The sequence below is a fragment of the Hyla sarda genome, chromosome 5 (genome assembly GCF_029499605.1).
Source record: "Hyla sarda isolate aHylSar1 chromosome 5, aHylSar1.hap1, whole genome shotgun sequence".
Classification (NCBI taxonomy): Eukaryota; Metazoa; Chordata; class Amphibia; order Anura; family Hylidae; genus Hyla; species Hyla sarda.
This window is the reverse complement of record NC_079193.1, coordinates 130,722,141-130,866,319: the sequence shown is the minus strand read 5'-3', so window position 1 is coordinate 130,866,319 and position 144,179 is coordinate 130,722,141. Positions and strand designations below refer to the sequence as shown.

General features: G+C 43.7%; 1 protein-coding gene across 3 annotated transcripts; it reads left to right on the top strand.

Moving 5' to 3' along the window:
- The first annotated feature begins 39,689 nt into the window (after window positions 1-39,689).
- IGFBP1 (insulin like growth factor binding protein 1) lies at window positions 39,690-127,539 on the top strand. Of its 3 annotated transcripts, XM_056520278.1 has the most exons (6): window positions 39,690-39,822; window positions 107,772-107,883; window positions 118,509-118,829; window positions 120,396-120,589; window positions 120,908-121,036; window positions 122,709-127,539. In XM_056520278.1, the coding sequence occupies exons 2-6, from the start codon at window positions 107,880-107,882 to the stop codon at window positions 122,838-122,840; spliced, it is 780 nt and encodes a 259-aa protein (XP_056376253.1). In that variant the 5' UTR covers window positions 39,690-39,822; window positions 107,772-107,879; the 3' UTR covers window positions 122,841-127,539. The 3 variants fall into 3 exon arrangements, with proteins under 3 accessions (XP_056376253.1, XP_056376252.1, XP_056376251.1); XM_056520277.1 differs by lacking the exons at window positions 39,690-39,822; window positions 107,772-107,883 and having other exon boundaries at window positions 118,222-118,829; window positions 120,399-120,589; XM_056520276.1 differs by lacking the exons at window positions 39,690-39,822; window positions 107,772-107,883 and having other exon boundaries at window positions 118,222-118,829.
- The last annotated feature ends 16,640 nt before the right edge of the window (window positions 127,540-144,179 follow it).

Here is a 144,179-nt window from a genome sequence, read left to right as displayed (position 1 = left end):
AGGAACCCCTGTTTCACTACCTCCCGGAAAGGTAGGCTGCCGCGAAGCAGGTGGTCTCCCACGGGCGCGTTTGGCTCCTGAATTTCCACTACTGCCACCACGCTGACTGCCAACCTTGCTACCGCCTTGCTGCCTCAAGGGCAACCTGCAACTCTCTTCTCCTGATGACGAAGCCCCTTCTGCACCCAATTGAGATCGGCTTCATCATCATCAACAGTTGTGTGCACTTCACTGATGTCCTCCTCAGGTTCCCCAACAGTGTCTGCTTCAGGACCCTGAACACTTACAACACCGCCTCCCACGTCACTCTCCGCATCACTACTTGGCCGCCTAGCGGAGCAAGCGGCGCATGTCTCCTCCCCTTCTTGGCTGTCCAGTAGCTGCTGACTGGCCTCTATTAGATCGTCCTCAGTAAATAGTGGAGCTGAACCCACAGCATAAGATACTACTTTAGGAGAGGGAACAGCATAGGACAAAGGCAATGGGAGGACACGGACTGCTCCCGGGCCATGCCAACTGAGGGTTGTGTCTGAGGAACCCACCGACTGTTGACTGGGGTTGTCAGATGTCACTTGTGATGATGTGGATGAGCGTGTTAACCAATCCACGAAGGCATATGGGTTGCTGGTGGGGACACGACCGCTGGCTGATAACGGGAGCTCAGGCCTCTCACTGCGACTCCTGCTGCCACTCGCCCCAAGTCTGCTGCCAACTCTGCCTAAAGTATTTAGGCCTCTGCCACTCCTCTGTGCATGCCCTGGCACTTCTCTGCCTGACATACTTAGTACGTTTATGAGGGTGTTACAATACGCTACACTACTCTTTAAACAGTATTTGTCTAGAACAGCAGCAGGTGATTACTTACGGCTGTCCTTGAACAGTATGTAGGCCCTTGACAGATTAACAGGTACTAGATGGTACAATACTTGAATGTACCTATGCGATATGCACTGATGAGGGCAGTAATATGCCTGACTATTAGCAGAAAAAAAATCTGTATTTTTGTAAAACACCAGCCGGTGGATACTATTGTTTGGACTTTGATGGTATGGAGCACCTTCACAGGTTAACAGGTACTAAATGGTACAATGCTTGGATGTACGTATGCGGTATGCACTGATGAGGGCAGTAAAATGCTTTACTATTAGCAGAAAAAAATCTGTATTTTTGTAAAACACCAGCCGGTGGATACTATTGTTTAGACTTTTACGGTATGGAGCACCTTGACAGCTTAACAGGTACTAAATGGTACAATACTTGAATGTTCCTATGTGGTATGCACTGATGAGGGCAGTAAAATGCCTTACTATTAGCAGAAAAAACTCTGTATTTTTGTAAAACACCAGCCGGTGGATACTATTGTTTAGACTTTTACGGTATGGAGCACCTTGACAGCTTAACAGGTACTAAATGGTACAATACTTGGATGTACCTATGCGGTATGCACTGATGAGGGTATTTATATATGTGTAACTATACGCAGAAAAAACTATTTAAAAATAAAAACAGCCGGTGAATACTATTGTTTGGACTTGCCCAGTACGTAGCCCCTTGGCAGATTAACAGGTACAAAATGGTACAAATGCACTACAGTCCACTGAACAATCACGTATTTCTGAACAGCAGCAGGACCCAACACAGTGCAGCACCACAAAAAAAAAATCCAGGGATAAAGCCCTAAATTGCACTCTGTCACACAATTCTGAGCAGCAGAAGATTTGTGGAGCAAATAAAAATAAACTCAATTGGTCTGAAAAATGAGGAGATACGATGCTTCAGAAAGTTCAGACAGCTTGGAGATCTGTATGAGGCAGCTGACAGCTATCTGCCCCTCTCTGCTGCAATGCTCAATAACGTAAATAGGAGGTTTAGCTATCAATGATCCTTCTCAGTGTAACAGCAAAGCACTCTGCACTCCTGCCTTTCCCTAATGCTGATGTGACAAGCAGTTGCAGTGTAACGCTGTGGTATGAGCTATTCACACACACGCAGTCCCGTCCTCTCCATCTGAGTGCATAGATGAAATGAAGAGAGGCAAGATGGCCGACGATTATATAGGGCCTGTGACATAAAGTTACATAGTTAGTATGGTTGAAAAAAGACATACGTCCATCAAGTCCAACCAGGGAGTTGAAGACATCACAGGGGTCAGTGAACACTGATAGGCTGCATCTCGCATGTGATTCAGGGTCAGCCCGCCTACCTTCATTCCCTCCGCTGTTTCCCACCCTCCCATAATCCCCTGTTCCATGTACTCACATGTGGATCTGCCATCTTCGGTCTCCAATAGCCTGGAACGCTGTAAAATGGAGTTTAATAAAGCCATTCGCGCGATAGAATCGCGGCGATATTTCATATTCGCTGCAAATCGAATTTTTCATGAAATTCGTAACAAATTTGGGTTCGTCAACTTCGATTCGCTCATCTCTAGTTCTGACGGTTGATCTTCGAGGGGGATAATTCGGAACACGGTACCGAGCAGGAACGGTTTGGAACTGAGGGACATCATTCTGGACCGGGTATTGTGCTGTAGCATTAAGCATCATTGGTGCATCTTGACAGATTGACACATCCGAGATCTTCTTAGTAGGTGCCACTCCAGTTTGTTTTTCAATAGCTTTGAGAATGAGTAAGAGCTGCTTTGGTTCAAGTGTCACATATTCAGACCTAGTGTCCGTAAGCCTTTTCTTGGTAGCATCATGGAGGCCAGTAACAAAGGTGCTAATGAAGAGTGTCTCATGGAATTTGCTTCCTAGGTCATAACCTTGATCCTGGAAAAAATTATGTAGTCTGGAGAAAAACCTTTTCAGCTGATTCCGTAGGTTCCTGAGAGGCATCAGAGAAATTGGTCGAGCTTGAAGTTAGTCTGTCTCTGACCCAGGCTTGTAATTGTCGGCAGAATTCTATTCCAGAAAAGTATGTCTCCTCATCCACAATAGCAGAACTATCAAGGCTGGTGGAAATGATAGGCCAGAAGGCGTCTCCAGTTTTAATATAGACTAGATTATATAAATCCTTCTATACTGATGAATAAGTTTGTTGGATGTGTTTGATTCTTCTGTAGAAAGGCGTTAGCTGTTTCTCTGGGTCAGGGAGTTGGACTACAAGATTATTTACTTGCACCGAGGTAAATGGAACATAGTTATAAAGAGTTTCTGAAAGAGGTTTCTCAGACCCTTTATTTCCACCACTATAGGTAAGTGGTATTGGCATAGTTTGCGGCATACTGTGTTCACCGAAACTATGCAGGAGATCTCTGGAATAATCAGGCTATATGGGCAAGAGTTTAGATGGCGTGGATCTGGGCAAGCTATGTTGTAGTCTATCTGAATCATCATGTGGCATTGAGTGTTTACCCAAGAGGTTAGGTTTCTTGAACAAGTTGACAGCATCCACCAGAGCTTGGCCTGTTTCGTATGTTTTAGAGATAAGCTTGATTTCTTGCAAGGTTTGTATTGGCTTGTGATGTTTAATACTGGGCACTATTGCATTGGCACAGATATTAGAAGGAAATCCAAAGAGTCCAGAACTGATGGGTGGAATGGCCAGAGAGGAAATTTTCTTCTCTCCAGGTAGATCAAGAATGGGGTGTATTGTGGACTGAAGCTGCCTTATGCAGGCATCATGTTGGGCAGAGGAATATCTGGGACCAACATGTATTATCATGTTGCAAGGCAGTTTCAATTTCAACCTCCCAGAGCCTGTAATGGCCAGTTGGGAGGTTGAAATGTGCCCTTGTTGTAGTACCAACAGATCAGAGTCATGCTGTTTACTAGTCCCCCCTGCATGCATAAAGGCAGCAGCAAGTCCATCATTATGCTGAAGATATAAATTTGCAGGGTTAACTATAGCTTAAAGGGGTTCTCCGGTCCTTAGACATCTTATCCCCTATCCAAAGGATAGGGGATAAGATGCCTGATCGTGGGAGTCCCGCCGCTGGGGACCCCCGTGATCATGCACGCAGCACCCCGTTTGTAATCAGTCCCCGGAGCGTGTTCGCTCTGGGTCTGATTACCGGCGACCACTGGGCCGGCGGCGTGTGATGTCCCGCCTCCGCCCCCGTGTGACGTCACACTCCGCCCCTCAATGCAAGCCTATGGGAGGGGGCGTGACAGCTATCACGCCCCCTCCCGTAGGCTTGCATTGAGGGGCGGAGCGGGACATCACACAGTGGCAGAGGCGTGACGTCACACGCCGCCAGCCCTGTGGTCGCCGGTAATCAGACCCGGAGCGAACACGCTCCGGGGACTGATTACAAACGGGGTGCTGCGTGCATGATTACGGGGGTCCCCAGCGGCGGGACTCCCACGATCAGGCATCTTATCCCCTATCCAAAGGATAGGGGATAAGATGTCTAAGCACCGGAGTACTCCTTTAATCTCGCTGGGTTTCTGTAGAACCCATGCCAATCCGGAGTAGGGTGTTATTCCAGATCTTTGTTCCAAGGGACTGTTGAAAAGATTCAGACACCCTACTTGATCTAATGGTTTGGTACATTTCACTGTTGGAGGTATTGTGAGGCACATGAAATTGCACCCCAATAGGACTGATGATGATGAGACTGATGATGATGATGATTATCATTGGTAGGAGACTGATGATAATTATCATTGGTAGGAGACTGAAACTGGTCATGGGGTTCATCTTGGGCTGGAGGATTGTCTTCACTTGGTAGAGAGGTCTGACTTCTTGGTGAGGCACAGCAATTATTAGTAGAATGAAATACAGAGCTTTCCGGTGAGGGCTGATCCGGGAGTGTGTGGGTTTGATTTGGGTATAGGCCAGTTACATAGTTACATAGTTAGTATGGTTGAAAAAAGACATACGTCCATCAAGTCCAACCAGGGAATTGAAGGGAAGGGTGTAAGGGGATAAGGGAAAGGGATGTAGTTTTATAATTCTGCATAAGCATTAATGTTATTTTGTTCCAGGAATGTATCTAACCCTGTTTTAAAGCTGTTAATTGTTCCTGCTGTGACCAGTTCCTGAGGTAGACCGTTCCATAAATTCACAGTCCTCACGGTAAAGAAGGCGTGTCGCCCCTTTAGACTAAACCTTTTCTTCTCCAGACGGAGGGAGTGCCCCCTCGTCCTTTGGGGGGGTTTAACCTGGAACAGTTTTTCTCCATATTTTTTGTATGGGCCATTTATATACTTATATACGTTTATCATATCCCCTCTTAAACGTCTCTTCTCAAGACTAAACAATTGTAACTCCTTTAATCGCTCCTCATAGCTAAGATGTTCCATGCCCCATATTAGTTTAGTCGCGCGTCTCTGCACCCTTTCCAACTCCGCAGTGTCCCTTTTATGAACAGGCGACCAAAACTGAACAGCATATTCCAGGTGAGGCCGTACCAATGCTTTATAAAGGGGGAGTATTATGTCCCTGTCCCTTGAGTCCATGCCTCTTTTGATACATGACAGTGATCTGGTCATTACGTACAAAGTAACTCCCATCCTGAGTCATACCTGGAAAGAGATCAAGTGATTCAGCACTAGGATGACTGCTAGAAGAACTTCTGTTTGGAAACCTTCCAGCAACTGGCAAGTTCTTTTTGGGTGTACTGGATGAGGGCTCATTACACAGAGTGAGTAGATTGGGTCAGCCAAGATGGCTGACAGCACAGGAAATGGATGAGACAGCATTTACTGGTCCTTCAAGATGGCTGATGGCACAGGAAGTGGGTTAAGCCACACTTCCTGGCACTCCAAGATGGCTGACAGCACAGGAAGTTACTGTAGTAACATGGCAACCACTATATGGAAGTTGAATAGAATATAGTGGGGTGGGTGCATTTTGGGGGGGTTTCCATTTTTGCAGCATATGGAGATGCTGTGGCAGTACATGGTGGAGCATTTACAGGCCAGGCTTGGCCACAGGAAACACAGTCTTTCACTGAGGGCAGGTTTTGCTGACCACAATAGGGACACAACCAACAGCTAGGATCATAATCATTATAAAGCGGTGACACGTCTCTATTTTTGTAATACACATACGTAAATACATTTCTCTCCTCATCTATGTATTCCTCCTCCACATCCTTCTTCAGCAATAGCGCATGAAGTACGGTGCCATGCCTGGGCGGATGCCAGCAAATCATTAGCTTCTAGAATTCCTTTATGCACCTTAATGACATCAGACCATAAATCTTGGTGTAATCTACCCTTTTCAGGTAAATTGCATATAGCCATTCATTTTTCGATGACATTTCTTTCCCTTTAGGCAGAGGCCTAAATTTATCAGGCAAAGGCAGAGGTCGCAGCAGAGTAGGGGCGTGTCGCAGCAGGAGTCACAGCGAGAGGTCTGAACGCCCAGTGTCAGCTAGCAGTCGTGTCTCGACCAGCAACCCAGCAGCCATGATTGATTGGTTCACTCGGTCATCCACTTCATCCGACACTCCCCGTCAACAGTCGGTGGGTTCCTCAGACTCAGCCTTCAGTTGGTATGGCCCTCTTGCTGCTGCTGCCACCTCCAGGCTCTGTCATTGTGCCGCCATATGGTCCCCTCATGCTGATGCTGCCACCTCCAGGCTCTCTCATTGTGCTGCTATATGGTCTCCTTATGCTAATGTTGCCACCACCAGGCTCTGTCATTGTGCCACCATATGGTCTCCTCATCCTGATGCAGCCACTTTCAGGCTCTATCATTGTGCCGCCTTAAGGTCTCCTCATGCTGATGCTGCCACCTCCAGGCTCTCTCATTGTGCTGCCATGGATACTGCAAAACATAATTAAGGTGCTGGTCCCCAGTTACAGAAATTCCTCTGCATTAGACCACAAGTAAGTATTGAGGACATGTATTAGCTAAAACTTAACTTTCTTAGGATAAAATATATGGACCCTGTCACAATTCGGCAGGCTGGAGGTGGATCCTCTGTGTCAGAGAGGGATTGGCGTGGACCGTGTCGGTGGACCGGTTCTAAGTTGCTACTGGTTTCCACCAGAGCCCGCCACAAAGCAGGATGGTCTTGCAGCGGCGGTAGCAACCAGGTTGTATCCACCGGCAATGGCTCAACCTCTCTGACTGCTGAGATAGGCATGGTACAAGGGATAAGGCAAGAGCAAGGTCGGACGTAGCAGAAGGTCAGGGCAGGCAGCAAGGATCGTAGTCAGGGGCAATGGCAGGAGGTCTGGAACACAGGCTAGGAACACTCAAGGAAAGGCTTTCACTGGCACAAGGGCAACAAGATCCGGCCAGGAAGTGCAGGGGAAGTGAGGTATAAGTAGGGAGTGCACAGGTGAAGATACTGATTAGGCCTGCTGCGCCAATCAGTGGCGCAGTGGCCCTTTAAATCACAGAGACCCGGCGTGCACGCGCCCTAAGGAGCGGGGACGCGCGCGCTGGGACAACACAGACGGGGAACGGGTCAGGTACGGGAGCCGAGATGCGCATCGCGAGCGGGCGCGTCCCGCATCGCGAATCGCATCCGAGCTGGGAGCAATATCGCAGCGCACCCGGTCAGCAAGTCTGACCGGGGCGCTGTGAATAAGAGAACGCTGCGAGCGCTCTGTGGAGGAGCGGGGACCCTGAGCGCTCGGCGTAACAGACCCAAATATTTTTTTAAATCTAACAAAAGGAAAGGTGTGCAAAAAACACCATGTGCCACCTACACCACCAAGTATTGATACAATGCAAAGACCTCTAAAAGGTGGAAGGGAACAACATATGGTCTATTGTAACAGATGGGGGTAAAAACTTCCCCTGTAAGGCTCTACTCTCGCACTATTAATTGCCTTCTTGCCAAGTGTTACTCGTGCTAAAAGGACATCCCCACACAGGAACCTCTCCCTATTTCCAACTAAAAACCCTGGGAAATGGCAGTGATTTAGGTGGAAATAGGGAGAGGTTCCTCTGTGGGGCCACCCTTTATAGGACAGGTAACACTTACAGGGGAAGTTTTTACTCCCACCGGTTACAGTGGCCTTTGTGAAGATGAATCAGGCGTGGATCAGCCAGGATTTCCCCCCACCAATGCCTGATGCATCAGAGTAGATTGTGAAGTGTTGGTTTGGCATCACGGTCAAATATGTATAGTGACAAACAGATTTAAGGCACTGCTCCCCAGTTACAAACATTCCTCTGCATCAGACCTTTTTTCACCCACCTTCGTCACCGGGTACTGGTATTGCCACCCACCGCACCGCCACTATATGGTTTACTCATGTTGCTGGGCCTGGGACATTACCTAAAACATTTTATAGTAGCATTAGCTACCATAAATCTTTAATTTGAAAATGCATCTTTTAATCTTAGGGATTGTGAAGCCCTATTGTCTCCTCATGCTGCCGCCAGCTCCAGGCTGTGTCATTCAGCCTCTAAATGGTTTACTGATGCTGCTGGGCCTGGGGCTATGGTCTTCAAAGTCATATTACCTGTGGAACAAGAATCCATTGAAGCAGCTTTTCTGTTTCGTTGTAGATTTTTGGAAAAAATGACTGATGTAATTAAAAAGTAGAATTGGTGGCACAAAAAATAAACCATCATATTGCTTTTTAGGTGCAAAATTGAAAGAGTTATGATTTTTTTAAGGTAATGAGGAAAAAATGAAAGTGCAAAAACGGAAAAACCCCTGGTGCTTAAGGGGTTACAATAGATTCAAATTAAATTAAATCAAAATTACATAAAAAATCTGCCACATCCAGACGCTCTGTGGCGGTGATTCTAATAGCAATGGCTGTAATATGCATGCCATACTGAATAACAGTATTATTTCACTAACACAGCACACTCCCTTTGTGTGTTAGGACAAGGCAAAATGTTCTACACCCCTATTGAGCCTCTCTGTAGGCCAGAAATAGCCATTTTTAATAGCGATTAAATTTTTTCGGAATCAACCGAATCAGATTTTTCAGAGATCCGCTCATCTCTAATTATAACCTTTTTGTACCAATTTTTTTTACATTCTGACCCCTATAACTTTTTTATTTGACTGTTTTTTTTTTTGTTTTTTTTTAACCGTGTGTGCACTGGTAGCTATTGATTTACATTGTGCACATTATTAGATAATTAGATACTGTTTTTTAGTTATTGCAGGAAAAAAAAGCCAGAAAGTGTCAAAGAGACAGCAACAGGAAGTGGAGCTTCATTTCCCACAAAGATATACAGTATTGAGCTTTGCTCACACACAGCATTGCTGCCCATTGTTTAAACTGTAAATGGCTGAAAAACGCAGATCAAAAGCAATATTGCTGAAATAACTTTGTAGGAACAGAAACATGACAACAAAATCATGTAAATTTGTGAAACATTTACATAAATCTTATGATTTAAATACTGTATCTTATGATGTTCTGTATAGATAAAAATGTTCAGAATAGTGTATAGTTTTGAATATGTAAAAAGTTTGTTATTCTAGAATGTAAGGATTAGAGTTGAGCTAACCGAACAGGTTGTCCACAAACCCGCAATGCAATAAGACTAAAAACGTGTATAATGCTGCTTTAAAGTGGTTTTAAGGCTAAGTTAAGGTCAAAGTTACAGCGGCATGGGAAAACCCAGAGTAAGTAACAGCTTGCCTAAAAAACATACTGCTTTTTTAACACACTGTTTGCATAAAGTAATCCTTTTTTTCTGGAAGATGCCTTTTGGTGTTTAAATGTACACGGTGGTATCGAAAGACACTATAGCTTTTTTCAATCATTTCAAGAAATTCTCCCTGTTTGGGAGCTGCAACAGGATTGATTTGTGTCTCAAAAGAGTAAAAAAGAAATAACTACTGTAAACACTGAAAAGTTGAGAAAAATATTCCTTTTTTTTTAATTTATTTTTTTATTTATATCATGGTGGGTTGTGCATGTGTAGGCCTGGATGGTTGTAGCAGTACAATTACTTTGGTGACAATTCATGTCAAGTTGGAATACTGGATGTAAAAACTTTGTCATCATGTTGTTACGCCGAGCGCTCCGGGTCCCCGCTCCTCCCCGGAGCGCTCGCAGCGTTCTCTTATTCACAGCGCCCCGGTCAGACCTGCTGACCGGGTGCGCTGCGATATTGCTCCCAGCCGGGATGCGATTCGCGATGCGGGACGCGCCCGCTCGCGATGCGCATCTCGGCTCCTGTACCTGACCCGTTCCCCGTCTGTGTTGTCCCGGCGCGCGCGGCCCCGCTCCTTAGGGCGCACGCGCACCGGGTCTCTGCGATTTAAAGGGCCACTGCGCCACTGATTGGCGCAGCAGGCCTAATCAGTATCTTCACCTGTGCACTCCCTACTTATACCTCACTTCCCCTGCACTCCCTCGCCGGATCTTGTTGCCATTGTGCCAGTGAAAGCGTTTCCTTGTGTGTTCCTAGCCTGTGTTCCAGACCTCCTGCCGTTGCCCCTGACTACGATTCTTGCTGCCTGCCCTGACCTTCTGCTACGTCCGACCTTGCTCTTGTCTACTCCCTTGTACCGCGCTTATCTCAGCAGTCAGAGAGGTTGAGCAGTTGCCGGTGGATACGACCTGGTTGCTACCGCCGCTGCAAGACCATCCCACTTTGCGGCGGGCTCTGGTGAATACCAGTAGCAACTTAGAACCGGTCCACCGACACGGTCCACGCCAATCCCTCTCTGGCACAGAGGATCCTCCTCCAGCCAGCCAAATCGTGACAGTAGATCCGGCCATGGATCCCGCTGAGGTCCCGCTGCCAGTTGTCGCCAACCTCACCACGGTGGTCGCCCAGCAGACGCAACAGCGCAACAAGGCCACCAGCTGTCTCAACTGACCGTGATGCTACAGCAGCTACTACCACAGCTTCAGCAATCATCTCCTCCGCCAGCTCCTGCACCTCCTCCGCAGCGAGTGGCCGCATCCAGCCTCCGATTATCTTTGCCGGATAAATTTGATGGGGACTCTAAGTTTTGCCGTGGTTTTCTTTCGCAATGTTCCCTGCATTTGGAGATGATGTCGGACCAGTTTCCAACTGAAAGGTCAAAGGTGGCTTTCGTAGTCAGCCTTCTGTCTGGGAAAGCCCTGTCATGGGCCACACCGCTCTGGGACCGCAATGATCCTGTCACTGCCTCTGTACACTCCTTCTTCACGGAGATTCAAAGTGTCTTTGAGGAACCTGCCCGAGCCTCTTCTGCCTAGACTGCCCTGCTGAACCTGGTCCAGGGTAATTCTTCTGTTGGCGAGTACGCCATCCAATTCCGTACTCTAGCCTCCAAATTATCCTGGAATAACGAGGCCCTCTGCGCGACCTTTAAAAAAGGCCTATCCAGTAACATTAAAGATGTGCTGGCCGCACGAGAAATTCCTGCTAACCTGCATGAACTTATTCATCTTGCCACCCGCATTGACATGCGTTTTTCCGAAAGGCGTCAGGAGCTCCGCCAGGATATGGACTTTGTTCGCACGAGGCGGTTTCTCTCCCCGGCTCCTCTCTCCTCTGGTCCTCTGCAATCCGTTCCTGTGCCTTCCGCCGTGGAGGCTATGCAAGTTGACCGGTCTCGCTTGACACCTCAAGAGAGGACACGACGCTGCATGGAGAACCTTTGCCTGTACTGTGCCGGTACCGAACATTTCTTGAAGGATTGTCCTATCCGTCCTCCTTGCCAGGAAAGACGCACGCTGACTCCGCACAATGGTGAGACAGCTCTTGATGTGAACTCTGCTTCTCCACGTCTTACTGTGCCTGTGCAGATTTCTTCTTCTACCTTCTCCTTCTCAGCTATGGCCTTCTTGGATTCCGGATCTGCAGGAAATTTTATTTTGGCCTCTCTCATCAAAAGGTTCAACATCCCGGTGACCAGTCTCGCCAGACCCCTCTACATCAACTCTGTTAATAATGAAAGATTGGACTGCACCGTGCGTTACCGCACGGAACCTCTCTTAATGTGCATCGGACCCCATCATGAAAAAATTTAATTCTTGGTCCTCTCTAACTGCACTTCAGAAATTCTTCTTGGATTACCGTGGCTTCAACGCCATTCCCCAACCCTTGATTGGACCACAGGGGAAATCAAGAACTGGGGTACTTCTTGCCACAAAGACTGTCTTAAACCGGCTCCCTGTACTCAGTCAAGACCCTGTGGTTCCCCCGGTATCTGGTCTTCCCAAGGCCTATATGGATTATGCTGATGTTTTTTGCAAAAAACAAGCAGAGACTTTGCCTCCTCACAGGCCTTATGACTGTCCTATTGACCTCCTTCCGGGTACTACTCCACCCTGGGGCAGAATCTATCCTCTGTCTGCTCCGGAAACTCAAGCCATGTCGGAGTACATCCGAGAGAACTTAAAAAAGGGGTTTATCCGCAAGTCCTCCTCCCCTGCCGGAGCTGGATTTTTTTTTGTTTCCAAAAAAGACTGCTCCCTACGCCCTTGCATTGATTACCGCGGACTTAATAAAATCACTGTAAAAAACCGCTACCCCCTACCTCTTATCTCGGAACTCTTTGACCGCCTACGAGGCGCTCACATCTTTACCAAGCTGGACTTAAGAGGTGCTTATAATCTCATCCGCATCAGGGAGGGGGACGAATGGAAGACTGCATTTAACACCAGAGATGGACACTTTGAATATATGGTTATGCCCTTTGGCCTTTGCAACGCCCCTGCCGTCTTCCAAGACTTTGTAAATGAAATTTTTCGTGATCTTCTATATACCTGTGTTGTGGTTTACCTGGACGATATTCTGATTTTTTCTGCTAACCTAGAAGAACACCGCCAGCATGTCCACATGGTTCTTCAGAGACTTCGGGACAATCAATTATATGCCAAAATGGAAAAATGTCTCTTTGAATGTCAGTCTCTTCCTTTCCTAGGATACTTAGTCTCTGGCCAGGGACTACAAATGGACCCAGATAAACTATCTGCCCTATTGGATTGGCCACGCCCCTCCGGACTCCATGCTATCCAACGTTTTTTGGGGTTCGCCAATTATTACAGACAATTTATTCCACACTTTTCCACTATTGTGGCTCCTATCGTGGCTCTAATCAAGAAAAACGCCAATCCTAAGTCCTGGTCTCCTCAAGCGGAAGACTCATTTAAACATCTCAAGTCTGCCTTTTCTTCTGCTACCGTACTCTCCAGACCTGACCCATCTAAACCCTTCTTATTGGAGGTAGATGCCTCCTCGGTGGGAGCTGGAGCAGTTCTTCTACAAAAAAATTCTTCCGGGCATGCTGTCACTTGTTGTTTTTTTTTCTAGGACCTTCTCTCCGGCGGAGAAAAACTACTCCATTGGTGATCGAGAATTACTGGCCATAAAATTGTCGCTTGAGGAATGGAGGCACCTGCTGGAGGGATCCAAATATCCAGTTATTATATACACTGACCACAAGAATCTCTCTTATCTCCAGTCTGCCCAACGGCTGAACCCTCGCCAGGCTAGGTGGTCGTTGTTCTTTGCCCGTTTTAACTTTGAAATTCATTTTCGCCCTGCTGACAAGAACATTAGGGCCCTCTCTCGTTCTTCAGATGCCTCTGAAGTGGAAGCCTTCACCGCAACACATCATTCCTCCGGACTGTCTGATCTCCACTTCTCCAGCTTCCATCAGACAAACTCCTCCAGGGAAGACCTTCGTTTCTCCACGCCAGCGCCTCGGGATTCTCAAGTGGGGACACTCCTCCCACCTCGCAGGCCATGCTGGCATCAAAAACTCCATCCAACTCATCTCTTGATTTTATTGGTGGCCTACTCTGGAGACTGATGTTGTTGATTTCGTGCGGGCTTGTACTGTCTGTGCCCGGGATAAGACCCCTCGCCAGAAGCCTGCTGGTCTCCTTCATCCTCTGCCTGTTCCTGAACAACCTTGGTCACAGACTGGTATGGACTTTATTACTGACTTGCCTTTATCCCATGGCAACACAGTTGTTTGGGTGGTCGTTGATCGATTCTCCAAGATGGCACATTTTATCCCTCTTCTAGGCCTTCCTTCGGCGCCTCAGTTGGCGAAGCAATTTTTTATCCACATTTTTCGCCTTCACGGGTTGCCCACGCATATCGTCTCGGATAGAGGCTTGGCTCTCCGCTAAGTATGTCCGCTTTCGGGTCCCCAGTTATAAACTGGGACCATGTTATCTTGGCCCTTTCAAAGTCAAGTGCCAGATCAACCCTGTCTTACAAACTCCTTCTTCCTCTCCGTATCCCCAATGCCTTCCATGTCTCTCTCCTTAAACCACTCATCCTTAACCGCTTCTCTCCCAAAGTTGTTTCTCCCACTCCAGTTTCCGGGTCATCTGACGTCTTTTTGGTGAAGGAGATTCTAGCATCCAAGACGATCAGAGGAAAAAGATTCTTTTTGGTTGACTGGGAGAATTGCGGCCCAGAGGAGAGATCTTGGGAACCTGAGGACAACATCCTGGACAAAAGTCTTATCCTCAGGTTCTCAGGCTCCAAGAAGAGGGGGGAGACCCAAAGGGGGGGTACTGTTACGCCGAGCGCTCCGGGTCCCCGCTCCTCCCCGGAGCGCTCGCAGCGTTCTCTTATTTACAGCGCCCGGTCAGACCTGCTGACCGGGTGCGCTGCGATATTGCTCCCAGCCGGGATGCGATTCGCGATGCGGGACGCGCCCGCTCGCGATGCGCATCTCTGCTCCCGTACCTGATCCGTTCCCTGTCTGTGTTGTCCCGGCGCGCGCGGCCCCGCTCCTTAGGGCGCGCGCGCATCGGGTCTCTGCGATTTAAAGGCCCACTGCGCCACTGATTGGCGCAGCAGGCCCAATCAGTATCTTCACCTGTGCACTCCCTACTTATACCTCACTTCCCCTGCACTCCCTCGCCAGATCTTGTTGCCATTGTGCCAGTGAAAGTGTTTCTGACCTTCTGCTACGTCCGACCTTGCTCTTGTCTACTCCCTTGTACCGCGCTTATCTCAGCAGTCAGAGAGGTTGAGCCGTTGCCGGTGGATACAACCTGGTTGCTACCGCTGCTGCAAGACCATCCCGCTTTGCGGCGGGCTCTGGTGAATACCAGTAGCAACTTAGAACCGGTCCACCGACACGGTCCACGCCAATCCCTCTCTGGCACAGAGGATCCACTTCCAACCAGCCGAATCGTGACACATGTACTCCATGATAAAGATGATGCTACTGTTGCTCCTGCTTCTTGCAGGGGTATCGCTGGTAGCAGTGGAAATTTGGAGTGGAAAGCCTCAACATGCAGTGGTGGAAGAGTGATAGCTTTTGTAAACATTGAAAATTTTGAAAAATTATCCCTTTTTGAGAGTTGCAACTAGTTTTGTGGCTGGTAAGTGAAGAAGACAAAATGGCTTTTTCCGAGCATTCCAAATATTCTCCCTTTATGGAAGTTGCAACAGGATTGGTGGCCCGAATGGTAAAGAACAATTAGCTTTTGAATGAAAAGCATAAAAATGATTCCTTTCCCCAGGAAACTATAGACCGGTAAGTTTAACGTGCATTGTGGGTAAATAGTTTGAAGGACTTATAAGGGATTACATACAGGAATACATAGGGGATAATTGTATTATAAGTGATAGCCAGCATGGGTTTACTAAGGATAGAAGTTGTCAAACCAATCTAATTTGCTTTTATGAAGAGGTGAGTAGAAGCCTTGACAGAGGAATGGCTGTGGATATAGTGTTTCTGGATTTTGCTAAAGCGTTTGATACTGTCCCTCATAGACGTCTGACAGGTAAATTAAGGTCTTTGGGTTTGGAAATTTTAGTTTGTAACTGGATTGAACACTGGCTCATGGATCGTACCCAGAGAGTGGTGGTCAATGATTCGTACTCTGATTGGTCCCCGGTTATTAGTGGTGTACCCCAAGGTTCAGTACTGGGACCGCTGTTGTTTAATTTATTTATCAATGATATAGAGGATGGTATTAACAGCTCTGTTTCTATCTTTGCAGATGACACCAAGCTTTGTAGCACAGTACAGTCTATAGAGGATGTGCATAAGTTACAAGATGACTTGGATAGACTAAGTGTCTGGGCATCCACTTGGCAAATGAGGTTCAATGTGGATAAATGTAAAGTTATGCATCTGGGTACTAATAACCTGCATGCATCGTATGTCTTAGGGGGGATTAAACTGTCAGAGTCACTAGTAGAGAAGGATCTGGGTGTACTTGTAGATCACAGACTACAGAATAGCATGCAATGTCAGGCTGCTGCTTCCAAAGCCGGCAGGATATTGTCATGTATCAAAAGAGGCATGGACTCAAGGGACAGGGACATAATACTCCCCCTTTATAAATCATTGGTACGGCCTCACCTGGAATATGCTGTTCAGTTTTGGGCACCTGTCCATAAAAGGGACACTGCGGAATTGGAAAGGGTGCAGAGACGCGCGACTAAACTAATATGGGGCATGGAACATCTTAGCTATGAGGAGCGATTAAAGGAGTTACAATTGTTTAGTCTTGAGAAGAGACGTTTAAGGGGGGATATGATAAACGTATATAAGTATATTAATGGCCCATACAAAAAATATGGAGAAAAACTGTTCCAGGTTAAACCCCCCCCAAAGGACGAGGGGGCACTCCCTCCGTCTGGAGAAGAAAAAGTTTAGTCTCAAGGGGCGACACGCCTTCTTTACCGTGAGGACTGTGAATTTATGGAACGGTCTACCTCAGGAACTGGTCACAGCTGGAACAATTTACAGCTTTAAAACAGGATTAGATACATTCCTGGAACAAAATAACATTAATGCTTATGAAGAAATATAAAATCTCATCCCTTCCCAATATCGCGCCACACCCCTACCCCTTAATTCCCTGGTTGAACTTGATGGACATATGTCTTTTTTCGACCGTACTAAGTATGTAACTATGTAACTATGTAATGGAATCATGGGTTGTGCTCTGGTGGCTTTAGTAGTAGCCAGCAGTGGATGACTAGTTATACTTGTAGCCAGGCCTTGTAATGTTTCTTCATATGCTTACATAGAGCCATTACCTGACTATGCCTTACTTAAATTTTGCAGAGATTTATTTTTTATTTTTTTGCATCTGGTAAGATATAAAGAATTAAGTCAAGGCAGAATAAAGTAAAGAGAGATACACACCACCACCTGACTGGGAGAGGGACCTATTCCCATCAGGGGATGTCGCGATAGATTGTGTCCGGTTTAGGGCATGGTACATTGATGACATCCTCATGATCTGGCAGAGTGATTCTGTTCAATTGGCTGAATTTATGCTCCATCATGGCATGATGATAACGTGTGCTTTTTTACCAACTATCACTCACATTGTGGCAAGATGCAACTTCAGAATTATTGGTTAATACTCACTACTGATCCTATCCTGCAGCACTATGTATATTTTAAGCCTATGATTACTACCAGGTGGCTAAGAATTGGGGGACTTCTATTATTTGGGTCAATGTATTTGGGTCAGGAAGAGCAAAATGGGACTGTGCCAGTGTGTGGCCTGTCCTAATATACATAGAACAACAGGTTTTGTGGACTTGCAGGGTGTCAACTATCACTTGTTCTACTCAATATGCAGTTTATTACATGATCTCCCCCTACCCGAATTACGTAGGCTTGACAACACGCACTCTTAAGACACGGGTGTGTAAGCATGTCCATGATATAAAACTAGCCATCACTGCTTCTGCAATTGTAGATTTTAGGTCACTACTAAGACTCTTCAAACTGCATCATGGGTGCAATGCTTCCTTCCCTCAGGTCCAAGGGATTGACTGCATTAATCCAGGGGGAGGGGATTAAAGTAAACGCCTAGCCCAGTGTAAAAGCTAGTGAATCTGGCACTTAAAAACTGTACAGCCCAGGGGCATTAATATGATTTCAAGCTTGCACCATTTCTCTGACCATAGAACCTTTGTTGGATTGTCTAGTCTGTCTGTTTTTAACCCCTTAGCAACCATGGACGTAAATGTACGTCCTGGTGCAGAGGTACTTCACGCACCAGAACATACATTTACGTCCTGTCTGCTTTGGATCACCGTGTCGGTAGACGCGGTGGACGGGTGAAGACGATCACTGCAATTGGACAGATCTTCTTACCATCTAATCACAGCAATTCCACTCGTTTTTGACCCCCCCAGTGAGCCGGTGACCCCGAAATAAATGATGATTGCTGCTGTCCAAGACAGCACCAATCATCATGCAGTGAAGGAGGGAGGTGGCAGTGCCACTCCTCTGATCGCTGTCATTGGTCGGTTGGGACCAACCCACCAATGACAGCACAGTGAAAGCTTTTGAATAACTCCTTCCTCTGCTTTGCCCGTTCACTCGAGTTCGGGCAGGGAGCAGAGAAGGAGTTCTGCCGCGGGTGTAGGTACGGGGATTGTGGCCAGATCATTGGTAAGTGAGGGTGAGTTGTAGCACAGGTAGGGAGAGTTAGTGTATCTGCTTCAGCAATGCTCTGTGAGTCTAGGTGACCCATCAGTGCATTTTTCTGCTGCAGCCTGCCCCTGTATATTTTTTTTTAGGTGCAGGTTTTTTTCTCTCTTCTCTCTTACTGTATTTACTTTTTTTTTTTCTCCAGTTTTTTTCCCACAGTTTTTTTTTGGACAGGGTGTTTGGACCGTGGCATCAGTCGCTGTTCTGCACTGTGTGGCCAGACCGTACCCCTTGCACTTTTTTGTTAAGCGTTTATGCTTTTTACAGTTACAAAAATACACTATACCTACACTACACCTACTACTACACTACACCTACACTTCTCACAAATAAAGTACGTAAAACACTACACACACACAACCCCAGTAAGGACTTTGTCAATTTGATGGTGGCCCAAGCAAACTTGTACGCCGAACAATTTATGGCCCAGCACCCCAATTCTTTTCTGGCTAGCCAATACTGGAGTGGGGATGTTCTGTATAACATCCCAATCTACAGTATGGCCATGGCACGGGCACGCTTTGAGGCTGTCCTCAAATGTTTGTATTATGTTGATAATGCAACGTGCCCATCCCGAAATGATCCCACATATGACCGCCTATTCAAAATTAGGCCGGTCACAGATCATTTCTGTAATAAATTTGCAGAGGCATATGTCCTGCAAAAGTAGGTGGCCATTGATGAGTCTCTTATTAGTTTCAAAGGTAGACTTCATTTCGGCCAGTACATTCCCAGTGAAAGGGCAAGGTATGGCGTGAAAGTGTACAAGCTCTGTGAGAGCACCTCAGGGTACACTTACTGATTTAGGGTGTATGAAGGGAAGGACTGCCACATTGAACCCCCAGAATGCCCCCCCCCCCCGATCCTGGGAGTTAGCGGGAAAATTGTGTGGGAACTGATGTACCCACTGCTTGATAAAGGTTACCACCTCTACGTGGATAACTTTTAGCATCCCTCTTTTCAAGACCCTTTCCTCCAGAGCCACTGCAGCTTGTGGCACTGTGCAGATGAATCAGAGGCCTCCCAACGAATCTCCCACTGATCCCTAGGGGTGAGAGTACTTGTGAAAATCTGTTGGTCAGATGTCCTTATGCTGACTACCATTCACGGTAACAGCAGCACCCCTGTCACTGTGCGAGGTACCGCTACGACGGTCCTAGAACCTGATTGTATCCTGGATTACAATCAGTATATGGGAGGAGTTTATCTCTCTGATCAAGTCCTCAAGCCATATAGCGCTATGCTATTTGGAGTACTAAATTTACGATTAACCCCATTTTTTTCTTTCCCCAAATTAACTGCGCATTGTACACGAACCATGGGGCGTTGTACAATGCTGTGTTGGTGATGTTGTACATGAGCTTGGGACCATGGCTATGTACAGCACTTTTTCGGTGCATTGGCAACACATGGACATTCCAGTCCCTGGTTGTAATAATCCCCAAAAAGTCCCAAGAATGTTGATCCAGGGATTTATTCTGATATATTTGGAGGTGGGAAGGAATTTTTCCCCCTGGCAAAGGGCAAATTGGCATCCGACTCATAAAGGTTTTTTTTTTCCTTCCTCTGGATCAACACAGTAGGGCAGTGTTTCCCATCCAGGCTGCCTTCAGCTGTTGCAAAACTACAACTCCCAGCATGCTGGGAGTCACAGTTTTACAACAGCTGGAGGAACCCATGTTGGGAAACACTGCAATAGAGGTGTCACGATGCCGGCTGGCAGGAGGTGGATCCTCTGTGCCAGAGAGGGATTGGCGTGGACCGTGCTAGTGGACCGGTTCTAAGTCACTACTGGTTTTCACCAGAGCCCGCCGCAAAGCGGGATGGTCTTGCTGCGGCGGTAGTGACCAGGTCGTATCCACTAGCAACGGCTCAACCTCTCTGACTGCTGAAGATAGGCGCGGTACAAGGGAGTAGACAGAAGCAAGGTCGGACGTAGCAGAAGGTCGGGGGCAGGCGGCAAGGTTCGTAGTCAGGATGGATAGCAGAAGTTCAGGTAACACAGGCTTTGGACACACTAAACGCTTTCACTGGCACAAGGCAACAAGATCCGGCAAGGGAGTGCAAGGGAGGAGATCAGATATAGCCAGGGAGCAGGTGGAAGCCAATTAAGCTAATTGGGCCAGGCACCAATCATTGGTGCACTGGCCCTTTAAGTCTCAGGGAGCTGGCGCGCGCGCGCCCTAGAGAGCGGAGCCGCGCGGGCCAGCACATGACAGCAGGGGACGGGAACGGGTAAGTGACCTGGGACGCGATTCGCGAGCGGGCGCGTCCCGCTGTGCGAATCGCATCCCCGACGGCCATGACAGTGCAGCGCTCCCGGTCAGCGGGACCGACCGGGGCGCTGCGGAGAGAGAGACGCCGTACGCGCTCCGGGGAGGAGCGGGGACCCGGAGCGCTAGGCGTAACAAGAGGGAGATTTACTAACTGCAGTGTTTTGGTACTCCGCATGTAAGTAAATCTCTGATACTATCAACCACCCCTGTGCAAATTATTAATTTAAATAAGGGGTGTTAAGGCTCACTGGACCCCTAGATACGTTTCTTGAGGGGTGTGGTTTCCAAAAAAGTATGCCATGTGTATTTTTTTTGTAAGGTTTATTTTTTATTTATTTTTTGCTGTTCTGGCACCATAGGGGCTTTCTAAATGCAGCATGCCCCCAAAACCCATTTCAGCAAAATTTGCTTTCCAAAAGCAAAATGTGGCTCCTTCTCTTCTGAGCATTGTAGTGCGCCCACAGTGCACTTGACATCCACACATGGGGTATTTTTTTTGCTGTTCTGGTACAGCTTCCTAGATGTGACATGCCCCCCCCCCCCCCCCCCCCAATAAAAACCAATTCAGAAAAACTCACTCTCCAAAATCCCATTGTAGCTCCTTCCCTTCTGAGCCCTCTAATGCACCCACAGAGCACTTAAGGTTCCCATGAAATATTTCCTTACCTAAGAGAAATTGGGTTACAAATTTTGGGGGGCTTTCTCTCCTTTTACCCCTTGTAAAAATTCAAAAACTGGGTCTACAAGAACATGCGAGTGTAACAAAATGAAGATTTTTAATTTTCTCTTTTACTTTGCTGCTATTCCTGTGAAACACCTAAAGGGTTAACACACTTTCTGAATATCATTTTGAATACTTTTAGGGGTGCAGTTTCTATAATGGGGTCACTTATGGGGTATTTCTAATATGAAGGCCCATATCAAATCCACTTCAAAACTGAACAGGTCTTTGAAAAAATCAGATTTTCGTAAATTTTGTGAAAAATTGGAAAATTGTTGCTTAACTTTGAAGCCCTCTGATGTCTGATGTCTTCCAAAAGTAAAAACATGTCAACTTTATGATGCAAACATAAAGTAGACATATTGCATATGTGAATCAATATATCATTTATTTGGGATGTCCATTTTCCTCATAAGCAGAGAGTTTCAAAGTTAAAATGCAAAATTTTCAAATATGTCATCAAATTTTTGAATTTTTCACCAAAGTATCGACAAAAAAATTATATCACTAACATAAAGTAGAATATGTCACGAAAAAGAAATCTCGGAATCAGAATGAAAAGTAAAAGCATCACAGAGTTATTAATGCTTAAAATGACAGTGGTCAGATTTACACAAAAAAAGCTCTGGTCCTTAAGGTGAAATGGGCTTAGTCCTTGGGGTTAAAGGAAAACTGTCAGCCTGTTCACTCACACTAAACCCAATACACTAGGTTATAGTGTGGGTGAACAGAAATCCAACAAGGGGGTCACTTACTTAAATACAGTATGTTCAGTAGGGTCCTGAGATATGTCCCCCAGAAGATCCTCTGCTGAATTCAGTGAATTGTGCAAGGGGGGCAGAGCTTCTCTGACCCAATTTGCATATTCATTGTCTGTTACTCCACATCCTAGTGAAGTTGAGTCACAGACAATGGATATGTAAATTGTGTGGGCTGAGCTCCACCCCCCCCCCCCCCCCCCCCCCCCATAATGATAGACAATAAATAAGTAAATTGAGAGTCCAGAGCCTCGTCCCTGTGCGCGATTCACTGAATTCAGCAGAGGAACTTCTGGGGGCATATATCAGGACCTACTGGACATATTTTAGTAAGTGACCCCTCGTTGGACTCCTGTTCCCCCACACTATTATTATTGTATTATTGGGTTTAGTGTGGATGAACAGGCTGACAGTTTTCAATTAATGTGATATTTTAACCTTGTTTTTAACAGCATCTTTTTGTTTTATTTACAGCTGGTGTATTTTTCATCTCCTCCCTTAGTCATGTGACTTTATATGTGGAGCTCCCCTGGTAGGTTTTTGGATGAATGAATATCATTTTGTTTTGGATGAATGAATATCATTTTTGAGGAACATAGGAACATGATATTTAGTGCTGTTTGATCTTTTCATCTCTTTACACAGTGTCACTATTCCAGTGACTTTTTTGTTTTGGTTGGGCATATTATATTTATTACTATTTTTATCTACCATTTACTATTTATTTAATTTAAAGTTATTATGTATTTTATTTTAATTAATTATTATTTTCAATTATTAATTATCTTTTTTGTTAATTTCTCATTTATTTCTCTATATACAGTACCTTTATTTCTATATTCAAATTTTTTTTCTTGATTTTAATTACGGCTGAACAACTAATGGATTAATCGGCAACTAATCAATTATGAAAATTGTCAACTATTTTCATAATGCATTATTTGTTTCGTCGATTAGTTGGTCAGCCAATTTATAAAGATCATACAGATAGCGATTATCACTATGTATATATGAAACTGTGGTGCTCCGCAGCCTGTTTAGTCAAGAGGTGGCCCAGCAGACATGATCTTCTGCTTCCTACAGCTCCTTTCAGCAGTTACCCGGTTGCCAGGCTCTGTCTTAAAGGCCAGATTCACAATAGTTGCAGAGAGGAAGTGGAAGATTATGTGTGCTGGCCCCTCTTCACTAAATTGGCTGCTGCGGGGCTTGTAGGAAGTACAACCAGGGAATGTGCTGCCCCTCCTATCTGGCCACAGGTAACAAACAGGGAGGGGGTATAGCCCTTACAAGTAAAAAAAATGTGTTTTAAAATAATTATTATACATTATACATATATTATTTAAATATAAGAAAATGCTACTCCTCTCAGCCTCTGCAAAGCTTGGCATCTAGTGGACCCCACAGATTCTCTCTTAACACAATGCATCCCGTCCCTAAAACACATAGAAGACCTTCAGCCCGATCCCCTCCCCTCATTAACTCCCTCCCGAATCTAACTCACAAATTATCTTCTCCACTATGGTTATTTTTTATCTGATTAGTCGATTAATCAAAACAATAATCGGCCAACTAGTCGATTATGAAATTAATCGTTAATCGTTATGTCTTTTATGACATAAGCTTTGTGCGGTCATATGAAGTAGTCTTTATGGGGGCGGAGCGGATGTTCAGTGGCTCAATGTTCAATGCGCAATACTAAGTGCCACAAGGTCACTGCTAGGGTAAGTTGCTTAGTTGACTACATATCATCAATGATGTAACTGGGCATTCTTGATTGGTGTTCGTTATGTATAAATTGACAGAAGACTGGCATAGTGCCACTCGCAGATGAAGAAATGATGTGCCGAAAGTAAAACGCGCATTGGAGTGGTGCTATGCCAGTTTCTGCACTACTACTTCTTTATACTTGACTTCTGATCTGTATGGTTTGTTTAGTTCAACTTTAATTTCACTCATGAACTGGACCCTTTCATTCCTCTACTACTTTAAATGTATCACCCAGTGAACAATGGTATTTTACATGTTCTAGTGCCTCCTTGTGCTGCTACTTAGTTCTTTCTGTGTAATACAATTTCTAGCTACTATACTGAGACCAATCACTGTGTTCAATATATATTTAGCTCTGAATTTACTAACGTGCAGATCCTGTGATATTGCTTTTTGTTGAGGTCTGTATTCCTGTGTGTGTGTGTGTGTGTGTGTGTGTGTATATATATATATATATATATATATATATATATATATATATATCATAAAATATATCTATCTATATATATATATATATATATATATATAATTTTATCTTTACTTTTATGATTTTTTTGTAGTATGTCTTAATAAAGTTTTCCATAGCTATGGATAATTAATTCTTATATTATATATTTAAAGGGGTACTCCAGTGGGGAAAAAATTTAAATCAACTGGTGCCAGAAAGTTAAACAGATTTGTAAATTACTTCTATTTACAAATCTTAATTCTTTCAGTAGTTATCAGCTGCTGTATACTACAGAAAAAGTTGCAACAGGTGCGGCACAGCTCACTCGATCGCCCCTCCCGCTCACGGACCGGACCGGACCTCAGTCCATATAATAGTGGAAAGAAATGGAGTTGTCCAGAGCAGGATGTCAAGCAATACGATATTTATTCAGCGGTAACTGTGGGTGATGACAAGGTGACGCGTTTCAGCCGCACTCAGCAGCCTTAGTCATACAAAACAATAGTGCAAGTGGCTTGCTTATATGGGGGTGGAAAAATGGGGTCCGCCCCGATGGGAGTATTCACAGGGCTTAACCCATTATTCACCTCCATCCAGCAAGTATAGTACATATAGTAAAAACGCACATATAGTGTGAACAATAGTCAACATATTAAAACACTTGGGTTACAAGCAATAATGTAGAAAAAGACATACGTTAGTACTAAAAATACAAGAACAAATTACAAAATGTCAGATAACATATATACATGTGCGATCCCAAAATGGAAGAGGAAAAAAGGGAGAATTTCCAATAGAAAAATCTATATAATATTACCCTATATAATATCATATGAATCTGGATGAATTCAAGTAACCTATATGGTTGTATATACTACCATAGGACATGAAAGAAATTTTTTAAAAAATTTGTTTATTTTTTATATTCCAATTATATAGTAGGATCGCAAATGATATACGGACTAATATGGAACAATTGAATTGTCTCAAAAATATCCCCACATGTGGTATAAATATTGTTTAATACTCAGTTATGCATATGCTATTAATTATCATATGTGCGGGAAATGATTGTGGGAAAAAGAATTTATTTATATAAAAATAACTGAGTATTAAACAATATTTATACCACATGTGGGGATATTTTTTGAGACAATTCAATTGTTCCATATTAGTCCGTATATCCATTTGCGATCCTACTATATAATTGGAATATAAAAAATAAACAAATTTTTTTAAAAATTTCTTTCATGTCCTATGGTAGTATATACAAACATAAAGGTTACTTGAATTCATCAGATTCATATGATATTATATAGGGTAACATTTATATAGATTTTCTATTGGAAATTCTCCCTTTTTTCCTCTTCCATTTTGGGATCGCACATGTATATATGTTATCTGACATTTTGTAATTTGTTCTTGTATTTTTAGTACTAACGTATGTCTTTTTCTACATTATTGCTTGTAACCCAAGTGTTTTAATATGTTGACTATTGTTCACACTATATGTGCGTTTTTACTATATGTACTATACTTGCTGGATGGAGGTGAATAATGGGTTAAGCCCTGTGAATACTCCATCGGGGCGGACCCCATTTTTCCACCCCCATATAAGCAAGCCACTTGCACTATTGTTTTGTATGACTAAGGCTGCTGAGTGCGGCTGAAACGCGTCACCTTGTCATCACCCACAGTTACCGCTGAATAAATATCGTATTGCTTGACATCCTGCTCTGGACAACTCCATTTCTTTCCACTATTATATGGACTGAGGTCCGGTCCGGTCCGTGAGCGGGAGGGGCGATCGAGTGAGCTGTGCCGCACCTGTTGCACCTATTGGATCATTTGGACCTGGCAACGTGCTCCTGGAAATGGCGTGTCCACAATCCAAAGAAACAGAGAGGAGTCTGCAATGCCAGCAGACATTTGCCTCAAACCTGTGGAGGAACGCCTAGCCCGATCAAGCCGAATTACTGAAATCTTCAGCAAAGGTACGTGAGCGTTGATGAAGCAGGGGATTTGAAAATTCTCATGTCAGATTTGGAAACATCATGGTTTCGGAGACTAAACTATGGTGGGACTCGTCTACGCTAAAGAAATATGGGAGCGTGACATGGTCCCGAGAGGACTTAGATTGAGAAAGTTCCCAACCACGATCTTCTCCGAACAGTTTAAGGCAGAATGGGAAGAACTGTTAAATGACTCATCCCTCAGGTTTGTCAAGCTTATTATCAAACATGAGGAGACTGCCTTAACCGAGATTACATCTAAATATCGGAACTACAGAATTCTATCTCCAAGTATGAACATCATCCCACTTTTGTGGACCTCAACCAAAAAATCAGTGGGAACATTGTTAAAATGGAGACTCTGATATCTCAAACCAAGGAGAATAAGTTCCTTTTTTTTTTTTTTTTTTTTTCTTTTATTTTTATTTTTTTTTCTTTTTTTATTTTTTTTTTTACTTTTTATTATTTCTTTTTTTTCTTTTTCTTTTTATTATTTTTTTCTTTTTTTCTTTTTTTTTTTTTTTTCTTTTTATTTTTTATTCTTTTTTTTTTTTCTTTTTCCTTTTTATTCTTTTTTTTCTTTTTTTTTTTTTTATTTTTTTTTAACTTTTTTTATTTTTTTTTTAATTTTCTTTTTAAAGCAAAGTCTGCAAAAAACGACGCCAGGGCCGCAAGCATCGCGGCCGTAAAGAGGACCCGAAGACATCAAGTCAAACCGACCTAACATGCATTCCGGTCTTCAACCTCTCTGCGTGGATCCTGTCTGAGCCGCAATTAAAGGTACTTTCTAAAGGATTATCTTTTTCTCCATCATGCTCTTTCGATTTCTACAAAACTATGTTGGATGTTAATCGTTTTGTCCGCTCCATTACGGTGCGAAAACATTTTGCCAAGATTCAGGATCAGAGATCCACTCAGGAACTTATGCTGGACTTGGGGAGGGAGGGGGAGGCGGGAGGTGGTGGGAATCCGGGCACGGGTGACTATGCTTTTTCTGATTATTTTTTTGATTTGAATACAGCATTCATATCTGTACCAATTGTCGATCATGATGTCTCCCTCATGGCACCCCAGCATCCCACTCACGGGGGTATATCCGACAGAGTGGAGGGATTCTCTTTTCGGGACCTCTCCACTCTCTCGGAATTACAACAATTGACAACATCCAGAAAACATATAGAACCCTCCTTCCCTACCCCGAATTTTATCCCATCATGTCCCGCACACCTGTATTGGAACAGTTTCAGAACTTAGTGGAAAGGGATCTATACAAATTATCTCAAAATGTCACAATAATGAAACATAATTTAACAAAATGTGAAAAAGTGGCCCTGAAAGAGTTGTCTGAAACCAGAGATATAGTGATTCGTGGAGCAGACAAAGGTGGAGGGGTTGTGGTATTGGATTCTAAATTATATAGAAATCTTAATATGGACATTTTGTCGGATATGAATACATACAGAGTATTAAAAATGAATCCAACACCACAATTCAAATTGGTATTATATAATCTGGTAGATTTGGGAGTAAAGGATGGCCATTTCACCTCTAAGGAGGCAGATTATATTAAAATAACTAACCCCGTCATGGCAATTTTTCATTCGCTCCCTAAAATCCATAAGAACACATTTCCTCCTCAGATGCGTCCTATTGTAGCGGGGATTGGCTCTCTCAATGAGAGACTCTGTGAGTGGGTCGATTCCAGACTTCAGCCGTTGGTCCCTCTCATCCCGGGTTTCCTCCAAGACACCAGGGATGTCCTGGTTGCCATGGACAACATCCGGTGGGAACCCGGGATGAGATGGATAACAGCTGACGTCACCGCTTTGTATTCCGTGATTCCCCACAAGGAGGCACTGATTGCCCTGAGATGGTTTTTGTCCATTTATGCCCCATACTCCGGTGACCTGCAGAATTTTATTATTTTGGTGGTGGAGTATTTACTTACCCATAATTTTTTCATGTTTGATGGAAATTATTTTCTGCAGATCACCGGAGCATCTATGGGTGCCAAATTCTCGCCTTCATTGGCAAATATATACATGTGTTGGTGGGAAAGAAATTTTCTTTTCTCACATGACAATCCATTTGGGGAACACATCCTGTGGTATGGTCGGTATATAGACGACCTCCTGTTTATCGGGGGGTCGTCTATGCCGACCATACAGCAGTTTGGCCTGTACCTCAATCAGAATCCTTGTAACCTCAGATTCACACTTCATAGTGAAGAGCATGAGGTTAGTTTTTTGGATCTGATATTGAGGGGTGATCCTTTGAATTATAGGGTCACCACTTCTACATACCGTAAAGAATAGGCCACCAATTCGATACTGCAAGCAGCATCGTGCCACCCACCACATGTGGTCAAGAATCTCCCGGTAGGAGAAATGATTAGAGCCAGGAGGAACAACTCCACATTGGAGCTGTTTGAAAAGGAGGCGGAGGATATATCAGTGAGGCTGAGTCAAAGAGGTTATCAGACTTGGTCATTGAACCGAGCCAAGGACATTGCTAGGAGAAAAAATAGGTCTGACTTGGTATATGGCATCAAAGAGCCATCATCCCAAGTTCCTAAAAATAATAGTGAAGCAAAACCCCTTGTTTTTTCCACAAATTATAGCCATGATTTCAAACCAATATGTAAAATAATTGAGAAATATTTACCAATGGTAGCTAATGATAGCCAATATATAAAAATTTTTGAACATGGGTATAAATTTGTGTCACGGAGGGCTAAAACCATTGGCCAATGTGTTTCCCCGAGCTTGTTCAGTTCTGGTGAGATTAAGAAACCCACCTGGCTCAATACCAAGGGCAATTTCAAATGTGGACATCTAAAGTGTATTTGTTGTAAAATCATGAAGAATTCCAAAATCTTTATGTCCACAGTAACTGGAGAAACATTTGGTATGTCAGAATATATTAATTGCAACACGAGTCATGTGGTTTATCTAATGACATGTAACATCTGCCAATTACAGTATGTGGGGTGCACCTCCAATCCCCTGAAGGCTAGGACCAGAAAACACCTGTCGGACATTCCCCATTTCCAGACCCGACATCTTTCCATGGTTAGTAAGCATTTTGCCGAAAAGCATGAGGGTGATTTTTCTGGTCTCAGCCTTCAGGGGATTGAGAGGGTCACCAATAATATTAGAGGAGGCAATATCAAACAAAAATTATTGGATAGAGAAGTCTTCTGGATCATTAAACTTCAAACTAGGTGTCCCCTTGGCTTAAATTTAAGACAAGATGTCATTCTCCATTATTGATCTGCTGTTGTTCCCGTATAAAATTATAAATTTTTGGTTTTCCTTGGAGTTTGGGGGGAATTTTATTTTATTTTTATATAAATAAATTCTTTTTCCCACAATCATTTCCCGCACATATGATAATTAATAGCATATGCATAACTGAGTATTAAACAATATTTATACCACATGTGGGGATATTTTTGAGACAATTCAATTGTTCCATATTAGTCCGTATATCCATTTGCGATCCTACTATATAATTGGAATATAAAAAATAAACAAATTTTTTTTTAAATTTCTTTCATGTCCTATGGTAGTATATACAACCATATAGGTTACTTGAATTCATCCAGATTCATATGATATTATATAGGGTAATATTTATATAGATTTTTCTATTGGAAATTCTCCCTTTTTTCCTCTTCCATTTTGGGATCGCACATGTATATATGTTATCTGACATTTTGTAATTTGTTCTTGTATTTTTAGTACTAACGTATGTCTTTTTCTACATTATTGCTTGTAACCCAAGTGTTTTAATATGTTGACTATTGTTCACACTATATGTGCGTTTTTACTATATGTACTATACTTGCTGGATGGAGGTGAATAATGGGTTAAGCCCTGTGAATACTCCCATCGGGGCGGACCCCATTTTTCCACCCCCATATAAGCAAGCCACTTGCACTATTGTTTTGTATGACTAAGGCTGCTGAGTGCGGCTGAAACGCGTCACCTTGTCATCACCCACAGTTACCGCTGAATAAATATCTTATTGCTTGCTCTTCTGAGTGTTGCTGTGTATGAGGGGGTGTGAAAGAGGAGTTACAAAAACTGTGATTATCTGTTGTGCGGAGTGAATCTGTGGAGTGGGTGTGACTGCCTATAGTCTACATTCATATTTTGGGTAAGTTTTTCTCTTTTGCACATAGTGGGATAACTGTTAGAGTTTAAACACCCTTTTTAATTTTTTTTTATTTATTTTTTTTTCTCTGTTCCACCTCTAGGGGGAGGAGGAGTAGATTGGGCACAGGTGTATAAATCTTAGCTTGGGACTCTTATTGAGAGCTTGCTCTTCTGAGTGTTGCTGTGTAAGAGGGGGCGTGAAAGAGGAGTTACAAAAACAGGAGTTTGAAAGCAGGAGGTTGAGATCGCTGTGAGTGTTAATTTCTGAACCCACAAGGTCTACAAAAAATTTTAAGTGTCATTTTGACTGTCTGTTTTTTCCTATACATTTGTGAAATCCCCATAACTAGATGGCCTCCATGTTGGAAAATGCAGTCCAATGTACATCATGTTCAATGTATGCAATCCTTGAACAACAGTTTGAGGGTGCATATTGTTGTGCGAGATGTGTGCTAGTTGTCCGTTTGGAAGCCCAGATCCTGGATCTAGAGGGGCGACTGGCAACAATGAGAAGCATTAACATGGAGAGGAGTCTCGTGCTCACTGAGCAGGCACTCTCGGGAATAGAGGTGGGGGAGGACAGTGGGACGGAGTTGCAGGACAGTCAGGCAGTTAGCTGGGTTACAGTTAGAAAGAGGGGTAGGGGAAAAAGTGTCAGGGAGGCTAGTCCTGAACTGGCACACCACAACAAGTTTGCCCGCTTGGCAGATGAGGGGGATGCCATTACAGAGCTAGCAGAACTGCAGCAGGATACCGCCTCTGACCGCCAGGGGGGTGTCTGCTCCAGTAAGGAGGGAGGGAGGAGTACAGGGCAGGCCAGACAGGTACTAGTGGTGGGGGACTCAATTATTAGGGGGACAGACAGGGCAATCTGTCACAAAGACCGGGATCGCCGAACAGTGTGTTGTCTGCCTGGTGCACGAGTTCGGCACATCGCGGATCGGGTTGACAGGTTGCTGGGCAGGGCTGGAGAGGACCCAGCAGTCATGGTACATATTGGCACCAATGACAAAGTAAGAGGTAGGTGGAGTGTCCTTAAAAATGATTTCAGGGACTTAGGCCGCAAGCTTAAGGCAAGGACCTCCAAGGTACTATTTTCTGAAATACTACCAGTACCACGAGCCACACCAGAGAGGCAGCGGGAGATCAGGGAGGTAAACAAGTGGCTCAGAAGCTGGTGTAGGAAGGAAGGGTTTGGGTTCATGGAGAACTGGGCTGACTTCGCTGTCGGTTACCGGCTCTACCGTAGGGACGGGCTGCACCTCAATGGGGAGGGTGCAGCTTTGCTTGGGGAGAAGATGGCTAGAAGGGTGGAGGAGTGTTTAAACTAGGGACTTGGGGGGAGGGAACCTACAGCAAAGAGGGGGAAGATAGTGTAGATAGAGAGGTGGGAATTATAAATGTACCTGGGGGTGGACCGGAGGGAGGGGTTAGAATAGTTAATAGGAATAGGCTTCATAGGAAAATAAAACTTACACCCTTGAATCCCATTAACCCCAATAACATAAAGGATGGAAATGTAAAGTGTATGTTCACAAATGCCAGAAGCCTAGCAAATAAAATGGGGGAGCTTGAGGCCTTTATACTGGAGGAACATATTGATATAGTTGGGGTCACTGAGACATGGCTGGACTCCTCGCATGACTGGGCTGTCAATCTGCAGGGGTTTATATTGTTTCGCAAGGATGGAATGAACAGAAAAGGTGGTGGAGTCTGTCTGTATGTAAGAAGTGGTATGAAAGTCAGTGTGAACGATGCCATGGTGTGTGATGATTTTGAGGAGATGGAATCACTTTGGGTAGAATTACAAAAAGAGGGAAATACTGAAAAAATAATATTTGGGGTAATCTACAGACCCCCTAATATCACTGAAGAGATAGATGTTCGGCTTCATAAACAAATAGAGAGGGCCGCCCGGGCAGGTAATAATATTACAGTGGTAATAATGGGAGATTTTAACTATCCAGATATAGATTGGGGTCCGGGGTTGGCTAAAACTACAAAGGGGCGACAATTCCTAAATTTATTGCAGGATAATTTTATGGGCCAGTTTGTGGAGGACCCAACAAGAAGTGATGCCTTGTTGGATCTGATCATTTCCAACAACGCAGAGCTGATTGGTAATGTAACTGTGCGGGAAAACCTTGGTAATAGCGACCACAATATAGTTACTTTTGACTTAAAATGTAGAAAACAAAGACAGGCGGGGAAGGCAAAAACATATAACTTTAAAAAGGCAAACTTCCCTGGGCTGAGGGCTGCACTACAGGACATAGACTGGGGGGAGGTGTTCTCAAATACTGATACAGAAGGTAAATGGGACATCTTTAAATCAACTCTAAATAACTATACAGCTAAATATATACCAAAGGGGAACAAATATAAACGATTAAAACTAAATCCTACATGGCTGACACATGATGTTAAAAGAGCAATAAACAACAAAAAAATTGCCTTCAAAAAATACAAATCTGATGGGTCAGCGATAACATTTAAACAGTACAAAGAGCTTAATAAAATCTGTAAAAATGTAATAAAAACAGCAAAAATTCAAAATGAGAGACAGGTGGCCAAAGAAAGCAAAACTAATCCTAAATATTTTTTTAGATATATAAATGCAAAAAAAAAAAGGACAGAGCATGTAGGACCCCTTAATAATGATAATGGGGAGGTTGTCACAGGCGATCAAGAGAAGGCGGAGCTACTGAATGGGTTCTTTAGTTCTGTATATACTAGGGAAAAAAGAGCTGACATTGGCCAGGTCAGTGCTGGTAACACATCATGTAATGTACTGAACTGGCTTAATGTAGAGATGGTACAAGGTAAGTTAAGTGATATAAATGTAAACAAATCCCCAGGGCCGGATGGACTACACCCAAGAGTTCTTAGAGAGGTAAGTTCAGTAATATCTGTACCCCTGTTCATGATATTTAGAGATTCTATGGTGTCTGGTATTGTGCCAAGGGACTGGCGCAAGGCGAATGTGGTGCCAATCTTCAAGAAGGGCTCTAGGTCTTCCCCAGGAAACTATAGACCGGTAAGTTTAACGTGCATTGTGGGTAAATTGTTTGAAGGACTTATAAGGGATTACATACAGGAATACATAGGGGATAATTGTATTATAAGTGATAGCCAGCATGGGTTTACTAAGGATAGAAGTTGTCAAACCAATCTAATTTGCTTTTATGAAGAGGTGAGTAGAAGCCTTGACAGAGGAATGGCTGTGGATATAGTGTTTCTGGATTTTGCCAAAGCGTTTGATACTGTCCCTCACAGACGTCTGACAGGTAAGTTAAGGTCCTTGGGCTTGGAAACTTTAGTTTGTAACTGGATTGAACACTGGCTCATGGATCGTACCCAGAGAGTGGTGGTCAATGATTCGTACTCTGATTGGTCCCCGGTAATTAGTGGTGTACCCCAAGGTTCAGTACTGGGCCCGCTGTTGTTTAATTTATTTATCAATGATATAGAGGATGGTATTAACAGCTCTGTTTCTATCTTTGCAGATGACACCAAGCTTTGTAGCACGGTACAGTCTATAGAGGATGTGCATAAGTTACAGGATGACTTGGATAGACTAAGTGTCTGGGCATCCACTTGGCAAATGAGGTTCAATGTGGATAAATGTAAAGTTATGCATCTGGGTACTAATAACCTGCATGCATCGTATGTCTTAGGGGGGGATTAAACTGGCAGAGTCACTGGTAGAGAAGGATCTGGGTGTACTTGTAGATCACAGACTACAGAATAGCATGCAATGTCAGGCTGCTGCTTCCAAAGCCGGCAGGATATTGTCATGTATAAAAAGAGGCATGGACTCAAGGGACAGGGACATAATACTCCCCCTTTATAAAGCATTGGTACGGCCTCACCTGGAATATGCTGTTCAGTTTTGGGCACCTGTCCATAAAAGGGACACTGCGGAGTTGGAAAGGGTGCAGAGACGCGCGACTAAACTAATATGGGGCATGGAACATCTTAGCTATGAGGAGCGATTGAAGGAGTTACAATTGTTTAGTCTTGAGAAGAGACGTTTAAGGGGGGATATGATAAACGTATATAAGTATATTAATGGCCCATACAAAAAATATGGAGAAAAACTGTTCCAGGTTAAACCCCCCCAAAGGACGAGGGGACACTCCCTCCGTCTGGAGAAGAAAAAGTTTATTCTCAAGGGGCGACACGCCTTCTTTACCGTGAGGACTGTGAATTTATGGAACGGTCTACCTCAGGAACTGGTCACAGTAGGAACAATTAACAGCTTTAAAACAGGATTAGATACATTTATGGAACAAAATAACATTAATGCTTATGAAGAAATATAAAATCCCATCCCTTCCCCAATATCGCGCCACACCCCTACCCCTTAATTCCCTGGTTGAACTTGATGGACATATGTCTTTTTTCGACCGTACTAACTATATCCTGCTCTGGACAACTCCATTTCTTTCCACTACAGAAAAAGTTGTATAGTTCTTTCCAGTCTGACCACAGTGCAGGAAAGGTTTGGTATGGGGATTTGTTCCTGCTCTGGACAGTTCCTGGCACGGACAGAGGTGTCAGCAGACAGCACTGTGGTCAAACTGGAAAGAACAAGTCAACTTCCTCTGTAGTATACAGCAGCTGTAAAGTAATGGAAGATTAATATTTTTTAATAGAAGTAATTTACAAATCTGTTTCTGGAGCCAGTTGATATGAAACAAATTGTTTTTCACTGGAGTACCTCTTTAAAGGGGTAGTCCAGTGGTGAAAAACGTATCCCCTATCCTAAGGATAGGGGATAAGTTTGAGATCGCGGGGGGTCCGACCGCTGGGGCCCCCTGCGATCTCTCTGTACGGGGGCCAGGCTCTCCGGCCAGATAGCAGGTGTCGACCCCCGCACGAAGCGGCGGCTGACACGCCCCCTCAATACATCTCAATGGCAGAGCCGGAGATTGCCGAAGGCAGTGCTTCGGCTCTGCCATAGAGTTGTATTGAGGGGGCGTGTCGGCCGCCGCTTCGTGCGGAGGTCGACACGCCCCCTTCCCGCGGGCTGTCGGGGCTCCGTACAGGAGATCGCAGGGGGCCCCCAGCGGTCGGGCCCCCCACGATCTGCACCTTATCCCCTATCCTTAGGATAGGGGATAAGTTGTTCACCACTGGGTTCCCTACTGGACTACTCCTTTAAGTCTAAGTGATTCAGTTTTCTTCTTCTATTGTTTGTATGTATTACGTTAATAAGGAAGGGATTACTTTATACTACACTAAGCTGCATTCTGCTGGATTTTAATGTGTACTATAACCCTAAGGTGAAAACATAAAATGCCTTAACGTAATGATAATTGTATGTTGAATTGGATCACTATTTTCTAGGAAATAGCGCTAGTAAAACATTTGAAGAGGTATACACCATTAACCAATAAGAAGCTACTGTCAAAAAGTTATGATGCATGAATGGGGCATTTATAATAATGATGATGATGGTTGTTATTGTTATTATTATTATTTGTATTATTATTTGGCTCACTGACAAGCCCAGTACAGCTTACTTGTCCTGCTAGCGCTGAGCCTTAGCAAGTCTGTGATCCAGCTAGGGAATCTTCCTTCTTCATTCATTCTCCTGTGATAGGGGGGGGGGGGGGTCAATCTCTATGGAGTGCAAATACAGTGATCCCTCAACTTACAATGGCCTCAACATACAATAGTTTCAACATACAATGGTCTTTTCTGGACCATTGTAAGTTGAAACCAGACTCAACATACAATGCTACGGACAGTACAGATCTGTGAAACGCGTCAATGGCCGGAAGAACAGACCAATCAGAATGGGCATTCACTGGTAAAACCCCTGACTGGTGTCTGGTAGCTCCCCCTACAGTACAGGGAGGTACAACATGTTCTGTACTACTCTTTACCTGTTCCAGGATTTACTGCTCCTTTGGACACCAGGTAAGGGCGGCTCCATGTTACTTTTTTAGGATATTGCGTTTACTGTACAGGATCCTGAAGAAGCTCCTGTCCTCTACATAGACCAGTGTTTCCCAAGCAGGGTGCCCCCAGCTGTTGCAAAACTACAACTCCCAGGATGCTCGGACAGCCTTTGGCTGTCCGGGCATGCTGGGAGTTGTAGTTTTGCAACAGCTGGAGGCTCCCTGCTTGGGAAACACTGACATGGACAGTGATTTACAGGTTCCAGTAGATCTTTCTTACTTTTATATGTAAGGATTTGCTTTATCTGTATTAGGTATCTACTTATTTTTCTTTGATTCTAATTTTTTCCTATTTTTGGATGACATTTTGGTGCCTTTGGAACCAATTACCAGGTTTCCATAGAGTTCTGGTCTCAACATACAATGGTCGTTCCAGAACCAATTAATATTGTAACTTGAGGGGCCACTGTAATGGCAGCAATTGTGCCTTATTTCATAAGCATGGACCTTTTAAGACAAGAAACATTAACAATACTTTGCAACCGTCCAACAGTGCAACAAAAGGAAGATCACATGCCCAGTATCCAAATATCCCTTTTCTCATATTCTAGCATAGAGTGCCTCAGTGTTTGTTCTATGACTACAACTCATGCAGCGTGACCTCAAATAACCTTACTTTCTATATGTTTTAGGGGAAATTCATCAAAACCTGTCCAGAGGAAAAGTTGACCAGTTGCCAATAGCAACCAATTAAAATGAAAGAAGCAATCTGATTGGTTGCTATGGGCAACTTTTCCTTTTTTCCTTTTCCTATTTTCCTTTTCCTATTTTCCTTTATTGTAAGCGCTGCAGAATCTGTAGGCGCTATATAAATAAAATTATTATTATTATTTCCACTGCACAGGTTTTGATAAATATCCCCCATTGGGGGAGATTTATTAAAACTTGTCCAGAGAAAAAGTTACTGAGTTGCCCATAGCAACCAATCAGATCTCTTTTTTCATTTTTCACAGGCCTGTTCAAAAATTAGGCACAAGTGGAAAAAAACAAAAATGGAACTGTTTTAAACGCCAGACCTCTCCCAGTGGTTGGTTCACCTGGCTTGGAAACCAGATTAATGCATTAATTTTAGTTTATTGAAAGCACACATCATTGTGTTTCTGGCCCAGAATGGGCCCTTCGTCAGCAAAAGGCCCTACATCAGCACCTTTTCCTGACACCCATTCCGGGCCAGAAACGCATTGATATGTGCTTTCAATAAACTACAATTTATTAACCTGGTTTCCAAGCCTAGTGAACCAACCACTGGGAGAGGTACAGTAGCGGATCCAGCTGTCAGCTGTCCTGCTCCACCATTCCCTCAGGTTGCTCCATTCCTGCAGTGTGAGCCACGGGGATGCCATCCACAGCAGGCCGAGGCAATGACGTCATTATAAGTCAGGGGCAATGTCCCCCTTTCATGTGCCCCTGACTTATAATGCCCCCTGTCCTGTGCCCCTGCATTAATAGTTCTTATGCCCCATGTCCCATGTCCATAATGCCCCATGTCCTGTGCCCCTCACATATAATGCCCCCTGGGGGGCAGGACAGGGGGCATTATATGTGAGGGGCACAGAACATGGGGGCATTATGTGAGGGCCACCTTGACAGGGAGTATTATATATGAGGGGCACATGACAGGGGGGCATTATATGGGAGGGGCACATGTCAGGGGGCATTATATGTGGGGGCACATGACAGGGCCCCTTCTGTCATGAGCCCATATAATGGCCCCCTGACATTTGCCCCTTATTTATAATGCCCCCCTGTCATGTGCCCCTCACATATAATGCCCCCCTGACATGCGCCCCTGACTTATAATGCCCCCCTGTCATGTGCACCTCACTTATAATACCCTCTGTCCTGTGCACCTCACATATAATGCCCCATGTCCTGTGCCCCTCACATATAATGCCCGCTGAGGGGGCAGGACAGGGGGCATAATTTATGAGGGGAACATGACGGAGGCATTATATGTGAGGGCACAGCACAGGGGGCATTATATGCAAGGGGCACAGGACAGAGGGCATTATTATTATGTGGGGGGAACAGGACAGGTTATAATTATAATATGTGGGGCACAGGATGGGGCATTATTACTATATATGAGGGGCACAGTGTTTTGCATTTCAGAGGTATAGGCTGGAAATTCTTCCTATGTGATTTATGCACTGTGGTGCCCATGTGGTCTCCTATATATAGGGGAGACCACATGAGACATGAAACAAGGTTAAACCATCATAGATATACCATCAGAAAAAGAAAAATAGACTTACCTGTGCCAAAACATTTTGCTGACTTGGGTCACACTGAGAGTACACTGTGGTTCATGATACAGTAATTGATCATGTCCCCCCCCCCTTGAAGAGGGGAGGGGATAGACAAGCCATACTCAAACGACAAGAATTAAAATGGATTTTTTAGCTTGGTTCATTGAAACCTAATGGTTTAAGTGTAGATTTTAAAATTTCTCTGATACAGCCCGGAGTATTGATGCATCTGTATCTGTATACTTAGTATACATTGTGATATGTGAGATTTATACTGTGATATTAATTTATGTATTTCTGGCTTTTTTTTACAGTGACAAATTGGGAGAAGAATCTCTACTCACTGGACCAACACAGCCTTTATTGAATTTATATGGATAAATAATGAAAAATAAATATCTCTAACTGTTATACACATGTTGGATGTGGTGATATGGCTTTAGAAGTGTAGATTAGGGTAGTCACGTGTTTTCGTAAAATTTTATTTCATTTTTATAAATTTTTCTTTTTATTTATTTTTTATTTAAATATTTTTTACATTTTTATTTTTGATTTGGTTTATTTGTTGTGCCTAATGGGTCCTGGACTGTTGTAGTCCCACACAACAATGCTCTGTTTTTTAAGCTTACAACCGAGTAGGTTGTGGAGATAGAGGGGGTGGATGCATGTGCCCCCTTGATGTCACCTATTTGGTGATCTCGAGGGGGACATGTATCCTGAGGGTTTGGCGCTGGGCACATCAATGGTGGGCAGCGCTGGGCACATATACTCACCTCACTCCGATTCATTATTTGGTATGTAGAACCAAGAATGTGTGCACGTCAGAGGACCAGGCACTAGCTATTTACTTTATTTATTTCATTCATCCATGTTTTGGGCTTGCCAGGCTTTCACATGCCCTTAGTGAATTTAATACGCATGCATGGAGTCTCTAATCTATATAGATATGGCCCCGTCAGGAGATGTAGCTGTGCGCAGCTGCAGACGGGTTGCTATGACAACCCACATGCTCCCCTGGCCAGATATATCCCACCGGACATGATGTGATTTACATGCACTGTTTGAACGGTGCGACGTGCATGCGCAGTTATAATGTTTACAAACAGAGTTACTATGGAGTCCGGGTGAGTGAGCGCTCCCTAGACCACTGTATTTATTGTTTTTAAGATATTTACAATCATCATCCATCATCATTTAGGAGGTGTGAGTAAATATGAGTATTGAATATGTGCACTATTATGAAATGTGTGATTTATATATTGATATTTATTTTGTATACACATTTTGATAATTTTCTGTACACTGATGATTTATTATATACACTTTCTTTGAATTTTTTATACACTGATTGTATTATTGTTTCACTATTGGTATTTGATTTATACCCCTATAAAAGGTGTGTGATTCACTATGTATACTGAGCTTGAAAAAGACCAGGAGAGCTGGTTGAAACGTTCTGTGACACTTATTTGCTTTGATGGAATAAATCCCTTTTTTTGATATTTACGGATACCTGTGTGCTGTGGATATTCCTTCATACATATATATATATATATATATATATATATATATATATATATATATATATATATATAGGTTTGTAACTACTGGTGATAAGAAGTAGAGGGTGGGTATCAATGGAACTTACTCTGGTTGGATGACAGCACAAATAGTACTGCAGGGATCAGTACAGGGTCTACTTCTTTTCAATATTCCTATTAATGACTTTGTAGAGGGATTACAGAGTAGAATTTCTATATTTGTAGATGACACTACACTTGGTAAGGTGATCATTACAAAGGAGGGTAACATAATATTACAGAGGGATGTGGGGGATATTAGGTTTACTCTGGATGAATGTAAGGTTATGATCTTTGGCCATAAAAATAACATGTACAATTATGTGCTAAATAATAAAACATTATAAAAAAAAACTTCTACCTAAAAGGACTTGGGAATATTGGTGCACAGTAAGCTAAACTTTAGTGATCAGTGCCAGGCAGCGGCTGCCAAGGCTCAGAAAGTCATGAGATGTATCAAGAGAGGCATAGAGCCTCGGGACAGGAACATAATAAATCATAAGTCAGACCACATATGGAGTATTGTGTCCCATTATGGGCACCTGTATATAAGAAGGACATGGCTGAACTGGAGAGGGTGCAGAGGAGGGCAAAAAAGATAATTAATGGGATGGGAGGATTACAGGACCAAGACAGGTTATCAAGCTTGAGGTTATTTAGTTTGGAGAAAAGGGGTCTTAGGGGCGATTTGATCACAATGTACAATTATATGAATGGACAGTACAGAGATCTTTCTAGTGATCTTTTTAAACCGGGACCGGTAACTATGACAAGGAGGCATCCTCTGTGTCTAGAGGAAAGAAGGTTTCCCCAACATCACAGACAGAAATTATTTTCTGTAAGATCAGTGAGACTATGGAACTCTTTGCCACGTGATGTAGTGATGTCTGACTCAATAAACAAGTTCAAGGGGACCTAGATGTTTTTCTACAAGTTATTAAAATCATTGATGCTAGATTTATGTGGATACAATGTTGAACCAGGGATTTATTCTGATTGCCATATTGAAATCAGGAAGGAATTCATACTCTGCCATGGGGTAACTGACATCACCCTCATGTGGTTTTATTTTTTTATTGTTTTGCTCTCCTCTGGATCAATATAGTAGGATTATAAATTTAACTTGATGGACTTTTTTCTTTTTTTCGACATTAAAAACTATGGGGGAGATTGATCAAAACCTGTTCAGAGATAAAGTTGATTAGTTGCCCATAGCAACCAATTAGATCACTGCTTTTGTTTTTAAATAAGGCCTCTGAAAAATGAAAGAAGCGATCTGATTGGTTGCTATGGGCAATGGGTCAACTTTTCCTCTGCACAGGTTCTGATCAATCTCCCCATATGTAACTATGTAAGATCCTGACATACCCCTGCTTACAGTGTGAAGCACAACGTAGACACATTGAAACATAAGGGCTCTGATCAGTGGCATAGCTATAGAGGTCGCAACGGTCGCCATGGCGATCGGGCCCCTACACCTGGGGGGCCCTCAGGGCCCCCCTTGCCATATTTACAAAAGAAAAACCCTCCCTGGCAGTTCTGCTCGCCGAGAGACCCCCTATTCTGGTGGCGCTGAAGGATGCCCTCATTTAGTCCGGTCGCCCGACCCCAAGTAAAGTTGGCTGGGGGAAGGGACACTGCCGCTTTAAGAGCAGCAGACGTCGGAAGCACGCACCTGACTACACGGTCCCTGCCCCAGCTGCGCAGGAGGACTAGGACATCCCGCTGCCGCCTAGAGAGGGTGCATCCTCCCCGCAAGGTGAGGAGGTGGACGAGGCTGGAAAAGAATGACGGAGGGTCAGAGGTGAGAGTGGCGGGGGAGGGTTTGCTGGCTAGAAGAGCATGGAGCAGTGTTTCTCAACCAGGGTACCTTCAGCTGTGGCCAAACTACAACTCCCAGCATTCCTGGACAGCCAAAGACTGACTGGACATGCTGGGAGTTGTAGTTTGGCCACAGCTGGAGGCACCCTGTTTGGGAAACACTGGCATGGAGTATGACAGGGGGGGGGGGGGAACATGGAGGACAGATTGGGGGGGGGGATTGGAAAAGGAACCTTGGAGGAGGACAGGGGGGTGGAGCATGAATACCCCCCCCCCCCTCTCTGACCTCCTTTTCCAATACCCCCATGAAAAAGGAGCATGGAGAAGGGGAAAGTGTTGGAAAAGGAGCATGGAGGAGGACGGGGGGGGGGGGGGGGGTGAGTGGGTGTTAGAAAAGGGGCATGAAGCGCATGTCTGGGCATGCTGGGAGTTGTAGTTTTGCAACAGCTGGAGGTGCCATGGTTAGAAAACACTGGCTTACAGTAAATATCTTAAAGGAGTACTCCAGGATACAAAAATTTTCATTCAGACTGCCGGCAGTAAAATAATAAATATACATACCTGCAGGCCCGTCGCAAGAGGACAGGCAAACCAAGCAATTGCTTGGGGCCCCGAGCTGGCCCGGGGCCCCCGAGCAGAGCCGGTCTCTGCCTGTCCTCCTGCGCTATACTGTTCTGCAGGCAGCTCTCCCTGTCGGCCTGACGGGCCAGCAGTGCGAGACCCTGCCTGGAGCGGGAAGCAGAGACTGAAGTCCCTGTCTCCGGCTCCTTTTTGTGCCCCGCTCTGGCTCACCTTCACTCAGTCCAGGATGTGTAATTTTGCACATCACCGTCATGACGTCACCGCGCTGAGTCCCATAATTCAAGGGCTGACGTCCTTACGCCGGCCCTAGAGCGTGACGTGACGTGAACTCACAGCCTGGTCACAGGATTTCCGTGCGCGGTGTTTAGTGCTGCGATAGTGACAGTGAGTAAATGCTATGTTATTTAAAGTTCTAAACTACGTGCCTACTGGGTCTGGGGGGAGGAGGGGAGGGGGTTAATCTGGGGTACCGACATACTACCTTCCTACAGGGAGGGGGGGTTAATCTGTGGGGGTACTACCTTCCTACAAGGGAGGAGGGGGGGTTAATCTGGGGGGTACTACCTTCCTACAAGGGAGGGGGTTAATCTATGGGGTACTAACTCCCTCCAAGGGAGGGGGTTAATCTGAGGGGTACTACCTTCTTACAAGGGAGGGGGGTTAATCTTGGTGGTACTACCTTCCTACAAGGGATGGGAGGGGTAATCTGCGGGTTGCTACCTTCCTACAAGGGAGGGGGGGTTAATATGGGGGGTACTACCTTCCTACATGGGGGGGGGGGTTAATCTTGGGGGGTACTACCTTCCCACAAGGGGGGGTTAATCTGGGGGGTACTACCTTCCCACAAGGGATGGGGGGGGTACTACCTTCTTACAAGGGGGGGGGGTTAATCTTGGGGGTACTACCTTCCCACAAGGGGGGTAATCTGGGGGGTACTACCTTCCAACAAGGGTGGGGGGGGGTTAATCTGTGGGGTACTACCTTCCTACAAGGGAGGGGGGTTAATCTGCGGGGTACTACCTTCCTACAAGGGAGGGGGGGCTTAATCTGGAGGGTACTACCTTCCTACAAGGAGGGGGGGGTTAATCTTGAGGGGGGGGTACTACCTTCCTACAGGGGAGAAGGAGGGGTTTAATCTGGGGGGGTACTGCCTTCCTACAAGGGAGGGAAGGGGTGAATCTTGGGGTACTACCTTCCTACAAGGGAGGGGGGGGGTTAATCTGGGGGGTACTGCCTGTCTACAAGGGGGGGTAATCTGGGGGTACAACCTTCCTACTGGGGGGGCAGGTAGTACCCCCAGATTAACCCCTTCACCCCCAGTAGGAAGGTAGTACCCCCAGATTAACCCCCTCCCCCAGCAGGCATGTACTACCCCAAGATTAAACCCCCCCCCCAGTAGGCAGGTAGTGCCCCCCATACCGTATGCACTGACTGGCTGTCTGGTAGTGCCCCTTACAATACAGGGAGGTATTACATGATCTGTACTCTTTACCTGTATTACTGAAGTGTATGCACTGACTGGTGTCTGGTAGCGCCCCCTACAGTACAGGAAGGTATTACATGTTCTGCACTCTACCTGTGCCAGGGTTAGCTGCTCCTTTTGGACACCAGGTGAGGGCGGCTACATTTCGTGTGTACTGTACAGGTTCCTGAAGAAGCTCCTGTCCTCTATATAGACCAGTCTGTCAAAACCAGGGTCCCTCCAGCTGTTGCAAACCTACAACTCCCAGCATGCCTGGACAGCCTTTGGCTGTCCAGTCATGCTGGGAGTTGTAGTTTTGCAACAGCTGGAGGCACTCTGGATGGGAAATAACTGACAGATTTACAGCTCCCAGCAGATCTTTCTTACTTTTATATGAAAGGATTTGCTTTATCTGTATTAGTTATCTACTTATTTTTCTTTAATCCTCACCTTTTCCTATTTTGGATGACATTTTGGGGCTTCAAAACCAATTACCAGGTTTCCATAGAGTTATGGTCCCAACATCCAATGGTTTCAACATACAATGATCGCACAGTGCAAATACTGCTGTTGCATTTAATGTGCATGAAAATGGCGCTGTAAACCTCCTTTATAAAGTGTGTGTGAACTTAATCTGTATGGCTATGCTGTGGTTCCTGTAGGCTTTGCGTGCGTAAGGTGGCGGGCCTCCATGTCTATTTTGCTTGGGGCCCCCAAATTCCTTCAAACGGCCCTGCATACCTGCTGTCACTCCCCTGGTGCCTCCAGGGGAGCGGCCTCTGCCGCGATCCTTTTCCTGGTTGCTGGTGGTTGGTGAGGCATACTGACAATCACCGGCCGCAGCGAAGTCCTGCCTCGGCCGGCGATAGGCTGAGAGGCAGTGTGACTCACCGACCACCGGCAACCAGGAAAAAGATTGCGGCGGAGGCCGCTCCCCTGGTGCGTATATATATCTATTATTTTACTGCCGGCAGTCTGAATGAAAATTTTTGCATCCTGGAGTATTCCTTTAAGTTAGAGAAAAAAAATGATATATTGTGGAAACCTCTCTAATCATAAATCATCCTGCACAAATTTACATTAGGGTAGGGTTACATGTAACAGATCCGCAGCGTATTTTACGCTGCAAATCCGCCGATGACTTGACTCTATAGAGTGCCTCCTGCTGTTTCCCCCCCCCCCCCCCCCCCCGCCCCTATGTGAAGATCACAACAGCAATCTGCCACTGACAAGCAGCCACACAGGGACCTGCGAGTCACCGTGGGCACATGCAGTGTACTCTGAGACATCATGTAGCGGCAGATTGCGTAAGGGTGCGTTCATGTGTGCATATTTTTGCTGCAGATTTGCTTCAGCAGATTTTGCTGATGTGTGTGCATGTATGATGTGTGTTTGTACTGTATGTGTGATGTATGAATGGTGTGTGTATGTACTGTTTGTATGATGTATGAATGGTGTGTGTATGTACTGTATGCATGATGTATGAATGGTGTGTGCATGTACTGTATGTATGATGTATGAATGATGTGTGTGTATGAATGATAGATGTGTGTAAACAAGATGTATGTATGATGTGTGGAGATGTATTCTGTGGGGGGATCTGGAGGCGGCGGGTTTATGTGTATGTATGATGTGTATATGTATGTATTATGTATGTGTGTGTATGTACTGTATGTATGAATGATGTGTGTGTATGTACTGTATGTTGCAGTATTATATTCAGGGGGTACAGTAGGAGGCAGTATTATATTCAGGGGGTACAGTAGTTGGCAGTATTATATTCAGGGGGTACGGTAGGTGGCAGTATTATATTCAGGGGGTACAGTGGGTGGTAGTATTATATTCAGGGGGTACAGTAGGAGGCAGTATTATATTCAGGGGTACAGTAGGTGGAAGTATTATATTCAGGGGGTACAGTAGGTGGCAGTATTATATTCAGGGGGTACAGTTGGTGGCAGTATTATATGCAGGTGATACAGTGTGTGGAAGTATTATATTCAAGGGGTACAGTGGGTGGCAGTATTATATTCAGGGGGTACAGTAGGAGGCAGTATTATATTCAGGGAGTACAGTGTGTGGAAGAATTATATTCAGGGGGTACAGTAGGTGGCAGTATTATATTTAGGGGTACAGTCGGTGGCAGTATTATATTCGGGGGGTACAGTGTGTGGCAGTATTATATTCAGGGGGTGCAGTGGGTGGCAGTATTATATGCAGGAGGTACAGAGGATGATAGTTTTATTGTTACGCCGAGCGCTCCGGGTCCCCGCTCCTCCCCGGAGCGCTCGCGGCGTTCACCTTCTCGCAGCGCCCCGGTCAGACCCGCTGACCGGGAGCGTTGCATTAATGTCACCGGCGGGGATGCGACCCGTGTAGCGGGACACGCCCGCTCGCGGCTCGCATCCCAGTCTCCTTACCCGTCCTGTTCCCCGACGGCTCAGTCCCGGCGCGCACAGCCCCGCTCCCTAGGGCGCGCGCGTGCCGGCTCTCTGCGATTTAAAGGGCCAGTGCACCACTGATTGGCGTCTGGCCCAATTATTGCTCTCACCTGTGTACTTACCTATATTACCTCACTTCCCCTTCTCAGCATTGCCGGATCTTGTTGCCCTTGTGCCAGTGAAAGCGTTCCTTGTATGTCCCAAGCCAGTGTTCCAGACCCTCTGCCGTTGCCCCTGACTACGATCCTTGCTGCCTGCCCTGACCTTCTGCTACGTCCGACCTTGCTCTTGCCTAATCCCTTGTACAGCGCCTGTCTCAGATGTCAGTTGGCGTTGAGTCGGTATCGGGTGGAACGACCTGGGGGTTACCTACCGCTGCAAGTCCATCCCGCTTTGCGACGGGCTCTGGTGAAAACCAGTAACCCCTTAGACTCCGTTCCCCTGGTACGGCCCACGTCATCACCCCACTGACACAGAGGATCCACCACCAGTATCCTCACAGTATCCGGATCCTGACATTTATATTCAGGGGATACAGTGTGTGGCAGTATTATATTCAGGGGGCACAGTATTTAGCAGAATAATAATAATCATTGCCTTTGTCAGTAGATCCTCATCCTCTGTATAAAGTGAGAACCTATGATATCCGGGCGTCAGACTCTGCAGAGAAGATGGAGCTGGAAGAAGTCCTGACGGCTGGACCAGATGAAGAAGAAAAGAAAAGACAACAGAGAAGACACCACTCAGGTCACTGATATCATTGTGTTTTCTCCTGGCTGTCCTATCAGAGCTGGAGTCACTTGTTAGTTCCGCAGTGATGATGGGTGACGCTGTACCCTAATCTGTGGCTCTCCATCTGTTGCAAAACTACAACTCCCATAATGCCTGAGGCTCTCCAGACATGATGGGAGTTATAGCTTTCTAACAGCTGGAGAGCAACTGGAACCAAGGTGATTGGTGGGGGTCCCAGCAGTTGGATCCCCTCCAGAAAAATGTGCTGCTTATTCTTCAATGTCTGTTTTGTCTGTCTGGCCATGTCTGTTAGTCACTTATATTGTTGTGTATTCCCCTGACTGTGTCCCATCAGTGCTGTAGTCACTGTTATCTTTGTGCGGCTGAGTAAGGGGTCGTCCTGGATTGGGGAAGTGGGTCGTCAGGTGGTAGGGGGGCCACGGCATGTACTAATGTTTCCCTACATTTTGCACTTTTCCTTACATATGCTCTGGTCTGTGGGTTTTTTCTCAGCTTAAATCCACCACATTTTCTGTGAAAACCTTAGTAAATATGTTGCGTTTTTGTGAAAATGTCGGGGACACGCCCCTTTTTTGTACCCACTAGAGATGGGCGAATTTTAAAAAAATTTGATTCGGCCGATTCGCTGAATTTTCCTAAAAAATTTGGTTTGAACCGAAAATATTTGCAGAGAATCGCTATCAAAAACGGCTATATTTGGGCTACAGAGAGCCTCAATAGGGGTATAGAACACTTTTTTTGCCGTAACACGCATAGGAAGTGTGCTGGAGTAGTGAAATAATACTGTTATTCAGTATGACATGCAGATTACAGGTGTCGCAATTAGAATCACTGCCGCAGAGCTGCACAATGACAGAGTCTGGATGAGGCAGCAGGGTCTGGAGACCATATGGCGTCACAATTGAAGAGATTAAAGAGATTTTTGAGATGTCAATTGAAGAGTTTAAAGAGATTAACGAGTTTAATGTGCTACCAGCAGCATGAGATCATATGGAGACACAATGACACAGTCTGGAGGTGGCAGCAGCCTATGTAGGCCACAGAGCGGCACAATGACAGAGTAGTGTGTCAGTTTGTCTTCCCTCTCAGTGGTGCAGGCCTGACCCGGGAGGGCTATTGGGTAGATCCTGTCAGTATCATATGCTTGTCTAAAATATGAAGCCATGCACGTGTAAGTAAACACGGCTGGTACTGTGAAACTGCGTATGAAACTGCGAATGTGTCATTTAATCAGTTATGGTTTCTTTTTATCGCTCCAACCTGTTTCCTTGGATTATTGTTGTAATTCCACAGCTAATATATGATGACGAGCAGCGTAAGGAGGGTGTGCTTTGCTGTGTACCAGTGGCTGAAGTGCATGCAAAGTTTCCTGGACATTTTTAGGATGTCTTGCAGATGGGTGGAAGACTTAAGGAACCGCTTGACAACCAGATTGAACACGTGTGCCATCTTATGGTTTATTTTTATCGTTCCAACCAGTTTCCTTTGAGCGTGGATGTGGCAGCAGCCTGACGAGACCATAGGGCCTCACAATTGAAGAGATTAAGGATATGTTTTAAATGTCAATTGAAGATTTTGAGCAGATTAACAAGTTTAATGTGCCAGTAGCATGAGGAGATCACACGGCGGAACAATAACACAGCCCGGAGGTGGCGGCAACCTATGCAGGCCGCAGAGCGGCACAATGACAGAGCCTGAAGTTGGCAGCAGCATGACGAGACCATAGGGTGGCACAAGGACAGAGCATGGAGGTGGCAGCAGCATGAGGAGAGGTGGCACATTTGGCTCCAGACTTCCCACTGCTGCCACCCTGCTGACTCCCAACCATGCTACCACCTTGCTGGCTCAACTGCTGCCTCACAGACAACTTGCCACCCTCTTCTCCTGATGAAGATGAAGCCCCTTCTGCACCCGGCTCCCAAGTGCGATCAGCTTCATCATCATCAACTTGTGTCTGCACATCACTGATGTCATCCTCAAGTTCATCAACGGTGTCTGTTTCAGGAGCCTGAACGCTCGCAACACCACCTACCATGCCACTCTCCTCATCACTACTTGCTCGCCTACCAGAAAAAGTGGCAGATGTCTCCTCCACATCTTGGCTGGGCAGTAGCTGCTGACTGTCCTCTAGTTAATCGTCCTTGCTGTATAGTGGAGCTTAGCCCATAACATACAATACTTCTCTGCGTGAGGGAACAGCATAGGACAGTGGAAGTTGGAGGACAGGGACTGCTCCCGGGCCTTGCCAACTGAGGGTTAAATCTGAGGAAGGCACCGACCGTTGACTGTGGGTGTCAGATGTCACTTGGGATGAAGTGGATGACCGAGTTAACCAATCAATGACGGCTGCTGGGTTGCTGGTCGAGACACGACCGCTAGCTGACACCGGGAGCTTAGACCTCTAGCTGCTGCCACGCGCCCCTACTCTGCTGTGACCGCTACTTGCACCTGATAAATTTAGGCCTCTGCCATTCCTCTGTGCATGGCCTGGCACTTCTCTGCCTGACATACTTGTAGAACATTGGTGTGCATATATATTTTACTTTTTTATAGAGCAATCCGCCCCTATACTGCTGCAATAGAAACTTGCGGAACACTCAATGTGTGTGGATATCCCTGCTTTCACACTAACAGGCCACTATCCGCTTGAAACAGAAAACACGTACAACTGCGGAGTGCATGTATATTTTACTTTTCATAGAGAAATACGGCCCTATACGGCTGTAACAGAAAATTGTGGAACACTCAATGTGTGTGTATATATCCCTGCTTTTACACTAATAGGCCACTATACGCTTTAAACAGTAAACACTGTGATGACTCGCTCTTGCAAATAGGTGCAGTTGCAGTATAGAGGCAAGGAAGCAGTATTTTCCAAATCAAAGTTCAGTGTTTTATTCACACTTGTCACACAGCAAACAGTCTTTAAATGCAGAACAAAGGAAAACGTAACAAAAGTCCACCTGTATTCCTTAGGTATTTGTTTACACCTGAGACCCTGCCATGCGGCATCAAGCAAGTCCAGGCCTCCAGGCACGTGAGCTGCAACTAGCAAATCCCCCTCAGCTGGTGAAACAGGTTGCCTTTAAGGCCAACAAAGGCTGTCTGGATCGTGGGAATGACCCCCACCCTGCACTTAGTCATTCCCAGTAAGAGCCGTCACGGATTGGCCTTCCAGCCATACTAGTGTCAGTCTGCATAGCAGCACAGACACTGAATGAATACCGGCTCTTACTTCACCAAAGCCAGGAGCCTTGGTGACACATATAGCCCATCCACCATGATACCTTTCACCTTCTCACATAACACCCCCCCCCCCCTTTGTTCAAGCCTAAGAAGGTAAACACTTGTACAACAGTGGACTTTTGATAGGGCATCGGCATTGCCTAGCAAACGACCCGCTCTGTGTTCAACCCTAAACTTGAAGTTCTGTAATGAGAGAAACTACCTAGTGAGCCTGGCATTTTGATCCCTGGCTTGACACATCCACTAAAGGGGGGAATGATCCGTGACAAGACAACATTTCCTGCCCAACAGATAATAGCGGAGAGACTCGAGTGCCCACTTAATGGCCAGGCACTCTCTCTCCCCTATACTATACCTGGTCTCAGCCGGGGTCAGTTTTCGGCTGAGAAGGACAACGGGATGCTCTTCCCCGTTGACTTCCTGGGAGAGTACTGCACCGAGACCTACCTCAGAGGCATCGGTCTGTACCACAAATTCCCGTTTGAAGTATAACCAACACCGGAGACCCACATAGGGCCAACTTCAAAGCGAAAAACGCCTGTTCTATCTGTTCGTTCCAACGCACCATGACGAACTTGCGTCTCTTCAGGAGGTTTGTTAAGGGCGCGGCCACTGTCGCAAAATGGGGGATAAACTTCATATAGTAACCTACCATTTCTAACAACGACCTCACCTGTCGGGTAGTGACAGGTCGGGCCAATTCCGAATGGCCTCTATTTTGTTTACCTGGGGTTTGACTCCACTTCCAATGGTCTCTTCCAACCCTATAGCACACTTTTTGGGGTTAGCAGTTAACGCGGCCTTCCTAAGGGAGTCTACCACTGCCTGTACTTTTGGAAGGTGACTCTCCCAGTCTGTACTGTGGATGATGATATCGTCCAGATAAGCTGAGGCATGCCGACGATGTGTCCGAAGTACAATATCCATTAGCCTTTGAAACGTAGCAGGAGCGCCATGTAAACCAAAGGGTAATAACTTGTACTTGAACAAACCTTCTGGTGTGATGAAGGCTGTTTTCTCTTTGGCAAGGGCACCTGCCAGTACCCAGGTCCAAAACAGAAAAATACAGAGCCTGTCCTAACCTTTCAATAAGCTCATCAACTCGGGGCATGGGGTATGCATCAAACTTGGACACCTCATTAAGTTTGCTGAAGTCGTTACAGAACCGCAATGTACTATCTGGCTTGGGTATTAAGACTATCGGACTGGCCCACTCACTCTTTGATTCCTCGATGACATCCAGTTTTAACATCTGCTGTACTTCTTCCTAGATGGCTTGTCGCCACGATTTAGATACCTGGTATGGTTTCAACCGTATTTTTACCTGGGGTTCAGTGACAATGTCATGGCAGATGACAGAAGTATGCCCAGGAAGGTCTGAGAACACATCGGTGTTCCTACTGATGAACTCCCTGGCCTCCTGAGTCTGTGCAGGGGAAAGGCTGTCAGCAATTTTCACTGTGGCAAGTGCTTCCCTCGCACCAGACTGAGGGATGGGAAACTTCACCACTAACAAACCTGGCCAGAGGTTGTCATCCGCACTAGTCTCCCTATCTTTTCAAAGTTTCAACAAGTTTACATGGTAGACTTGCTCCGGCTTTCTTCGCCTGGGCTGGTGTACCCAGTACGTCACCTCCCCTACCTTTTTGATCACTTCGTAGGGAGCCTACCCCCTGGCCAGAAATTTACTGTTCACCGTTGGTACCAGAACCCGATCTCCCGGGTTAAAATTCCGAACCCGAGCCTGGCAATTATAAACTCTGCTTTGAGCTCGCTGAGCTGCCTCCATATGTTCCCTCACTAGGGGCAACACTGTTTCCATCCGTTCCTGCAACTGAGTGACATATTCAATCACACTTTTATTCGACGTGGGCTGTTGTTCCCATGCCTCTTTAGCTATGTCTAACAGACCACGTGGATGTCTGCCGTATAGCAGTTCGAAAGGCGAGAACCCAGTATAAGCCTGGGGCACTTCTCGCACTGCGAACATGAGATAGGGCAATAAAAGATCCCAATTTTTTCCTTCCCTATCCACCACCCGCTTCAACATATTTTTAATGATTCTTTGAACCATTCAACCAGGCCGTCCATTTGCGGGTGATACACAGAGTTCCGCAGCTGTTTTTACCTGCAGCAACTTACTGAGCTCTTTCATTCCTTTTGACATAAACGGGGTGCCTTGGTCAGTCAACACCTCTTAAGGTAAGACCACTCGGGAAAACATCTCCATTAGCTCCTTAGCTATGAGTTTTATGGAGGTATGTTGCTGAGGCAGCGCCTCGGAATACCTAGTCGCATAGTCCAGGACTACCAGGATGTTTTGGTGCATGGACCTACCAGATCCATAGCGATCCGTTCAAATGGGACCTCGCTAATCGGGAGGGGAACCAGGGGACCATGGTAATGTGGCTGGGGGCTAGTTATTTGGCATGTTGGGCAAGATTCACAATACCTCTCGACCTCTTTACACACACTGGGCCAGTAAAAACGCAGCAAAATATGGTCCTGCGTCTTCTGCTGGCCCATGTGCCCCCCTAGAACATGTCGATGAGCTAACTCTAACACCAGTCTCAGATATGCTTTAGGCACCACCAATTGTTCCACATGTTCCCGCACATGTTTACCCGATGCAACATCCCCTGATGGACCACAAAGCGGGGTACACAGTCTCGGCCCCCGGTTGTTGTGGTACACCTTCTATAATTAAGAAATTTTCCCAGGCTTGAGATAATGTTGGGTCTTGATGCTGTGCTGTACCAAAATTTTCTCCAGAGACATTGAGGTCTGCCAACTCGGGACCTGACGGCAGCTCCTCCACATATCCTACCATTACATACAGTGGAGATGTCTCCGTCTCTTCCACCGTACGAGTGGTCACCTCAACTGTAGTTGCTTCCAACTCAGGTTCCCAGGGTTCTGGTGTCACCCCTGAGTAGGGCCAGTCTATTGGGGACACCCCTGCCTCGCAGATCTGGGGAGCTCTTATCTGGGGCCACAAAAACACAAACCTTGGAAAGTCTCTCCCAATAATCAGTTCGTGTGGTAACTTTGTAGTCACGGCCTCATGAGTCCATCGGCCATTTGTGGTTGACATGGTCACCAAGGCGGTGGGATAGTCTTTTAGATAACCGTGGATACACAATACCCCAGCCTGTCGTCCCGTGTAGTCCGTGTGTGGCACCAGGTTGGACTTCACTAGGGTCACCGTACTCCCCGAGTCTAAAAACGCCTCCACAACACAACTTACCACCTTCACCTGGCGGAGGTGACCCGAGTTTCCTGCCCTGGGGATACCGGTGGCACACATACAGGGACGGCCGGAGTGCATAGTTTGTGTCCATTGTTTCCTTCCGCTGGGGACAATTAGCCGTAACATGTCCCGGTTCGTGACAGTCAAAACATAGCAATGGGGCGGGGCTTTTAGGGCTTTCCAGGTGCCTGGGCAAAGGTGGGGACCTCCTGGGTTTAACTGCCCCCTCCCGCAGTTTTACAGTGGCCCCAAACCTCTCTATGAGGTCAACCAAACCCAGTGCGTTGCTAGGGGACGCCAGGCCAATCCAGCTCTAGAGGATCATCTGAGGAAGGGGAATTTACCCCGAAACGCGTCATGATCCTTTTGTTGTTTTGTGTTCAATAAAATTGCTTGATTAAGAACACTTACCTGCATCCTGTGTATACCTGGATAGAGCAGCGCCTGGATCCATTGGTCTTTTTTCTCACAAGTATTCCTAGAGGGTGTAAGGCAGAGCCCTCCAGAACATATCTGTCAGGAGATGGTCCAGCACGGCAGTGGGACTCAGGACCTCTGGCTGTAGCCACTTCTGCAGCCGCTGCAACAAGTCATAATATTGTGGCCGGGCAGGCTCAGCCGGCTTATATTCCCACTGCCTTACTCTCTGGGCCCGGACCCACACATTTACACACTTGGTCATTCCCAGTAAGAGCCGTCCCGGATTGGCCTTCCAGCCATACAATGGCCATAGTGTCAGTCTGCATCGCAGCACAGACACTAAATGAATACGGGCTCTTACTTCACCAAAGCCAGAAGCCTTGGTGACACATATCGCCCATCCACCAGGATACCTTTCACCTTCTCACAACACGTACAACAGCAGAGTGCATCTATATTTTACTTTTTATAGAGATAATACGCCCCTATACCGCTGCAACAGAAACTTACGGAACACTCAATGGCCCTCATTTGCTAACAGCATTCTGACTCTTTTAGTCGGGTAGTGCGCCTAAATTCTGTGTAAATTCTGAATGGGGGACAGAAAAAACACAACAGAATCCGAAACACGCAGAGTAAATAAAAAACCCAACAAAAAGTTTTCGGGAAAAGAAGCATGTTCCCTACATTTCATCCAAAATCACTCGTCTTTTCTGAAAACCACTCTGAAAATCATGTGAATTTTCTCGGAAGAAACCCCTACACTTTAAAGCATGTATAAGGTTTCTGAAAGTGGAGTAAATTAGTAAATACCATGGAAAGAAAAGGTCAGAACAGCAAAAAAAACACCACCTATATTCCACTCTTAAATCAGGGCCAATGTGTGTGTATATATCCCTGCTTTTACACTAACAGGCCACTATACACTAACAGTAAACATATATAACAACGGAGTGCATCTATATTTTACTTTTTATAGAGAAATATGCCCCTAAACAGCTGCAACAGAAACTTGAGGACAGGGCCGGCGTTAGGACGGGGCGAACCAGGCAATTGCCTAGGGCCCCCAGAGAGCCCCCTGTCGCCTGCTCAGCAAAGGTGTGCACACGGGGTGTGTCGGGTGTGCCTGGGCTGACCCTAATCAAGCCCAGGGGGGATCCGCGGCTGCCGCTTCCCCCATCAAATTCTGGACTTCCCTGTGTCCCGAAAGATCTTTTCGGGACACAAGGATGTCTCTGTTACCTTTGAAAAAGGAAAATTGTCCAGCATTCGGGTGAAGTCCAACAGGGTATACCTTAATTTAGGCTTGCACATACACGATTAAAATACTCTGGCGCATTTCACGCTTTCGCGCTTAGTCATAGAGTGTTAAGACACTTATTAAGTACACATATAAATACTAAAAACTAGTCACATGTTTAAATGACGTACAGAACTGGAAAAAATCCGGTCTGGATTCGGACAACACCGAAATCCAGAAACGGATTAACAAAATTCTACATTACTTGGTTTCTGTTCACACCACGGATAGTATGCTTCGAAAGAAAACATCGTACCACTAATCACAGTTTACTGCATTCGCGAATCTATTCGCTATTTATCTTCTTCTAACTCGTTTGAGATGAATACAGATAGGGTTCGCCTATACGGAGAGAAAAACAACTTTTTATATATAAATGGAAGTTTCTATAAATTAATATTTATTAATTATTATGAATTTTTTATTTATTTATAATTATTATTTATAGTCTTTTATTATTTTACTCTTGTAAATAATTTATGCAGATTTATTGAAGATTAAAGTTTTTCTTTGTATTTCAGGTTATTTTATCGTCTAAGTTATATAAACAACTATTTTTACAATAATTACTTAAAGGGGGGAGAAACAAAGAGGAAAATTTTATTATTTATATTTTTTATTATTAAATTATTTATTATATACATTTTTATTTTTATTTTTTTATATATTTTTTATTAATTATTTTATCTTTTTATCTTTCTAATTGTAAATTTTCATTTTTATTTTTCACTATTTATTATTTTTTGTAAATCATAAATTTTACTCACTTAATACGTGTTAGTTATTTTTCTATATATATATATATATATATATATATATATATATATATATATATACATATATATATATATATATACATACCAAATAGCAGATGTGGAAGTGGCACAATGAAGACAACCAGCGGGTGCTCAGCCCAAGCCCAGACCACAGGCTTCCAAATTTGTAAGTATCCAAAAAAAGGCAAGAAGCGGCCCTCCACCATCCAAAGTAAAAAAGTAGGGCTTTTTATTCACCCATCATATCAGCAACGTTTCAACCCTCTCAATGGGGTCTTTTTCAAGCATGAAAAAGACCCCATTGAGAGGGTTGAAACGTTGCTGATATGATGGGTGAATAAAAAGCACTACTTTTTTACTTTGGATGCTGGAGTGCCGCTTCTTGCCTTTTTTTGGATACTTATATATATATATATATATATATATATATATATATATATAGTTTTATCTAATTATTTATTCTACTATAAATATATGTCTATGTATTAATGTATGGATGATAAATATAGGCTACAAAATATGGATTTTGTATATTATTAACTGAATCCTAATTAATTATTATTTCTAGATATTTATTATTTACTATATATATTTTATTATTAATATTATACATAATAATTAATATGTCATGTTTAAATCTAGCCTATGAATGAGGCCTTGTGGATACCTGGTTTTTAATACGAACATCCAATTAGTCTCTCGATTAAGTAATTTCCTTTTTATGTCTTCTCCCCTAGGATTATTATACACTTTTTCTATGCTCAAAAAATGTTTGCATCTGCAATATGTCTTCTAATTCTATTTTTTAAAGGATTACTCGTGCACCCAACATATTGTTCCTGGCATGCAATACCTCTAGATAAACCACTGACTTCGTGTTGCAATTGATAGAAGATTTAACAGGGAATCCGTCTCCCGTTGTACAGGATACAAACTCCCTGCAAATTTCCATATGAGCACAAGTTATACATTTCCGATGGCCACACTTGTAATTCCCCATGGTGTTCAACCAATTTTTACTTGTTGTATGTATATCTCTGGAGTAAGAAAGAAAGGAATAGCACTACTTGCGGTTACTATAGAGCTGATAGGGTTAAACTTCAACTGAACAGCTCACACGGAGGCGGGTCTGAAAAGGCCGTCAGCTATGGTGGTGCTGGGAAGATCCGAACATAGGAAAAATCAATGTGCATAGAAGATAGATTCAAAGATGAAATATCCGCCCTCACCATTAGGTTAGCGACAGCCAGCTCCTAGGAATTCATGATGGTTAGACCAACGGAACGGGGACCATGCTGTAACGGGCGCTCAGGTGCGAGGTGATAATTTTTTTTCGCTATGTGCGCTTTGTTTGGCCTCTAACTAGCATCATTGCGCTCGGCTTTTTATTATGCAGGTGAGTCGGCAATGATCATGTGACTTATCCACCGGAACTTACTTGATATTGATAAAAATATAAAAAGCGGAAAGATATTAAAGCATAGATATCACTAAATAACATGTAATCTATACCAAATCATAGAAATATATTTATAGCCCTATTTTGGACAGAAGAGATAATAATTAGAGGAGCAGATTTATACTAAGAAAGGGGCCATATCAACTCGGTCATTGAAGCCGAGCGGGCCTTGCGCTTCCAGACGCATAATCCAATGCGATTCTGCTCTCAGTAATCTAAGATTCCTATCTAGGGGGGAATATGTGTGCCGAATAACTTCCAAGCCTCCAAATTTGAGGCATTCAGGACTGTTAGCATGCACTTCCTTCATATGTTGAATAAATCTCGGGGCACCTAAACCTGTTCGTAATGAATAGGTGTGCTCCCTAAATCTAATCCTTAGTTGCCGGTTTGTTTTACCTATGTAGTAAAAATTACAGCTACATGTTACAAAGTACACTACATATGTAGATCTACATGTAATTAACTCAGTGATGTCGTAAGTATTGCCTCCGAGATTTACGATATTACTATTTACATTATATTTACATTGTGGGCAATTGCCACATTTTTTATTGCCTTTAGGAACAAAATTAGTTAGCCACTGTTCATTTTTTTGTAAAGTTTTTTTCCGTTGTTTGTTATTTTTGTTAAATTTCTCACCCAAAGTAACATTTCTCCTATATGTTATAACATGTCTTCTAATTGCTACTTCATGTAAATCAGTGTCACCTTCTAAAATGTGCCAGTTTTTATTGATAGCCCATTTTATAGTAGAATTAATTGCACTGTTATTGAAGGCAAAATAAAATCTTTTATTATCTTCATTGTATGGTTGTCTGACTTGTGGGAGAATCAACTCATTCCTTTTAATATTTTTAGCTCTTCTATGCGCAGCTGTCAAAACATGATTAGGGTATCCCCTTCTGGACAATCTAGAGGTAAGTTCTTTAGCTTGTTGTTCATAGATTACCGGATCACTATTATTCCTTTTAAGACGAAGCAATTGTCCGTATGGTATAGCATCCTTAACTTGAGTAGGATGAGAACTGGAATAGTGCAAGATTGTATTTTTGGAAATAGATTTTCGATATCCCTTGGTTTTTAATTTGCCTTCATCTGCATATACAATCAAGTCCAAAAAATCTATTTGAGAGCCTCCATATTTACTAGTGAGATACAAATTGACACTATTAGTGTTATTAAGATATGCGATGAACTTGTTGAAAGTTTCTTCATCGCTATTCCATATAATTAGTATGTCGTCGACATATCTCCAAAAAGCTTTGATGTATTTAAGAAATGGATTATCAAGACAAAAGTTGAAATTTTTTTCAAACATAGACAAAAAAAGATTAGCATATGAGCATGAGGTGGCACTGCCCATAGCAGTGCCAGAAATTTGTTTAAACCATTGATCTTCAAAAAAGAAGGTGTTGTGTTCTAGGATAAAAAGTAGAGCTTCACATAAGAAATCTTGAAAACCTGAACTTTTATTAGTATTAGACAATATGGATTTGATTGCCTCTATACCCGCCCCATTAGGGATGCGGGTATAGAGACTCTAAACATCCACAGAAACCAAAGAGTATGTCTCTGCCCATTCAAAGGTTTCTATAAACTGCAAAATATCACCAGTATCTTTAAGGTATGAGGGCATTTGATGTAACAAGGGACTTAAAGCCCAGTCGACATATTTAGATAAAAATTCTGTAACTGCTCCTCTTCCGGCAACTATGGGTCGGCCGGGGGGGGGGGGGGGAATGACCCCCTTATGAATTTTTGGAAGGAGGTACCACTTTGGTCTAGATGGATGCGCTGGTATAAGTTTTTCAGCAGTTTTCATATCTATGATACCTTGGGCAACCTTATCTCTCAAGAAAGATCTCAATTGGTCCAAAATTCTTTGTGTTGGATCACTTTTTAATTTCATATATACATTCTCATTGTTCAGTTGGTGTGAAGCTTCAAGCATATATTGATCACTGGTCCAGATAACAACTCCACCTCCTTTATCTGCACGTGAAATTTTCAAATCCGGGCGATTTGTTAGCCATTTAATTGCAGCATGTTCTGAGGGTGATAAATTGTCCCTTTCTGTTGGATATATAAGAGCCTTCATATCTCTAAGTACTGCCTTCTGAAAAGTTACAATGGGACTTCCCGCTACTATGGGAGGACAAAAAGTGGAGGGGCGACCTCCAGAAATTTTTTTTGTCTCAAAGCTCTGCTGTGGATCCGGTTATCGCCTCACACCTGAGCGCCCGTTACAGCATGGTCCCCGTTCCGTTGGTCTAACCATCATGAATTCCTAGGAGCTGGCTGTCGCCAACCTAATGGTGAGTGCGGATATTTCATCTTTGAATCTATCTTCTATGCACATAGATTTTTCGTATGTATATCTCTATTGACCCAACTCGGGGATAATTTCGTTCCTAAAGAGGGATCCTTTCTGGAGACCACACTAATCCCTGTTTCTACAGTTTCTTTTAATGCTGGATCCATTTCCAATACCAGTGTATATGTATTGATAATCTGTTTTATACTTAAAAATTTACTGCTGTAGGATGTAATAAATGTGGGCTTCCTTTTTATTTTACTTTCCTCTTTATTCTGTAGGACTAACCACTTTTTCGTACACGTCTTATAATCTGTGCTGTTACTTATCAATTTGGTCTTTCTCTCTCTCTGTTACAAGTGTTTTCCTTTCAATTTTTTCTACTTTTTCTTCTGCTGCCCTTATGTCTTCTACAGAATAGCCCCTCTCCAAGAACCGTTCTCTCCATTTCACCTTTTCTTTTTTGAAAACCTCTGGGTCTGAACAATTTCGTTTAATTCTACATAAACGGATTATCAATAAATATACACCGGTATTGGAAATGTATCCAGCATTAAAAGAAACTGTAGAAACAGGGATTAGTGTGGTCTCCAGAAAGGGTATGAGATATACATACAACAAGTAAAAATTTATTGAACACCACGGGGAATTACAAGTGTGGTCATCGGAAATGTATAACTTGTGCTCATATGGAAATTGGCAGGGAGACGGATTCCCTGTTAAATCTTCTATCAATTGCAACACAAAGTCAGTGGTTTATCTAGCCTCTTGTATTGCATGCCAGCAACAATATGTTTGGTGCACGAGATCCTTTAAAAAATAGGATTAGAAGACATATTTCTGTTACGCCGAGCGCTCCGGCTCCCTGCTCCTCCCCTGAGCGCTCGCGTCGTTCTCCTCTCTGCAGCGCCCTGGTCAGACCCGCTGACCGGGAGCGCTGCACTGACACTGCCGACGGGGATGCGATTCGCATAGCGGGACGTGCCCGCTCACGGATCGCATCCCAATTCACTTACCTGTCCCGGTCCCTGGCTGTCACATCCTGGCGCGCGCGGCTCCGCTCTCTAGGGCACGCGCGCGCCAGCTCTCTAAGATTTAAAGGGCCAGTGCACCACTAATTGGTGCCTGGCCCAATCAGTGTAATTAGCTTCCACCTGCTCCACGCCTTTATAACCTCACTTCCCCTTTGCTGCATTGCCGGATCTTGTTGCCCTTGTGCCTAGTGAAAACATTTCCTGTGATTGCCATACCAGTGTTTCCAGACCTTCTGCCGTTACCATTGACTACGAACCTTGCCGCCTGCCCTGACCTTCTGCTACGTCTGACCTCGCCTCTGTCTAGTCCTTCTGTCCCACGCCTTCTCAGCAGTCAGCGAGGTTGAGCCATTACCGGTGGATACGACCTGGTTGCTACCGCCGCAGCAAGACCATCCCGCTTTGCGGCGGGCTCTGGTGAATACCAGTAGCAGCTTAGAACCGGTCCACCGGTACGGTCCACGCCAATCCCTCGTTGACACATAGGATTCGGCAGGCTGGATGTGGATCCTATCAGTAGATCCGGCCATGGATCCCGCTGAGGTGCCACTGCCAAGTCTCGCTGACCTCGCCACCGTGGTCGCCCAACAAGGACAGCAGCTGTCACAGTTGTCCGCCATGCTACAGCAGCTTCTGCCTCTTCAGCAGCAACCATCTCCTCCGCCATCTCCTGCACCTCCTCCGCAGCGAGTGGCCGCTCCTAGCCTCCGTTTGTCTCTGCCGGACAAATTTGATGGGGACTCTAAACTCTGCCGTGGTTTCCTGTTCCAATGCTCCCTACACTTGGAGATGTTGTCGGACCAATTTCCCACAGAACGGTCAAATGTGGCTTTCGTGGTTAGTCTCCTGTCTGGGAAGGCCTTGTCATGGGCCACACCGCTCTGGGACTGCAATGATCCTGTCACTGCCACTGTCCAGTCCTTCTTCGCTGAAGTCTGTAGTGTCTTCGAGGAGCCAGCCGAGCCTCTTCTGCCGAAACTGCCTTGTTGAACCTTGTCCAAGGAAATTCTTATGTGGGCGAATACGCCATCCAATTTCGTACCCTCGCCTCTAAATTATCTTGGAACAATGAGGCCCTCTGCGCGACCTTCAAAAAAGGCCTATCCAGTAACATCAAGGATGTGCTGGCCGCACGAGAAATTCCTAGCAACCTGCATGAACTGATCCATTTGGCCACCCGCATTGACATGCGTTTTTCTGAAAGACACCAGGAGCTCCGCCAGGAAAAGGACCTTGATCTCTGGGCACCTCTCTCCCGGAATCCTTTGCAGTGTACCCCTTTGCCTCCCGCCGAGGAAGCTATGCAAATGGATCGGTCTCGCCTGACCCATGAAGAGAGGTCTCGTCGCAGAGATAAAAATTTATGCCTCTACTGCGCTAGTACCGAACATTTCCTAGTGGATTGCCCTATTCGTCCTCCGCGTCTGGGAAACGCACGCACCCAGCTCACGTGGGAGTGGCGTCTCTTGGTGTGAAGTCTGCTTCTCCACGTCTCACTGTGCCCGTGCGGATTTCTCCTTCTGCCAACTCCTCCTTCTCAGCTGTGGCCTTCTTGGACTCTGATTCTGCGGGAAATTTTATTTTGGCCTCTTTTGTTAATAGGTTCAGCATCCCAGTGACCCGTCTCATCAAGCCGCTCTACATTTCTTCTGTCAACGGAGTAAAATTGGACTGCACTGTGCGTTACCGCACAGAACCCCTGCTTATGAGCATTGGACTGCGTCACGAAAAAATAGAATTTTTTGTTCTGCCCAACTGCACCTCTGAAGTCCTCTTCGGTCTGCCATGGCTCCAACGTCATTCTCCTACCCTTGACTGGACAACCGGGTAGATCGAGAATTGGGGTCCTTCTTGTCACAAACGATGCCTCACATCTGCTCCCACTTGTCTAACTCCTGAGGTTCCACCCATACCGTCTCCTTCCAAGGCTTACCAGGATATTTTCGTCAAAAAGCAAGCTGGGATTTTGCCTCCTCATAGCCCCCTTCCTGGTAACACTCTGCCCCGTGGCAAGCTTCACCCTCTGCCCCCCCCTCCCCATTCCCACTTCTTCTGGATTGCCTGCCATTGATGAAGTTACCCAGGACTTCTCTGCCTTCCGGAAGGAAACTCAAGAATCGCTCCCATTGGTCTCGTCTTTTATGAAGGGACAAGCAGACAAAAAGAGGGGGAGACCTAAGGGGGGGGTACTGTTATGCCGAGCGCTCCGGCTCCCTGCTCCTCCCCGAAGCGCTCGCGGCGTTCTCCTCTCTGCAGCGCCCCGGTCAGACTCGCTGACCGGGAGCGCTGCACTGACACTGCCGACGGGGATGCGATTCACAGAGCGGGACGCGCCCGCTCGCGGATCGCATCCCAATCTACTTACCTGTCCTGGTCCCCGGCTGTCACGTCCTGGCGCGCGCGGCTCCGCTCTCTAGGGCGTGCGCACGCCAGCTCTCTAAGATTTAAAGGGCCAGTGCACCACTAATTGCACCAGTGTAATTAGCTTTCACCTGCTCCACGCCTTTATAACCTCACTTCCCCTTCCCTGCATTGCCGGATCTTGTTGCCCTTGTGCCTAGTGAAAGCATTTCCTGTGATTGCCATACCAGTGTTTCCAGACCTTCTGCCGTTACCATTGACTACGAACCTTGCTGCCTGCCCTGACCTTCTGCTACGTCTGACCTCGCCTCTGTCTAGTCCTTCTGTCCCACGCCTTCTCAGCAGTCAGCGAGGTTGAGCCATTACCGGTGGATACGACCTGGTTGCTACCGCCGCAGCAAGACCATCCCGCTTTGGGCGGGCTCTGGTGAATACCAGTAGCAGCTTAGAACCGGTCCACGGGTATGGTCCACGCCAATCCCTCGCTGACACAGAGGATCCACATCCAGCCTGCCGAATCCTAACAATTTCAGATGCCCGTACTGATAAATTTAATGTATCTGCATTGAGCAAACATTTTAAAAACATGCACGCAGGGGATATGAGTAGCCTGAAAGTTATGCGCATAGAAAAAGTATATAATAGTCCTAGGGGAGGAAACATAAAAAGGAAATTACTTAATCGAGAGACTTATTGGATGTTCGCATTAAAAACCAGGTATCCACAAGGCCTAAATCATAGGCTAGATTGAATCATGACATATACATTATTATGTATAATATTAATAATGAAATATATATAGTAAATAATAAATATCAATAAATAATAATTAATTAGGATTCAGTTAATAATACAGTGACCCCCTGACCTACGATGGCTCCGACATACGATAATTTCAACATGCAATGGCCTTTCAGAGGCCATCGAATGTTGAAGACAGCATCAACATAAGATGCTTTTTTATGTCGGGGCCATCGCATAAACGGCTATCCGGCAGTGCCGACTGCTTCAGCTGCTGCCGGATAGACGTTTAAGGTTCCCCGTGTGGTCTGGTGGGTGTCACTCACCTGTACCGGCGCTCCGGACTGTCCTCTTCGGGATCCTCTGCATCGCCGGCACTCTCCATGGTCGTCATCACATCAACGAGCACGCCATCCTGTCATCCAGTAGGAGTAAAAATAGTTGTTTATATAACTTAGACAATAAAACAACCTGAAATACAAAGAAAACATTAATCTTTAATAAATCTTCATAAATTATTTACAAGAGTAAAATAATAAAAGACTATAAATAATAATTATAAATAAATAAAAAAAATTATAATAATGAATAAAAATAAATTTATAGAAACTTCAACTTATGTATAAAAATGTGTTTTTCTCTCCGTATAGGCGATCCCTACCTGTATTCATCTCAAACGAGTTAGTAGAAGATAAACAGCAAATAGGTTCACAAATGCAGTAAACTGTGATTAGTGGTACGATGTTTTCTTTCGAAGCATACTATCCGTGGTGTGAACAGAGACCAAATAATGTAGAATTTTGTTAATCCATTTCTGGATTTCAGTGTTGTCCGAATCCAGACCGGATTTTTTCCAGTTCTGTGCGTTATTTAAACATGTGACTAGAGTCTTATCACTCTATGACTAAGCGCGAAAGCGTGAAACGTGTCAGAGTACTTTAATCGTGTATGTGCAAGCCTAAATAAAGTTATACCCTGTTGGACTTCACACAAATGCTGGATAATTTTCCTTTTTCCGAGATTGCTGCTTGTGAAGCCAGAGGCGGGTCCGGCCGGTCCACGCACAGGTGATGTTCCTATCTGGGTGAGCTGTCTTCAATTTGCTATTTTGGTCTCTGTTACCTTTCTGCGGTGGCCCCCGCATTAAATTTTAAAACCCAGGGCCTCTGAGAGATAGCGCACGCAAGAACGTCACTGACATCCCGTGCATGCGCCCATGGCAACAGAGGAGCGGAGCATGGAGGAGGACGCACGTCGGCCGGCATGGTAAGTCACCAGCACCAGCTGGCAGCACGTCATCTTCGATGTTCCGACCACAGCTCCTCCGGTCCCGGGACCTACTGCTATGGTCTATAGGCCATAGAAGTAGATTGTGACCCTGGACTGGTGGTCGGAACACTGAAGTGGGGCAGTACGCAGACATACAGCCTTCAGCAATACACTGTTTATGGCTGAATGCTGTATGTCTGTGGGGGAACTATACTGCACCTAATGTAGAGAACTATACTGCACCTAATGTGGGGAGCTAATAGCTCCCCACATTAGGTACAGTATAGTTCCACACATTAGGTGCAGTATAGTTCTCCATATTAGATGCAGCATAGTTCTTCACATTAGGTGCAGTATAGTCCTCCACATTAGGAGCAGTATAGCACCTAATGTGGGGGAACTATACTGCACCTAATGTGGGGGAACAATACTGCACCTAATGTTTGAGAACTATACTGCACCTAATGTGGAGGGAACTATACTGCACATAAAGTGGGAGAACTATACTGCACCTAATGTTTGAGAACTATACTGCACCTAATGTGGGAGAACTATATGGCACCTAATGTGAGGGAACTATACTGCACCTAATGTGGGGGAACTATACTGTACCTATTGTGGGGGAACTATACTGCACCTAATGTGGGGGAACAATACTGCACCTAATGTTTGAGAACTATACTGCACCTTATGTGGGAGAACTATATGACACCTAATGTGGGGGAACTATACTGCACCTAATGTGGGGGAACTATACTGCACCTAATGTGGGGAACTATACTGCACCTACTGTGAAGGGAACTATACTGCACATAAAGTGGAGGAACTATACTGCACCTAATGTGGGGGAACTATACTGTACCTAATGTGGGGGAACTATACTGCACCTAATGTGGGGGAACTATACGGCACAGGGGCGGACATATCGCCTGTGCAGCCGGTTCAGCTGCACAGGGGCCCAGCGTGTGAGGGGGCCCGCCCTCACACGCTGGGCCGGTCCTACCATCGGACCCAGTGGACAGGGCCGCCATCAGGGGGTAAACCCATACACTTGTATGGGGCCCGGAGCTTCAGGGAGGCCCGGACGTCCCTGTACTTTTTTTTTTTCCGGCTAGTCAGTGAGTGACTGCGACTGTCACTCACTGACTCCTGGCTGGGTACCCGTCAGAACTATGACCGGGCCTCATAGTCCGGGGGGCCCGCAGGACTATGAGGCCCGCTCTTTCTAGGGCGCGGGCCCCTTAAGAAGTACGGCAGGGCCGGACAGGCCAGGGGCTGATGGGAGTCGACGTGCCCCGCGCAGGCACGCACGTCTACTCCAGTCACCTGACCTGTCCCGGCGCGATCTCCAGTCCAGCAGCCTCCCACGGATCCTCCCCGTGCAGTGGAACAGGAGTGTGACAGGAGCAGCAGCTGCAACGAACCCCGGCAGGGTGAGTGAACGGGTGTGTGTGTGTGTGTGTGTGTGTGTGGGGGGGGGGGGGGGGTTGGATGGGGGCTATGTTGTTTGCAGACTACAATGGTGATGAGAGGTGCAGGGGAACAGGTGCTTGGGGTGTTATAGGGGTGATGAGAGGGGGGGGGGTTATGGGGGTAATGAGAAGTGCAGGGGGTGTTATAGGGGGATGAGAGGTGCAGGGGGGTGTTATGGGGGGATGAAAGGTGCATGGGGAGGTTATGGGGGTGATGAGAGGTGCAGGGGGGTGTTATGGGGGTAATGAGAGGTGCAGGGGGGTGTTATGGGGGGGGGGTGAGAGGTGCAGGGGGTGTTATGGGGGGATGAAAGGTGCATGGGGAGGTTATGGGGGTGATGAGAGGTGCAGGGGGGTTATGGGGGTGATGAGAGATGCAGGGGGGGTTATGGGGGTGATGAGAGGTGCAGGGGGGTTATGGGGGTGATGAGAGATGCAGGGGGTGTTATGGGAGTGATGAGAGATGCAGGGGGGTGTTATGGGAGTGATGAGAGATGCAGGGGGTGTTATGGGAGTGATGAGAGATGCAGGGGGTGTTATGGGAGTGATGAGAGATGCAGGGGGTGTTATGGGGGTGATGAGAGGGGGGGGTGTTATGGGGTGATGAGAGGTGCAGGGGGGTTATGGGGGTGAAGAGAGGTGCAGGGGGGTGTTATGGGGGTGGTGAGAGATGCAGGGGGCATTATAATAGTGATGAGGAGAGGTGCGGGGGTTATAGTAGTGATGAGGAGAGGTGCGGGGGTTATAGTAGTGATGAGGAGAGGTGTGTGGGGGGGTTATAGTAGTGATGAGGAGAGGTGTGTGGGGGGTTATAGTAGTGATGAGGAGAGGTGTGTGGGGGGTTATAGTAGTGATGAGGAGAGGTGTGTGGGGGGGTTATAGTAGTGATGAGGAGAGGTGTGTGGGGGGGTTATAGTAGTGATGAGGAGAGGTGCGGGGGGGGTTATAGTAGTGATGAGGAGAGGTGCGGGGGGGTTATAGTAGTGATGAGGAGAGGTTTGGCAGGGGTTATGGGGGTGATGAGGACACAGAGGATAAGAGGTATTATATTTAGTGGGTATAGTGTGTGGCAGGATTATATTTAGTGGGTACAGTGTATAGCAGTATTATATTCAGGGTACAGTGTGTGGCAGGATTATATTCAGGGTACAGTGTGTGGCAGTATTATATTTAGGGTACTGTGTGGGGCAGTATTATATTTAGTGGGTACAGTGAATAGCAGTATTATATTTAGTGGGTACAGTGTATGGCAGTATGCTATTCATGGTACAGTGTGTGGCAGGATTATATTCAGGGTACAGTGTGTGGCAGGATTATATTTAGTGGGTACAGTGTATAGCAGTATTATATTCAGGGTACAGTGTGGGGCAGTATTTTATTTAGGTTACACTTTCTGGCAAGGTTATAATGATTATTGTCTTCATGCAGAGGATGAGGATCTGCTGACAGTGAGGAGCCAATGATGTCCGGATGTCAGACTCTGCAGAGAAGATGGAGCTGGGGGAAGACCTGGTCTCTGGACGAGATGAAGAAGAAAAGAAGACGTCACTCAGGTCACTGACATCATTGTGTGTTCTTATGACTGTCCCATCAGAGCTGTAGTCACTTGTAAGTTCTGCAGTGATGATGGGTAAAACTGTGTCTCTTCAGCTGTTACAAAACTACAACTCCCATTGCCTGAGGCTCTCCAGACATGATGGGAGTTTTAGCTTTCCAACAGCTGGAGAACCACTTCAACCGAGGTGATCGGTGGGGGTCTCAGGCCTTGAGTTGTGTAAGGGGCCCCGAAATTTCTGATGGCAGCCCTGCCAGTGCACATATGACAGGGAAACCAGTCTTGCCCAGTCACTAAACTGCTACTTACATCTGCCCATGGGGACTTCCTGGCTGAGGTGCGTGCGGTGAGTGACGTCATCGCAAGCACCTGGACGCTGACGTCCAGCGCAGAGCGTGCGATGATGTCACTTATAGCACGCACCTCTGCCAGGAAGTCCCCATGGACAAATGTAAGTAGTGCAGGCCAGGTAAGAGTGTGTGGGTGAGTGAGAGTGTGTGTGTGTTTGTTTGTTGGGGTTATGCTATGCTACCTAATGTGGGGAATCTATGCTACCTAATGTGGGGAATATATGCTATGCTACCTAATGTGGGGAATATATGCTATGCTACCTAATGTGGGGAATCTATGCTACCTAATGTGGGGAATATATGCTATGCTACCTAATGTGGGGAATCTTTGCTACACTACCTAATGTGGGGAATATATGCTACGCTACCTAATGTGGGGAATCTATGCCATGCTACCTAATGTGGGGAATATATGCTATGCTACGCTACCTAATGTGGGGCTACCTAATGTAGGGAATCTATGCTACGCTACCTAATGTGGGGAATATATGCTGCGCTACCTAATGTGGGGAATATATGCTACGCTACCTAATGTGGGGAAATTATGCTACGTTACCTAATGTGGGGAAACGATGCAATGCTACCTAATGTGGGGAATATATGCTACATAATGTGGGGAAACTATGCTACCTAATGTGGGGAATCTATGCTACCTAATGTGGGGGAACTGCTGCCTATCTAATGCAAATTAATGTGAGTTGCAGTGCAATTTTATGGCATATTACTTTTTTTTTTTGGGGGGGGGGCCCAGGCACATTCTTTGCACAGGGGCCCTCTGTTGTCTGTGTCCGCCCCTGATACGGCACCTAATGTGGGGAGAACTATACTACACCTTATTTGGGGGAACTATACTGCACCTAATAAGAAGAACTATACTGCACCTAATGTGGGGAGAACTATACTGCACCTAATGTGGGGAACTATACTGCACCTAATGTGGGGGAGCAATGCTGCACCTAATGTGGGAGCTAGACTGTACCTAATGTGGGTAGCTCTACTGCACCTAATGTGGGGAACTATACTGCACCTAATGTGGGGAACTATATTACACCTAATGTGGGGAACTAAACTGCCCCTAATGTGGGGAACTATTCTGCACCTAATGTGGGGAACTATGCGGCACCTAATGTGGGGGAACTGTACTGTACCTAATGTGGGGGAACTGTACTGCACCTAATGTGGGGGAACTGTACTGCACCTAATGTGGGGAGCTATACTGCACCTAATGTGGAGAACTATACTGCACCTAATGTGGGGGAACTATACTGCACCTAATGTGGCGGAACTGTACTGCACCTAATGTGGGGGAAGTATACTGCACCTAATGTGGGGGAACTATACTGCACCTAATGTGGGGGAACTGTACTGCACCTAATGTGGGGGAAGTATACTGCACCTAATGTGGGGGAACTATACTGCACCTAATGTGGAGGAACTGTACTGCACCTAATGTGGGGGAACTGTACTGCCCCTAATATGGGGGAACTGTACTGCATCTAATGTGGGGGAACTGTACTGCACCTAATGTGGGGAGCTATACTGCACCTAATGTGGAGAACTATACTGCACCTAATGTGGGGGAACTATACTGCACCTAATGTGGGGGAACTGTACTGCACCTAATGTGGAGAACTGTACTGCACCTAATGTGGGGAAACTGTACTGCACCTAATGTTGGAGAACTATACTGCACCTAATGTGGGGAACTATACTGCACCTAATGTGGAGAACTATACTGCACCTAATGTGGGGGAGCTATACTGCACCTAATGTGGGGAACTATACTGTACCTAATGTTGGTAGCTATACTGCACCTAATGTGGGGAACTATACTGCACCTAATGTGGGGAACTATACTGCATCTAATGTGGGGAACTAAACTGCCCCTAATGTGGGGAACTATACTGCACCTAATGTGGGGAACTATGCGGCACCTAATGTGGGGAAACTGTACTGCACCTTATGTGGGGGAACTGTACTGCACCTAATGTGGGGGAACTATACTGCACCTAATGTGGGGGAACTGTACTGCACCTAATGTGGAGAACTATACTGCACCTAATGTGGGGGAACCGTACTGCACCTAATGTGGGGAACTATACTGCACCGAATGTGGGGGAGCTGTACTGCACCTAATGTGGGGGAGCTGTACTGCACCTAATGTGGGGGAACTGCACTGCACCTAATGTGGGGAACTGTACTGCACCTAATGTGGGGGAACTGTACTGCACCTAATGTGGGGAACTATACTGCACCGAATGTGGGGGAGCTGTACTGCACCTAATATGGGTGAGCTGTACTGCACCTAATGTGGGGGAACTGCACTGCACCTAATGTGGGGAACTGTACTGCACCTAATGTGGGGGAACTGTACTGCACCTAAATGAAGTGACCAAAAATGTGCAAATCTGGTTAGTGCACTATTACGACTTTTGGTGCCCTTCTTTAGATTTTTGCTAATAAATTTGCTATATACTAAAGTCCAACCAAATTTTTTTCTCCTCCTAATTTTTTGTCGCACCATCTGTATGACTAATTCTGCGCCCAAATTTTACAACGCACAACCTACACTTTTGAAAACAGTCGGAGTGTTTTTGAATTACAAGATAATGGGCATGGTTAACCACCAAATGGCCGTGTTCCCGCCAAAAAGCAAAAATTACTCGGAGTACTTCCAAAACCACTCCTGAAAAAGCGTGAGTTTGGCTCCCAGAATAACTGACAGACAAGAGAATGTGTGAAAACTACCAAAAGCGAGTGGTTTTGGCAAAGGAACAGCTTAACGTGGGGGGGGGGGGGGTGCTTAGAGTGCTTAAACTATTTTCTTTTTTTTTTTTTCATTGTTTTACAGTTCTACACCAGGATTTTTAGAATATGCAATGCATTTTAAACTTTAAAATATGCCTTTAACTCCTTAACGACCACGGACGTAAATGCGGCCCTACTTCGCGCACCAGAATGTACATTAAGTCCGTCCGACCGTCTCCTGGCATCTCCTGTTCTGGTCTGAGATCGAGCAGACCAGAGCAGAAGATCACTGATAATACTGATCAGTGCTATGTCCTATGTCCCCTATGGGGACATAAAAAGTGGGGGGAAAAAAGTGGAAAAATGTAAAAATAAAAAGTAAAAAAAAAAGTTAAAAATCCCCTTTCCCCCAATAAAAAATGAAAATTGTCTGTTTTTCCCATTTTACCCCCAAAAAGCGTACATTTTTTTTTTTTTATAAACACATTTGATATTGCTGCATGTGTACATGTCCAAACTATCAAAATCCCATACGGTGAACGGCGTAAACGTACAAAATTTGTCACATTTTATATATAAAAAAAATGTATAAAAAATTATCTAAAAGTTTTATATATATGCAAATGTAATATTGAGAAAAAATACAGATGACGGCTCAAAAAATTTGCCCTCATACCACCCTATATACGGAAAAATGAAAAAGTTATAGGTGGTCAAAATAGGGTGATTTTAGATTACTGATTTTGTACAAAAAGTTTTAGATTTTCTTTAAGCGGTACATAAATAGCCATGGGTATCATTTTAATTGTATTGACCCACAGAATAAAGAACACATGTCATTTTTACCATAAAGTGTATTTTTACCATAATGTGTGGAAAAAAAACTCCAAAATGTGCAAAATTGTGGTTTTCATTTACATTTCCTCCCTAAAAAAATAATTTTTTGGGTTCGCTGTACATATTATGGTAAAATGAGAGGATTCTTTACAAATTGGTGATGCAAAAAACAAGCCCTTATATGGGTCTGTAGATGGAAATATAAAAGAGTTATGGATTTAGAGGAAAAAACAAAAACCCAAAAATATAATTGGCTTGGTCCTTAAAGGGGTACTCCGGTAGAAAACTTTTTTTTTAATCAACTGGTGCCAGAAAGTTAAATAGATGTCTAAATTACTTCTATTAAAAAATCTTAATCCTTCCAGTACTTATTAGCTGCTGAATACTATAATACAGAGGAAATTCTTTTCTTTTTGGAACACAGAGCTCTCTGCTGACATCATGACCACAGTGCTCTCTGCTGACACCACTGTCCATTTTAAGAACTGTCCAGAGTAGGAGAAAATCCCCATAGAAAACATATGCTGCTCTGGTCAGTTCCTAAAATGGACAGAGATGTCAGCAGAGAGAACTGTGGTCATGAGGTCAGCAGAAAGCACTGTGTTCCAAAAATAAAATTATTTCCTCTGTAGTATTCAGCAGCTAATCAGTACTGGAAGGATTAAGATTTTTTAATAGAAGTAATTTACAAATCTGTTTAACTTTCTGGCACCAGTTGATAAAAAAAAAGTTTTCCACTGGAGTACCCCTTTAACCCCTTAAGGACGCAGGACGTACCCAAACGGCCCCTTTTCCGAGTCCTTAAGGACTCAGGACGTTTGAGTACGTCCTGTCATATCCCGGCCCCCCGCCGCTAGCAGGAGGGGAGCCGGTGCCCGATGCCTGCTGAAATCGTTCAGCAGGCATCACGGCATATCGCCCAGGGGGGTCATGATGACCCCCCATGTCGGCGATGGCCGCAGATCGCTGGACAATTCAGCCCAGCGATCTGTGGCGGATTCCGGGTCAATCGGGTCTCCAGTGACCCGGTGACCCGGAATTACAGGCTGTTCGGGGCTGTCCCCCCCCCCAATGTGAATATACAGGGTACACTCACATGGGCGGAGGTTTACAGTAAGTATCCGGCTGCAAGTTTGAGCTGCGGCAAATTTTCTGCCGCAGCTCAAACTGCCAGCGAGAAACTACTGTAAACCCCCGCCCATGCGACTGTACCCTAAATACACTACACAAACACAAAATAAAAAGTAAAAAACACTACATATACACATACCCCTACACAGCCCCCCTCCCCTCCCCAATAAAAATGAAAAATGTCTGGTACGCCACAGATTCCAAAACGGAGCCTCCAGCTGTTGCAAAACAACTACTCCCAGTATTACCAGACAGCCACTGACTGTCCAGGCATGCTGGGAGTTTTACAACAGCTGGAGGCACCCTGTTTGGGAATCACTGGCGTAGAATACCCCTATGTCCACCCCTATGCAATCCCTAATTTAGGCCTCAAATGCGCATGGCGCTCTCACTTTGGAGCCCTGTCGTATTTCAAGGCAACACTTTAGGGTCACATATGGGGTATCGCCGTACTCGGGAGAAATTGTGTTACAAATTTTGGGGGGTATTTTCTGCTTTTACCCTTTTTAAAAATGTAAAATTTTTGGGAAAAGAAGCATTTTAGGTAAAAAAAAAACATTTTTTTTTTACATATGCAAAAGTCGTGAAACATCTGTGGGGTATAAAGGTTCACTTATCCCATTGTTACGTTCCCCGAGGGGTCTAGTTTCCAAAATAGTATGCCATGTGGTTTTTTTTTTGCTGTTCTGGCACCATAGGGGCTTCCTAAATGCGGCATGCCCCCAGAGCAAAATTTGCTTTCAAAAAGCCAAATGTGACTCTTTCTCTTCTGAGACCTGTAGTGCGCCAGCAGAGCACTTTTCACCCCCATATGGGGTGTTTTCTGAATCGGGAGAAATTGGGCTTCAAATTTTGGGGGGGTATTTTCTGCTATTACCCTTTTTAACCCCTTAAGGACTCAGGGTTTTTCCGTTTTTGCACTTTCGTTTTTTCCTCCTTACCTTTTAAAAATCATAACCCTTTCAATTTTCCACCTAAAAATCCATATTATGGCTTATTTTTTGCGTCGCCAATTCTACTTTGCAGTGACATTAGTCATTTTACCCAAAAATGCACGGCGAAACGTAAAAAAAAAATCATTGTGCGACAAAATCGAAAAAAAAACGCCATTTTGTAACTTTTGGGGGCTTCTGTTTCTACGCAGTGCATATTTCGGTAAAAATTACACCTTATCATTATTCTGTAGGTCCATACGGTTAAAATGATACCCTACTTATATAGGTTTGATTTTGTCGCACTTCTGGAAAAAATCATAACTACATGCAGGAAAATGTATACGTTTAAAAATGTCATTTTCTGACCCCTATAACTTTTTTATTTTTCCACGAACGGGGCAGTATGAGGACTCATTTTTTGCGCCGTGATCTGAAGTTTTTATTGGTATGATTTTTGTTTTGATCTGAATTTTTGATCACTTTTTATTCATTTTTTAATGTTATAAAAAGTTACCAAAATATGCTTTTTTGGACTTTGGAATTTTTTTGCACGTACGCCATTGACCGTACAGCTTAATTAATGATATATTTTTATAGTTCGGACATTTACGCACACGGCGATACCACATATGTTTATTTATTATTTTTTTTTACACTGTTTTATTTTTTTATGGGAAAAGGGGGGTGATTCAAACTTTTATTAGGGAAGGGGTTAAATGACCTTTATTAACACTTTTTTTTACTTTTTTTTTTGCAGTGTTATAGGTCCCATAGGGACCTATAACACTGCACACACTGATCTATCATCCTGATCACAGGCGTGTATTAACACGCCTGTGATCAGCATTATCGGCGCTTGACTGCTCCTGCCTGGATCTCAGGCACGGAGCAGTCATTCGTCGATCGGACACCGAGGAGGCAGGTAAGAGCCCTCCCGGTGTCCAATCAGCTGTTCGGGACGCCGCGATTTCACCGCGGCGGTCCCGAACAGCCCGACTGAGCAGCCGGGATACTTTCAGTTTCACTTTAGAAGTGGCGGTCAGCTTTGACCGCCGCTTCTAAAGGGTTAATACCGCACATCGCCGCGATCGGCGATGTGTGGTATTAGCCGCGGGTCCCGGCCGTTGATTAGTGCCGGGACCGACGTGATATGATGCGGGATCGCGGCGCGATCCCGCTTCATATCGCGGGAGCCGGCGCAGGACGTAAATATATGTCCTGCGTCGTTAAGGGGTTAAAAATTTACATTTTTTGGGAAAACAAGCATTTTAGGAAAAAATTATAATTTTTTTTTTACATATGCAAAAGTCGTGAATCACCTGTGGGGTATTAAGGTTCACTTTACCCCTTGTTATGTTCCCCGAGGGATCTAGTTTCCAAAATGGTATGCCATGTGGTTTTTTTTTTGCTGTCCTGGCACCATAGGGGCTTCCTAAAGGTGACATGCCCCCCCAAAAAACATTTGTCGCTCCTTCCCTTCTGAGCCCTCTACTGCACCCGCCGAACACTTTACATAGACATATGAGGTATGTCCTTACTCGAGAAAAATTGGGTTTCAAATACAAGTAAAAATGTTCTCCTTTTTACCCCTTGCAAAAATTCAAAAATTGGGTCTACAAGAACGTGCGAGTGTAAAAAATGAAGATTGTGAATTTTCTCCTTCACTTTGCTGCTATTCCTGTGAAACACCTAAAGGGTTAAAAAGCTGAGTGAATGTCATTTTGAATACATTGGGGGGTGCAATTTTTATAATGGGGTAATTTGTGGGGTATTTCTAATATGAGACCCTTCAAATCCACTTCAAATCTGAACTGGTCCCTGAAAAATTTTTTATGAAAAATTGGAAAATTGCTGCTGAACTTTGAAGCCCTCTGGTGTCTTCCAAAAGTAAAAACTCATCAATTTTATAATGCAAACATAAAGTAGACATTTTGGAAATGTGAATTAAAAAAATGTATTTGGAATATCCATTTTCCTTACAAGCAGAGAGCTTCAAAGATAGAAAAATGCTAAATTTTCAAATTTTTCATCAAATTTGGGGATTTTTCACCAAGAAAGGATGCAAGTTACCACAAAATTTTACCACTATATTAAAGTAGAATATGTCACGAAAAAAACAATCTCGGAATCAGAATGATAACTAAAAGCATTCTAGAGTTATTAATGTTTAAAGTGACAGTGGTCAGAATTGCAAAAAATGGCCGAGTCCTTAATGGGAAAAAGTGCTCAGTCCTTAAGGGGTTAAGGTTAAAATGGGCTTGGTCCTTGAGGGGTTAATTGTATATATATTTTTTTGTGTGTGCGGGGGGGGGGGATTTTTTTAAATTCCTATGTTAGATGATCTAAGTCCATAAAAAAAAATGTTGTTCTATTTTGTTGCTTCAAGGGCTACTCCAGTGGAAAACATTTCTTTTAAATCAATTGGTGCCAGAAAGTTAAACAGATTAGTAAATTACTTCTATTAAAAAATCTTAATCCTTCCAGTACTTATCAGCTGCTATTAAGATCCACGGGAAGTTCTTTTCTTTTTTAATTTCCTTTCTGCCTGACCACAGTGCTCTCTGCTGACACATTTATCCATTTTAGGAACTGTCCAGAGTAGGAGCAAATCCCCATAGAAAACCTATCCTGCTCTGGACAGTTCCTAAAATTGACAGAGGTGTCAGTAGAGAGCACTGTGGTCAGGCAGAAAGGAAATTCAAAAAGAAAAGAACTTCCTGTGGATCATAACAGCACCTGATAAGAACTGGAAGGATTAATATTTTTTAAATAGAAGTAATTTACAAATCTGTTTACCTTTCTGGCACCAGTTGATTTAAAAGAAAATGTTTTCCAGTGGAGTACCCCTTTAATTCCCATTAAATCTTGTGTTTTGCTTGTTTGGTTTGGCACATGCTATTGATGATTTGTATTTTATACCCATGTTTTTTAGTTTTTCTCTTTTAACTCGGAGTATGTGCAAAACACTTTCCCATGCAACAGAAAAGAACCCATGCGACAGAAAATGAACCGACATGTCCGACACATTAGTAAATCAGCTCCCAGAAAAAGAGGAGTGAAATCTAAAACACTCCAGAAAGAACACTTGTATTTTAGTAAATCAGGGCAAATGTGTGTGTGTATGTATGTGTATATATATATATATATATATATATATATATATATATATATATATATATATTAGGGATGAGCGAATCGAATCTGATGAATCCGAATTCGTTCTGCATTTCAGGAAAATTCGATTCACAATGAATGCGTATATCACCGCGATTCCATCGCACAAATCCCTTCATTGAACTCCATTAAGTGCGGTCAATGCTCCAGGGCATCTAAAATGGCGGATCCACGTGTGAGGACATGGGGCAAGGAATCCTGGGAAGGCGGGAACAAGGGCCGTCAGGATGACCCTAAATCACATGCAGCCTATCGGCAGCCAGCCACCCCTGTGATGTCACAGCCCTATATAATCAGCAGCCATCTTGCGGCCACTCACATCAGCATTCTATTGCAGAAAGAGAAGGACAGAGAGCAGTGTGTGTTGCACAGAAAAGCTTTTTTACAGCAGCGATTCACCTCAAGCCCAAATCATGCCTAAAAGCATTGATAGGGAAGGGAGAGAGATTGATGGAGAAAGTGCAATTGTGGGTGTATTACAGCAGTGATTCACCTAAAGCCCAAATCCAGCCTTTAAGCACTGACAGGGAAGGGAGTGATATTCAGAGAGAAAGTACAATTGTGGGTGTATTACAGCAGTGATTCACCTCAAGCCCAAATCCAGCCTAGAAGCACTGATAAGGAAGGGAATAAGATTGAGAGAGAAAGTGCAATTTTGGGTGTTAGTACACAGGGACTGTGTGCTGCAGCACTGGTGTGTACAACAATTGAAAAGCTAATAGTAGCCAGCCAGTTAGGGTGAGCAGAGCACTAAAAGCGTATTGTCCTCTATTAAGTGTAACCTGTACGTACATCTAAGTGGTGTACCATTTTGCTCTTGTTAAAGTCTCAAGGGCCTAGTTACTGTGAAAGGCCAGCCAAAAGTACACACCTTCTGGTGTTCTCCCCTCATAATTGCATCCCACATACGTACATCTAAGTGGTGTACCATTTTGTTCCTGTTAAAGTCTTAAGGGCCTAGTTACTGTTAAAGGCCAGCCAAAAAGTACACACCAGCTGCTGTTCTAGACAAATACTGTTTTAAGCGTAGTGGAGCGTGTTGTACTCCTCTCATATACGCACTAAGTTTGTCAGGCAGAGAAGTGCCAGGACGTGCACAGAGGAGTGGCAAAGGCTTAAAGGCGCTGAGAGGCAGGGGCTGGAACAGGTGGTAGCTCGCCTGGCGGAGGACCGCCAGCTAAATTTTAAGATACAAGTAAGAGCTTTTTCACTGCAGCCACTTCTCGCTTTTTGCACCCATTTATCCAAAGGCATAGAAGCTGAATGTGCTCCTGTCTAGGTTGCTGGGACTGCAGTCCCTCCCTTTTGAAGTGAACACTCAGTCATGAGCATGGGGGTGCGCTGAGAAGCAGGGGCTGGGCCAGGCAGTAGCAGGCCTTGCGGCAGACCGCCAGCTTGATTTTAAGATACAAGTACAAGCCTTTTCACTGCAGCAACTTATACACTGCAGCAAATTTTACACTATTGGAGCTGAAATTACCGCAGCTGCTGGCACCAGACTATCACTCCAACGGGTCCTAAATAGAGATGAGCGAATCAAATCGGAGAAATCTAATTTTTTTTAAATTCACTCCTCTCTAGTCGTCATCATGTATCACCTCTGAAATTACCACAAGAATGCAATGAAACAGGATGGAGCGATAGCAACGAACCATAACTGATTAATTTAAACATTTGCAGTTCCATACAGAGTAAGACAGTTGGGGGGCAGGGGCGCTGAGAGGCAGGGGCTAGAACAGGTGGTAGCTCGCCTCGAGGCGGACCGCCAGCTCGATGCTCACCAAAATGGGTACTCAAAAAATTAAAATAAATTCAAATTAAATCTCTTTAATCTCTTCAATTTTGACGCCATATGGTCTCCCTGCTGCCACATCTAGACGCTCTGTGGCAGTGATTCTAACAGTGATGCCTGTATTCTGCATGCCATACTGAATAACATATTATTTCACTAACACAGTACACTCCCTAGGCGTGTTACGACAAGGCAAAGTGTTCTACACCCCTACTGAGGCTCTCTGTAGTCCAGAAATAGCCATTTTTAATAGAAACTCGCCGCAAATAAATTTGGACCAAAACTAATTTATTTTGAAAATTCGGCAAATCAGCCAAATAAAATTTTAGAAAAATCCACTAATCTCTAATACATATCCCTGCTTTTACACTAACAGGTATACGCTTGAAACAGAAAACACATACAACAGCAGAGTGCGTATATTTTTCAGAGTGCGTATACTTTTTTTTTTAGAGTAATACGAATTTGTCCAGTTGCACCAGAAATAAGCGTAACAATCTAGTGCGTAAGTCTTTAGGTGCTTTTACACTTACTGCCCCCTATGAGCTTTAACAATAAAAAAAAGTAAAACTGCTGAGTGCGAATATTTTTTTTTTTTTACAGTAATACGCCCCAGTACGATTGCAATACAAAAAAGCATACTCTCTCTCTCTCTCGGAACTATCATTGCCTGCACTATGGTTGCTTGCAGTCTTTGAAAGGGTTGTTCTTCCTGTGATGATCTCAATTGGCAGACTATGAAACGACCTCAAGCCCTGCAGTAATGCGGGCTTGAGGTCAATGGATTTCCCCTATGCTGATCTGTATTGTCAGTAACGCTGATTAGTGACCACAAAGTGTCTGCTCTCTCTCTAGCCAGAATGAATTCGGGCTTGAGGTGAATGGATTTCAGAAAAACGTCTGGGAAATGCCCGTCTTATGCAATAGCTACCGTAAATATAGGGTTGTGACATCATAGGGCTGGCTGGCTGCTGATAGGCGGCATGACACTATGTGATTCAGGGTGATCCTGCCTACCCACCTTCCTGCCTTCCCAGACTTCCTTGCCCTATGTCCTCACACCATTTTAGCCCCCCAGCCCGCACAAAATGTAGTGAATGAAGCGGTTTGTTACCACGAAGCATGAGCAAATTCAGATTCATTCAGAATCTAATTTTTCATGAAATTCGGAACGAATTCGACTTAGTCAGCTTTGATTCGCCCATCTCTAGTAGCCACACCCCCATATCGACGGTCACGCCCCTTTTTCTGGTTTTCTCAGTAAAATCGACAGTTGGTCAGGTTCTTTTTCAATTCTGCGCAAATTCTGGCGCAAACAGAATTTCTGGCACTCAAACCGACAAAACATGTCAGGTTTATAATAGTAAATCAGGGCCAATGTGTCAGCAGATAAGAACCATTCTGCCCATCTAGTCTGCCCAATATTTTTAAATACTACATTTACTATTCACTGCATTTACAGATACCCCTTTTGCAGGAAGGCTATTCCATGCATCCACTACTATCTCAGTAAAGTAATTCTTCCTGATATTACTTTTAACCTCTTAAGGACCAAGCCCATGTTGGCCTTAACCCCTTAAGGACCCAGGATTTTTTCTGTTTTTGCACTTTCGTTTTTTTCCTCCTTACCTTTAAAAAATCATAATTCTTTCAATTTTGCACCGTAAAATCCATATGTGGCTTATTTTTTGTGCCTCCAATTCAAATTTGTAATGACATCAGTCATTTTACCCAAAAATCTACGGCAAAACGGAAAAAAAATCATTGTATGACAAAATTGAAGAAAAAACGCCATTTTGTAACTTTTGGGGGCTTCCATTTCTACGCAGTAAATTTTTCTGTAAAAATTACACCTTTTCTTTTTTCTGTAGGTCCATATGATTAAAATGATACCCTAATCATATAGGTTTGATTTAGTCATACTTTTGGAAAAAATCATTACTACATGCAGGAATATTTATAAGTTTAAAATTGTCATCTTCTGCCCCCTATAACTTTAAATTTTTCCGCATACGGAGCGGTATGGGGCTAATTTTTTGCGCCATTATCTGAAGTTTTTAGCGGTACCATTTTTGTATTGATCAGACTTATTGATTGCTTTTTATTCATTTTTTTGGACTATTTTGAACTTTGGAATTTTTTTGCGCCTCCGCCATTGACCGTGTGGTTTAATTAACAATATATTTTTATAGTTCAGACATTTCCACGCATTTTTAATTACACAGTTTTTTTAAATGGGAAAAAGGGGGGTGATTCAAATTTTTAGGGGTCAAATGATGTTTATTAACTTTTTTTGCAATGTTATAGCCCCCTATGGGCACTGCACATGCTGATCTTTTACATTGATCATTGCCGCTTGACTGCTCATGCCTAGATCTCGGGCACGGAGCAGTCATTCAGCGATTGGCAGGAGGAAGAAAGGGACCCTCCTTGTGTCCTCCAGCTGTTCGGGACACCGCAATTTCGCTGCGGCAGTCCCGAACAGCCCACTGAGCTAGCGGAAGTAGTGTAGTATCCCTTTAGACGCGGCGATCAACTTTGAACACCGCGTCTAAAAGGTTAATAGCGCACGGCACCATGATCAGTGCCGTGAGCTATTAGCCACAGGTCCCGGCCGTTGTTAGAGGCCGGGCCCTACTCGCTATGATGGGAAAGGGAGAGGACTCAGGACATACACTCTGAGTCCTTAAGTGGTTAACCTCCCTGGCGGTATGATTCTGTCCGGAAATTTGTACCAAAAGCAGTACAATTTTTTGCATTGAATTTCACATCTCCCCAATCCCCCCCCCCCCCCATTTCACATCTCCCCCGTCACATTCCCCCTCCCTTGTCACATCCCCCCCCCTTATCACATTCTCCTCCCCCTTGTCACATTCCCCCCTTATCACATTCCCCTCCCCCTTGTTACATTCTCCCCCCCCTTCATGTTACATTCCCCTCCCCCCTGTCACATCCCCCTCCTTGTCACATTCCCCCCCCCCCTTCATGTCACATTCCCCCCTCTGCCTCTCTGTCACATTCCCCCCTCTGTCACATTCCCCCCTTTGTCACATTCCCCCCTCTGTCACATTACTCCCTCTGTCACATTCCCCCCTGTCACATTCATCCCCCCTTCTCACCTTGTCCTGCAGCAGCATACACTGGGTTTGCCGGGCAGATTTCAAACCTAGTGTATTTGCTGCAGAACAAGCCCTTTCCCCTTCAGCCAATCACTGGCTTGAAACCACTGCAGCCTGTGATTGGCTGAAAAGGGAAAGGTCCTAGAAGATGAATAGTGAAGAGAGCAGGGACCAGAGCGCACGGAGGGGAACGACATCTGCAGGGACCGGGATTAGGTAAGCAAAATTTTTTGTTATTTTACTTCTTTTTCCTTTTACACTTAGCTCAGTGTTTTTCTAACAGGGTGCCTCCAGCTGTTGTGAATGTTACGCCGAGCGCTCCGGGTCCCTGCTCCTCCCCGGAGCGCTCGCGGCGTCTCTCTCTCTCTGCAGCGCCCCGGTCAGACCCGCTGACCGGGAGTGCTGCACTGACACTGACGCCGGGGATGCGATTCGCATAGCGGGACGCTCCCGCTCGCGTACCGCATCCCAAGTCACTCACCTGTCCCGGCCCCCGGCTGTCATGTCCTGGCGCGCGCGGCTTCGCTCCTTAGGGCGCGCGCGTGCCAGCTCTCTAAGATTTAAAGGGCCAGTGCACCAATGATTGGTGCCTGGCCCAATCAGCCTAATTAGCTTCCACCTGCTCCCTGTCCATATTACCTCACTTCCCCTGCACTTCCTTGCCGGATCTTGTTGCCTTGTGCCAGTGAAAGCGTTTAGTGTTGTCCAAAGCCTGTGTTCCAGACCTTCTGCTATTCCTATTTGACTACGAACCTTGCCGCCTGCCCCGACCTTCTGCTACGTCTGACCTTGCCTCTGCCTAGTCCTTCTGTCCCACGCCTTCTCAGCAGTCAGCGAGGTTGAGCCATTGCCGGTGGATACGTCCTGGTTGCTACCGCCGCAGCAAGACCATCCCGCTTTGCGGCGGGCTCTGGTGAATACCAGTAGCATCTTAGAACCGGTCCACCGACACGGTCCACGCCAATCCCTCGCTGACACAGAGGATCCACATCCAGCTAGCCGAATCGTAACAGTGAAACTACTACTCCCAAAGGCTGTCCGGGCATGCTGAGAGTTGTAGTTTTGCAACAGCTGGAGGCCCCCTGGTAGGGAAACACCGACCAGAGCAGATAATCGCATGTTTTCCCGGGGGCCGCATCGCTATATCGCATTGCTTTTGCGATATATCGTGCAGCCTGGCTGGCAACTCTGCAATTCTACGCCGAGCGTGACTCGGGGTTACCGATCCTGGCAGGGAAAATTAACCCCGAGTCACGCTCGGGATTACCGCTCAGGAGGTTAAGGACTAGGCCAATTTTATTTTTGCGTTTTCGTTTTATCCTCCTCGCCTTCTAAAATCCATAACTCTTTTTTATTTTCATCCACAGACCTATATAGGGGCTTGTTTTTTAGTGTAACCAATTGTACTTTGTAATGACAAGCTTCAGTATAGTTGTCCAGTTGAAAGTTTTCTAGCAGTAATGACTTGCATGATTGTATCACACATATACATCATTAAGGAAGGGTTAAGATAACCTGAAACTAGTCTGATGAGCTTTGGAACGATCATACAAGTCATAACTTCCATCTCCCAGCATACATCACATGAAGACCGCATTATTGGAGCCACGCATTTCCCCACAAGGACTCATAGGATCCTACTCAGCCAACACCGCTGGTCTCCAGCTTGTCTGTCTATAGGCAGACTTCGCCGCACCAGGCTGCGAACATCTACAAGCTGCAGAGGATTCCTCTCCCCTCCTGGTGACTATCGTGAGGCTGGGTGAGTGGACTAGTTTTATTATTTTTGCCAACCGCCGTGTCACGCTACATAACTTTACAAGACGACCGTCCCTCAGTGTGCGCCGTATTCAGAGGCTCCAGCGCTTCTATACTTCCATCTATTTGCCAACTGCCATATATTCATTTACCTGCTGACCACCGTGTCGCGCTACATAACTTTTATAGGACAAACATCCCCCAGTGGGCGCAGTACTCAGAGGCTCCAGCACTTCCTGATTTTCATTTCTGCCGACCGCTGTGCTGCGCTACATAAACTGTACAGGACAAACAGCCTCCAGTGGGCACAATATCCAGAGGCTCCAGCGCTTCCGAATACACTTTGAACATTCCTATAGTTGTCTATGAGATACTAACTTTTATGACTATAATTGCTTATGATTATGCTTTGCACTTGATAACCCTTTTAACCCTTTTTTAACTATACCAGAGTGGATAGCTTGAAATAAAGAAACAGACAGCACTCCGTAGTGTGACACCATTGTTAAACAGAGTTAGGGTAGTGGAAGTGGCGCTTACCGCACAGAGTTACACTCCGCCAAATGCAACAATGGAAAGAGGTAGTGAAATAAGGTGACTGCAGCTGCTCCATGTCCAAATAGATACAAGCAAATAGGTAACCTCCAACGTGTCGACAGGATTCAAAGGCGCTGGACACACGAATACAGGGATCTTGAGTTTATTCACCCATGATGCAACGCGTTTAACAGAAAGACTGCTTCATCAGCCATCCACTTTTGGATATTTTAAATGTTAAAAAAAATTACCAATAAATGCATGTTCACAACTCTGTATAAATGTGCTTTTGGATATGTTTAGGCTTAAATGTTTGTCTTCCCTAACCCCCTACCTCATCTCCTTCACACATACGGTTCCCCTTTTCATAGTCCTTGAGAACCAGCACTTTTCAATATACGGGGCTGTATGAGGGCAAATTTTTTGCGCCATGACCTGTAGATATCTTTTGTACCACTTTTGTGTATATGTGACTATTTGATCGCTTTTTATAGATTTTTGGGGGAATGTGATGTGACCAAATAGCAGCAGTTTTGGACTTTTTTTTTTTAGGTCTACGCCGTTCACTGTATGGGATCATTAACATTATATTTTGATAGACCAGACATTTGCACACGCGGCAATATCAAATATGTTTAATCATTATAATTTTTTTATGCTATTTTGAGTAAAATGGGAAAAGGGGTTGATTTAAAATATTATTGGGGGAGGAGCTTTTTCAAATTTTTTTAAAACTTTTTTTTACTTTCATTTTTAACTCTCTATATCCCCATAGTCGACTATCTATAGCAATCATTAGATTCCTTAACACTGTTCAGTGAAATGCATAGGTCTGCTCTGGTCTGCTGGAAGGCAGATCAGAAGACCCTGGAAGAGCAGCGGAGGCAGGTGAGGGGACCTCCGTCTGCCCAGGGCCGTTTAAAGGAATTTGGGCGCCCCAAGCAAAATGGACATGGAGGCCCCCCCCCCCCTTTGATGATCACGCCGGCGTTACTATGTCCGGCCCTTGAATTCTGGGAGCGCAACGTGAGCGAACGTCGATACGACGCACATTAGGTGCAGCAGAGTTCCCCCCACATTAGGTGCAGCAGAGTTCCCCCACATTAGGTGCAGCAGTGTTCCCTACCCATACCCCCTGTCCAGACCCCCCCCAGGGCCATTTTTTTGGTGGGAGTTTGACTGCTGAGACCCCCACCGATCACCTCGGTTAAAGTGGTTCTCCAGCTGTTGGAAAGCTAAAACTCCCATCATGTCTGGAGTGCCTCAGGCAATGAGAATTGTAGTTTTGTAACAGCTGGAGAGACACAGATTGGGCACAGTTTTACCTATCATCACTGCAGAACTTAAAAGTGACTACAGCTCTGATGGGACAGTCAGGAGAATACACAATGATATCAGTGACCTGAGTGACGCCTTCTGACTTGAGGGATATCTTCTCTGTTATCTTTTCTTCTTCATCTGGTCCAGAGACCAGGTCTTCCTCCAGCTCCATCTTCTCTACAGAGTCTGACACCCAGACATCATTGGCTCCTCACCAGATCCTCATCCTCTGCATGAAGACAGTAATCATTATAACCTTGCCAGAAAGTGTACCCTAAATAAAATACTGCCCCACACTGTACCCTGAATATAATACTGCCCCACACTGTACCCTGAATATAATCCTGCCACACACTGTACCCTAAATATAATACTGCTATACACAGTACCCACTAAATATAATACTACCACACACTGTACCCACTAAATATAATACTGCCATACACTGCACCCACTAACTATAATCCTGCTATTCACTGTACCCACTAAATATAATACTGCTATACACTGTACCCTAAATATAATACTGCTATACACTGTACCCTAAATATAATACTGCCCGACACTGTACCCTAAATAAAATACTGCCTCACACTGTACCCTGAATATAATACTGCCCCACACTGTACCCTGAATATAATACTGCTCCACACTGTATCCACTGAATAAAATACTGCCACACATGCATACACATCATATATACATATACACCCCTCTTATCCTGTGTCCTCATCACCCCCATAACCCCCCGCCAAACCTCTCCTCATCATTACAATAACTCCCCCCCACCTCTCCTCATCACTATTATAACCAGGTGGGGGGGTTATGGGGGGGTGATGACGAGAGGTGCAGGGGGGGGGGGCACCTCCCCTCACTCCCATAACACCCCCCCTGCAGCACTCATCACCCCCATAACACCCCCCTGCACCCCTCATCACCCCCATAATACCCCCCCTGCACCTCTCATCACCCCCATAACACCCCCCCTGCATCTCTCATGACCCCCATAACACCACCTGCACCTCTCATGACCCCCATTACACCCCGCCTGCACCTCTCATGACCCCCATACCACCTCCCTGCACCTCTCATGACCCCCATAACACCCCCCCTGCACCTCTCATGACCCCCATAACACCCCCCTCCACCTCTCATGACCCCCATAACACCCCCCTGCATCTCTCATGACCCCCATAACACCCCCCCTGCATCTCTCATGACCCCCATAACACCCCCCTGCATCTCTCATGACCCCCATAACACCCCCTGCATCTCTCATGACCCCCATAACATCCCCCTGCATCTCTCATGACCCCCATAACATCCCCCTGCATCTCTCATGACCCCCATAACATCCCCCTGCATCTCTCATGACCCCCATAACACCCCCCCCTGCATCTCTCATGACCCCCATAACACCCCCCTGCATCTCTCATGACCCCCATAACACCCCCTGCATCTCTCGCGACCCCCATAACACCCCCCTACATCTCTCATGACCCCCATGACACCCCCCCCCTGCATCTCTCATGGCCCCCATAACATCCCCCCCCCTGCATCTCTCATGACCCCCATAACAACCCCACACACACACACACACACACACACCTCTCATCACCATTGCAGTCCCCTAACCACCATACAATCCCCCCCCCCGGGCCCCCCACGCCAGTTTACTTACCCTGCTGGGGATCGTTGCAGCGGCTTGAGTCTGCTGCTGCTCCTGTCACTGCACGGAGGATGCTGGAGGTTTGCGTGGGGACGTAAGCAGGGACAGGTCAGGTGATTGGCGTAGACGTGCGTGCCTGCGTGGGGCACGTGACGTCTCTACTCCAATCAGCCCCTGACCTGTCCGGTGCCGGCCCTGCTATGTTTCTTAAGGGGCCTGCGCCCTACAAAAAGGCAATTGAAATGTGCGGGCACCCCGAAGTGCCCCGTCGCTACAGGACGGGCAAGCACCGGCTCTGCTCGGGCCCCCCCAGCCAGCTCGGGGCCCCAAGCAATTACTTGGTTTGCCGGTCCGGTAGCGACGGGCCTGCGTCTGCCATCTTGGCTGATCTGATCCCCACGGCCGGAGGTGATCAGATCAGCCATTACAATACCTGCACTGCTGCAGATGCTAAGTATCTGTATTGATCACTGCATCTGAACGCCGATGTCTGCCATTACCAGAGGGTCCCAGGCTGCTGATAGCAGCCGGGACCTGCCATGCATGATGCGAGCACCGCTCCTGTGCTTGGGTCATGTACAGGACGTATATGGTGTGCAAAGTACCAGCGCATCAGGACCTACACTTACGTTCATTGTCATTAAGGTGTTAATACTATGTAGTTTTTCTTTTTATGTATTTAATGGTTTTTTATCATATTTTCTCTGTCTCGTTCAACCTGTCATGGTGAATCGAAGCAGACGAACCCGAATTTTAAGGATTTATTCGATTCGCAACAAATGTGAATATCGCTGCAATTCTATCACACGACAATAAACTCCATTTAACAGAGTTCCAGGTTCCAGGACACCTAAAATGGCAGATCCACATGTCAGTACCTGGGGCAGGGGAGGCTGGGAAGGGGGCAAGGCAAGGCGGGAAGGGAGGAAGGCAGGATGACCCTGAATCACGTGCAGGATGCAGCCTATAAGCATTCAGTCACACCTGTGATGTCACAGCCCTATATAATCGGCAGCCATTTTGCGGCTGATCATTTCATGTCATACACTGCAGAGGGATAGGACGGACTGCGTGTCTCTGTGTGTTACACAGACACGTTGAGTTGATCATAATAACGTAGCGATCCACTGCCAACTGCTAATCACATCAGCGTCGTGGACAGAGAGCAGTGCAGTGCTTTGCTTGCTCTCACTGACAAGGATTTTTACACCAGACATTAACCCCCCAGTCACTTTATTCAGCATATTATCATAGAGGGGCAGATAGCTTATCGTTGCCTCATACATATCAACAAGCTACCTTAACTTCATGAACCGTATCAGAGGAGGCAGGAATGTTTTTTCAGCGCAATTCTGTGTATTCTTTCCACAAGAAATCATCTGCTGCTTATACTAGTCCATAGATGGTATAATAACCAGCAGTTCACACCATTCTTAATACTCTGTGACAGAGTGCAATATTGGCTTTAATGCACTTTTTTTTTTTTTTTTTGTGTGGTGCTGCACTGTTGGATCCTGTTGCTGTGCAATATGTTTTTTCAGCAGACTGTAGTGCATTTTTTTTTTGCCCTCATATGTGCATACCACATGCCTACATCAAAACCGTTTACTATTTTGTATCTCAAAATCTGGAACAAGTCTAGATACTGGGAAAGTCCAGGCAAAAGAAATCACCGGCTGGTGTTTTGCAAAAATATGTTTTCCAAGTGTACTGTAGCGCATTTTTTTGCCCTCATACGTGCATACCACAAACCTACATCTAAGTAGTGTACCATATTGTACCTGTTAATCTGTCAAGGGTCTACATATTGTGAAAGTCCAAGCAAAAGTACTCACTGGTGTTTTAAAAAAATACAGAGTTTTTAGGCATATTGTAGCGCATTTTTCTGCCCTCATTGGTGCATACCGCATACGTACATCTAAGTAGTGTGGAATCAAGCAATCTAAGTAGTGTAGTACCAAGCAATAGTACTCACAGGCTGGTGTTTTACAAAAATACAGAGTTTTTAGGCGTATTGTAGTGCATTTTTCTGCCCTCATCAGCTGCATACCACATATGTACATCAAAGTTGTGTACCATTTTGTACCTATTAATCTGTCAAGGGCCTACATACTGTGAAAGTCCAAGCAAAAGTAATCACCGGCTGGTGTTTTAGGAAAATACATTTTCCAAGTGTACTGTAGCGCATTTTTTTGCCCTCATATGTGCATACCACATACCTACATTTAAGTAGTGCACTTTTTTGTACCTGTTAATCTGTAACAAGCCTACATACAGTGAAGGGCCAGGGAAAACTAATCACTGGCTGTTGTTTCATGAAAATACTTTTCCAAGTGTACTGTAGTGCGTTTTTTTGCCCTCATATGTGCATACCACATACCTACATCTAAGTAGTGCACTTTTTTGAACCTGTTAATCTGTAGCAAGCCTACATACAGTGAAAGGAAAAGTACTCACTGGCTGCTGTTTTAGGAAAATAAGTTTTCCAAGTGTACTGTAGCGCATTTTTTTGCCCTCGTACGTGCATACCACATACCTACATCTAAGTAGTGTACCATATTGTAACTGTTAATCTGTCAAGGGCCTAGATACTGTGAAAGCCAAACAATAGTACTCACCGGCTGGTGTTTTACAAAAATACAGAGTTTTTAGGCGCATTTTTCTGGCCTCATCAGCTGCATACCACATAAGTACAACTAAATAGTGTAGTGTAATCTGTCAAGGGCCTACATACTTTGAAAGTCTAGCCAAAAGTACTCATCGGCTGGTGTTGTACTCACATACATTTTTAAGTGTACTGTAGAGCAATTTTCTGCCCTTATGAGTGGATACCATATACCTACATCTAAGTAGTGTACTATTTTGTTCCTGTTAATCTGTCAAGGGCCTGCATACTGTGTAAGGACAGCCAAAAGTAATCGCCTGCTGCTGTTCTAGACAAATACTGTTTTAAGAGTAGTGCAGCATATTGTACTCTCCTCATATACGCAATAAGTATGTCAGGCAGAGAAGTGACAGGATTTGCACACAGGAGTGGCAGAGGACTAAATCTTTTAGGCAGAGGTCGCAGCAGACTTGGGGCGAGTGGCAGCAGGAGTCGCAGCGAGAGGCCTGAGCTCCCGTTATCAGCTAGCGGTCATGTCTCGACCAGCAACCCATCTGCCGTCATCGATTGGTTAACACGGTCATTCACTTCATCACAAGTGACATCTGACACCCCCAGTCAACAGTCGGTGGGTTCCTCAGACACAACCCTCAGTTGGCATGGCCCGGGAGCGGTCCCTGTCCTCCCATTGCCTCTGTCCTATGCTGTTCCCTCTCCTACAGAAGTATCTTATGCTCTTGGTTCAGCTCCACTATTCCCTGAGGATGATATAATAGAGGACAGTCAGCAGCTCCTGGCCAGGCAAGAAGTGGAGGAGACATGCGCTGCTTCCTCTACTAGGCGGGCGAGTAGTGATGAGGAGAGTGACGTGTAACTATGTAACTATGTAACCCTCAGTTGGCATGGCCCGGGAGCGGTCCCTGTCCTCCCATTGCCTCTGTCCTATGCTGTTCCCTCTCCTACAGAAGTATCTTATGCTCTTGGTTCAGCTCCTGGCCAGGCAAGAAGTGGAGGAGACATGCGCTGCTTCCTCCACTAGGCGGGCGAGTAGTGATGAGGAGAGTGACGTGGGAGATGGTGTTGCCTGGGTTCAGGGTTCTGAAGCAGACGCTGTTGAGGAACCTGAGGAGGACATCAGTGACGTGCACATCAGTGACGACACTTGTTGATGATGATGAAGCCGATCACAATTGGGAGCCGGGTGCAGAAGGGGCTTTTTCATCATCATGAGAAGAGAGTTGCAGGTTACCCGTGAGGCAGCAGCTGAGCCAGCAAGGCAGTAGCATGGTTGGCAGTCAGCATGGTGGCAGAAGTTGAAATTCTTGAGCCAAACGTGCCCAGAAGAGACCACCTGCTTTGCGGCAGCCTACCTTCCCGGGAGGTAGTGGGACAGGGGTTCCTGGAGACGGCGGCAGTAGCAGTCAATTAGTGAGGACTGTTGGTGGGAAAATCAGCTACTCGGCAGTGCGGCAGTTTTTCATCAAGCATCCGGAGGAGGTTCACATAGTCACATGCAAGATATGTCGGCAGAAGGTGAAGCGTGGCCAGGGTCCCAATGTTGGCACCACGGCCCTGCATCAACACATGCTTCGCCACCATAAAGTGGCCTGGGAGAACCATGGCTCCGATGTAGTGGTCCAGCCTGCTGTATTACCCAGTGGCCAGCCACTCTCTCCTTCAGCCAGCCAAGGCTCCACCACCTCAGCCGAAGGGAGTCTGTGTGTCATACCCTCCTTCTGTTGCTCCAGATGCTCCTGCTTCTCCCACTTTAAGTCAGCCATTCCGCAAACAATCCATGCGCGAAGCCATGTCCAAGAGACAACAGTATGGACCCACTCATCCAACAGCGCAGAAGCTGAATGTGCTCCTGTCTAAGTTGCTGGTGCTGCAGTCCCTCCCTTTTCAAGTGGTGGACTCTGCACCTTTCAGAGAACTGATGGCTTGTGCCGAGCTGAGGTGGAGAGTGCCAAGCTGTCATTTCTTTGTGAAGAAGGTAGTAGCAGCCCTGCATAATTTTGTGGAAGACAAGGTGGGTCAGTCCTTGAGCCTGTCGATGTGTACCAAAGTGCACGGCAGTGCCGACGTGTGGAGCTCTAACTACGGTTAGGGACAATACATGTCCTTTACGGCTCACTGGGTAAATGTGGTTCCTGCACAGGTCACGCCGCTTCCTCCTCCATGCTGTCAGCCCGTTGGTCCTGTCACAGTGTGCGATTCCAACTCCTCATCCTCCACTGTCTGGACAAGTCTCAGTGGCCCTTCAGCATACCATGTGTGCAGGGCACGGTGGTGTCACGCTGTTCTTCACATGGTTTGACTTGGCGGAAAGAGTCACACAGGTGATGAACTGCTAAAAGTCATTCGTAAAGAAATCGGAGCATGGCTTACTCCACGAAAACTGAAAATGGGAACCATGGTGACCGACAATGGGAAGAACATCTTGGCCGCGCTGTGACAAGGAAAAATGACCCATGCGCCCTGCATGGCACACGTGTTAAATCTGGTTGTCAAGCAGTTCCTGAAGTCTTCCCCCCATTTGCAAGACATCCTAAGAATGGGAAGGAAACTTTGCATGCACTTCAGCCACTCGTACACTGCAAAGTTGACGTTGACACACATTGGAATTCGACGCTGCATATGTTGGACCAACTGTACGAACAGAGAAAAGCCATCACCGATTTCTTGATTATCCAAGCGGATAGGGGTAATCTCGTGTGTAACTTCAATGTGAACCAGAGACAGCTCATAAGTGACACCTGCCGTTGGCTCAGGCCCTTTGAGGAAGCAACATTGTACATAAGTCGCCAGGATTACAGGATGAACGACGTCATTCTACTGCTTCATATCCTACAACAAGTGTTGGAAACGATGGCTTGTCAGGGCAATGGAGATGTTGCGCCTACATCTCATGACCACATAAGGCCTGTGGGGGCTGAACTGGAGGAGGAGGATGAGGGGCACAGTGGAGCACAGCTTCTAGTCACCTCACAGGAGAGGAGGAGCACAATAAACTAGAGGAGCTAGAGGGTTATGAGGAAGGTTAAACAGAGGACCCAGACACACCGTGGCAGTATGCAGTGGAGATGGAGGCAGGTAGTCCTTCCGAGTCACTTGCACAAATGGCACGATGCATGCTCACTTGCTTGCGTAGTGACAGCTGAATTGTCCCTATTTGGCAGAGGGATGACTTCTGGGTCTCCAACTTATTGGACCCTCACTACTGGCACAAAATGGGTGCATTTTTACACCCACTGAGAGGGAGGACAAACTGACCTACTACAGAGAGATCCTACGTAGTCAGTTTGCTGATGCCTATCGTCGCCATCATCCATCCACTAGCAGGTCTTACTCGGGGGGCCCTCTGCTCTCACCTTCCACTGCCTTGGCTGCTGGGGAGGGGTGGGGTGGCAGGAGCAGTACCAGCTCCATCTGCAGCACCCTGAGTCTACAGTTTCTGATGAGTAGCTTTCTTCACCCACATAGTGAAGCAACTCATCAGCAGCAGGTAGACATGGAACAGGACCTGAACCAGCAGGTGGTGGGATACCTTGACATGGCCATGCCAACACACCTTGAAGATCCGCTGGAATTCTGGGCAGCCAAACTTGATTTGTGGCCGCAACTTGCAGAGTTTGCCCCGGAAAAGCTGTCCTGCCCGGCCAGTAGTGTGGCATCAGAGCAGGTGTTTAGTGTGGCGGGGGCCATAGTAACCCCAAGGAGAACTCGTCCAGTGGAGAGACTGACCTTTGTGAATATGAATCAGGCATGGATCAGCCAGGATTTCCACTCACCAATGCCAGATGCATCAGAGTAGATTGTCCATGGTGCTACAACAACACTTCGCAAATATGGATAGTGTCAAACAGATTTAAGGCACTGCTCCCCAGTTACAAACATTCCAGCCACCTTCATCACCGGGTACTGGTATTGCCACCCACCGCACCACTCTGTCACCAGGTCACTTTCAGGACTCCTGATGATGCTGCTGCTTTCACCTCCAGGCTGTTTCATTCAGCCACTATTTTGTCTTCCCTAATGCTTCTGCCAACTCCAGGCTGTGCCATTCAGCCACTATATGGTTTCCTCACGCTTTTCCCACCTCTAAGCTGTGTCATTCAGCCAATATATATTGTTTTCTGATGCTGCTGGGACTGTCTTGGATATTGCAATTTTTTATGTTAGCCCTAGCAAACATACATGCTCAATCGAGATTTCAACATTGATCTTTTAATGTAAGGGGTTGTGAAGCCCTCTTATGTACGCATCCTGCTGCCTGCTCCAGGCTGGGTGTTTCAGCAACTATATGGTTTAGTGATGCTGCTGGGCCTGTGCCTAAATTTTTTTGAGCTTAGCACTAGCTAACATACATATTTGTATACAGATTTCAACATTAACAGTTTAATGTTAGGGGTTGTGAAGCCCTCTTGTAAACTCATGTTGATGCTTACTCCAGGCTGTGTGTTTCAGCAACTATATGGTTTAGTGATGCTGCTGGGCCTGTGTCTAACATTTTTTGAGGTTAGCACTAGCTAACATCCATCTTGTATACAGATTTCAACATTAACATTTTAATGTTAGGGGTTGTGAAGCCCTTATGCTGATGCCACCTCCAGGCTCTCTCATTGTGTTTCCATGTGACATGTTACTCCTTGTTAGATTTGGCCCATTTCAATGGTCTCCTCATGCTTCTGCCAACTCCCAGCTGTGCCATTCAGACATCATATGGTCTCCTCATGCGTCAGCCACCTACAGGCTGTGCCATTCAGCCACTATATGTTTGCTTCTCATGCTTTAGCCAACTCCAGGCTGTGCAATTCATCCACTATATGGTCTCCTCCTACTGATGCCACCTTCAGGCTCTGTCATTGTGCTTCCATGTAACATGTGACTCCTTGTTAGATTTGGCCCTTTGTACCCACACGCCGGGGCCTGGGACACTAACACTTGGGAGTTAAAAGTTAAATTTCAAAATCCTTATTTTAAATTTCAAAATCTTAAATTTAAATAAATAAAAAATAATACATTTCAATGGTCTCCACATGCTTATGCCAACTCCAGGCTGTGTCATTCAGGCAATATATGGTTTACTGATACTGCTGCTGGGCCTGGGTCTGGGAATACATTTTTTTTTATGTTAAGTAGCACTAGCGATCCAAAATCTTCATTCTAAATTTCAAAAATTCTTCTATTTTTTTCTTTGGGATTGTGAAGCCCTGGTGTGTACTCATGCTTCAGCCGACACCAGGCTGTGTCATTCAGGCAATATATGGTTTACTGATACTGCTGCTGGGTTTGGGAATAAAAATGTTGTTATGTATTTAGCACCAGCTATCCAAAATCTTCGTTTTAAATTAAAAAAAATTATTCTGTTTTTTCTTTGGGATTGTGAAGCCCTGGAGTCTCATCATGCTTCAGCCAACTCCAGGCTGTGTGATTCAGGCAATATGTGGTTTACTGATACTGCTGCTGGGCCTGGGAATAAAATTTTGTTATGGTAGCACTAGCTACCCAAAATCTTTGGTTTGAATTTCTGAATTCATCTTTTAATCTTAGGGATTGTGAAGGCCTAGTGTTGACTCATGCTGCTGCCAACTCCTGGCTGTGCCATTCAGCCACTATATGGTCTCCTCATGCTGCCAACACCTCCACGCTGTGTCATTCAGCCACTATATTGTCTCCTCATGCTTCAGCCACCTTTAGGCTGTACCCTTCACACACTATATCCTTTTCTGATGCTGCTGGGACTGGGATATTAACTCCCAATATGTTATGGTAGCACTAGCTAACATAAATGCTTAATTGAGATTTCAACATTGATCTTTCAATGTAAGGGTTTATGAAACCCTCTATGGTACTACTGATGCCTGCTTCTGACTGTGTGTTTCAGAAACTACTTGGCTTAATGATGCTTCTGGTCTTGGGCCTCAAATTATTGGATGTTTAGCACTAGCTAAATACATGCTTAATAGAAATTTCAACATTGATCTTTCAATGTAAGGGGTTATGAAACCCTCGGGTGTACTGCTGATGCCTGCACCTGACTGCTCCTTTCAGGAACTACTTGGCTTACTGATGCTTCTGAGCTTGGGCCTTAAATTTTTGGATGGTAGCACTAGCTAACATGCATCTTCAATAGAGATTTCAACATTCACCTTTTAATGTTAGGGGTTGTGAACCCCTCTTTTGTACTCATGATGCTTCCGCTCCACTCTGCTTGTTTCAGGAACGACTTGGCTTACTGTTGCTGCTGGGCCTGGGCCAAAAAATATTTTGAAGGTAGCACTAGCTAACATACATCTTCAATAGAGATTTCAACATTCAACTTTTAATCTTGGGGGTTGTAATTTTTTCAGGACTGAGGCCCATTGGCCGTCAACGTCATATTACCTGTGGAATTATTACAAGAATCCAATGAAACATGTTGGAGCAATAGCAATGAACCATAACTGATTAAATGAAACATTCATACTTTCATATTCAGGGGGCACTGAGAGGCATGGGTTGGAACAGGTGGTATCTTGTCTGGCTGAGGACAGCCAGCAACAGCTGTATGCTCCACAGGAAGTTCTTCTCTTTTTGAATTTCCTTTCTGTCTGACCACAGTGCTCTCTGCTGACACATCTGTTCATTTTAGGAACTGTCCAGAGTAGAAGTAAATCCCCATAGCAATTCTCTCCTGCTCTGGACAGTTCCCGATATGGACAGAGGTATCAGCAGAGAGCCCTGTGGTCAGACAGAAAGGAAATTCTAAAAGAAAAGAACTTCCTTTGGATCATACATTTAACTTTCAGGCACCAGTTGATTTTAAAAAAATTTTTTCCAGTGGAGTACCCCTTTAAAGATACTATAGTTGATACTTATAGTGTTTAAAGAACTTAAGAAGTGATAATCCTTAAAGGGGTTAGCCACATTATAGTCAAATGTTTCAGTATGAACATTATGTTATGTAACAGGGACATGTACAGACATTTGGGGGGGGAGGGGCTAAAGTGAAAAAATTGGCCACATAATGATGCCACATTGCCCAGTAAGGTACTGCCCCAGTAAGTCAGTGGTAATGCATACAGTGTATGCATTGCCACTTACCAGCAGCACATGCCCAATTTTATCTTAGGTTGGGGTTTAAAAACAAAGTAATCTTTTCATTCTCCTGTGATAAGGGGGGGGGATAGTCTTAATCACTGAAGGAGCAAAATATCCAGGACGACATATTACTACTTATTACTACCTATACATAACCATTTACATAATTACATAGTTTGTAAGGTTGAAAAAATAGTCCATCAAATTCAAACTAAAAGGGTACTCCACTGGAAAACATTTTTTTAACCCCTTAAGGACCAGGCCATTTTACACCTTAAGGACCAGAGCGTTTTTTGCAAATCTGACCACTGTCACTTTAAACATTAATAACTCTGGAATGCTTTTAGTTATCATTCTGATTCTGAGAATGTTTTTTCGTGACATATTCTACTTTAACTTAGTGGTAAAATTTTATGGTAACTTGCATCCTTTCTTGGAGACAAATCCCCAAATTTGATGAAAAAAATTAAAATTTAGCATTTTTCGAACTTTGAAGCTCTCTGCTTGTAAGGAAAATGGATATTCAAAATATATATTTTTTGAGTTCACATATACAATATGTCTACTTTATGTTTGCATCATAAAATTTATGAGTTTTTACTTTTGGAAGACACCAGAGGGCTTCAAAGTTCAGCAGCAATTTTGAAATTTTTCACAAAATTTTCAAACTCACTATTTTTCAGGGACCAGTTCAGTTTTGAAGTGGATTTGAATGGTCTTCATATTAGAAATACCCCATAAAAGACCCCATTATAAAAACTACACCCCCAAAGTATTCAAAATGACATTCAGTGAGTGTATTAACCCTTTAGGTGTTTCACAGGAATAGCAGCAAAGTGAAGGAGAAAATTCAAAATCTTCATTTTTTACACTCGCATGTTCTTGTAGACCCAATTTTTGAATTTTTGCAAGGGGTAAAAAGGAGAAAATTTTTACTTGTATTTGTAACCCAATTTCTCTCGAGTAAGGACATAGCTCATATGTCTATGTTAATTGTTCAGCGGGCGCAGTAGAGGGCTCAGAAGGGAAGGAGCGACAAATGGTTTTTGGGGGGCATGTCACCTTTAGGAAGCCCCTATGGTGCCAGGACAGCAAAATAAACACATGGCATACCATTTTGGAAACTATACCCCTCGGGGAACGTAACAAGGGGTAATGTGAACCTTAATACCCTACAGTTGTTTCACGACTTTTGCATATGTGGCAAAAAAAAAATTTTTTACCTAAAATGCTTGGTTTCCCAAAATGTTTACATTTTTAAAAAGGGTAATAGAAGAACATCCCCCTCAAAATTTGAAGCCCAATTTCTCCTGATTCAGAAAACACCCCATATGGGGGTGAAAAGTGCTCTGCTGGTGCACTACAGGTCTCAGAAGAGAAGGAGTCACATTTGTTTTTTTAAAGCAAATTTTACTCTGGGGGCATGCCGCATTTAGGAAGCCCCTATGGTGCCAGAACAGCAAAAAAAAAACACAAGGCATATCATTTTGGAAACTAGACCCCTTGGGGAACGTAACAAGGGGTTATTTGAACCTTAATACCCTACAGGTGTTTCACGACTTTTGCATATGTGGAAAAAAAATTTTTTTTACCTAAAATGCTTGGTTTCCCAAAATTTTTACATTTTTAAAAAGGGTAATAGAAGAACATCCCCCTCAAAATTTGAAGCCCAATTTCTCCTGATTCAGAAAACACCCCATATGGGGGTGAAAAGTGCTCTGCTGGTGCACTACAGGTCTCAGAAGAGAAGAAGTCACATTTGGCTTTTTGAAAGCAAATTTTGCTCTGGGGACATGCCGCATTTAGGAATCCCCTATGGTGCCAGAACAGCAAAAAAAACCACATGGCATATCATTTTGGAAACTAGACCCCTTGGGGAACCTAACAAGGGGTAATGTGAACCTTAATACCCTACAGGTGTTTCACGACTTTTGCATATGTGAAAAAAAAAGTTCTTTTTACCTAAAATGCTTGGTTTCCCAAAATTTTTACATTTTTAAAAAGGGTAATAGCAGAAAATACCCCCCAAAATTTGAAGCCCAATTTCTCCCGCTTCAGAAAACACCCCATATGGGGGTGAAAAGTGCTCTGCTGGCGCACTACAGGTCTCAGCAGAGAAGGAGTCACATTTGGCTTTTTGAAAGCAAATTTTGCTCTGGGGGCATGCCGCATTTAGGAAGCCCCTATGGTGCCAGGACCGCAAAAAAAAAACGGCATATCATTTTGGAAACTAGACCCCTCGGGGAACATAACAAGGGGTTAAGTGAACCTTTATACCCCACAGGTGTTTCACGACTTTTGTATATGTAAAAAAAAAATTATTTTTTTTTACCTAAAATGCTTGTTTTCCCAAAAATGTTACATTTTTAAAAAGGGTAAGAGCAGAAAATACCCTGCAAAATTTGTAACACAATTTCTCCCGAGTACGGCGATACCCCATATGTGACCCTAAACTGCTGCCTTGAAATACGACAGGGCTCCAAAGTGAGAGCGCCATGCGCATTTGAGGCCTAAATTAGGGACTTGCATAGGGGTGGACATGGGGGTATTCTACGCCAGTGATTCCCAAACAGGGTGCCTCCAGCTGTTGTAAAACTCCCAGCATGCCTAGACAGTCAGTGGCTATCTGGCAATACTGGGAGTAGTTGTTTTGCAACAGCTGGAGGCTCCGTTTTGGAAACAGTGGCATACCAGATGTTTTTCATTTTTATTGGGGAGGGGAGGGGGGCTGGGTATTTTATTTTGTGTTAGTGTAGTGTAGTGTTTTTAGGGTACAGTCGCACGGGCGGGGGTTCACAGTAGTTTCTCGCTGGCAGTTTGAGCTGCGGCAGAAAATTTGCCGCAGCTCAAACTTGCAGCCGGATACTTACTGTAAACCTCCTCCCATGTGAGTGTACCCTGTACGTTCACATTGGGGGGAGAAACATCCAGCTGTTGCAAAACTACAACTCCCAGCATGTACTGTCTATCAGTGAATGCTGGGAGTTGTAGGTTTGCAACCGCTGGAGGCTCCATTTTGGAAACAGTGGCGTATCAGACGTTTTTCATTTTTATTGGGGAGGGGGGCTGTGTAGGGGTATGTGTATATGTAGTGTTTTTTACTTTTTATTTTATTTTGTGTTAGTGTAGTGTAGTGTTTTTAGGGTACAGTCACACGGGCGGGGGTTCACATTAGTTTCTCGCTGGCAGTTTGAGCTGCGGCAGAAAATTTCTGCCGCAGCTCAAACTTGCAGCCGGATACTTACTGTAAACCTCCGCCCATGTGAGTGTACCCTGTACATTCACATTGGGGGGGGGGGACATCCAGCTGCTGCAAAACTACAACTCCCAGCATGTACGGTCTATCAGTGCATGCTGGGAGTTGTAGTTTTGCAACAGCTGGATGCACACTGGTTGTGAAACACCGAGTTTGGTAACAAACTCAGTGTTTTGCAACCAGTGTGCCTTCAGCTGTTGCAAAAGCTACAACCCCCAGCATGTACGGAAAGCGGAAGGGCATGCTGGGCCTTGTAGTTATGCAACAGCTGGAGGCACACTGGTTTGCTACTTAACTCAGTGTGCCTTCAGCTGTTGCAAAACTACAACTCTCAGCAGTCACCGACAGCCAACGGGCATGCTGGGAGTTGTAGTTATGCAACCAGCAGATGCACCACTACAACTAACCGCATGCACTTTAGCTGATTGTGCAAGCTGGGAGTTGTAGTTATACAACAGCTGAAGGTACACATTTCCATAGAAAAAATGTGCCTCCAGCTGTTGCAAAACTATGAGTCCCAGCATGCCCATAAGGGAAAGCTGGGAGTTGTGGTGGTCTGCCTCCTGCTGTTGCATAACTACAGCTCCAAGCATGCCCTTTTTGCATGCTGGGAGCTGTTGCTAAGCAACAGCAGGAGACTGTCACTCACCTCCAACTGCAGATGATCCACGCCGCCACCGCGCAGGTCAGTCCCTCGCCGCCGCTATCGCTCCTGGGACCCCGATCCCAACAGGGACATCGGGGTCCCCAGCTCCTGGGGTCTTCTTCCCGCTCACGTCCTCCGAAAGAGGGGCGGAGTGGGTTGCGGGAGTGACACCCGCAGCAGGCGCCCTGATTGGTCGGCCGGGAAACCGGCCTACGAATCAGGGCGATCGTGAGGTAGCACCAGTGTCACCTCACCCCTGCTGGCTATGGCTGTTTGGGGCCATCTCTGATGGCCCCGATCAGCCAGTAATTCCGGGTCACCGGAGACCCGATTGACCCGGAATCCGCTGCAGATCGCTGGACTGAATTGTCCAGCGATCTGCAGCCATCGCCGACATGGGGGGTCATCATGACCCCCCTGGGCGATATGCCCCGATGCCTGCTGAACGATTTCAGCAGGCATCGGGCACCGGCTCCGCTCCAGATGGCTGTGGGGGGCCGGTAAAGCACATGACGTTCTCATACGTCATGTGTCCTTAAGGACTCGGAAATGGAGACGTATGAGAACGTCATGTGTCCTTAAGGGGTTAAATCAACTGATGCCAGAAAGTTAAATAGATTTGTAAATTACTTTAATTTAAAACTCTTAATCCTTCCAGTACTTATCAGCTGCTGTATGCTACAGGAAGTTCTTTTCTTTTTGAATTTCTTTTCTGTCTGACCACAAGTGCTCTCTGCTGACACCTTTGTCCATGTCAGGAACTGTCCAGAGCAGGAGAGGTTTGCTATGGAGATTTGCTCCTGCTCTGGATAGTTCCTGAGACAGACAGATGTGTCAGCAGAGAGCACTGTGGTCAGACAGAAAGGAATAAGGATTAATATTTTTAAATAGAAGGAATTTACAAATCTGTTTAACTTTCTGGCACCAGTTGATTTAAAAAAATTTTTTCCAGCGGAGTACCCCTTTAAAACCCTACTGTGTTGAAATAAGAGGAAGAAAAGAAAAACTCATTAGGCTGATGCCAATTGCCCCATGACAGAGGAAATATTCCTTCTCTATCGCAATATAGCAATCAGAAGTCCCCACACAAATCTTCTATCTAGTATAATATTAGATTTTTTCTGAAAAACATCCAGGCCCCCCTTGAACTTGTTTATTCAGTTAGACATCACAACATCATGAGGCAGAGAGTTTCATGGTGTCACTGCTTTTACAATAAAAAAAATTCTGTTTATGATGCTGGGGAAACCTTCTTTCCTCTAGACATAAAGGATGCCCCCTTGTCATGGTTACTGGTCCAGGTATAAAAACATCACTAGAAAGATCTCTGTACTGTCCATTCATATATTTGCACTTTGTGAACAAATTGCCCCTAAGATGGCTTTTCTCCAAACTAAATAACCCCAAGCTTGATAACCTGTCTTGGTCCTGTAATCTTCCAATACCATTATACCATTCTGCACCTTCTCTAGCTCAGCCATGTCCTTCTTATATACAGATGCCCAAAATGTGACACAATACTCCATATGTGGTCTGACTTATGATTTATACAGAGGCAAAACTATGTTCCTGTTACAAGCCTTTATGCCTCTCTTAATACGCCCTATGATTTTCTTAGCTTGACAGCCACTGCCTGGCACTGATCACTAAAGTCGAGTATACTATTCCCCCAGTATCCCCAAGTCCTTTTTCCTAATGTTTTATTATTTAGCATAACCTTACATAAACATAATTTGCCTTGTAACAGTGCACTGTCCTCTATTGTGTTAACCACTTTGCAAAGTTTTCAAATAACTTCAATATGCCTGCTAAGCTACCAAACTAGATACATCTGGGCAACACCTGCTCATGTTTGCTTGGAATATTACTTTAAAGGGAACATGTCATCAGTTTTCTGCTGCTATAACCACAGTTAGAATAAAACTGGTGCAGGCATCGTGATCCCAGTACATTATAAATTACTCTGAGATGTTCAGGCATTTAAGAGTAGTCATAGTTTAAAAATGCTGCTGGGACCCAGGTAACTAGTCTTCAAGGTGACCCCCGGTAGCTGCTAACTGCAGGCAAGCTTAAATGACGCATGTCTCCCTATACACAGATATAGTATACACAGACGTGTCACTCAAGCAAGCCATGCGGAAATAAGCAGCCAGAATCCACCATAAGGAGTAGTTACCCGAGTCCCAGCAGCATTTTCAAACTATAATTACTTTAAAATGCCAGAACGTCTAAGTAATTCATAGTGTCCCAGGATTGCAAAACCTGAACCAGTTTTATGCTGTCCGCAGTTTGGGCAGCTTTAAACTGATGACATATTCTCTTTACCTATGAAAACCATGTTGAAGACACTTCTGTATTATGCAGCACCCAGAGAATTTGTCACTTTGTTTTTCCAAATGCAAGTATATAATTAAAGTGCTACTACTGAGATGTGGAGCCTATAAATCCAATAGATCATCACTAGAAAAAGTCTTCCTGACATGATATGAAGTCCTAATAAAACTAATCTATCAATCCCCAAGAGACATTGTACACTCAATTGATGCGCCCAATAAAACAAATATACACCTACGCCATTACACTAGAATAGATTGGATTCTCATAAATATCCGCACCTTGCCACAACTGCTTTATGCTCGATACATTGATACGCAGAGCTGGTTGGTAATGTAACTGTGAGGGAAAACCTTGGTAATAGCGACCACAATATAGTTACTTTTGACTTAAAATGTAGAAAACAAAGACAGGCGGGGAAGGCAAAAACATATAACTTTAAAAAGGCAAATTTCCCTGGGCTGAGAGCTGCACTACAGGACACAGACTGGGGGGAGGTGTTCTCAAATACTGATACAGAAGGTAAAGGGGAAATTTTTAAATCAACTCTAAATAACTATACAGCTAAATATATACTAAAGGGGAAAAAATATAAACAATTAAAACTAAATCCTACATGGCTGACAAATGATGTTAAAAGAGCAATAAACAACAAAAAAATAGCCTTCAAAAAATACAAATCTGAGGGGTCAGCTATAACATTTAACCCCTTAAGGACGCAGGACGTAAATGTACGTCCTGGTGAGGTGGTACTTAACGCACCAGGACGTACATTTACGTCCTGTTCATAACCGCGGGCATCGGAGCGATGCCCGTGTCATGCGGGCTGATCCCAGCTGCTGATCGCAGCAAGGGACCCGCCGGCAATGGCCGACGCCCGCGATGTCGCGGGCGTCCGCCATTAACCCCTCAGGTGCCGGGATCAATACAGATCCCGGCATCTGCGGCAGTGCGCGATTTGAATGAATGATCGGATCGCCCGCAGCGCTGCTGCGGGGATCCGATCATTCATAACGCCAAACGGAGGTCCCCTCTCCTTCCTCCGTCCGGCTCCCGGCGTCTCCTGCTCTGGTCTGTGATCGAGCAGACCAGAGCAGAAGATGACCGAAAACACTGATCTGTTCTATGTCCTATATATAGAACAGATCAGTATTAGCAATCATGGTATTGCTATGAATAGTCCCCTATGGGGACTATTCAAATGTAAAAAAAAATGTAAAAAAATGTAAAAGTAAAAAAAAAGTGAAATATCCCCTCCCCCAATAAAAAGTAAAACGTCCGTTTTTTCCTATTTTACCCCCAAAAATCGTAAACATTTTTTTTTATAGACATATTGGGTATCGCCGCGTGCGTAAATGTCCGAACTATTAAAATAAAATGTTAATGATCCCGTACGGTGAACAGCGTGAACGAAAAAAAAGTCCAAAATTCCTACTTTTTTAATACATTTTATTAAAAAAAAATATAAAAAATGTATTAAAAGTTTTTTATATGCAAATGTGGTATCAAAAAAAAGTACAGATCATGGCGCAAAAAATGAGCCCTCATACCGCCGCTTATACGGAAAAATTAAAAAGTTAGAGGTCATCAAAATAAAGGGATTATAAACGTACTAATTTGGTTAAAAAGTTTGTGATTTTTTTTAAGCGCAACAATAATATAAAAGTATGTAATAATGGGTATCATTTTAATCGTATTGACCCTCAGAATAAAGAACACACGTCATTTTTACCATAAATTGTACGGCGTGAAAACAAAACCTTCCAAAATTCGCAAAATTGCGTTTTTCGTTTTAATTTCCCCACAAAAATAGTATTTTTTGGTTGCGCCATACATTTTATGATATAATGAGTGATGTCATTAAAAAGGACAACTGGTCATGCAAAAAACAAGCCCTCATACTAGTCTGTGGATGAAAATATAAAAGAGTTATGATTTTTAGAAGGCGAGGAGGAAAAAATGAAAACGTAAAAATTTAATTGTCTGAGTCCTTAAGGCCAAAATGGGCTGAGTCCTTAAGGGGTTAAACAGTACAAAGAGCTTAATAAAATCTGTAAAAATGTAATAAAAACAGCAAAAATGCAAAATGAGAGACAGGTGGCCAAAGAAAGCAAAACTAATCCTAAATATTTTTTTAGATATATAAATGCAAAAAAAACAAGGACAGAGCATGTAGGACCCCTTAATAATGATAATGGGGAGGTTGTCACGGGCGATCAAGAGAAGGCGGAGCTACTGAATGGGTTCTTTAGTTCTGTATATACTATGGAAGAAGGAGCTGACATTGGACAGGTCAGTGCTGGTAACACATCACGTAATGTACTGAACTGGCTTAATGTAGAGATGGTAAAAGGTAAGTTAAGTAAAGTAAATGTAAGCAAATCTCCAGGACCAGATGGATTACACCCAAGAATTCTTAGAGAGGTAAGTTCAGTAATGTCTGTACCCTTGTTCATGATATTTAGAGATTCTCTGGTGTCTGATATTGTGCCAAGGGACTGGCGCAAGGCGAATGTGGTACCAATCTTCAAGAAGGGCTCTAGGTCTTCCCCAGGAAATTATAGATCGGTAAGTTTAACGTGCATTGTGGGTAAATTGTTTGAAGGACTTATAAGGGATTACATACAGGAATACATAGGGGATAATTGTATCATAAGTGAGAGCCAGCATGGGTTTACTAAGGATAGAAGTTGTCAAACCAATCTAATTTGCTTTTATGAAGATGTGAGTAGAAGCCTTGACAGAGGAATGGCTATGGATATAGTGTTTCTGGATTTTGCTAAAGCGTTTGATACTGTCCCTCATAGACGTCTGACAGGTAAGTTAAGGTCTTTGGGCTTGGAAACTTTAGTTTGAAACTGGATTGAACACTGGCTCATGGATCGTACCCAGAGAGTGGTGGCCAATGATTCGTACTTTGATTGGTCCCCGGTAATTAGTGGTGTACCCCAAGGTTCAGTACTGGGCCCGCTGTTGTTTAATTTATTTATCAATGATATAGAGGATGGTATTAACAGCTCTGTTTCTATCTTTGCAGATGACACCAAGCTTTGTAGCACGGTACAGTCTATAGAGGATGTGCATAAGTTACAAGATGACTTGGATAGACTAAGTGTCTGGGCATCCACTTGGCAAATGAGGTTCAATGTGGATAAATGTAAAGTTATGCATCTGGGTACTAATAACATGCATGCATCGTATGTCTTAGGGGGTGTTAAACTTGCAGAGTCACTGGTAGAGAAGGATCTGGGTGTACTTGTAGATCACAGACTACAGAATAGCATGCAATGTCAGGCTGCTGCTTCCAAGGCCAGCAGGATATTGTCATGTATCAAAAGAGGCATGGACTCGAGGGACAGGGACATAATACTCCCCCTTTATAAAGCATTGGTACGGCCTCACCTGGAATATGCTGTTCAGTTTTGGTCACCAGTCCATAAAAGGGACACTGTGTTGCTGGAAAGGGTGCAGAGATGCGCGACTAAACTAATATGGGGCATGGAACATCTTAGCTATGAGGAGCGATTGAGGGAGTTACAATTGTTTAGTCTTGAGAAGTGAAAGTTTAAGGGGGGGGCATATGATAAACGTATATAAATATATTAATGGCCCATACAAAACATATGGAGAAAAACTGTTCCAGGTTAAGCCCCCTCAAAGGACAAGGGGGCACTCCCTCCGTTTGGAGAAGAAAGGGTTTAGTCTCAAGGGGCGACGCGCCTTCTTTACCATAAGAACTGTGAATTTATGGAACAGTCTCCCTCAGGAACTAGTCACAGCAGGAACGATTAATAAATTTAAAACAGGGTTAGATACATTCCTGGAACAAAATAACATTAATGCTTATGCAGAAATATAAAATCCCATACCTTCCCCCAATATTCCACCACACCCCAACCCTTCAATTCCCTGGTTGAACTTGATGGACGTATGTCTTTTTTCAACATTCCCTCAGCCTGGTCCAATCACGTCATGGTCTTAGTGGCCATAAATTTTATGTGTCCCCTCTCTTATCCTTTCAGGTGGCAACTTAATGAATCGCTCCTGACGATGCCTAGAGTGAAGCAAAATCTTGAGGAAGACCTCAGTTCCTATTTTACGCTTAATGCACAACCTGCGTCGGACCCCAAATGGGTATGGTTAGCGCACAAATCATTTATTAGGGGCCATATAATTTCTTTAGCCACTGGGATTAAACATGATCGGACGGAGACTCAGCGGGCTTTAGAGGCTAAGCTTCATCGGTTAACATTTGCACACCAGCAAGATCCTTCACCCTATCTTTATAGACAGCTCCAGGACACCAGGGTCCAGCTGGATGTGCTCCAATCTACTGTAGTCGAGAAGGCTCTGAGATGGACCAAAACTACCTATTATAAGTTTGCCAGTAAACCTGATCGTCTCTTGGCCTCAATGTTAAAGAAGATGACGTCTACCAATAGGGTACATAGCCTTCGGCTGCGCCCTGGTGTCCGTTTGTCTTATCCTGACCGAATATATTCTGCTTTCCATAGGTATTACACGAATCTGTATACTGAACGCTCCCGTTCCCTTTCCTTTCCTCCTTTCCTGACACTCTTACTCACTATCTCTCTCCCTTGGCTTTCCCTTGACGCTAGAGAGTTATTGAATGCTTCTATATCCCCCGAGGAGGTGACTGTGGCTCTGTCCAGGCTCAACTTGGGTAAATCTCCTGGCCCAGATGGCCTCACGGCGATCTATTACAAGAAGTTTGCCTCCCAACTTGTTCCTCATCTTGTCGCCCTTTTCAATTCCCTCACGTCCCCCAACCCTCTTCCTCCAGAATTCTTAGATGCCCTGATAACCATTTTACCCAAACCCAATAAGGATCATCTTCACACAGCTAATTACCGCCCCATCTCACTCTTAAAGGGTACCTCTCATCAAAAAAACTTTTGATATATTATAGATTAATGTATGCAGAATAACTTTACAATTGCATGTTATTAAAAAATATGCTTCTTTCTATTTAATTTTCCACTTTGAAGAAATGACCACTAGGGGTCTCCCTACCAGTCCTGGCAGCAAGCATTTCAGACTCATGCTGGAGTCCTAAACACTACGAGCTGCCAGTCTGCTTTATTCACAAAGGAGAACACTCAGAGCTGCCAGACTGCTTTGTTCACAGCCTGTTAGAGCTGCCAGCCTGCTTTGTTCACAGCCAGAGTGTTTAGGACTCCAGCATGAGTCAGAAATGCTTGCTGACAGGACTGATCGGGAAAAATACAATAGAAAGAAGCATATTTTTCATTAACATGCTATTGGAAAGTTATTCAACATTCATTAATCTAAAATATATCAAAAGTACCCTTTAAATATAGACTCAAAACTGTTAACCTCTATTTTTGCCGCTCGTTTGAACATATACCTGCCAACCTTGATTAAAGCCAGGTAGGCTTTGTGCCAGGCCAACAGGCTCCAGATGATATCAGGAAGGTCCTAAACCTAATTAATTGGGCAAACACCAATAATGCCCCTTTATCTGTATTATCATTAGATATAGAAAAAGCGTTTGACTGTGTGTCATGGCATTATCTGTTTGCAGTGCTCACAATATTTGTTCAAATCTTACGCCATATTTACTCCTCCCCATCGGCTTACCTAAAATTGCCCTCTTCGCAGCCCTTACAGATCAGTCAGGGCACCCATCTGGGGGGTGTCCACTTTCCCCGGCGTTATTTGTGTTGGTGATGGAGCTGCTGGCAGCTTCAATTTGAGACCACCCAATCGTTAGAGGGGTTATGGTAGCATCTTCAAAATATAAGGTTAATCTGTTTGCAGATGACCTTCTCCTGACACTGGCTGAGCCCCTTTACTAGGGATCGACTGATTTTTTTAGAGCCGATACCGATAACCTGTGAACTTTCAGGCCGAGAGCCGATAACTCATACCAATATTCCCCCCTTGTACACAGCAGGCCCCATCCCCTTGTAGACAGCCGGTCCCCCCTTCTAGACAGCAGCCCCCCTTATAGACAGCAGCCCCCCCCCCCTCCTCATGTAGCTCACCTGCGGCTGTCCTCGGGTGTTGCCGCTCCCCTGTCCCATTCTCCCGATCGCATCATGGCTTCCTATGGAGGAACATGTGACATACACATCACTCTGCTTCCTCCATAGCGTTACGCTGGGTGCAGGGGAGGAGGAGTGACGTGTGTGTCACATGCTCCTCCATAGGACGCCATGATGCGATCGGGAGAAAGGGACAGCGGAGCGGGGCCGCACAACAGCAGGTATCGGGGGTGCAGGCGCTGTACAAATGATCGGCATTATCGGCAAGGTTAGATGCCAAAACCGATAACTTAAAAAATCGTGAATATCGGCCAATCTGATAATCGGTTGATCCCTACTTTTTACCATCCTAACTTGTTTTTCTGCTTACTCGGGAATGACTGTTAATGTTAACAAATCTGAAACCCTATCCTGTAACATCCCGACCCCTATGCAACGCCTTATCTCCCTCAATTTTGGCTTCCGAGACTCCTCCTCTGGTCTTCCATATCTGGGCATAAAACTTACCCCTTCTTTACATTCCTTATACGGTTGTAATTACGTCCCCCTCTATCGCTCGACACGAGCGGATTTAACAAAACTGAATTATCCCTACTTGTTATTCTTGGGGAGGGTCAATGTTATCAAAATGGTTATTCTACCCCGTCTATTATATCTTTTTCGGTCCCTTCCCATCCCCATAATTAAATCGGACCTCATCTCTCTGCAGAAAGATGTCCTAGACTATATATGGGCTTACAAAAAAGCTTGCATAGCCAGATCTGTGATGTACTTTAACAGAATGTAACGGAGCTGGATGTGGATCCTCTAACCTGTGTGGCTGATGACTCGGACCATTTCGGTGAGCGGAGTCTAAGGTACCGCTGGTCTTCACCAGAGCCTGCTGCAAGGCAGGATGAGCTTGCTGCGGTAGGCAGCACCCAGGTCGCTACCCCCGACACGGCTCAACCACACAGGTAGCTGGGCAAGGCAAGGTACCAAAGGATAAGGCAGTAGCGTAGTCAAATGTAGCAGAAGGTCAAGGCAGGCGGCAAAGGTGCAGAGTCTAATAATGTAGCGGAAGGTCTGGATACACGGGTAAGGTTAACAGGCTATAAGGGTCACTTAATCTCAGGCTAGGGGCACTGAAGATCCAGCAGGTGCATGGACTTATAGAATGGTGTCAGGTGTACACAATAAATATGGGCATACTTGCCCTTTAAATTTTTGAGTTCCAGTGTGCGCACCCTAAGAGACACAGCGGAGGCAGCAGGGGAGAGAGGTGAGTGACGGGCTGGGATTCGCATGCGGGTGCATCCCGCGATGCGAATCCCAGCCCTGCCAGCAGGCGGGGACAAGGGAAAAATGCGCTTGCGGCCGATGCAGGTGACCGGAGTGCGGAGCGTGACACAGAAAACTAGGGGGTCTATCAGTCCCCAACATCCTGAAATACTATTATGCTGCACGTTTAGCCCAACCAGCCCTAATTAATATCCCCTCGGATGCTCCTAAATGGGTGACCCTAGAAAATTCCATGCTCTTCCCATATTCCTATGTGGCCTTCACGTGGTCCTCTTGTCCTATTTTCACATTGTTACCCTCCTCGGCCCTTGTAGCCCTTGTAGCCCTTTATTCTTTATCTCTCTGGCATCAGGTTCGTTTCAAGTCTCCTGTTTCCCCTCTACTGCCTGTCATATCTAATCCTCTATTTCCCCCTGGTATAGCTCCAGCTAGCTTTTCATGGTAGAGCACCGCCAAACTCACCAAACTCTATGATTTCTTAATAAGAGGACGGCTCCCCACATTTGAATCCTTTAGATTATCCCAGTCTGTCCCTTGTAGCCAACTGTTCAGGGCGCGTCCGATCTTTTCTTTTCTCCAATCCCAACCTATCAGATCTCAAACTGTCCACCCCACTTTCTTTGACGCTCATTCTCTTTACACTCCCCATCTTCCAGGCTTACTGTCCTTACTGTGCTCTCATCTTAATGCTCCACCTTTGGATACGAAATTGAAATTTATGTTAGCCTGGGAGAGCGACCTACACACTACTATGTCTCTTTCTCAGTGGCGCGATGGCTGTGCAGCTCTGGGTCGTGGTAGTTGGCAGGTGTCCTTCATGGAGACAGCCCTTAAAGTTCTTGACTGGACCTATCTGGTCCCTGTTAGATTACACAATATTTATCCTACGGTTTCACCATTGTGTTTCCAAGCTTGGGGCATGTTGGCAACAATTTATCATGTGTGGTGGTCCTGTCTGATAGTATCAGCTTTCTGGAGACAGGTTTTAGTTGTAGTTTTGCAACAGCTGGAGGCGCATGGGATGGGAAACATTGAGTTAAGTAACAAACTCAGTGTTTTGCAACCAGTGTGCCTCCAGCTGTTGCATAACTATAACCCCCAGCATGCACGGGCAGCCAAAGGGCATGCTGGGAGTTGTAGAGGGTACATTCACACAGGCGGATTTACAGTGAGTTTCTCGCTGCAAGTTTGAAATGCAGCAAATTTTCCTCTGCAGCTCGAAACTCGCTGTAAACTCGCCCATGCGAATGTACCCTACAAACACTACACTACGCTAACACACAGTAAGGAGTAAAACACTACATATACACACACCCCTACACAGTCATCCCCCCTCCTCGCCCCTCCCCAATAAAAATGAAAAACATCAGGTATGGCACTGTTTCCAAATCGGAGCCTCCAGCTGTTGCAAAACAACAACTCCCAATATTGCGGGACAGCCATTGACTGTCCAGGCATGCTCTGCAAGCGCACAACATGGCTCAGGAGTGAGAGTGCCATGTACATTTGAGGTGATTTGCACAGGGGTGGCTGATCGTTACAGCGGTTCTGACATAAACACAAAAAAAAAACACCTACATGTGGCCCCATTTTGGAAACTAAACCCCTCATGGAATGTAACAAAGGGTATAGTGATCCTTAACTCCCCACAGGTGTTTGAAGAATTTTCGTTGAAAATGATTTTTTTTTATTTTTTTACTAAAATGCTGGCGTTATCCCACATTTTTCATTTTCTCAAGGTGTAATAGGAAAAAAGCCCCCCAAAATTTGTAACAGCATTTCTTCTGAGTATATAAATACCCCATATGTGGATGTAAAGTGCTCTGCGGGCGAACTACAATGAAGAGAAGGAGCGCCATTGGGATTTTGTAGAAAGAATTTGGCTGGAATTAAAGCCAAGGGTGTTTACAAAGCCCCCATTGTGCCAGAACAGTGGACCCTCCCCCCCCCCCCCACATGTGACCCCATTTTGGAAACTACACCCCTCATGTAATGTAATAAGGGGTCCATGGAGCATTTTCATCCCACTGGCGTTTGACATATTTTGTGAACAGTCATCCGTGAAAATGAAAAATTTTATTTTTCATTTGCACAGCCCACTGTTTCAAAAGTCCGTCAAACACCAGTGGGGTGTAAATGCTCACTGCACCCCTTATTACATTCCGTTAGGGGTTTAGTTTCCAAAATGGTCCACGGGGAGCTTTGTAAACGCACATGGTACCTGACTTCCATTCCAAACAAATTCTCTCTCCAAAATCTCCTTTTCTTCTGAGCATTGTAGTTCGCCCGCAGAGCACTTTACGTCCACATATGGGGTATTTCCATACTCAGAAGAAAAATTTTCACAAATTTTGGGGGTCATTTTCTCCTATAACCTCTTGTAAAAATAGTAAATTTGGGGGTAAAAAACAGCATTTTAGTGAAAAATGCCTTTTTTCATTTACACATCCGACTTTAACAAAAAGTCGTCAAACACCTGTGGGGTTTTAAGGCTCACTGTACCCCTTGTTATGTTCCTTGAGGGGTATAGTTTCTAAAATAGTATGCCATGTGTTTGTTTGTTTGTTTTTTGCTGTCCTGGCACCATAGGGGCTTCCTAAATGGGACATGCCCCCCAAAAACCATTTCAGCTAAATTTGCTTTCCAAAGGCCAAATGTGACTCCTTCTCTTCTGAGCATTGTAGTGCACCCGCAGTGCACTTGACGTCAACACATGGGGTATTACCATACTCAGAAGAGATGGGGTTACACATTTTGGGGGGCATTTTTTCCTTTTACCCCTTGTAAAAATTCAAAAACTGGGTCTACAGGAACATGTTAGTGTAAAAAATGGAGATTTAGAATTTTCTCCTTCACTTTGCTGCTATTCCTGTGAAATACCTAAAGAGTTAACAAACATTCTGAATGTCATTTTGTAGTTTTTATAATGGGGTCATTTATGGGGTATTTCTAATATGAAGACCCCTCAAATAGACTTCAAAACAGAACTGTTCCCTGAAAAATTCAGATTTTGAAAATTTTGTGAAAAATAGGAAAATTGCTGCTGAACGTTGAAGCCCTCTGATGACTTCCAAAAGTAAAAATATGTCAACACATTTTGTAAATGTGAATCAATATATAATGTATTTGGTACAGAGAGCTTCAAAGTTAGAAAAATGCAATTTTTTTTTATTTTCCATAAAATTTTGCAATTTTTCACCAAGAAACGATGCAAGTATTGCCAAAAATTTACCACTAACATAAAGTAGAATATGTCACGAAAAAACAATCTCGGAATCAAATTCATAAGTAAAAGAATCCCAGCGTTATTAATGCTTAAAGTGGCCAGATTTGCAAAAAATGCTCTGCTCCTTAAGGCCAAAATGACCTCGGTCCTTAAGGGGTTAATAAAAGCTTCATAGTTAGACTATTAAAACAAGAATAAAAACCATAGATGGTGGAGGATCACAAGCAGTAATGAATAAAAAATTCATAGATATACACAATAATAAAAACTAATAAGAACTAAATAAGGTAAAAATTTAATTCAATCACTGAAACAAGGCAACGAGTATACAGAGGTCATTCAACATACAATGGCCCCAGCATACAATAGTTTCAACATATGATGTGCTCTATTGAAGTCTATAGAAAAGTGGTTGCTTGTGTACACAATATGTAAAAATATGCACACATTTTCACAGCTACATAAATAAGTGGCATGTCACTTATTTATGTGGCTGTAAAAAATGCATACATATTTTTTGGTTGATGGAATAAACATTATCCACCTTTTTCACTAATCTTGGAGTGCTGCAGTGATCTTTTCAGCTTGTACATATTTTTTAGATACTGCGTCCACAACCACGTTTCCATAGACTTACCTGTAGCACATTAAATGTAAAAAATGTGGACAGATTTTGTCTGCAATTTTACAGGAGCATTTTTAAAAACTAAACACACATGAAAAAACACTGTGCGCACCTAGCCATGCTTTGCATACTGTTCCTATACTGCTTACTGATCTTGTTATATAATAGTTAAATTGACTTATAAATATTTACAAATGTAACTGAAAAAAATTGTCACTGGACTGGTTATTGTGTGCACTTTGACAACTCATTAGGTTAAGAAGATACCGATCTGCTACATCTACAAATGTAGAAATGTGTTTATTTTCACACACAGTTTCATATGGTTTTCAATCTAAAATGTTCTTCTTAACATAAAATTGAAAGCTACGTACTAGATCCCAGGAAAAAAAATCATATGTGTAACATTAAAGTGTAGTCTGGAAGTTCACTAATGAAATGTGGCAGTAAATTTTGAAACTTTGTAGGTGGGATATGAAAGAAGCTCACAGCAAATTTAGACACGCATTTTCCCCAAGGTGTTAAATTCTTCACTGACTCATTAGAAATATTTGCAATGTAACTTTTCACAGCTTTATGGAGCCTGTGATATATTATGCTTCCAATAAACACTTATCTCACTATAAGGCTAGGTTCACACTATGGTAATTCCGCCTGCATTTCCGCTTTGAAATTGCAGGCAGAAATTCAGCTTACTAAAATGTACTGTATAGTGAATGAGATTCCGTTCACAAATTCACACTTCGGAATTAGTGAAGTGGAATTTGTGAACGGAAAATCCACTTGAAAATTTCCGCCTGAAGAATGGCGTTGTTTATTCTTCAGGCGGAAATACTCGCAAAACACATTGCAGTCTATTGAAGACTGCAGTGTCCATCCGGCCCGAGCGCCGACTGATTCACTGAAATTTTCTGCCCAGAGATTCCGCAGTGTAAACCAAACGTGTCTGTAAATACAAGGTACAAATTTTACTTTATTGTTATCACAACAATTTGCAAGTAGTCTTTTTTCTTCACATTTAGTTTATTACACATAGTTTATTTCTTTAATTCATTTTTGCTTCTGTAATAGGTGAAAACACAGACACTCACTAAGTGGCATTTCATACTATCTCTGTGCTTAAATTTGTTTAATTAATGTTATTATTATTTTAAAATAAAACAAAGATATATAGATAAAAAATTATCCATCCAAGTAAGGGCTCAGCACTCCATATAAAGTCTAGTACAATTTTATTATCTCATGTCACAGCAACATTTCAAGTTCTCAAAGAAGCCTTTATCAAGTATTATGTAGTATCGATATTCTGAGTAGTGCTGCAAAAGTCTGGATTTTTTGTAGATAAAAAATTAGACAGATAGACAGATAGAAAAACAAGAATGAAACTAAGTTGAATCTCCCAAAAAATAAATCATTCCAAAAGTGTGGGTACAAAAACAGGGATGTTTAGAATCCCTCCTGAGTTTTTCTTAGATTGAGAAATAATCAGGAGTGAGTCGAAAAATTGCTTTTTTTGCACATTATGATGAAATACATTTTTTCGCTTATTTTGCTTTACCTGGAGTGCCATATCCAACTATTTTTTAGATAGGTAGATAGATAGATATAGATAGATTTGCATATGCACATTTAAAAAATGTAATACTAATGCAAAGGAAAATATTTGTAGATAATATGTCCACCTACAGCATATAGATATATAATTAAATGTATTCATGTTGTCTTTATATAATTGTGTGGCTGTAGTAAGCCTATGTAGTTACAATTTTTACTTGGCAGGCTGTAGACTTGGAACCTTGTAGAACAGTTAGGATATTTGTACAGAGAATATTTAGCTATTGCTTTGGTTGACATAATATTAGGTAATATTAACTTTTTTTTATTCCACAGCTATGGGTAAAATCGATTGTTAAAAAGGGGAGATGTTTACTGTTGTGAAGGGTTTTTATTTAGTTTTGTACAGAAATATAGGCTCAACATTTTCATTGAATATTTCTTTGTACATTTTATTTTTTTGTTATGTAGCTCCCACAAAAAAAAATCTATTTAGGACATTCTATTTTCTACTATAAATGGCAGTTATATAGACAGTTTTTTAAAACTAGGAATAGTAACCATTGGAGTCTAGATAACTCATTCATATTTATAATGGTGATCATAAATGCCTTTTAAGGTTGTCTGTTGTGTAAAAATTCTAATTTACTGTAGTGTCCATAACAGAGTAATCATGTCCATACTGTATAATGATTAACTTAATAGGAAATGTTTGCTAGTAAAGGAAAGTATGTACTGAGGCTGGCACTTCCATAATGACTTATATAACACTTTTCACTCAAGATACTATCATTACACAAGTTCACACAGTACAAAAGGGTTTTGCATCTAGCTTAAAATATAAACCATACTAAACTAAATAAAATATTTCAGAATATATCAGATGCAACATCATGGAAATATTATTTTACTGAAAGAGTAGTAGATATTTTAGTCAAACTTCCAGCAGATGTGGTTGGTAAATCCACTGTAAGTAAATTTAAGTATGCTTAGAACAAACATACATCTATCCTAAGATTAAAAAAATAAATACAGGCTGAAAGGGCAGATTAGATGGTCCATGTGGTCTTTTTCTGCCAACAATCTTCTACGTATGTTTCTAAATATCACCAATGACCAAAGCATACAACATGTTTACAAAAATAAGCTTATTATTAACCATAACAACACTTATTTTACTACATAAACATATCCTGATGTCCAGAATGAGTCATTTCAATGAAGATTTATAAACATTTGTCTATATAACAAATCCCACACTCTATCTTAAGACCTCAGATGGCTCAATAGACTCAATCATTTTTTGTGGCTTAAAAGAACACCTGCACAGCTAAATGATAACTATTACACATTAACACTTTGGTTACGTAGGAAGATTAGGAAAGAATTTGCTGTTGGCCAAAACAAGTAAGCATAGCTAATGGACGTCACAAGTTTATTATCTATTCATGCCACTTCAAACACATCCTCTCTGAAAAAAAAGGAGTAGCTTGAAATCAGTGCCCTTTCTTATCTCAAGGAAATCTGGCTTTTCATTGCCTGAAAAAGGTGACTTTGTAACATTTCTAAAAGGGGCTAAGGTTGATGGAATGTAATTTCCTTGTTATGCAGGAAGTTGTAAATCAAACTACGTTTGTTACATTTTTTTCTCAGGCTTTGTTTTGACAACTAAACTTGCTCTGTGCAGATATGGGCAGTTAGGCGTCACTGTTAGGCAATAGAGTATAAAGGGAAGGTTACAGGGGGCGTAGTGACCACCCAAAGCAAAGACATTGCAGTAACAATCACAGTGTGTTTTACAAATAATTCCTTAGGGCTAATGATTAATCTGAGGTGAAACATTAATGCCCTGCAATGCATCCTATATATGAAGAGGAGAGCTGACACACAGCATTAAGGAGCCTTTCTGACACACAGAGCCATAGACCTCCCATCATTTAGCTATCTCTCATCACACATAGGAATAGCAGATTACACACATTGCCTTAGCTAATATCATTTATTATGGCTAAAGAAATCAGCTCACACACATGGCTGCTATCAGCCTGTCTGTTTCTTATAGCTGCAGAGAATGCGGCAACAGAACCACTGCATTGTGCCCAGTGTACAGAGGAGAAGCTAGCCCTTTGCCCACAAGTGCCTGCTGACTGTCCCGAGCTGGCAAGAGAACCAGGCTGTGGGTGCTGTTTGACTTGTGCATTGAAGCGGGGAGAAGCTTGTGGGGTCTACACTGCAAGGTGTGGAAAAGCACTAACTTGCCATGTAAAACCAGGAGAGCACAGACCCCTGTATGCACTGACAAGAGGACAAGGAATCTGCATGGATGCAGAGGACCTGGAAAAGCTGAGAGCTACTGACACTACAGGTAAGTCGGCTGGTAGAGATGCTTAGAATGTGACAGATGCTTTTCCTGGAAAGATTTAGTATGTAAACTAAACTAAAATGTAAAATACCAAAATTACTTTTTTGTAATATTTTACATTGTGAAGTCATTGGTTATAAAGAAAATATTACTGTGACTTACTATATTAAACAGAAACCTAAAGGATGCACATAATCCACTGTTTATAGAAAAACAGTGGTTGTTATGTGGATTTTTGTAATATACCATTATGTTAAATTTCTAAGAAGGTGTGTACCACTGAAATGTGCACTAGGTGAGCTCATGGTCAAACCTCTGTTGGGGAATGCATTTTGCGCTTTGTATATCCTATATACTTTATTTATTTATTTTTTATTTTTTTTTACTTGCTGTTAGGATTTAGTGTCTATGTTTACCTTGACTTTATAATATGGAGGTGTTTATGCACCTTGCTGTAAGATATATGGTTCTACTATAAATACTTTTGAGCACAGGGATCCCATTATGTCTCTATTGTCAGTTGCCACTTTTTCTGTTCTTTTCGCATTTTTAAATGTACATATAATAAAGTTGTATGTTTTAAATCATTTTAGTTCTGCTGCAATATTTTTAGTAGGTTAAGTAAAAATGATTGTGTTTAAGCAGAGATACTAGCCTAGGTATATAGCTGGCACATGCCACCATAAATGCATATACTGTTTTAAGAATAGGCATTCTACTGTATTTTATATTCATTTACTTTATTATTTTTTTCATATATATATATATATATATATATATATATATTTATGTCATTTGAATAATAAACAATTAATAATCATATAAAAATAATAAACAAAGTGACAATGTCTTAATTGTCATCAGCAAGGTTAGACCGCTCCTTCTATGCAATGTTTTTTCAAATGCAGCCTTAGCTGTGACATAAGATAGATTTGTGTCTATTAAGCTGAATCTTTGTAGATGAAACATACATTTTTTAACATCCATACAGAAGTGTTATTCAGGGAGGTGTAGACAATTTGAACCATTGCCTGATCATTGTGTACATAAATTTCTCAACGTTGATTGCATTGATGTTTGTTTTTGTGACCTATGCCCTACTTTCTTGCATCAGTAAGGTGAAAGATCAACCTATCATAACAAGTCTGTTTTTACATACAATAGGGAAAACATTGATGAATTTTAGTAATATTTATGGTTATTACATTTTATTTTAAATAATTACGTATACTCCATAGTATACTCCATAGTAATACAGGTATTAATGTACACACGTTAGTTAAAATCGTACAGTTTGCAGTGTGTAATTATTTCATTTTTGTTTAATTTTTATTTTTTTATTAGCATCTAGCCTTTAATAACTTTAAGTATATTTTAATGATTTAATATTTCTTAATTCTAAATTTAGAGAAATGTTAAGAACATTGACCTTATGGTGGAGTAATAGAATAATAATACATACACAGGCATACAGCAAATGCTCTTATGCTGTTGTAGTAGTAGCAGTAGTAGTAATTAACTACTTATCTAACTACAATAATAAATTCAACTCCTCTTTTTTATTTCTAGAAGTGAAGGACTACACTGAGCATGATAATGCTGCCCCAGATAACTTTGACCTTTCACAAGACCAGCTTCCACCATTCCTAAGATTATTTCCTGATGGTTTTGACAAGTTTGATGCCTGGAATGCTATCACTGTGTATGAGCGCATTAAGGCTAAAAAACAGTTTGACAGAAAAAAACTTAAAGAGCAATACCAGGTAAGTGATACTTGATCTTAATATAATAACTTTTTATGTATGTTAAAGTAAAACATAGAAATGCTGTTGTGTCTCCAACATGTACACCCCCAGCTGTGTCTTTATAATATGACATTTAAGGCATGTTGGGAATTGTAGTTTCATGACACCTGGCAGGCCACAGGTTGGAGACAAGTGCTACACTGAATACAATCTTTTTGAATAGTCCTATATAACAGTACTTAAAAGGATATTACATATTATATTGCATACATGTATTAATTACATTAACATTCCAATGATATTTTCAGCTAATTCCTATGATTTATGTTGCTGTAGGGACCATGCCAGAAAGACCTTTACAGAGCATTGGACAGATTGACAAGGTTTCAGCAAAGAACTGGAGAAGACCTATATAGGTTCCACATTCCCAACTGTAACAGAAATGGCTTCTATCACAGTAAACAGGTATACATAACTGAAATATACTTTTGTGAACCTACAAAAATATATGAAAATGTCATGATCATAGTTATAATTAGGCTTTCCCCTACCCATGCAGTTATTCAGTTTCCTGTGTCTTAATGCCATGCCTAAGGCAGAAGAGTTTATTGGGCCCCCCAGAACCTAAGGGTTAAGGCTATCATGGGCTCTGGGCTGTACAAAGAGTGTGGCCCCTCCTCCACTCTAAAGTTTACACAACTGACAGCTATCTATCCCACTTATCCCATACACACGAATCTTCAGGTTGCCAGACCATTCATGTTTTCTGAATGGGGAGATTAGAGGTTCCTTTTTTTGGTATCCATATGTTTGTGCATTATACTGCCTAAATATGAAACCAGCCTTAGAACAAAAAGTATCCATAAACAGTAAACACACAGTAAATACAAATACAAAGTTTTAAAGTTTTACTTTAACATAAACACATAGCTATGAAACATATGCTGTACATACACTTACACAGTATGAACACACATGCACACATACTCTTTACACACAGCACACAAACACTGTATATTCACATAGATAAAATGTTCATACCTGTATACTGTATATACACGCATGCTCATAAACTGCACACACATACTATACATACATTATATACATATGCACTGTACATACACTGCATGCAAGTATTATACAGAATAAATAGCACTCTTATTCAGGGGGAGAGATGGCCCTGCCCGCAAGGGCTTACAATCTATAAGGGGAGGGGAGGGAATCAGTAGGTGAGGGAGAAAGCTGGTTGTGTATGAGAAGTTAGGGAAGTAGCTATTTTCAGTCCAGTGGCACCAGGGTAATTGTAGGTCATAGGCTTGCTTGTGAAGATGGGTCTCCAGGTGGCTTTTGAGGGTCTTGATGATTTGGTGAGAGATGGAAAGGTATATTGAGGTTAGGGGTCTTGAAGGAGAACTGTGGTGCAAGTATTTTCCCTTCCCCTGTGCCTGGGCTGCAAAAACTTAAGAAACTAATTTTAACTCACCTTCCTACGTTCCCCCGTTGCACCGATATTGGCATCCCGGTCCTCCGCTTCATGCTTCTTAGGCTTGGAAAGTCCCACTCTAGTCAGCGTATCGCCAGCCAGAGCAATGTCCTGCCTTGGCCGGTGATAGGCTGAGCACACTGTCATGTAAGGAGCCTGGGCCATTCTTTCTCCCTGCTGCTCAGGCTCCTTACACTGTCCGAGGCGGGTGATACGCTGACTGCAGTGTGATGTTCTGAGCCTAAGAAGCATGAAGCCGAGCAGCAGCAGGGGAACGGGATGCAGGGGGAATGTAGGAAGGTGAGTTGAAGATTTTTGGTTTTGCATCCCGGGCACAGGGGGAGGGAAAAGATTTGCACCGCAGTTCTCCTTTGAGTTCCAGCGGGCGAGCATGGGAGAAGTCTTAGAGATAGTTGTAGACTAGTGGGGAGTATAGACACATAAATATATACACATATAAACACATCTATATCATCCTACCTATATTCAGGATGACTGATGTCCTGGAAAGGAGTATCCTGAATCGTTCCGATATCCCCTGCAGTTTCAAGACACAAACCCAGTCAACCGTTTCCTCTAGCTATGTAACATATCAAGTAGAAAAGGTTGAAATTTTCATACATTTTCTCAAAATATCCCTTCTTTTTTTCTTAGTGTGAAACCTCACTTGATGGCGAGCGGGGAAAATGTTGGTGTGTTTTTCCATTAACTGGAAAGAAAATTCCAGGTTCTCCTGAAAACAGAGGGGAGCTAAACTGCCAGCAGTACCTGAATGCACAAGAATAGTGTCAAAAGACTGAATGTATGTGAAGTCTATATTATTTGTGTACAGTTTCTCAACTATTTATTCTAAACATATTTTCATTTTTTCTCCCTTATGTATTTTCATAACTATTTATAAGTACTATTTTAAAGTCTAAATATATTTACACTATTTTTAGAAAAATGTAAATCAAAACACTTATTTAACTCATAAATTATATTTTACTACTGTGTTTATTGTTGGTCACCTTTGAAATCAGTATAGTATTTAATGACTTAAATACAATGTTAAGCAAAAAATTTTTGTGCGCACACACTTAGTTTTGTATTTTCGTCACTGCCCTCTTGAGTAATTATGGAGGGGAGTATATCATTGTTTAATATGCTATCTGTTTTATGTCACTTTTATTTATACTCCATATAATATTTAGCAACTAAGTATGCTAGTTGCTTCAAAACTACTATGCTATGCACTCTGAGTGAGTAGGGTTAGTAACTAAAAGTGTACCTGTCGCTTTAAAAAACTTTTTTTCACTTATGGGCAGGGAAGGAGTGCACACTATTCTCCCCCACTCCCCTATCCCTGCCTACTTACGTAACTGCCCTAGGCGACAGGTCCATAAACACGGTAACGGTCCCTTTCTAAATAAGTGAGGGACAGTCAAAAGGTCAAAACAATAAACTACAAAACTGACAAAAGGTCATGAAAGGCTGGAGGCACACAAATACAAAAAAACAAACCTAAACACACACAAAAATACGTAGTCAGAGAGGAGAGCCAAACGCTCAAAATACCAGATATCACAGATACAGTATAAAGCTAGCTAGGAGACAAACAGAACTCTTTAGCAAGCCCAACTACTGCATCTGTTTAGTTGTTAGTCATGGACCCCATGACAGCTCTGGTTGGTCAGATGCAGAACCTTGCTGAGTTGGTCCAGGATATAGCTGAGAAGGTACATCAGAAAGAGAAATATCAATCTCAGTCTAGAGTCAACCAGGACTTCATTGACAGGTTGGAACACCAGGAGCAGCTGATTCAAAGGTTGCTGGCCAGAATCCTAGAGCTTGAGTCATCATGCACTACTGATCCTACTTCTCCACCTTCAACTCTTTTAGAGCCACAAGTTAGTCTCCCGGATCGATTTTCTGGTAACCGGAAAGAATTCAAAACTTTCTGTGAGAGCTGCAAATTATACTTTAGGTTAAGACCTTAACGTCTGGTTCTGAGGCCCAAAGAGTAGGTATTGTTACATCTCTTCTGCAAGGGGATCCCCAGGAATAGGTATATTCCCTTGATCACAATGCTTCAGAGTTGTCCTCAGTGGACACTTTATTTGTGGGATTGAACCAGACCGTGCTATGTACGCTTAATCTCAGTTGCGTACATTAAAGCAAGGGCGCAGACCTGTTGAGGAGTATTGTGCAGACTTCAGAAAGTGGTGTGTGGCTTCCAGATGGAATACCCCAGTTTTGATTTGCCAATTTAGACTGGGGTTATCTGATGCCCTGAAGGATATGTTAGTGACCTACCCCTCTCCTGATACCTTAGACCAAGCTATGACTTTAGCAGCTCATTTAGATAGACGCTTACGTGAACGCAGATGGGAATCTTGTTCTTCGTCTCCTTTTTTGCCTGTCTCCTGTTCTGTCCCTAAACACCAGTCGATGCCTGAGGAGGAACCTATACAGATAGGGTCCATCCGCACTCCAGAAGAGCTCAGAAGATTTTGCCAATGCTACGGCTTGCTAAAAATGTCACGTATAGGCTAGGAAGGAGTGCACACTATTCTCTCGCACTCCCCCATCCCTGCTTACTTACGTACCTGCCCTAGGCGACAGGTCCATAACCACAGGGACAGTCCCTTCATAAATAAATGAGGGACAATCAAAACAATAAACTAGAAAACTGACAAAAGGTTGTGAAAGGCTGGAGGCACACAACTAACACAAAACAAACCTAAACACGCGGACACAAAAATACGTAGTCAGAGAGCAGAGTCTAAACCAGGAGAGCACGAAGTACAAAAATGCTAATACCAGAGAAAAAAGTCAGAGAGCTGATCCAAAAATCAAAATGCCAGATATTAAAGATACAGTATAAAGCTAGCTAGGAGACAAACAGAACGACTGGGAGTAGACTGCCAGCTTAAATAGATCCAGACCAGGTGTTCAATCTAGTTCAGCTGACCAGTCTCAGCAGACAGGCATAACCAAAGCAACAAGACAAAACAAAAGCTTTCAGTGCAAGTTAACCCTTCGGTTCCTTACACTTTTAACATGTAATATAGACAAGTCAAAAGATTTGTTGTGAGTCTGAGTGCTCATTGCTATAATGAGCAGGTAAAGAAGTGTGCAACAAACCAAGAAAATCCCATAGACTTACATTGTAGTTTGTCTTGCTTAGGGCACTCTTCTCCCTACTCATTATAGTGCTTAGTCAGGGTCTGAACACACTGACTCCAACCGTTTTATTCTTAACACTATAACTACCAGAAGACACAGCTTGACCTCAAATCTCACACATTTATACTATTATTGGTATAATTTACTTCATAATAACATTATGCCTTCTTAGGACTGTACCCCAGATTAGGGGACTCTCAGCACCATATGTTGCTTTTTGGAGTACCCTTGGTATGGAGGTATTCGTCCCCAGAAATAACTTTTAACACAGGGTCCAAAGGAATATATTATCTTCTATATGATTTTATGAACTCAACAAATCTTTATAGAAAAACAGACAGGTACAGTAGAGCTTTAATAGGTCTCGATCATACACAAACATGTATCCTGTTACTCTTTAACTGCTTACCTTCTGTGAATTAATCCTACATCCATCTTTATCAGCTCATAATTATCTCTCTAAAGCTGTCTATACAAATGCAATAGTGGCTTTTTAATAGCCAGTTTTGCCTGTGAGAATTTACCTCTAATATATGGCTATAAAGCTGGCCCAAGCAATAAGGTTTTTACAGTATTAGCAAATGTCACAACTTTCAACATGGTTTGTCAAGAATCTTATTTCTATGGAGTCAGTCAAATATTTCTGCTGCTTGATGTCACCAGAAACAAAGATTCTGACATATATGACTTTAATCTGTTAGATACTTTGTGTCCAATGGGAAAATAATTACACTAGAGGTGTCTATTAGCAACTAACTCCCCCCATCCATTAAAATATTATGAACAGTGACTGTTTATGGGGAAGTAAATGGGGATGTTTTTTGGGTAATAGTTATCTACCAAATAAATGCATTTTTCTATACTGTAACCACTGACTATTACTGATTATTCGGTTGCTCCTCCTGTGTTCTTTATGGCTACTCATTTTTTAAGATAATTTACTTCTAATCATGTGTGAATTTAATAATGCAGAGTTATGGAAACAGAAGACTACACTATTTATGCATGACATTCCAAATATGCAATTGTAAAATGTAAGCTATCTTTATAAGTGATTCTATTGCAATAACTGATTTAGCCATATCATTTACATATCTATTCTCTGTTTAACATAATAACTACACATCCTTTACTCCTTTCCTAAATATAAACACTCCCAGACACAAAGCATTCTGTAAATGAGACCGATTGAAATGTATTATTATTGCATCCCTAGACGTGTATGGGGCATTATTGTAACTTCATATGTCTCCAAGTTCATACAGTGGCATGCTCTGTCATATCCATGAGGCCTACTTAAAGGGACTGCTTCACTTTTACATTTGTAAAGTTTATAAGTAATAACAGCTTACTAATATATCTTTAATACAAGGTATGCTCCATTTTGACAACTTATCACATGAACCTCCATTGCTGTCATTTTCAGAACAGAAATGGCAAGTTGAGTGGCTAAAGAAAGTGTCAAAATGGCTATGAGCATCTTAGAGATATTAGTAAGTTGCTTATATTTATGTTTTTAACACATTTGTGAAAAAAAATACTTCTCAATTAAGGCAGAAGGAAATGGAGGTGTGCTTAGTAAGCAAAATAGTTTGCGTAATCTTTTTTACATTTTTATTATTTTACTACAATACCTCTTCACCATATCAAGTTTACAGATCTGTATATAGCAAAGGGCTGACACAATTTTACAATACATTACATCACTTAAAATAGTTTCTTATTTAAATTTGTGCTTTCATTCTTTTTACTTGTTATAATATTCTACATTGGAGTCTTATAAAATGTATGAAACTGATAAATTATATTAGTCTTGCAAAAAAAACTGAATACCTTCAACATAAGGTATTTCATGCAATGGCAGTCTAACAAAGTCTTCTAGGGTTCCACCAAAACATAGTTTTTTGTTTTACCCAACAATATTAAGTTTAGTTAAAATATATATATTTTTATGTCTACATGTTATCTTCCACATTAATTATTTGTGTATTCTTTACAAAATATACATTCTGGGGGCAGGTTTGATACTTTCCATATTCTATAGGTGTCATGCATAAATAAAAACCATTACCAACATTTATGAACTCATTAATTGTCTGGCTTTACGGTCAGGTAATTTAAGTTGCTGCTACTTTAACATATGTATCCATTATATTTTTATTTATCCATTATGTATTATACACTTTGCTGCTAATCATTTCAGTTACCTCTTATTAATGAATTATTGCATTTGTATTGATTGTTGTATATTCCTCTGTAAAAATGTTTAAAGGGCAATAAATGTGTATTTAAAAAAATGTAAACTGCTAAAACACAATAAATGCACATTTTGAAAGAAAGTGCTTTTATTTTTCATAAAAGGAGATCCCATTTATAAGTCTTATTTTGTTTGAATTAAAGTTTTATTTTGAAGGCTGTATCTAGAGCCATATGCTGTATGTGTTAGACATACAGCAAAATAACAGGTAAAGCTAGAAAAAAGGGGTTAACATAGTAACATAGTTAATAAGGTTGATAAAAGACCAGAGTCCATCAAGTTCAACCTATATCCCTAATGAGTCCCTACTGAGTTGATCCAAAGGAAGGCAAAAAACCCTCATACTAGAGGTAAAAATCCCTGGATCAACGTTCTGTCCCTAGAAACCTAATATACATAACCAGAAATGTTATTATTCTCCAAAAATGCATCCAGACCCCTTTTTGAATTCTTTTACAGAGTTCCCCATGACCACCTCCTTTGGCAGAGAGTTCCATAGTTACATAAAGTCAGTGCTGGTGTAATAAACCTTCTTTCATAGATATTAGGTCTCCCCTAAGCCTTCTTTTTTCCTAAACTAAATAACCCCAATTCTGATAATTTTTCTGGGTACTGTAGTCCTCCCATTCCCTGTATTGCCCTGTTTGCCCGTCTTTGAACCCTTTCCAGCTCCATTATATCTTTCTTGTATACTGGTGCCCAGTACTATACACAATATTCCATGTGTGGTCTGACTAGTGATTTGTACAGCATTAGAATTATTTCCCTGTCGTGGGCATCTATGCCCCTATTGATGCACCCCATGATTTTATTTGCCTTGGCAGCAGCTGCCCGACACTGGTCACTACAGCTAAATTTACTGTTACCTAAGACTCCTAAGTCCTTTTCCATGTCAGTCGTCCCAAGTGTGCTCCCATTTAGTACATAATCCCAGCTCAGATTTTTCCTCCCAATGTGCATTACCTTACATTTATCAGTGTTGAACCTCATCTGCCACTTCCCAGCCCAAACCTCCAACCTATCCTGATCCATTTGTAACAGTGCACTGTCCTCTAAGGTGTTTACTGCTTTACAGAGTATAGTATCATCTGCAAAGATTGCTATTTTACTATGCAACTCCTCTTCAAGGTCATTAATGAATATATTAAATAGAACAGGACCCAAGACTGACCCCTGTGGTACCCCACTGGTAACAGTCACCCAATCAGAATAAGTGCCATTAATTATTATTACTGGGTATTGGAAAAAAATAAATAAATAAGTAAAGTTCGTACAAACAGTAAAATGTATGTATATGGTCATATGGATTGAGAAGGAAGTGTGTCTCCATGAGGAGGAAAAAAGCAGAGACAAGTCTGGAAACTAGCCAAGTTCACATGTAGGCAATGTACTGGCATACACAGAGATGTGGCAAACAGGTCAGGGTGGGCAACACAGGTTCGTAGTTAACAGGCTGGATCATACACTGGAGAGACAACAATATACAAGGTAGCAGGCAGGAACAAAGTCAGAAAAAGAGGATCAGGGTCAAACTCAAAATATGGAATAGTATTATAATGCTCCACAGGGTGTGAACCCTCTGTGTCACTTACCGATTTCTTTAAGCTAGATCCTGATGGTGGAACGGCCTCGGTTGTGACATCTGGCTTTAGCAGATCAGGAACTTGGAGGCAGGGAAATATTCCTCCCCTCCCTCCACCTCTCCCTCTTCTCCCCGCTCTGTAATGAAGAGAGAGGGGAGGAATAATCATGAGCTGGGCGGCACTGCAGCTAGCGGCACTGCAGCCAGCGGCACTGACGGCCGGTGCCAGTTAGCACCTCATTAGCATATTCCGAATAGAAGATTAGGGCCGAATGGCGTGGCGAATCCGAGCATGGTAAGCATCAAGCTGATCAGCGTCACCCACACTACTAGCCAGTACTGCTGGTTAGTGCAGGGGGGGGGGGGGAGAAAGCTGACAGTTTTCCTTTACTGTTGCTGTTTCCTCATAATAACTCAATACACAGCCATTAACCCCTTTCCTCTCCAGAATGCATGGGTATGTCCTTGTAGCGGGAACGTTCCCGTGAAAGGATGGACCCATACATCCTGTGAATTCTCTGCTCTCCAGGACATGCCGTAGGGGATCGAAAAGTGGGAGATGGCTGTTAATCACATCCGAGATCCCACCACAGCTGCCGAAACCGAGATTGTGCCGAAATAAATGAATGAATAAATGCCCCTTCCCCGATAATACTAAAAAAGCTCCATAGTGAAATACTGCAAGATTAACTCAAAACCGCTTAGTGTGCATGGGTGCTCACCAAGGTTGATTGCGTGGACCCCAGCACAACAAAGTTAAAGAATGTGATGTTAAGGTCTCACTGCAGCCTTCCACAGTAGACAACCAAGAACCAACGACCTCCCAATAAAGCCCTATATTGTCACGAAAAAATTTATAAACTATACATAATAGACATTGCCATGCTCGTAAAGACAAATCCAAAATGCACATACGTACATTATGGCCAGCCCTCACCTCTCAATTTGGACAACTTCTCCAGCATGGATAGCTCAGAGCAGAGCCACAAGGATACCAGGAGCAAAAGAACAGTTTTCCAGCTGGAGAATAATGGTAAAACCATCAACTTTATTGTAGCATAAAAGCAGTAAATCCAACAGTCAGAGGTCTCGTGAACATCGGATCTGACGCATTATGGTCACGTGGACCTTAATCATGATCTATGACTAAGGCCCTCGTGACCAAAACTCATCAGATCTGGTGTGCATGAGACCTTTGACTGTTGGATATGCTTCTTTTATGCTACAATAAAATTTAAGTTCTTACTGCTATTCTCCAACTGGAAAACAGTTTTGTTTTTTTTTGTTCTTTTTAAAATTATGTTATTTATCCCACACAGTGAACCCCATAGAAAAAAAAAAAAAAAACAATGATGCTCAAGAAATGCTCAAGAAATTTAGTCACCTTGCCTCCAAAAAAAGGGGAATAAAAATTATGAAAAGGTAGCAGGTATTGCAAAAATTGTACCAATAAAAAGTGCAGCTCACCATGCAAAAAAAAAAGTCCCATACAACACGGTCAGACAAAAAAATAAAAAGCTATGGCAACACAATAGCAAACAAAAAGGATTTTGTTGTGAAAAGGAATAAAACTACATAGATTGTGTATCGCCATAAGAGACAATTAGAGTTGAGCATGCTTTTGAAAAGTTTGGTTCGCTGGACTCGCCGAACTTTTTTGAAATCCTGAGTTTGGTTCGACTCGAACTGGCAATGAAATAAGCCCCTAAACATGTTTTCAATATTGCCTAACAACTCTAATCCCCTGTCTAACACTTAGGAGTGTATTCAAGAAGTTTTAAAGTGTTTTTAAGGCTCAGTTATGGTGACACGCTGTAACCCATGGTAACCATTTAAACTCACCCATTTTTCTGGCTTATTCACACCAAAATAAAGCGGCATGAAGTATCCCTGATTGCTGGTAGATGCCACTGAGGCATGGGAAGGCACGGTGGCTTCATCCCAGAGTGCCAAAAAATGATCCCTTATTTGGGAGTAATAAGAGAATTGGCATCGTAAAATAGTGAAGACTGAGGAAGAAATATGAAAAGCCAAAATACGTATCTCTTTTCCGAAAGAGACATCATATAAAACAACATTTAAATTACAAATAAAACAGTGATGGTGAACATGCAGTGAGTGAGTGTGTTAACCTCTTAAGGACCCAGGGCGTATGGATACACCCTCACACCCTGGGCCTTAAGGACCAAGGGCGTATCCATACGCCCTGGCGTTTTCCGGTCCCTGCCACGCGCCGGGCAGAGATCGGAAGCGGATGCCTGCTGAAATGCTTCAGCAGGCATCCAGGGCAAACGCTGAGGGGGGCCATGTAGGCCCCCCATGTCGGCGATCGCCACAAATTGCAAGGGAAATCACCCTTGCAATCTGCGGCGATACCGGGCTGATCGGGTCTCTGGGACCCGACCACCCGGTAATTTTGCATGATCCCGGTTGTCACAGACAGCCAGGACCATGCTAAAGTATAGGAGCGAGGTGGCAAGCCTGCCACCTCCTCCTAACCCCTGCGATTCTTCGGTTAGCTAACCGACCAATCACAGGGGGGGGGGCAGTTACTTCCTCCCGCCCTGCCCGGCCCCTGGAAGTCCGGAGAGGATGGAAGGAAGACCGGAGGACGCGGCGGGGGATGGGGGGAGTGCCGGGGCCCGGCCCCGGTACATACCTCGTCCCTGAAGACCCGGATCCCGGCGATGAAGACGGCGGCGGCGACAGGTGGGTTCCTCTTCAGCCGCGGTCGGGCCCTTTACAGCAATGCACGTTGCCATAAAGCGACATGCATTGCTGTAATGGGACCCTGTATACTACAACTCCCAGCATGCCCAGACAGCCCTTGGCATCTGGGCATGCTGGGAGTTGCAGTTTTGCAACATTTGGAGGTCCACAGTTTGGAGACCACTGTGCCCTTCCGGATGTTGCAAAACTACACATCCCCCCCCCCTGTGAATGTACATGGTACATTCACATGGGCAGGGGGCTTACAGTGAGTATCCGGCTGCAAGTTTGCGATGCAGCAAATTTTGCGCGGCAGCTCAAACTCGCAGCGGGAAACTCGCTGTAATCCCCCGCCCATGTGACTGTACCCTAAAAACACTACACTACACTACACTAACACAAAATAAAATAAAAAGTAAAAAACACTACATATTCCCCTAAACAGCCCCCCTCCCCTCCCCAATAAAAATGAAAAACGTCTGGTATGCCACTGTTTCCAAAATAGAGCCTCCAGCTGTTGCAAAACAACAACTCCCAGTATTGCTGGACAGCTGTTGACTGTCCAAGCATGCTGGGAGTTTTGCAACAGCTGGAGGCACCCTGTTTGGGAATCACTGGCGCAGAATACCCCTATGTCCACCCCTGTGCAAATCCCTAATTCAGGCCTCAAATGCACATGGCGCTCTCACTTTGGAGCCCTGTCGTATTTCAAGGCAACAGTTTGGGGCCACATATGGGGTATCGCCGTACTCGGGAGAAATTGCCTAACAAATTTTGGGGGGCTTTTTCTCCTTTCACCCCTTATGAAAAGGTGAAGTTGGGGTCTACACCAGCATGTTAGTGTAAAAAAATAAATTGTTTACACTAACATGCTGGTGTTGCCCTATACTTTTCATTTTGACAAGAGGTAAAAGGGAAAAAAGCCCCCAAAAATTTGTAATGCAATTTCTCCCGACTACGGAGATACCCCATATGTGGGCGCACAGGGCTCTGGGGGCGCACAACAAGGCTCAGAAGGGAGAGTGCACCATGTACATTTGAGGTGATTTGCACAGGATGGCTGATTGTTACAGTGGTTTTGACAACCGCAAAAAAAACAAAACCCAACGTGTGACCCCATTTCGGAAACTACACCCCTCACAGAATGTAATGAGGGGTGCAGTGAGAATTTACCCCCACTGGTGTCTGACAGATCTTTGGAACAGTGGGCTGTGCAAATTAAAAATGTTGTACAGCCCACTTTTCCAAAGATCTGACAGACACCAGTGGGGGTAAATGCTCACTGTACCCCTTGTTACATTCCTCAAAGGGTCTAGTTTCCAAAATGGTATGCCATGTGGGGGTTATTTTGCTGTCCTGGCACCATAGGGGCTTCCTAAATGCGACCCCCAAGCAAAATTTGCTCTCAAAAAGCCAAATATGACTCCTTCTCTTCTGAGCATTTTAGTTCGCCCATAGTGCATTTCAGGTCAACTTATGGGGTACCTCCATACTCAGAAGAGATGGAGTTTCAAATTTTGGGGGATATTTTTTGCTAATAACCCTTTCAAAAATGTGAAATTTGGGGGGAAACACACATTTTAGTGAAATTTTTTTTTTTTACGTATGCAAAAGTCGTGAAACCCCTGTGGGGTATTAAGGCTCACTTTATTCCTTGTTACGTATAGATGAGTAGTTCGGCACTGCTAATTTCTGAACCTGAAAGCGGGTGGACACTAAGTCGCTGTAGCGGAATGGGGATACGGTGGTGCTCAGACTCATGTAGAATATACCATCAGTACATGAGAAGACAAAGAAAAGTCGGCACTCACCGGGTTTCCAATTCAGCAGATTTTATTGCACGTTGCTCACAGCCGTAGTACAATTCTCGGGGAGACGACGGATGGTACAAGGGGGGTACCACAGAGAGGCGACACCTGTGTTTCGCACTTAGTAGTGCTTCAACGGGCCTAACTCTTTACCGGAACATGTCATCTTCTTATACAGGTGAGTTTAGTAATTGGACCTATCACCATCTAACACACCTTGTGACGTTAAAAGAAGGGGAGGAGGTTGCTTAGTTAAGCTTGTTCCTACTTAGATCTAGCTCCTTGTTCAGACTGCCAGGACTAGTATCATAAAAAACACTCTTAGAAACAAACTGAGACATCAACTTTATCATTAAGCCCTAAGACTCCCGTTGCGTCAGTAGCAATTATCCATTGTGTCTCTCTTCTAAGAAGGTTTTTATCAGATCTTAGCCCCGATCGTGCAGCTACTTTTTCTATTCCTGCAAACCTTAATGATTCGTGACTTCCTCCATGGGCTTCCACTACATGGGAAATAAATCTGGGAGCTCCCTTTTTAGTGCGTAGAGAGTAAAAGTGCTCTCTGATTCTAGCGCACATTTGTCTGATTGTTTTCCCTATATAGTAGAAGCCACATGGGCAAAATATAACATAGACCACATTTTTTGTTTTACACGTAATAAGTTCGCTAACCGTATGGGTAATTGGACCTATTCTGAATGTTTGCAAGCCTTCCTTGTTACGTTCCTCAAGGGGTCTAGTTTCCAAAATGGTATGCCATGTGGGGTTTTTTTTGCTCTCCTGGCACCATAGGGGCTTCCTAAATGCGACACGCCCCCGAGCAAAATTTGCTCTCAAAAAGCCAAATATGACTACTTCTCTTCTGAGCATTGTAGTTCGCCCGTAGTGCACTTCTGGTCAACTTATGGGGTACCTCCATACTCAGAGGAGATGGGGTTACAAATTTTGGGGGGTATTTTCTGCTATTAACCCTTGCAAAAATGGAAAATTTGGGGGGAAACACACATTTTTGTGAAATTTTATTTTATTTTTTTACATATGCAAAAGTCGTGAAACACATGTGGGGTATTAAGGCTCACTTAATTCCTTGTTACGTTCCTCAAGGGGTCTTGTTTCCAAAATGGTCTGGCATGTGTTTCTTTTTTGCTGTTCTGGCACCATAGGGGCTTCCTAAATGCAACATGCCCCCCAAAAACCATTTCAGAAAAACGTACTCTCCAAAATCCCCTTGTCGCTCCTTCGCTTCTGAGCCCGCCGAACACTTTACATAGACATATGAGGTATGTGCTTACTCGAGAGAAATTGGGCTACAAATATAAGTATACATTTTCTCCTTTTACCCCTTGTAAAAATTCAAAAATTGGGTCTACAAGAACATGCGAGTGTAAAAAATGAAGATTGTGAATTTTCTCCTTCACTTTGCTGCTATTCCTGTGAAACACCTAAAGGGTGAATACTTTGGTGAATACTTTGGGGGGGTGCAGTTTTTATAATGGGGTCATTTGTGGGGTATTTCTAAGATGAAGATCCTTCAAATCCACTTCAAACCTGAACTGGTCCCTGAAAAATAGTGAGTTTGGAAATTTTGTGAAAAATTGGAAAATTGCTGCTGAACTTTGAAGCCCTCTGGTGTCTTCCAAAAGTAAAAACACGTCAATTTTATGATGCAAACATAAAGTAGACATATTGTATATGTGTATAAAAAAAATATTTTGAATATCCATTTTCCTTACAAGCAGAGAGCTTCAAAGTTAGAAAAATGCAAAATTTTCAAATTTTTCATAAAATTTGGGGATTTTTCACCAAGAAAGGATGCAAGTTACCAAAAAATTTTACCACTATGTTAAAGTAGAATATGTCACAAAAAAACAGTCTCGGAATCAGAATGATAACTAAAAGCATTTTTAGAGTTATTAATGTTTAAAGTGACAGTGGTCAGATGTGCAAAAAATGGCCGGGTCCTAAGGTGTAAAATGGCTGGGTCCTTAAGAGGTTAAGAGTGAAGGTAATACCCATCTAGATCGGACCTAAAGGGGACTGGAACAAGCTTGTTAAGATGAAAAATAATAAATAAAGCACATAATACAGATGACTAAAAAAGAGAGACAAAGAGAGACAAAAAAAAGAGAAAAAAGAGAGAAAGTGGAGCTCACAGCAGAGGGCACAAGGTTAACTGTGACCCCCTTACCCAGGGAGAGAAAGAGTATTAAAAAGAGAGTAATCACCACAGTCCTCAGTGTCCTACCTCAAAAAAGTATATGATGGACTTCGGCAATATGTAGAATTGATTAAATGATTTAATCACATATCAAAATAATAACACATAAAATAGCACAAATACAGTCTAAAAATAATCTGCAGGGCCCATGCGGTTTATAACAGCCGGACTCAATATTGTACCCACAATGTAGACAAAAAAGAGAATGTAAAATAAAATACAATACAGAATGAATGATTAATTGTATCTCATAGTTTAGCAAATGGTTAAGTGGCAGTGTTTATATAGGCCAGTAATAGTAAATATTCACCTGTAAACAAAAAGTTTACTGAAGTTCCACTTGAGGATGGCAAATGTGGTAAATGTAATAAAAAGTCCATCTGCAAGAAATGAAAATCTCCTCAGATATAGCCACCTTTGGTATAATGAATGTTTCCCCTTCACATAGGGGTATATAGTGTCCTTTAGATGTAAGTTATAGTTCTACTTGCCAATAGGCGTAGATAGCCTGTAAGGGGAAGATAGTTTCGGCACTGAGTGTCACTCACCGCTCCCCGTCGGGGCCTCTAGTCCTTCTCCAGTGCTCTAGCCAGCGGTGATATAACCCGCAGCGAGTCATGCGCCTGCCGGCGTCTAAGATGTTCCTCGTGGCCACATGCTGGTGAGTTTCCGGTTGTCGCGGTCAGCTGATTGCAGGTCAGCTGACCATAGGCTGATCGCTCTCTGGATGGTTTAAACTGTGGCAGCGGTGGCAAAGTCAAGCATAGATGTTATAATGGCAATAGATAGGATGAAGTGGGTGGAAATAAATGTCCAACAGTTGGGGGAATAGCAATTAACCCTTCAGATCCAGAAACCAATTTGAGGAAGGGGTCTGGATACTTCCTACAATACGCCGAAACGCGTTTGATGAGGAGTCTCTGTCAGGACTCACTATTACTATAACTACCGCACTGTCAGACCTATGTTCACACAGAGTTTTCATCTGCCAGATCTCAAATTGCTTTCCGGATCAGAAGGGGTTAATTGCTATTCCCCCAACTCTTGGACATTTATTTCCACCTACTTCCACCTATCTATTGCCATTATGACATCTATGCGCTTTGCAGCTATTCCGGGTCAATCGGGTCTCTGGTGACCCGGTGACCCGGAAAAAAGGGTGAATGGGGCTGTCCGAGACAGCCCCATTCACCCTTACCCAGCAGGAGTGAGGTGGTCAATACCCTACTGGGCGGCATCGGGATGGCAAAGATGGTCCGGCGGTGCAGGTGGCAGGATACAGCAGGAGGTGAGGCCTGTTCACCTCCTGCTGTTGCTTAGCAACAACTCGCAGCATGCACAGCCAAAGGGCATGCTGGGAGTTGTAGTTTTGCAACAGCTGGAGGCACATTGGTTGCGAAACACATAGTTTGTTACTTAACTCAGTTTTTCGCAACCAGTGTACCTCCAGCTGTTGCAAAACTAGAACTCCCAGCATGTACAGTCTATGAAAAAGTGTGCATCCAGCTGTTGCAGAACTACAACTCCCAACAGTCACAGACTACAAAAGGACATGCTGGGAGGTGTAGCAGTGTGCCTCCAGCCGTGCAAAACTACAACTCTCAGCATGCCCTTCGACTGTCAATACATGCTGATTGTTGCATGTTGGTTGTGAAACCGAGTTTGTTACCTAACTCAGCGTTTTGCAACCAGTGTGCCTCCAGCTGTTGCAAAACTACAACTCCCAGCATGCACTGAGAGACTGTACATGCTGGGAGTTCTCATTTTGCAACAGCTGGAGGCACACTGGTTGCGAAACACTGGTTAAGTAACAAACTCTGTGTTTCGCAACCAATGTGCCTCCAGCTGTTGCATAACTACAACTCCCAGCATGTATGGTCTGTCAGTACTTTTGCAACAGCTGTAGGTTTGCCCCCTCCCTTCACACGGGTGGGTTTACAGCAAGTTATCTGCTGTAAGTTTGAGATGCGGCAAATTTTCTGCCGCAGATCAAACTCTCAGCGAGAAACTCATTGTAAACCTCTGCCTGTGTGAATGCACCCTAAAAACACTACACTACACCTACACCAAATAAAAAATAAAACACTACATATACACATACCCCTACACAGTCCCTCCACCCCACCTCCCCAATGGAAAAAAAAACGTCTTGTACGGCACTGTTTCCAAAACAGAGCCTCCAGCTGTTGAAAAACAACAACTCACAGTAATGCCGGACAGCCACTGACTGTCCAGGCATGCTGGGAGTTTTGCAACAGTTGGAGACACCTTGTTTGGGAAACACTGCCGTAGGGTATTTTTGTGGTGGATTCAAATCCCCAATTTAGGCCTCAAATGCGCATGGCGCTCTCTCACTTCAGTGCCCTGTCGTATTTCAAGGAAACAGTTTAGGACCACATATGGGGTATCTCCGTACTCAGGAGAAATTGCATTACAAATTTTGGGGGGCTTTTTCTCCTTTTACCCCTTATGAAAAGGTAAAGTTGGGGTCTACACCAGCATGTTAGTGTAAAAAAACCATTTTTTTTTGTTGCCCCATACTTTTAATTTTCACAAGCGGTAAAAGGAAAAAAAAAGACCCCCAAAATTTGTATTGCAATTTCTCCTAAGTACAGAACTACCCCATATGTGGGCATAAAGTGCTAAAGTGCTCTGCGGGCGCATAACATGGCTCAGGAGTGAGCGTGTGCCATGTATATTTGAGGTCTTAATTGGTGATTTGCACAGGGTGGGCTGAATTTTCAGCGGTTCTGACATAAACGAAAAACAATGGTGGGGCTGTATACAAAAATACAAAAACAGAGATACCTATTGGGCATACTGCTGTACTGTTTGTACTAGGTGGAAGAAATAGGTGGATATGAATGATGATCTCACCTTGCAAGGTTGTGTTGGCACACAACAACCTTGTGGACGTCTGGTAGATATGATCCCTTTGGATGTTGTTTGCGGTGCAGCCGTCCGGGTTGCTCGAGATGTGTGGCAGCACACTCGATAAGCTGGTTTGCGGGGTCTGGAAAAAAGGTTCCCGGGATGTTCGGCACCAACTGTAGATGTGGTGAGTCTCAGTTATTTAAAAGTGTTCTTTATTGCCGTATCAGACGCGTTTCGAGGTCTTGCACTCCTTTATCAATGATTATGGCATACATACATAAAAGCATTATCACTGGCTTTTTATAGTTTCTAAAATGGGTGCCGGAGAGTACAATTGGATGAGTAAAAAGAGTGTCATAAGGCTGCGCTCTGGTGTGTTGTAGTGGCGCTGTCTGATGACATAGGAGTGTTTCATTCATAAAGTAAAAAAAAAAAAATGATCACTTTTATTTAGCAGTAAAATGTGGCCATACATTAAAAGCAAGGATTGCGAGAATGTTCCATGTTGTATGAGGAGGTATAGTGTTATGCGGTGATGTGAGTATGTCAGATGTGTTACTTCTGTTTTTAGCAATGGTTGGATGATGCGTGTCTGATGCCAGGTGGTGGAGATGTCCTATTGACAGAGATGCTGCGTGAGATGTCATTTGTCGGGCCGTTGCGCTTTTTTCTGCTAGATGGTGGTTATTTCGTGTCCATGTTATTTCGTGTCCATGTTTGTAACTATTTTTATTTATTTTTATTTTAATTTGTAGAAGAGAGGGTTTGGGTCCTTGATGCAGTTGTCTCTTATTTCCGGATGATCGGACGGGTATTGCTGTGCTGGTTATTACCAGGTGTGTGGTATGGTAGGTGTGTTTTGGTATATATGGATATGGGGATGGCAAAAGGATGCTGTGGTGCTGTCATGGTTTAGTTTGTGGAGAGGGGTGTTTTGTTAGCGCTGGTGTGTATAGGTGTGACAGCAGCGGTTTCATAAGATGGTACTGTAGCGCTTTAGAATGTATGGGCTTGTAGATGGGTGTTATTGATTGTTGGTGGATGGCATGCTGTATGTGGCTGCAGCGGTGATCTCTAATGATGGTACTGCAGCGCTTAAAAAAAAGGGGGGGAGGGGCCTGTGGGTAGGTTGCGAGAGACGTGTGTGTAGTTGGTATTATGTTGTGTATGACATGCTGTACGCTATGTATGTGGGATAGGTGGTGTTCAATGGGCTGCCTGTGAAAAATGGGTGATAGGCTGTATTTTGTTGGGTTTTGGATTGGAGGACAGTATGTCGGGGTTGTGGAGTGGTTGGTATTTAGGGATTTTTGGATGATTTCCCATTTGGTGGTTTTCTGAAGATTTTCCAGTGTTGGATTCCGGGTGTATAAATTGTTATATATTGTCAATATTTTCATTAAGGCCCAAGGGGGTTAAAGTGTTGATCTAGAAGATCCAAAATGACTCTCTCCTACAGAGTCTTTCAAATCTATCATTGCAGTTGTCCGATATCTGTTCGATTCCAATGATTCTGAATGCTTTGAAGTTGTTGTTATGTTTTTCAGTTGCGTGTCTGGATACGCTGTGTTTGAGAAATTTATGTGTGACATTGAAACGGTGTCCACTCATACGATTTCTTAGGGTTTGTGAGGTTCGTCCAACGTATTGTAGGCCACAACCACATTCTATTAGATAAATGACATGGGTTGAGTTGCAGTCTATTCTAGATTTTATTTTGAATGTTTCGCCTGTTTGGTTGCTTTTGAACGTTTTTGCATTGTGGTTGATGTTTATACATAATTTACAGTTTCTTACTCTGTCTGCAGTATAATCCGTAATAAAGTTGTACTTTTATTGTTCTTGTCCTTTTTTTTGTTGTTTGGAGTTTTCCTTGTGTGTTTTTGACTATTGTCCTTGTGGATGTATATGTTTTTTCATAGGCTGCTTGAATTATTTTTTTTGGGATAGCCTTTTTCCAATAGTCTTTTTTTTATAATTTTGCTCTGTGATACAAAATCCGTAAGTTTGGTGCAATTTCTATGAAGTCTATGAAATTGACCAAAGGGAATGTTTTTTTTCCATTTATGGTAATGACAGCTGTTGTATTCTAGAAGGCTGTTACAGTCCACGCTTTTGAAATAAGTTTTTGTGATGATTGTTGATTTTTCAGAAGTAAGCTCAAGGTCCAAATATTCTATGGATGTGGCATTGCATTTGCCCGTTAGATTTAGGTGCCATGTAATGGTGTTGAGGTATGCCGTGAAGTTTTGGAATGATTCTATCGAACCTTCCCAGATGAAGAGAAGATCGTCAATGTATCTTTTATACAGGATGATGTTATTTCTCCACTGGTGTGTGCTGTAAATGAGTTGTTCTTCATAGGCTCCCATGTAGAGATTTGCAAAGGATGGGGCAAAACGTGTGCCCATTGCCGTGCCTGTGGTTTGTCTATATATCTTGCCTTCAAACTGGAAGTGGTTGTGTTCTAAAATGAATTTTATGCTGTCGGTAATGAAATTCCTTTGTTCCTGTGGCATTGTTTGATCTTTTTCTAGGATGGATTTGATTACGTCCATGCCTTTTTGATGAGGGATGTTTGAGTACAAAGCTGCCACATCCAGAGTTGCCCATTTGTAATTTGATTTCCATTCTTGTTCACCAAGGATCTGAATAAGATTAGGGGTGTCTTTTAGATGTGATGTGAGATTGACAACGTATTTTGGTAAAAGGAGATCTACATATTGTGAAAGGTTACTTGTTACTGAGCCAATCCCAGAAATTATGGGTCGGCCGGGAGGATTCTTTTGATCCTTATGGACCTTTGGCAGATGGTAGAACGTGGGGTTTTTTGGGTTTTTGATTTTGAGATGTTCTTTTTCTTTTTTGTTGAGAACCCCACTTTGGAATGCTTCTTCTATCATGCGGTGACATCTTTCTTGGTATTGTTTGATGGGGTCTTCAGGGAGGGCAACTTAATAGTCTGAGTCAGAAATGATTCTGAGTGCTTCTGATATATATGTTGTTCGATCTTGAATGACTACTCCACCTCCCTTGTCAGCACTGCGTATGACTATTCTCCTGTTTTCTGCCAATGATTTTATGGCTGCTGTTTGATCTTGTGTTATGTTTCCTTTTCTTTTATATGTCTCCTTTTTTCTATTGTTTATATTCCGAAATTCGTCAGAGACCAATGTGAAAAATGTTTCCAGAAACGGACCCTTATGATGTGTAGGGTAAAACGTGGACTTGGGCTTTAGATCTGTGTGAATGGGAGGTGGGATCAAACAGATGGCAGTGTTGTTTTCTGAAGGAGGGACTGGTGTTTGTTGAGTGATCATGGCAAAATGTCTGGTTAGTGTTAATTTTCTTATATATTTATTCAGATCCACAAAAAGTTTAAATTCATCTATTTTTCCGTTCGGGCAGAAGGAGAGTCCTTTGCTTAGGACTTCTCGTTCTGCCTCTTTTAGGTTATGACTAGACAGATTGAATATTTCTAGTACTTTTTCTTGTTCTTTTTTGTGTTTCTGTTGCTGTTTCTTTCTCTTTCCTCTGCATCCTTGTTTTGTTCTTCTTCTGGTGTTTTTCTTTTCATTTGTGCCGGACTGTAGTAGTTCGTTATTAGTTTGGTTACCGGGTCGGCTCGTGCTTGGTGCGTCGGAGTGGGGGTCATTTGAGTGGTAAGTTCCAAAAAATGAGGTGATGACATATTCTCTAATATGTTATCTTCTTGTGGGTTGAAGTCCTGTTGTGAGCCTCCGGAGAATTCTGCTCTCGGAGTATCGTACACGGTAATGCATGATAGATTGAAGGGGATTTTCGCAATCCTTGCTTTTAATGTATGGCCACATTTTACTGCTAAACAAAAGTGATCATTTTTTTTTTTTTTTTTTTACTTTATGAATGAAACACTCCTATGTCATCAGACAGCGCCACTACAACACACCAGAGCGCAGCCTTATGACACTCTTTTTACTCATCCAATTGTACTCTCCGTCGCCCATTTTAGAAACTATAAAAAGCCAGTGATAATGCTTTTATGTATGTATGCCATAATCATTGATAAAGAGGTGCAAGACCTCGAAACGTGTCTGATACGGCAATAAAGAACACTTTTAAATAACTGAGACTCACCAAATCTTCATTCCATCTACGGTTGGCGCCGAACATCCCGGGAACCTTTTTTCCAGACCCTGCAAATAAACGAAAAACAAGAAATACCAAGATTTGACCGCATTTTGGAAACTACACCCCTCAAGGAATCTAAGAAGGGCTAAAGTGAGCCTTAACACCCCACAAATTTTGTGTTTGACAAATTTTCGTTAAAGTTGGATGTGAAAATGAAAAATCATTTTTTTTCCCCTAAAATGCTGGTGTTACCCTATATTTTTTATTTTCACAAGGGAGAATAGGAAAAAAAGCACCTCAAAATTTGTAGCCACATTTCTTCTGAGTAAGAAAATACCCCATATGTGGATGTAAAGAGCTCTCCTGGCACACTACAATGCTCAGAAGAGAAGGAGCGCCATTGAGCTTTTGGCAAGAGAATGTGTCCAAAATTGAAGGCCATGTGTGTTTACAAAGCCCCCATAGTGCCAGAACAGTGGACCCCCCCACATATGACCCCATTTTGGAAACTACACCCCTCCCGTAATGTAAAAAGGGGTGCAGGGAGCATTTATGCCCCACAGGTGTCTGTAGATTTTTGGAACAGTGGTCTGTGAAAATGAAAAATTTCCTTTTTTATTTGCACAGCCCACTGTTCCAAAGATCTGTCAGATGTCAGTGGGGTGTAACTACTCACTGCACCCCTTATTAAATTCTGTTAGGGGTGTAGTTTCCAAAATGGGGTCACATGTGCGGGGGGGGGGGGGTCCACTGTTCTGGCACCACGAGGAATTATCTCCTTCGCCTTGCTGCTATTCTTGTGAAACACCTAAAGGGTTAACACACTTTCTGAATGTCATTTTGAATACTTTGGGGGGTGCAGTTTCTATAATGGGATCATTTATGGAGTATTTCTAATATGAAGACCCGTCAAATTCACTTCAAAACTGAACAAGTCCCTTAAAAATTCAGATTTTGAAAATGTTGTGAAAAATTGGAAAATCGGTGCTGAACTTTGAAGCCCTCTGATGTCTTCCAAAAGTAAAAACATGTCAGCTTTATGATGCAAACATAAAGTAGAAATTTTGCATTTGTGAATCAAAATATTATTTATTTGGAATATCCATTTTCCTTACAGACATAGAGTTTTAAAGTTAGAAAAATGCAAAATGTTCAAAATTTTCATGAAATTTGGTGATTTTTCACCAAGAAAGGATACAAGTAACAACGAAAATTTACCTCTATGTTAAAGTAGAATATGTAACGAAAAAACTTTCTCAGAATGAGAATGATCGGTTAAGTTATTAATGCATAGTGGTCAGTGACAGTGGTCAGAATTGCAAAAAAGGGATCAGTCCTTAAAGGGGTATTCCAGGCAAAAACTTTTTTTTATATATCAACTGGCTCCGGAAAGTTAAAC

What these genes read in the sequence shown, in the direction of transcription:
- IGFBP1 (XM_056520276.1), top strand. Translation starts at nt 118,469, where the DNA reads ATGGCTAAAGAAATCAGCTCACACACATGGCTGCTATCAGCCTGTCTG. An exon ending in AACTTAAAGAGCAATACCAG is followed by an intron (nt 120,590 to 120,907) that starts GTAAGTGATACT and finishes ATGTTGCTGTAG; the next exon opens with GGACCATGCCAGAAAGACCT. An exon ending in GCTTCTATCACAGTAAACAG is followed by an intron (nt 121,037 to 122,708) that starts GTATACATAACT and finishes TTTTTTTCTTAG; the next exon opens with TGTGAAACCTCACTTGATGG.